Source organism: Prionailurus bengalensis, chromosome C1, assembly GCF_016509475.1.
Source record: "Prionailurus bengalensis isolate Pbe53 chromosome C1, Fcat_Pben_1.1_paternal_pri, whole genome shotgun sequence".
Classification (NCBI taxonomy): Eukaryota; Metazoa; Chordata; class Mammalia; order Carnivora; family Felidae; genus Prionailurus; species Prionailurus bengalensis.
Window position 1 is genome coordinate 207561318 of NC_057345.1, and position 144179 is coordinate 207705496.

At 44.3% G+C, this 144179-nt stretch overlaps 1 protein-coding gene across 5 annotated transcripts; it reads left to right on the top strand.

Annotated features, from left to right (window-relative positions):
* Positions 1-6302: 6302 nt before the first annotated feature.
* On the top strand, positions 6303-81584 carry ACSL3 (acyl-CoA synthetase long chain family member 3). 5 transcript variants are annotated; one of them, XM_043577973.1, is made up of 17 exons: positions 6303-6414; positions 26109-26166; positions 39645-39749; positions 46110-46527; positions 55309-55486; positions 56954-57063; positions 58283-58421; positions 60627-60777; positions 62022-62145; positions 62374-62445; positions 64471-64610; positions 67356-67528; positions 69152-69226; positions 71004-71195; positions 72511-72625; positions 74224-74381; positions 79483-81584. In XM_043577973.1, exons 4-17 carry the CDS (start codon positions 46150-46152, stop codon positions 79638-79640), a joined length of 2163 nt encoding a protein of 720 aa, XP_043433908.1. In that variant the 5' UTR covers positions 6303-6414; positions 26109-26166; positions 39645-39749; positions 46110-46149; the 3' UTR covers positions 79641-81584. The 5 variants fall into 5 exon arrangements, with proteins under 5 accessions (XP_043433908.1, XP_043433905.1, XP_043433907.1 ...); XM_043577970.1 differs by having other exon boundaries at positions 39645-39714; XM_043577972.1 differs by lacking the exon at positions 39645-39749.
* Positions 81585-144179: the final 62595 nt, after the last annotated feature.

The window sequence follows — 144179 nt, forward strand, 5'->3', positions numbered from 1 at the left end:
CTCGTGGCACAGGAATATCTTGAACTAATGCGCAATTAATTAGAGCATTGAACCCCAGCTTGGCTTCCAAACATTTTATAATGATATAAAGAAACTATAGCAGGTCCAGAAAAAAGAAGCAAAAAGGATGAAAGCATGAAGTTCAGCAAGGAACTGCGAAGAAAATGAAGACCGATGGTTCCCAAGAAGAGAAAGGACATATAACCTCACAATTATACGAAAGCTCTTTGTCAGAAAAATGTAGAACAGTTGCCCTCTATTGTCACAAACTTCTAAATCAAAGGGAGAAATGAACAGGAGCACTTTCGTTGGCCCTAGGAAAACTTGAACAACATCGGGTTACAGGCATGCATTTCAGGGGGACCTGAGTGGCTCAGTCAGTTAAGTGTCCAACTCTTGATCTCAGATCAGGTCATGATCTCACAGTGAGTTCAAGCCCCACATTGGGCTCTGTGCTGATGGAATGGAGCCTTTTTGAGATTCTGTCTTTCCTTCTCTCTGCCCTTCACCTGCTTTCTCTCTCTCTCTCTTTCTCTCTCTCTCTCAAAATAAATAAATAAACCAATGAAATGAAATGAAATGAAATGAAATAAAATAAAATAAAATAAAGGCATGCATTTCAGTGCTCAACATATTATGGTTTCCATCAACTGCCCCATCTTTATCAAGGGGGGGGGGGCAGACTGTAGGTTGCTTACCCAATAACTTCCCTTACCCAATACCTTACCCAATAACTTCCCTTCATGGTTAGTAACAGAATCATGATTTCATTTAGGATGGTAATGTGTGCTTCTGGGAGATTTCACATCCCAGTCTATTCTGGTCAATGGCATGTTGACCAGAAAATGGAAAAACCAAAAAATGGAAAATGGAAAAGCAATTTCATAATTCTTTTAATTGCCTAAAGAGACTTACTGGGAGTTGCATGCCTTTTACAATCTTCTTTTCTTTGTTCCTGATGCCTGGAAGGTAGATGTGATGGCGGGAGCTCTGGCAGCTATTTTATGACCTTGAGTAGGGAAGTCACACATGAAAAAGCCACACATGAGGAATAATAGCAGAAAGAGAGAATCATCTTGGGTCCCTGATGATTACATGGAGTTTCCATACTCCTTTTAGGTGGAATTAAAGTCCTTGTTTGCTTCAGCCACTATTATTTTGCATTCTCAGTTACATACAGTCAAACTTAATTCTAACTGCTATGTCTCAGTTATCTCTTTTTAATCAAACATATCAAGTCTCTATTCCAGAATACCTTTAAAAAATACTAGAAAACCAACTATTTTGGAGAGTTTACTATAACTTCCTGAATTCAGAGTTCTTTATGTCTATATTCAAATGAATTGAAAAATTATAAAGTTTAATGAAGATATTATAAGACTCTATATATGTAGAGACTCCCACATAGAGCAGCAAACAAGCCCAACAGTGGATTTAAAGAGACTTTAAGACACAGACAAATGTGTAGCTAATAAATTTCACTGCCTTAGGGGCACCTGGGTGGCTCAGTCGGGTTAAGTGTCACTTCAACTCAGGTTATGATCTTGCAGTTAGTGAGTTCGAGCCCCACATTGGGCTTGCTGCTGTCAGCCTGTCAGCACAGAGTCCACTTCGGATCTTCTGTCCCCCTCTCCCTGCCCCTCCCCCACTTGTGCACTCTCAAAAATGAATACATGTTTAAAAAAAATGTTCACTTCCTTAATTGGAAATTATCCTTAATCAAAATGAACTTGATATGAGATAGTATGTGTTGTTACTTTCAAAAGCTAATTAGGGGTGTCTGGGTGGCTCAGTTAGTTAAGCGTCTGACTCTTGATTTTGGCTCAGGTCATGATCTCATGGTTCATGAGACTGAGCCCTTCATCGGGCTCTGTGCTGACAGAGCAGTGCCTGCTTGGGATTCTCTCTCTCCCTTTTTCCCTGCCCCTCCCCTGCTCATGCTCTCTTTCTCTCTCTCTCAAAATATATATATATATATATATATATATATATATATATATATATATAAAGATAATTAACATTAGCTTATTTTTATGGAATTCTGATGGGTAGGGCTGGGAATAGATTCATACTGATAAGAGTGTTTATGCAATCTAGTGTCATTGAGGACACTGACATTAAGAATCTCAATCCCTAGGGGTCTTTATATAGAGTGGGTAGGAGGGTATCCCACTGTGATATCTTACGTCATGATCACCATGCACTTTCCTCCTGAATCTGATGCCTGTTACAAAGGGCTTTCTAGAAAGACAGGACCACAGGATTTGGACACACAGGACCTCTTAGAATTCTCCTGATTCTTTTCTTGAAATTCAGTAACTGGAAAATTCCTTGAAATACATTCCATTCCCCCCCCCCCAACAAAAAGATAAATGGTAGACACAATTGATTGTCCACTCGTGGCAGCTGTATTGGTGCCCTGCACATATCTTATCACTCATATGTCCAGGATATGCTGATGGCACCTGTGAATCTCCACCTCAGGGCGTTCTCCCTACCAGTGTGTAGGGCAATTATTTGTCTTTACTGGGGCTGCTACAAAATCTTTGCACGGATTTGCCAATCCTGCCCATTGAGTCTTGGCTCACAGAGTGCCTGATATGCCATCATGGAATCTTGCGTAACATTTGTCTGCTACTAAGGGACCCATTTTATGGCAGAGTAGCAACGATGGGCATGTGACTACGGGATCCACGGGTCCTATCATACTACTTCCTCCCCGGTAAGTACTGCCCGATAAAACTCTTTTTTTTTTTTTTCTTTTTCAACGTTTATTTACTTTTGGGACAGAGAGAGACAGAGCATGAACGGGGGAGGGGCAGAGAGAGAGGGAGACACAGAATCGGAAACAGGCTCCAGGCTCCGAGCCATCAGCCCAGAGCCCGACGCGGGGCTCGAACTCCCGGACCGCGAGATCGTGACCTGGCTGAAGTCGGACGCTTATCCGACTGCACCACCCAGGCGCCCCTAAAACTCTTTTTTAAAAAAGTAAGCAGAGGGATGCCTGGGTGGCTCAGTCGGTTAAGCATCTGACTTCGGCTCAGGTCACCATCTCGCAGTCACTGAGTTCGAGCTCTGTGTCTGGCTCTGTGCTGACTGCCAGAGTCTGGGGCCTGCTTCGGAATCTGTGTCTCCCTTTCTCCCTGCCCCTCTCCCGCTCGTGCTCTGTCTCTCAAAAAATAAATAAATGTTAACAAAAATTTTTAAAAATAAATAAAATTTAAAAAATTAAAAAAAACCTCCTTAGAAGAAAGAAAGAAGAAAAAAAGGTAAGCAGAATGGCAGGCTTAACCTCACGGCCCTGAGATCAAGTGCTGCTTGATTTACTAACGGAGCCAACTGGGCATGCCCTGCCTGATAAAACTCTTAAAGGTCCCTTAAAGGACAGTGCTAAAGAGCCAGCTTGAGGCTGATCCTCTTTTGGGGTGGGCCCTGTCCTTCACAGTGCCCTTCCTATAGTTTGAACTGGAGGTCAAATGATGCTGTGTCCAGCTGCTAGACTGTCCTTTCCCAGCCCTGGTAGGTGATCTGTCAGGGGGCTCAGTTTATCAGAGCATTTCACTTGCTAGCAAAATCACGAAGGGAAAGAACATAAACACTGAGCTTGGCAGAACGCAGAGAGAGAAGAAGCTAGGCTCTCGGTAACACCAATTGAGCCTTTGAAGCAACCCCGGAAGTGCCTTCCTCTGGCCATTTTAAGCGAGCTAATAGATGGTTTTATTGTTTAAGCACTTTATGTCAGAGAGAAGTACTTTCAGGTGATATCTGTGGCAGATACTGGAGGCCTTCCCACATGTATTCGTTCCCTGTCTGCTTCCACGTTGACAGTGCCGGCCTCCCATTAGGGAGGCCGGGAAGGCCAACCCTTCCAGGCCTCCCTTGCGGCTAGGCTATGAACATGTGACCTAATTCCAGCCAATGGGACTTGAGGAGCCGTCTGTCGCGAGCCTTCTGACGAAGGGTTTCCACCTTAATAAGAAATGGCCTTAGGGAACGTGCCTCTAGGTTTGGGCCAGTTGCTGTTGTGTTTTCATGTGACACTTGACACTGTGGCTGCCATCTGTGATGAAGCCGATCTGCTGAGACTGACAGTGAAAGGTGGTAAAAGCTCTGATCCTCAGCGACAGGGCAGAGTCTCTGGACTCATCTCGGACTTGCCCTGCCTCTGGATCAATCTTTATGTGACGCAAATAAAGGTCATCGTTTTTTTGTTGATTGTTCTGATCCTTGGAGCCAGAACCATCGTAACTCAAACCTATAGTATCCCGTGCTACCTCAGCTCCTCCCACCCCTTCTCAATCCCCAGAAATGAAAGAACAAAAAAGGCTTCCGTTACACTTTTGAACATCAGCTGGGCCTGGTTTTACATTATAATGATTATGGAAAATGTTAGCAGTAGTTAGCCAGGCGGTCACAGACTATTTCTGCGACCCTTCAAATAAAACAGATCATTAAGTGTTCTTGAGAATTACAAAGACATCTCCCTGGATTCCCCTGTAATTTGGAAAAATAACAAAGCTATAAAAGGTACTGTTGGATGCTTTCATTTAGTTGGCCGTTATAGTTTCTGAATTGAGTTTTTCTGAAAGGAAGGAGAGCGAAGGCAAATCCTATAACTCTCAAAAGCTCTAGATAAAAATAAAAATATACTGAAAACTTTTTTTTAAAATAACTATTTTTAAGTTTATTTTGAGAGAGACAGAGAGAGTAAGAGCAGGGGAGGGAGAGAGAGAGACAGAGAGAGAGCCTGAGGTGGGGCTCGAACCCATGAAACTGTGAGATCATGACCTGAGCCGAAGTCGGACGCTTAACCGACTGAGCCACCCAGGCGTCCCCAGAGTCCATCCTTTGACAGTATTTCTATAGACTAGCAGCAACTGAACATATTTCCTAGTGGAAGAACAGGTTGCCTGAGTCAGGTAGCCATTCCTTTAGGTAGCTAAATTGGCCTGGGGCCCAAGGTGAGAGAGCTTTCTTTGCCGTGTGCATCAACGCTCCACCGAGTTCAAGTTCAGACTGCTTCGCTGATTTTAGAGATTCTCTAGGGAAGTGCGCCCTTGCTTTTAGCCTCCGGCTGGCTCAGAAACGTCACCTTTCACCTACTTAAAGAAAAGTTTTGCATAGCGGGGAGATTTACTATTCAAGTAGCTATTTCTAGCTCCTTCACTAAAAATAAAAAAATAAAAAAAAATAAAACCCTCCAAATCAGTTTTATTTCCTGTGGTATCACATCTGACTTATTGTTATAACTTTGTTCCCAGACCAATTAAATATTTTGGTGGGTTAAAAAAAAAAAAAGCCCAACCCTCCTACTAGTGGGTAACGAAAGGCATCTTTTTTTTTCAGAGCACTGTAGTTTTTGTGTTAGTCATTTGTGTTTTGGTTTGCATTTGTTTGCTTGTGGGGAGGCAGTGTACCTGCACTCCTGTCCTTTTTGCTTTGCAGTGTTTAAAATGAGATATAACGACAAACTCTTTAAAATACAGAAACACTTCTGGATGCAGAAGAAGAATGTCTAAAAACAATAATGTGGAATAAACTTTATCCCTTGAAAACAATCAAATCTTGATGGGCTATTTACCGGGTTAAGTGGGGCCAAAACAAGAGAAATAATAAAGGAGCCCCTCTCGCTTCCGATTATTTCCGAAAATCATTTTATTTTACAAAATTTGCCAAAAACGTGTGCAAGAAGAAAAGGATAGTGATGCGCTTAAGCGTGAAAAGAATACGCGTATTATCGCACGGTCGATGTTAAGATTTAAACACCACAGCAGCAACAGTGCATTTCCAGTTCTTTTTTTGGGGAGGGGCGGTCTTTTCCCCCTGAGGGGGCGGCCCTACTGCAGACCCCGCTGGACCCGCCTGTCCTCCGCCCACGTCTCGACCGCAGAGCCCGCCTCCCCTCCCCCCCTGCCGCTGCGGTCCGATCCCTCCCGCCGACCGGGTCCCCGCCCCGCGCCGGTGGCGGCTGGGTCCCGTCCGCGGCGGCTCCGCCGAATGACCCGTAGTAACCCCGTCCCGCCCCGGGCCGACCGCGCCGCGCTCCCCGGCCGGAATTCGATAGGCCCAGCCCCGCACGCGCCACCGCCCGCGGGCCAATGGGCGGCGGCCTCTCTGCATATGCAACGAGCGCCGGCCGGGGGTGCGCGTCCCGGGCGGTTCGGCTCAACAGACGCTGGTCTGCCGGCGCCTGCGAGCGAGGCAGCGTGTGTCGCCGCGGCCGGGGCTGGGACGAGGCGGTGGCGGTGGCGGCGGCGGCGGCTGCGGCCGGGGTAGCAGAAGGTCGTCCTCTCGCAGTGCGGGCGCGGCGGCTGCGCCGGGGTCCCCAGGAGGCGGCACGGGGCGTGAATTCTCTGGGGCGCAGCCAGGCCTGCGCGGGCCCGAGGCTGGAAGAACGGGGGCTCCTGCGTCGCGGTGAGTGCGGCGCCCGTTGTGGGAGCGGCGGGGGCCGGTCGGCGGCGCGGCCTCGGCGTGCGGCCGGGCTGGGCCCGAGAGCCTCCCGGGAGTGGAGGTGGGACGCGAGCGGCCCGGGGGGCCCCGGGTGCCCGACGAGGCCGCGGAGCCGGGCCCCGGGGGTGGGCGCGCAGGCGGCCGCGGGGTCGCGTGGCGGCCCGCGGCGTAGTGGGGGAGGCAGCCCGGCAGGGTGGGAGGCGCCGCCGTGGGGTCCGGGAAGCGGGTGACGTGGGGCCTGGGCCGAAGGGCTCACGTGAGCTGGGGGAACCGCAGCGCGGGCGTCCGCGCAGTCCGGGGGAGGAAGGATGCCCTGGGTCCTTCCCGGCTCTGTAGGGGCGGGCGGCTTGGCGGGCAGTGGGGGGTGGGGGGGGGGGGTGCTGGCATCTTCCTTTGGGTGGGCCTTGACGCGGTCCCTGCGAGGATATAGCCCTGCGATTGCGGGAAACCCTGCTGGAGGGACGCGCGGGGGTGTCTGTTGCTGCCGGCTGGGGGCAGAAATTGGGTGGGTGAGCGGGGTCGACCTTGGCATTTGTTCTGGCCCCCTGGCTGGTGGGGCCACGGTTGGCCGATGGTTGGGGTTGAGAGTTGCAGGTTTACTTTTCCGTAAGTGCGTTTTAATTACACATCCAGTAATAGAATGTGTAACGCCGAGGTGGTGCTCGTTATCAGCAGCCCTGCGGGGGAGTAGTTATCGGGCCCGCTCCATAGGTGAGCCACCTGAGACGCAGCGACATTTAACTGGTTCCCCCGGTCTGGATTTAGAAAATGTGCTCTAAGCTGTTGTATGTATGGCCCCTCCAACATGGAAAGGGTAGAACAACGTCTTTAAAATTATATGGCAGCTAGAGAGGGAATAGGCCTTGCGAAAGCGATTACGGCTGAATACAGTGACACATAGTTGACATTTATTGAGAGCTTATTACATGCCGGGCTCTGTACAAAGTGCATTAGACGTGATATCTTCACACAGTTAACAGCTCTCTGTTGCGGTGCTCATTCCCATTTTACAGCTAGAGAAACCGCAGTTTGGACACATAGCTTGCCCCAGATCACAGCAAGTAAGAGAAGCTGGGATTCAGACTAGGCTGTCTAAAACTCCAGAGCTCTTGAATCTAACCACTATATTATGCTGCCTCTCTTTGGTGGCTGGCTGAATTGTTGCCACGGTGGATTTTTGAGGGGGGGGGGGCGGGCCCTGGAGAGCTGTAGTTTGAAGACCTTTCATGACCACTGCAACCTTGTTTGTGTCCCCAGATTAGTCCTGGGAGGTGAAGGTTGTCGCTGAGTTGGCTCCTGAAGCGAATTAGAAGGTTATTACAGGGAAGAGGTGTGGTGACGTGGTAGTCAGTTGCACAGACTTCATCCTTTTGTTTTCTGGCATCTTCTTGCACGGTTCTGACCCTTAGGGATGACTAAGACTTCTGTAGTCACTGTGGCTTGTTCTTTAGGCTTTTCGTGCTCTCTCTTCTTTTATGAGCAGGGTCCAGGTGACAGGTCACCTGGTGTCTTTGGGTCTCAGTTACTGGATTTATTAAGATGTCTGGTCGGGATTCAAAGCTGAAATATTTTTTCAGTCTAAAATGTCCTTGAAGGGAGGAAGGAGGGAAGGAAGGAAGGAAGGAAGGAAGGAAGGAAGGAAGGAAGGAAAAGGGGATGGAGAAACGAAGGATGGATAAATTATGAGCGGAAAATCATGCCCACTGGTTTGGGGGGGGGGTCAGATTTTAGGGCCTCAGGATCGTTCTCATTGCTTATGTGCTTCCCTGCTTAAATGACTACTTCTATTCCTCATTCAATTAATTGCTCAGCTACAGCCTTTTTAACGCCTGTTATATTTTAGGCACCATGTAAGTGCTGGAAATACAGCAATGAACAGAATTGAGGTGATCCTTGCCCTCATGGAGGAAACGTATGAAGCAAATCATCCTCCAGATAAATATATAATTACAGGTTATGAGAAGTGCAATGAAAGAAAAGTGCTGTGTGAATGAAGAGTATAGTGAGGATTGCGATTGAGGTGGAAATGAGGGAGTTTTTGGAACTGACGTGAGATTTTACAGTCTTGCGTTCTGAGTCTGTAATCGAATGTACATAATGCGAGAGTTTGAGAACTTTTGAACGATAACATTCCTTTCATTTCACGGTGTTGGTTCCTACCCAGCGTGCTCTAGCTCACATCGCAAGATAGAAAAATGAGATGGGGAGCTTTTTGAAGCATTCTGCCTCCCGGCCTCAATGTTCCTGTAACACTTAAAATTTCCCCTCCAAACAAGAACGTTTGGGAACCAAGGATCTTTAGGTGAGCTTTGGACTTGATGGGATTTGGAGGTTGTCAGGAACGCCAGGCCAAAAAAGGTGACAGGGTTTTCTCACTTAGGTAAGCCAGCATCATAATGATCGAAGGTAACCAGAGTAGTTTACACTTAAAATTCTCACCTCTTAGGAGACGAAATAATAATGTGGTTTGGGAAATACCAGCTGTTAAGTATATGGATATTTCAGTTGAATGTGTATTAAGCCAATGCAAATAATGCATTGCAGTACGCTTACTCAATGCTATCTGCCTGCACAGCACCGTTGGTGTGCCGTGTGGAATAAATAAAAAGATGAATTTGATAAAGGCCCTGTTTTCAAGGAGATTTAAATTTAATGAATACTAATACTCAGATTTAAGTCCCCCCTGTCTCCCTTCAAAGTACTATCACGTTAGCCCGTTTGATCCTCTTAAGAGCCTCATATCATGAGCAGAAATACTGAGAAAAAGGAAAATTGGAGGTAGAATTGCCAGACATGGTGATTAATAGTTTGCAGGTTGAGAGAAGGAGATGTCCAGCGATTACTAGTTTTACTGTTTTGGAGCCATCAGTGTGGAGGTGGTGGGTGAACCCTCTGGCCTGGGTGAGATTGCCTGTGAAGAGACTAGAATACGACCTGGGGGAGGCCTGGGATAGAGCCGGGTAGAGGAGGCACCGCAGATGGGAGGAGTGGCCAGGGAAGTGCGGGCACAGTCCGAAGCAGTGGGCCTGCAGGGGTGGGGGCTCCAATGAGAGGGGAATTGAGTATTGTTTACATTTAAAAGCCGATGGGAAGGTGTTCCTTGGAAGGGAGAGGTTGAATACAGATGAGAAAAGTGCTAGCTTCTTTGTGCAAAGTTCCTGAGAACTTGGGAGGGGGTGGGATCCAAGTGAGGCCAGCCCCTTAGCTGGGAGGAGGGACACCCCTGCTGTAGTAGCCCAAGGAAGGCCTGGAATTGATTTTTTGCGAATCAGTACCTTCTAGTGGAGCCCTGGCAATTTCCAAAAAATTGCCAAGAATTGTTAAGTTAAAAATCAGCCCATCTTTAGCTGACTGATAGGGTCTTTACAAAACCTCACTATAGAAGCATCATGTGAAATTGATTTAATACATGGTTTAGGTTTGATTTTATCCACTTTAATAGGGAAAATCCTTTCATCTGACTTGTGATTCGTTCCTTTCTGAAAAAGGAGAAAAAGAGAAGATATAAACATTAAATCTTGTGATAGCTTCTCGTACATGCTATTTTTAGTTTCATAAGAAAGTTTTTAGACTACTTTTGTTTCCTTGACATTTTAAATGCCTTAGTTCTTTTAATTTCAAAGTTTAGCTTCTGTTTTTACTGGAGTATACTTCCATACTTCTAATGTTTCCCACCTTGAGGCCTAAAGAATTGGTAGATAATGGGGCACGTAGGTGGCTCAGTCAGTTAACTTTGGCTCAGGTCATGATCGCATGGTTTCATGAGTTCGAGCTCCGCATCTGGCTCTCTGCTGACAGCTTAGAGCTTGGAGCCTGCTTGGGATTTTGTGTCTCCCTCTCTCTCTGCTCCTCCCCTGCTCACACTCTGTCTGTCTCTCAAAAATAATAAATAAACATTAAAAAAAATTAAAAAAAAAAAAGAACTGGTAGATGATTCAGTGGTTTCAACTGATCTGCTAATTTTTTTTTTTTTTTATAAAATTTTTTTTTTTTCAACGTTTATTTATTTTTTGGGCCAGAGAGAGACAGAGCATGAACGGGCGAGGGGCAGAGAGAGAGGGAGACACAGAATCGGAAACAGGCTCCAGGCTCTGAGCCATCAGCCCAGAGCCTGACGCGGGGCTCGAACTCACGGACCGCGAGATCGTGACCTGGCTGAAGTCGGACGCTTAACCGACTGCGCCACCCAGGCGCCCCTGATCTGCTAATTCTTAATTAGAACTGAAGATACCTAAATAATCTTTTGGATAAACCACCTCCAAATACAGGTTTCTACTGGTTTCTGAAGGTATTTGTTATAAGAGAATATAGTGGAATCGATTCATTCATTCACGTGCGTATTTAGTGCCTATCTTGCGACACACTGGGAATTTGCAAATGATTGCTGGTCTCTGTTCTCAAAGAGGTCCTCATGGTTCACGAAAAGAACGAGGCGTATGGACATTCTATGGTGTAGGCGAAGAAGGTGTAAGCGCAGATGGATTGCAGTATGGTACTGTACAGATGGAGCAGAGGAGGGGAAGGGGGAATCTTCACAGTGGAGGTGATAGCCTGGTTTTCTAAGATGAATTGGGCTGACAGGTGAACAAGGGAGCCAGGGAATAGCGTTTTACCTTGAATTTAGTCCAGGTGTGTATGTTTGCAAATATGTACACACTGGAGATGTTATAATGATACCAAAGACTATTAGAAAAATAAAACGCTTACCCTGCTACCCTAACATTGACTGCGCGGGAGGTGAAAAAGCTGTCCATTTTCCTGTCCTGTCATGGTCAGCTTTGTTAGCCCCTACTTGATTTAGAAAGCAACCACAATTATATTTTTCTGGTACAAATCCTGGTTTTTCTTCTAAACTAACGGTCTTTGGAAGAAGGCTAATAGCCGACACCTTTACGATAATTAATACTCCCTCTGGTCAGATGCTCGTTCTGTTTTCTTCTCAATTTTAATAGTTTTTTTTTTTTTTTCTTTTAAAATCCTTTTTATTTCACAGATGAGGAAATTGAGGCCCAGGGGATCTAAAGTGACTTGCTTAAGGTGTGCTGGATCTCCTGTCAGGCAGTTTGGTTCCAGAGTCTGTGTTATTAGCCCAGGCACTGGGCCTCCTCTCCGGGGCTCTTCCCTCTGAAGACACCATTATATCAGGAAAGGAGCCGCGATGACATTCAGGACAATATTTATTTTGATTACACATAGTTTTACTGCCCTCCCCCAGCCCCCACAGCCCTGTTTTTACAGGGAGAGCATAAAGAAAGAGAAATGAACTGAATTGAGAGAATTTAACTAGAATTTTCTTCTTGTACTCGAATGTGAATACTTAAGGATATATCCTCCTGTTCAGGAATCATTATCATTGCCCTTTTGGAATTTTTTGGATCAGGAATATAATGCAGTTTGGAATGCCATAATCTAATTATCACGTTCCTTTTTAATTTTCTTTCTGTTAAAAAAAAAGTGCTCTCTGTATGTCTGAAAAGTATTTTATAATGTTTAATCCAAAGAAAGAGACCTGTTTCCCTCCCTCAAATCCTCCACTGTCAAATCCTCCATGTCAAACCACTGACATGAACTTGGTGATCTGAATTTTATTATTTGTCTGCATTTCTGTACAGTTTTACTATCCCCCAACAGTGTATAGTATTATGTGTTTTTAAACTGCAGATAGTGTTGTATGTATTTTGCAACGTACCTTTTTTCACTCCTTATCACTTAATCATTGTGGTTTCCTCCATTGCATTTCATCAGAGTAGGTATGTACATATCTGTGTAGTTCATTTCTTTTCACGGTGACGTGCTCTGACATTTCAGGGCTAGACCACATTTTATTTCCCCTTTGCTCTGTTGCTAGACCTTTAGGTTGTTTCCTTTTTTCCTTCGTTTGTCCTTCCAAATATGAGCATAAGTGTTCCTGACCATCATCCCTTGTGTCCTTCCACTGTTGACACTGTAGTCATCCTTGCTCTTTTTCTTTGTTCTGTATATTTTTCCTAGCTCCGCTTTCCTCCAGTCTTGTCATTGTTTGACTTAAGGTTCTTCTGTCTTAGTTGTAGTGCAAAACCACAGTGGATGCTTTTCCTTTAAAGTTCTTTTTAGTAACTTTTAATCAACCTTGTTTGACTTTCTTCGCTTTTCTCTTTTTGTTCCTAGGCAGTTTTGCACATATTATACCTAATATTTCATTGTAAGTTTCATAAATGACTGTAGGGATAATTCATATGTGCCCTTCCCCTTGGGAAATTTTTGTGCATCTACTTTTGATTTGACCAGTTCTGCATTTTAGTGCTTGTTTAAATAATTTTTCTCTAAAATGTGCTCGTTTCCGTTGTAATTTGGTGCGTCGGAATATGGACTCGGAGTTAAGATTGCTTGGATTTGAGTCCCGGCTCTACTTATTAGCTGTATGACCTTGGGCAGCTTGTTTAACCTCTCTGTGACTCCATTGCTTCTTCTGTAAAATAGGGATCATAATAGAATCTACCTGTAGGTCGTTATAAGGATTTATGTGAGGTAAGTGTCTGCACACAGTCAGCACTTCATAAATATTAACTGTTTTAACTGTATTTAGAGTGTGCAATATATTCTAAGTTATCCACTTTTTAAAAAATGTTTTTAATTACTTTTGAGACCGAGAGAGACAGAGCATGAGCAGGGGAGGGGCAGAGAGAGAGAGAGAGAGAGAGGGAGACACAGAATCCGAAGCAGGCTCCAGGTTCTGACTGTCAGCACAGAGCCCGATGCGGGGCTCCAACTCATGGACTGTGCCTGTGAGATCATGACCTGAGCTGAAGTCGGCCGCCCAACCGACTGAGCCACCCAGGCGCCCCTATCCACTTTTTATTATTGCCTTCTCTTCTAAAGCAGCATTATTATCTTTGCATATACAAATAATACTTCAAAGAAACGTCTAATGTACTGTAACCTTTAGTTAGGGGAGACTGAGAAGAGATATTGTAAGTAGGAGAAAATTGAGAGGGACATTACGTAGTTTATTGTATTTTAACACTAGTAATTTAGGATTTATCTTGTGCTTTCATTTTCCAGAAATGTATATAAAGCACATTGAAATAGGTTGACATAGTGTACTTCTCATTCAAGTAACTTGTTAACAAGAGTCCCCTCTTGTTTTAAATACCTTTTGTCATATGACCTTGACAATGATTCAGGTGGCATTCCTAAATGCATTAATTATCCTATATCATCAACTCTGCTGTGGAGTGGAGAAGGAATCATTGCCAACCATGTGTATAAAACTTGCTATGTAAATTTGAGCTGGTTCCTTAACCTTTCTAAGCGTTTCATTTCCGTTTCTTTAACATAAATATTTTAATTAACATAAATATTTTAATTCTGCCTCACGGAGTTATTGTGAGCATTAAGGGAGACAACAGATGGTAGTTCAGGGCACACAGTTGACCTCCTGTGTTAGTTGCTTGCCGCCTTCTCTGTCTTCTCTTTTTCTTCAGTTTTTTCTTCTTTGTTCTTCCACCTTCCTTTCTCTGCTTTTTAATTGATATACAGAAATCTGCATATATTTAATGTATACAGTTGGAGTTTGTACATATATACACCTATGTAACCGTCACCACAGTCAAGGTAATTAATATATTTATCACTTCCAAAAGTTTCCTTGTACCTCTTTGTCTTTTGTTTGTTTTGTTTTTCTGTGTCCTTCAGGAGTAGTTTTTTGGTAAGCAATAACGAGGTATTATGAATCCAGTATGTGAGAGAATCCGTCATATAATAACAGTGTACGTCATTTAAAGAGGAGTAGGAACTTTTTCTTAAAGACAAGAATGTTCAAGCTGTAGGAAGATACGCACGAGATGTGGTTAATGTTGAGTGAGCCATGCAGAGGTCAGAATGGTTGTGTTTGGCCAGGGCATCCAGGGAAAGGTCAGCTGAGCAAAAGGAGACATAAGTTGGATTTGAAGAAAGAGTTGAGTTTGAGTTTGGTGCACAGATGGGATGTCCAAGGCAGTTGGGGAAGAGCAGGGCTGGCAGATAGAAAGGGAACTAGGAGAGCTGTGTGGATAAATCACAGCCCAGGGGGAAGCACAAAACAGAGGGTGGAAAAACAACAAAACAATTAAGAGCTTGTGAAACTTTATTCATTGATTCTTTCAATTGAGACAATAATTGCTGAATGAATGGAAGGTTCTAGGAGTAGGAGGGAGACTGCTCAACCAGCAAATGAGGAGGCTCATGTGGGCTCTGAGTTGTTGCAGGAAGAGCATTGGGGGTCTGGCCCAAGGTGTTTCTAACCCTGTCACCATGGCTGCTGATGTGCACTGGCCATATCGTGCCTGGCGGCGTGGTGTTTTCCACACCAGTTAGCCTTTCTGGAGTTCAGTTTCCTTGTTTGTAATCCTTTCATGCTCAGTAGTGTTATGATCTTCTCCATCAGCGTTCTTTTTCTTCACCTTCCTTTCCTCTTCCTCTTGTCTCAGGATTTTTGTTATCTGTGCCCTGTTTCTTTCTTTGGTTTCTTTGAAATTTTATTAGTTTGCTTTGTGCATTTCTCTGTGTGTTCATTTTATGTGTTTACTACTCGGAATTCGCTGGGGTATTTGCATGGGTTTTATTAGATAGTAACTATGCTGATTGCTGCAATAGATAGCTCTTAACCTTTGAATATTATTTCAGTTCTAAATTGATTTTGTGGAAATGTAATAGAGTTCATTTTTCTTCATTGGTGTTTCTTCTGATGTTTCTGTAAAATATTCAGTATCATTTTGGCCAGGATCTTCAACCATATAGGTTTCTTATTCTGGACCTTGTAGTAATCCTCATTCTGGACCTTGACTTTTTTTTTTTTTTTTTTACTGTAACAGTGAAACAACCAGAAATTCCTCTCTTCCCATTCGGGACCGTTGATCTCTGGACTTGATACCTCCTGTTGATCTCTGGACTTGATACCTCCTGTTGAGTTTTAAAAAAAAATTTTTTTTTTTAATGTTTATTTATTTTTTTTTTTTTAATTTTTTTTTTCAACGTTTATTTATTTTGGGAACAGAGAGAGACAGAGCATGAACGGGGGAGGGGCAGAGAGAGAGGGAGACACAGAATCGGAAACAGGCTCCAGGCTCTGAGCCATCAGCCCAGAGCCCGACGCGGGGCTCGAACTCCCGGACCGCGAGATCGTGACCTGGCTGAAGTCGGACGCTTAACCGACTGCGCCACCCAGGCGCCCCTTAATGTTTATTTTTGAGAGAGAGAGAGAGAGAGCAGGGGAAGGGCAGAGAGAGGGAGACACAAAATCCAAAGCAGGCTCCGGGGTCTGAGCTATCAGCAGAGCCCTATGTGGGGCTTGAACCCATGAACCACAAGATCATGACCCGAGCCGAAGTCAGACACTTAATCTAACTGACTAAGCCACCCAGGCACCCCTGAGTTATTTCTAAGATGAAGCATGGAGTTTATTTTAGTTCATAGACGACCAGAATAAACCACAATTAATCTTAGAACTGTATTTGACATAATTTTAATGTAAACAGAATTAACATTAATTGAAATTATACCACATGGACCATAATACGTTTGTCATTATTTTTTTACATATCCATAGTGAATATTTTCTTAAGTCATTTTCCTTTTGAATTGTAACTCCTGGTGTTGCTGACATGCTAGAGTTTAAGAATTTGTATTCATCATTTACCCTGAAACTAAGCCTCTCTTTGTAGACTGTATGCTTTTTTAGACAGCATAGCACTCTCTTTAGAAATTCATAGTGTTTGGTTTGTGTGTCATTTACTGAGGCATAAAAGGAATTCCTGTTTTTATCTAGTAGCATCTTGAGGTGGGAGCATTGTGAGAAGTGGCAGCTGGCTAGGAGCTTGGTGTGAGGTCAGGGAGGGAGCTCATGGGACCCCAGGTGTAAGGAAGGAGATTGGCCTGGGAGAAAAGGGTGATGAAAAGCTTGAGCTTTGGGACCACACTGTTACTTGAATCCCCAAATCTAGTTTTGTCTCATTTTTATGAGCACAGCAAACTCCTTAACCTCTGAGCTTCAGTTTCTTTCGGATAAGGATGAGCCTTTCTTGTCGGGTCCTTGTGTTCCTGGTGTGTATGCAACCCATCGCTAGGGTGCAGGAAGAAAAGGTTAGAAACTTTACTTCTTTTTAAGAATTTCTATGTTTTATGCATGATTTGTAGTATTTACAGTATGCTAGGACAGTAGTACATATACACAGTATTAAAGGTACACGTGTTTGGAATACCAGTAGTTTTTACCAAAAGGGGCTTGTTGTGATCCTTCAAGTTTAGAGACTGAACTCTTAGACTGAAGCTAGGTCGGTGCTTGGAGGCTTATTAGTTTGAGGCGGCTTCAGAGATGAATCGAGTTTGGGAAGAGTTTCAAGAGCTTCGGTTAATGGGCTCTGGGAAATGAATTGAAGGGTATTGGATTTAGGGAGCGTGTCTCTGCAAGTTCATTTGAAAAGTGGTGCACATAGTAAAACTGGCATGTGTAATGATTTGAGTTAGTTTATGAAGTCTTAAAACTGTATATTTTCACACTATATCGTGTTAGAAGACTACATGGTAGAAGTTTGGATGGGATATAACCCAGAAACATGAGTCAGTATTAGGGAATTGCTCTTGATGCGTTGATAGTTTACCCAGGTAACTGAGAGCTGACTGCATGTGTGTTTAAGTTAATAGTGTTTGTTTGTATTGTATGATTTCAGTGGACAGGCAGGTTCACTGTAGGTGATTAATTATAGCTTTGTATTTCTTGTTACTGATTGATTTCACATTGGCTTCATGAAATAATAAATGTGTTTGTTATCTTGCTAGGTAAGTCTGGAACATGATGTGTTTCTTTGGGGCTCCTTAGGGGACAGTAGCTGTGTTTAATGTATCCCTGCGCTAGAAAGAAAGCTCTGTGAGGACAGGTATATTTTTGTGTTTTATCTACTGATGCACACCCAGTGCCCAGCATATAGAAGTAACTCATATTTTGTTGCATGAATTAGTGTTTGCATCCCGGCACAGTAAAGGATGTGAGATAGGGTCTATTAAATTGAGTTGAGAGACTTGAACATAACACCAGAAAAATTTTGGAAGGCCAACAACCTGACCCAAAATGACCAGTATATGCTTGTTAGTGGGAGCTCAGGAATTCTGAAAGAGCGGACTTACTATTGATAAAATATGCATTTGAATAGCTAGCTGGTTGAGTAATATGTACAGATTATAATTTAGAAATTTCCTGATAAGGAAGATGAGAAAGTGTGATAGATTGTCTCAGGCCAGGCCAAGTACTTGAGCATTAATATTATATCTACTTGTTGCCTTCTCTGTAGCCTTTGACACTCCTGACAGTGTCCTTATTGACCTTCATCGTCTGCCCTTGGTTTGTAGAACAGTGTTCTTATTTTTTTTTAAATTAATTTATTGTTTAATTTACATCCAGTTAGTTAGCATACAGTGCAACAAATGATTTCAGGAGTAGATTTCTTAATGCCCCTTACCCATTTAGCCCATCCCCCCTCCCACAGCCCCTCCAGCAATCCTGTTTGTTCTTTATGTTTAAGAGTCTCTTCTGTTTTGTCCCCCTTCCTGTTTTTTATATTCTTTTTGCTTCCCTTCACTTGTGTTCATCTGTTTAGTATCTTAAATTCCTCATATGAGTGAAGTCATATGATATTTGTCTTTCTCTGACTTGACTAATTTCCCTTAGCATAATGCCCTCTAGTTCTATCCATGTAGTTGCAAATGGCAAGATTTCATTATTTTTGATTGCCGAGTAATACTCCATTGTGTGTGTGTATGTGTGTGTCTGTGTGTGTGTGCGTCTGTGTGTGTGTGTGTGTCTGTGTGTGTGTACATCACATCTTCTTTATCCATTCGTCTGGACATGTGGGCTCTTTCCATACTTTAGCTATTGTCAATAGCGTTGCTATAAGCATTGGGGTGCATGTGCCCCTTTGAAACAGCACACCTGTATCCCCCTAGTAGTGCAGTTTCTGGGTTGTGGGGTAGTTCTATTTTTAGTTTTTTGAGGAACCTCCATACTGTTTTCCAGAGTGGCTGCACCAGTTTGCATTCCCACCAGTAGTGCAAAACTGTTCCCCTTCCTCCACATCCTCCTCAACATCTGTTGTTGCCTGAGTTGTTAATTTTTAGCCATTCTGATAGGTGTGAGGTGGTATCTCATTGTGGTTTTGATTTGTATTTCCCTGATGATGCATGATATAGAGCATTTTTTTCATGTGTCTGTTCGCCATCTGAATGTCTTTGGAGAAGTGTCTGTTTTTATCTTTTGCCCATTTCTTCACTGGGTTATTAAGTGTCTGGGTGTTGCAATTGATAAGTTCTTTATAGATTTTAGATACTAACCCTTTATGTGATATGTCATTTGCAGTTATCTTCTCCCATTCCATCGGTTGCCTTTTAGTTTTGCTGATTGTTTCCTTCGCTGTGCAGAAGCTTTTTATTTTGATGAGGTCCCGGTAGTTCATTTTTGCTTTTGTTTCCCTTGCTTCCGGAGACGTGTTGAGTAAGAAGTTGCTGTGGCCGAGGTCACAGAGGTTGTTGCCTGCTTTCTCCTCGAGGATTTTGATGGCTTCTTGTCTTATGTTTAGGTCTTTCATCCATTTTGAGTTTATTTTTGTGTATGGTGTAAGAAAGTGGTCCGGGTTCATTTTTCTGCATGTCGCTGTCCAGTTTTCCCAGCACCACTTGCTGAAGAGTCTGTCTTATTCTATTGGATATTCTTTCCTGCTTTGTCAAAGATTGGTTGGCCATAATGTTTGTGGGTCCATTTCTGGGTTCTCTATTCTGTTCCATTGATCTGAGTGTCTGTTCTTGTGCCAGTACCATACTGTCTTGATGATTACAACTTTGTAATACATCTTACAGTCTGGGATTGTGATGCCTCCAGCTTCGATTTTCTTTTTCAAGATCGCTTTGGCTATTCGGGGTCTTTTCTGGTTCCATACAAATTTTAGGATTGTTTGTTCTAGCTCTGTGAAGAATGTTGGTGTTATTTTGGTAGGGATTGCTTTTTTTTTTTTTTTTTTTTTTTTTTTAACCTTTCTAACTGGCTTTTGTGGCATCTGTCCTTATAGGTGAATATACTATTTTTGAGGGATTTCATGGTTTGGACTCTAATGCAGGTAGGGTCAGTGATGACTCTGAAATCCACATCTACACCTACAGCTCTGTTGGGAGCCCCAGTCCTATATTTCTGACAAAAATCTTGAATATCTCTCCTGGTCATTCCCACACACTTAGTATCCAGCCCTGTCCTCGTGCAGTCTCCCGTGTGGCTGCTTTTCCTCTCATTTCCTCATGTCAAGTACAAGTCACCCAACGTTCTAGAAGTGTTGATGCTAATCTTCCACGATTAATCTTCACATTCCCCATATCCTATTGGCTTTACTTGAGAAAAATCTCTACAGTTAATCCTTCTTCTGTAACTATTGCCCTAAACTTTGGACCTCTTTGTCCTTCACTTGGGCTATTCCAGTAACTACATACCTGGAATCCTTTATGGTTTCTTTTCTGTGATAGCCCAAGGAATCATGATAAAACAAATTGGATCAACCAACTGCTTTGCTTAAAAAATCCACCTCATTCTATCTGCTACCTGTTTCTATATTTCATTTTCACTTCTAACTTCCCTCGTTTTCTGTGTTGCATCTGTCAAGCCACTTGGGATTACTCATTCTGTATTTGTTCATGCCTCTGTGTGTTAGACAGGAAGGGAGGGGGGATGAGTCAGCACAGAGGGGTCAGTGTAGCTCTGTCTGTGGGACCGAGGAGGACCTCACAGAGAGGCTTCAACTCAATCTTGAAGGACAAGTTTACTTTGGCAGGCTTTTTAGCGTCTCTTAATTCTCGCAAATTCTCTTAATTCGACTCCAGTTTTAAGTTCTGGAGAGAATATTCTCACATCAACACGTCCATGTGTTTGATACGGGCCTCCTAGCTCATAGGCTGCTGGGTCCCTGTGAATGTCACGTTTGCTGTGGTTGTCTGGGGTAGAGACGGGAGCGGAGCGGTGTCACACACTTCGGACAGAAGCAGTGTTTCTCTTCGCAAAAGTTGCAGGCCAGGCACTGGGCTGTGCAGGCAGCCTTGCTATCACGGGAGAGGATTCCGTAATCAGAAAAAAGACTTAGAAACAAATCCTTTTTGGGACGTGGGAACTGTGGAGGAGAGGGATTGCCTGGCTGATTGTTTGCTTCTCAGATCTGCCCCTCAGCTTTCTAGGACTTAAATCCAGCCATTGGCTCAGTTCTGAGTTTTCTTTAATGCTGCTTAATTTATTGAATAATCTTTTAACCACTGCTCTGAAATACTGCCATTGTCAAATATCAAAATCCAGTGACTGTTTCTGGTCTTAAAATTCTGTGCCAGAATAGTTAGCGTTCCTTTTGACGTCTAACAGGGCAAGTATGTACCAAGTATTCTTGTTCTCACGTTTTATTAGCAAATCTTAAAAGGTTTTCTTCTAGATACACTTTGGAACTAGTATCAAGTAATCATACAAAAGAAACAAGTAACAGAGTCCTACCAGGATTTTGATTGGGATTGCATTTGGTTTATAGGTTAGTTTTGGCAGAATTATAATGATCTTTGCTACCCAGGAACTAACTGGTCTGTTTTTGAATTTAGTGTTCATCAGTAGCATTTTATACATGTGTGCATGCATACACTCATATGTTTAAGTAAGGTGTTGTGTGCATGAGGTATTTTAAAGTTGCTTTATTGTTGTGGCTAAGATCTTTTCTCTTTTCATGATCTTCTTTTTTTAAGTAAACTCTACCCCCAACCTGGGGCTCGAACTCATGACTCCAAGATCAAGTGTTGCATGCCGTACCGACTGAGCCAGCAGGTGCTTCCCTCTTCCCATTTTCTAACTGGTTACTACAGGTATATAGAAAAACCACAGACTTATTATTTACCTAGTGTCCAGATATCTGAGTGAATTCTGTCTGGATAGTTTTCAGATGATTCTTCTGGATTTTCTTGTCAGACCGGCAATGATCTACAAACAGTGAAGTTTCTGTTCTCCTTTTCCAGTACTCCTCCTCATTTCTTTTTTTCACCGTTGCACTGGCTGAGCTGCAGTGCTGGGCTCAGAGAAAGGCAGTGAGAGCCACAAATATGAGCCACATACATGACTTTAAATTTCCGGTAGACATAGTAAATAGAGTAAAAAGAAGCAAGTAATTTTAATATGTTTTATCTAATCAGTGTATAGTCGTGCCCCCTGAGCTGAGTTTCGCTGTCCATGGTTGTAGTTACTCGTAGTCAACCACGGGATGCTCCTGCCCCTGACCTGTGCTCGGAGGGCAGTGGGAGCTGGAGGCTGCCTCTCTTCCACACCTCTCTTCATCTGATCCCTTAGGCATTTGATCGTCTTGCATCATCACAAGAAGGGGGAGTGCAGTGTAGTGAGATGTTTTGAGAAAGATTACATTCACATAGCTTTTGAAAATTAAGTTTTTAAATCTTAATTCCAATATGGTCAACGTAACTTTCATTACAGCATGTTGTTGTAATTGTTCTATTTTATTCGTTGTTGTTAAAGAAGACGGTTCAACCATTCGAGTTGAAGACCTAATTCGTTTTACTAAATGATTCACAAATCAGGCAGCATCCCCCCTAGCAAGGAGCGGGGAGCGCCAGGGAGTTGTACCTAATGGAAGATTTGTTTTTAACGTGACTGACATGATCGCACTTTTACCTCCTACTTAAACTGCTAATGTAGGGGCACTGGGTGGCTCTCAGGTCATGATCTCACTGTTTGTGAGATCGAGCCCTATGTTGGGGCTCCATGCTAACAGCGCAGAGCCTGCTTGGGATTCTCTCTCACTAGTCTCTCTGCCCCTCATCTCTCTCTCTCTGGAAAAATAAATACATAAACTTAAGTAAAAATAAAAATAAGCTGCTAGTCTAGAGAATGATAACAGAATTCTGCTGTGTAATACAAAAGTATGTTTGGTCTTTGTCCCCACTGCTGGTACCCGGCTCCTAAGACCCCTTAAAGTTTCCCTGAATGATAGGAATCTTTTGTTATTCATAAACACTCCCTTTGATCACACCTGAGTTTATGCTAATGAAATGACTTAGGGCGTGGTGGGGGTCTCTAGATAGCCTCAGGATGGGGCTGGTCACCCCAGAGACCCAGTGATTAGAGGGTTTAAACCTACAGACCCACACGTTGACCTCTGAGGAGGAGTGAGGGGCTGGAGATAAAAACTCTTGAACAATTAAATTGGTTACGCCTCCGGGTTCACCGGGTTGGTGAAGAGCCGGTGCTGGGAAGGTGGCGCACCTGGAGAGGGTTTGGAAGTTTCCTGTGTCTCTCCCTCCCCCTATACCTTACTATATGTACCTCTCCCATTTAGCTGCTCCTGAGCTGTTATTCTTTATAATAAACCACTAAACATAAGTAATGGGTGTTCCTGAGTTCTGTGAGCCATTCTAGCAAATTATTGAACCTGAAGAGGGCATTGTGGGAATCCCTGATTTATAACCAGCTGGTGACTCATGACTAGCAAGTGGGGAATACTCTTGTGAGACTAAGCCCTTAACCTGTGGGATGTAGCTCTTGTAAAATAGTACAAAACCGTCGGTCAATTCTAGCTTTAATAAAATTGTCTTTGAAACTACTATCAAGGGGCACCTGGGGGGCTCAGTTGATTAAGCATCCAACTTCAGCTCAGGTCATGATCTCATGGTTTGTGGGTTCGAGCCCCGCGTCAGGCTCTGTGCTGACAGCTAGAGCCTGGAGCCTGCTTTGATTTCTGTGTCTCCTTCTCTCTCTGCCTCTCTCCAGCTTGCACTTTTGTCTCTGTCTCTCTCTCAAAAATGAATAGCACATTAAAGAAAAAAAAACTATGTATATGCACATGGTGGAGGACTTTTTAAAGTAATTTCTTAGCAGAGTTTGTTTGCAGAATAAGTTTAAGTCTTTGCCTGTCTGAAAATTTCTTTATTCTAAATGCAGCTAATGAGGAATTTAGCTAGGAGTACAATTCTAGATTTAAAATTCATTTCCCTCAAAACTTTGAAGGCATCCTTGACAGCATTTAAGGCCCGTCTCATAATCCCAGGCTGCTCCCTCTTCTCCAAACCCTTAATTTAATCACATCTACAAAGATGCTTTTCCTAAATAAGGTAACATTTACAGGTTCCAGGGATTAGGGGCTGATACCTGTGGGGTCATTTATCAGCCTGCTTTTATAGGTACTTAGGAGTTCCTGAATACCTCTGCGCTTCTGTAGATGCTGTTACTACAGCCTGTCGTGTCCTCTCTCGTCTCCTTTGCCAAAGATAATGTGGATCAGCTATGTTCTTAGCCAGCCTTCCTTCACCTTTTCCCCCTCCTGGACAGAGGATTGCATTTGTCTGTTCTTTTAATACAGCCTGTGGACTTACCCAGCAGTTTTTGCCAGGTCAGGCCTGTTTGTCGTTTCTGTCTCTGCCACAGGAGTGGGAACTTTCTGAGTACCGTGGGCACATTTCCAGAATGGGAAGCATTAGGTATGGAGCCGAGTAGGCATTCACTAAATATTTGTCGAGGAGATTCAGCATTTATTAAGGGCCAATTAAATACTGTGACCTGTCACGTTGGACCATTTAATTAAAAAAACAAAATAGGGTAAAGTAAGTGTGCACATGTGCCAGGATTTCTCCAGGGCAAATTTTTTTAGAAGGGATTTGCTAGGTCATAGGAACTTACATCTTCAGCTTTGTCTGGGTGCTGCCAAGTTGCTCTCCAAAGTGGCTGCACTTCCCCCAACAAAGCCAAGAGGAGCTTGTTTCCTATATCCTTGCCAAGGCTTGTGATGTGTTTTTTTAATTAAAAAAATTCAATAGGGGGAAATGATAATGTTTTTATTTGTGTTTCTTTGATAACTAGTGGGGCTGACTATTTCATATTTGATGGGCATTGAGGTTTTTTATTCATGGATATTAATAGCCTGTTTTTTCTGCTGAGTTGTCCTGTATTTATAGAAATCCAAATATTGTGGATATGAATTGTTTATATGTTGTTGTCCTTATTTACATATGGATAAACTGGCACAAGAAATAGCAGGTAGATTTATAAGATTCCCCCCCCCCAACCCCCAAAGGATAGATGGGTGAATAAATGAATGATTTGTCTAAAGTCATAGCTAATGAGGAACAGAGTGGGGATTTTGGACCCAGGGATATCTGGTTTTAAGACCTTTTCCTTTTTTTAGTATATCTGGCTTCCTTACAGGGAATGAGGAAATTAATAAACCGTTAGTTAGCTCTTACAGGCTCTGTGAGTTTGGGCTGATGTTAAAATATTTCTTTAATGACTATGATGACTGCAAATCTATTTGCTTCACAAGCAATTGAGCAAATCATTGAAATAATGGATAAAAGTGTTGTATACACAGTGAAATCGTGTTTATAAGTTTATTTTTGCAGAGAGATGGAGAGACAGAGCGTGAGCAGGGGAGGGGCAGAGAGAGAGGGAGACGCAGAATCGGAAGCAGGCTCCAGGCTCCGAGCTGGCAGCACAGAGCCCAACTTGGGGCTCAAACCCACGAGCCTTGAGATCATGACCTGAGCTGAAGTTGGACGCTAAAACGACGGAGCCACCCAGGCGCCCCGAGACTTTATTTTTTTTGAGCAGTTTCAGATTTACTGCAAAATTGAGCAGAGGGTTCGGAGATTTTCCTGTAAACCCCCAGCCCTCACGTATGCACAGCCTTCCCCATTATGAGTAATCCCACACCAGCATAGTACGTTTATTGTAGTCAGTGAACCTAGACTGATAAATCGTTGTCAAAGACCTTATTTTACACTGGGGCTCTCCCTTGGTGGTGTACATTGCATGATGTTTTGACAAATATGTAATGATACGTGTCTATCTGCTGTTATAGCATACAGAGTGGTTCCACCACCGTAAAAATCCTCAGTGCTCTGCCTCTTCATGCTGCTTTCCTTTCGGCAACCTTTTAGTGTCCCAGTAGCTTTTCCTTTCCCAGAATGTCATAAATTTGGAATCCTACAGTATGTAGCTTTTTGAGATTGACGTCGTTCACTTGGTAATATGCATTTAAATTTCCTCTGTGGCTTTTCATGGCTTGATAGCTTATTTCTTTTTAGTGCTGAGTAATATTCCATTGTCTGGATGGACCACAGTTTATCCATTCACCTACTGAAGGACATCTTGCTTACTTCCAGGTTTGGCAATTATGAATAAGGCTGCTATAAATGTTTGTATTTGTCTTTTGTCTTTTGTTTTTCTTTGACACATAAGCTTTCAACTCGTGTGGGTAAATATCAAGGAGGCTCAGTTGCTGGATCATATTGTAAAGAATATGTTTAGTTTTGTAAGAAACTGCCAAACTTGTCTTCCAGAGTGGCCGTTCATTTTGCATTCCCACCAGCAGTGAACGAGTTCCCCTTGCACCGTATTGCCACCATTTGGTGATGTTAGTATTTTGGATTTTGGCCATTATGATAGGTGTATAGTAATAAACCATATGCTTTTTTCAGTGATAAAATGTCATTTGCTAGTGTGATAGATGGTGTTTTCAGAAAAAACCCACAAATTTTTCTGTGGGTTTTTGGAAGTAAAAATATTTCTAGGAAAAGGCTGGTATTTGGCTCCGATTAACTAGACCACAAGTAGTAATGTTTGTCTCTGTGTGTTTTGACAGATCTTGAAGGAAAGGCGCATACCTTGAAGGCACTAACACGTCCTACCGTTGTCAACTGGTAAAATGTTAATTTTTTAATTATAAAATATTTCTCTTAGGCATAAAATGTATTAAGTTAAAATCAAGTGTGTATAAATGGTCTAAGAGAAAAATGTTTATTAATTCTTCCCATTTTGTGATTGTAGAATAATGAAAGTTAGAAGGTAGCTTTCCTACTAATTTTAAGTCAGTACAAACCCATTGGAATATTAAGGCATGTTATTCACCGATATTACTGATTTTCCTTTTCTCAGTTTAATTTCATTTAAGTATCTGTGTGAATTTGAACTCAGTAGCCTCTTTATTTTGTGAAGTTTAGCACTGATTAGAGTGGTATTATTTCAACATGTGGTAGTCATTTTTTTATTATTTTTAAATTTTTTAATATTTGCTTTTGAGGGACATAGAGCGTGCAAGCGGGGTAGGGGCAGAGGGGGACAGAGAATCTGAAGCAAAATCACAAACCATGAGATCATGACCTGAGCCGAAGTTGGACGCTTAACCAACTGAGCCACCAGCCAGGTGCCCCATGACGGTCATTTTAAATTTGTGTTAGTGTTATTTTAAATTTCTAAATGGATATTTTAACAGAAGTTGTAGGTGCTAGGCCAGGAAAACGGCTGTGGGCTTTTTGTTAATCTGCAGTTAAGTTCTGCACGTCACTTATAGTTGTGATGGGATAGAATGTAGAATGTTTTATTTTTTTCCTTACTGTGGCTTCTGAAGTGAATTAGTGTTTTGAAATTTTGGGGCAAGAATTTGGGGATCCAGTGAACTGAAAATTTTCATCGTAAAAGTAAAATTGAATAGAACTGTTAAAAGGAATAGTCTGTGTTGATAAAATGCTTTGAGAATATAAAAGCAATAAGCATTTTTATCAATTAGAATCATGCTGGTTGATATTTATTTATCTTGTTTCAGAAGATCATTTCAGAGTCTTTGCTCCTTACCCCCAAAATCTTTGTCCATATCGGCCAAATTTACTGATTTTTATGTTATCTACTGATTTTAAAAAGAATCCAAACAGGGCACCTGGGCGGCTCAGTCGGTAAAGCGGCCGACTTCAGCTCAGGTCATGATACCACAGCTCGTGAGTTCGAGCCCCACGTCGGGCTCTGTGCTGACAGCTCAGAGCCTGAGCCTGCTTTGCATTCTACGTCTCTCTGTCTCTCTGATCTTCCCCTGCTCGCACTCTGTCTGAAAAATAAACACTAACAATAATTTTAAAAAAGAATTCAAACAAATATTATGTCTGTTATTAAAGACAGACATATAGGAGTGTGTAAGTAGCAGATAACTTTGCTGTTCCCGTGGTTCTTTTGCAAGGGTGTTATCCCTTACCAATTTGGAGTGTGTCCTTCTAGACCTTTCATGTGCATATCCAAGATTAGCATCTTTTAATGAAGCAGGTGTGATGGAAAAAGGAATATTCCATGCCCATTGATGTGCCTTCACTTTATTTTAGACCTTTCTTTGCCTACAGTTTGAGTGGTGTACTTGGCCGCATGAGGAGTGCTTTGAACTAAGTAAATGTCAGAACACGGTAGGAATCTCTGCAGATTCCTTTTAGTGATTAGTGGGTTTTGGAAACTCCAAACTTTGAATTTCTAGCTAAGAATGGGTCAACAGAATTCAGATTTACAATGAAATTGAAATCGCACATATAATTCACTGTGTATGAAGCAATGGGTATTAAATAGTAAGGCATTTATATAAATGACTACAGTTAGTATTGCCTTTATAGAGGCTCAGCTGGATGGGGTCAATGGGGAAGTGGTTTTAGAGTTTAAGTATCTATTTGGGGGATAGGAAAAAAGTGCTGTGGCAAAGGGACAAAAGTAATTTTGTCTCTCATAATGTTGCCTAGACTTGATCAGGTACCCAAAAAGGGAAAGGACATTTGCCATTGTATACAGGTTAAGTATATTGTGAAGTAAAAGGAACGTCCCAGACGGTTTTGGGGAACCCAGTGTCTTGAATTCTAAAACTTAGAACTCCTCCATGTCACATTGTCAACTGCACATATTCAGAAGGCCTGTGACTTCAGAAATGGTGTAAAAATTGAACTGATTCACATGCAGAGATGTCCATAGTGTAGTTGTTAGATTGCAGTGTTTTATTTATACTCCTTAAAAAATCTGGAAGAGCAGAGTTTGATTACAGAATTTTATCTTAATACTATTTATTGGTTAGGGACACCTGGGTGGCTCACTCGGTTGAGCATCAGACTTTGACTCCGGTCATGATGTCATGATCTCGAGGCTTGTTAGTTCGAGCCCCTCATCAGGCTCTGTGCTGACAGCGTGGAGCCTGGAGCCTGCTTCGGAGTCTGTGTCTCCCTCTCTCTCTGCCCCTCCCCCACTTGTGCTCAGTGTCTGTCTGTCTCTCTCAAAAATAAACATTAAAACATTTTTTTAAATTAAAAGATAAAAAGGACATGTAGAATTTGAAAGAGAACATTAACATAGAATTGGGCAAAAATAAATTTAGAGCCATTACTGAGGCTATTATCTAGTGTTTTAAATCTATTATAGATGCTCAGCAAGTTCATTATTGTTATTTATTTTTTTAATGTGAAATTTATTATCAAATTGGTTTCCATAAAACACCCAGGGCTCATCCCAACAGGTGCCCTCCTCAGTGCCCATCACCCACTTTCCCCTCCCTCCCACCCCCACCAACTGTCAGTTTATTCTCAGTTTTTAAGAGTCTCTTATGGTTTGGCTCCCTCCCTCTCTAACTTTTTTTTTTCCTTCCCCTCCCCCATGGTCTTCTGTTAAGTTTCTCAGGATCCACATAAGAGTGAAAACATATGGTATCTGTCTTTCTCTGTATGGCTTATTTCACTTAGCATAACACTCTCCAGCTCCATCCACGTTTCTACAAAAGGCCTATTTCATTTTTCTCCTTGCCAAGTAGTATATACATTGATTTTAAAAAGTGTATTCTGTCAGTGATTCTAGTAATTTACATTTAAATACTTTCTGGTAATTTATATTTAAAAATTTTCTTTTTTTTAGTGTTCATTTTTGAGAGTGAGAGCCTGAGCGGGGGAGGGGCAGAGTGAGCGGGGTCAGAGGATGTGAAGTGGGCTCCGTGCTGATGGCAGTGAGCCTGATGCGGGGCTCAAACTCATGAACCGTGGTATCATGACCTGAGCTGGAGTCGGACGCTCAACCAGCTGAGCCACCCAGGTGCCCCTCTTTAAATATTTCCTAGACTAGACAAGTTCTGATGGACTTCAGGACTTCATCTCTCATCCTAATGATCCAATGTTACCCGTTCAGATGGTAGCAGAGAGAGTTATCTGCGTGTAGCCATGCAGTAGGGAGGAATCATTCAGAATAGTGTCACTTGTACGTGAAGGTGATCTAGATTTGAAGGTTGGAAGGAGGTGCGGACAGCAGCAGGTGTGCGGCTTGTTGTGGCTTAGCAGGAAAAGGCTTCTTTGAGTTAGGCCAAATATTTCTCTTAACGGTTGAAGGTAGATTCCTTTTTCTTGTGCCTTCTATTTTTGTTGTTGTTTTATTTTTTATTTTTTTTAAATTTGCATCTAAATTAGTTAGCATCTAGTGCGCCAATGATTTCAGGAGTAGATTCCTTAGTGCCCCTTCCCCATTTAGCCCATCCCCCCTCCCACAACCCCTCCAGCAACCCTCAGTGTGTTCTCCGTATTTAAGAGTCTCTTCTGGTTTGTCCCCCTCCCTGTTTGTATATTATTTTTGTTTCCCTTCCCTTATGTTCATCTGTTTTGTCTCTTAAAGTCCTCATAGGAGTGAAGTCATATGATTTTTGTCTTTCTCTGACTGACTAATTTCAATTAGCATAATACTTCCAGTTCCATCCACGTAGTTGCCAATGGCAAGATTGCATTCTTTTGGATTGCCGATTAATACTCCATTGTATATATGTATATATATATACCACGTCTTCTTTATCCATTCAACCATCGGTGGACATTTGGGCTCTTTGCATACTCTGGCTACTGTTAATAGTGCTGCTATAAACATGAGGGGGGGCTGCATGTGTCCCTTCGAAACAGCACAGCTGTATCCCGTGGATAAATGCCCAGTAGTGCAATTGCTGGGTCGCAGGGTAGTTCTATTTTTAGTTTTTTGAGGAACCTCCATACTGTTTTCCAGAGTGGCTGCACCAGCTTGCATTCCCACGTGCCTTCTATTTTTAAAACAACAGTTTAGGTTTTGACCACGTGTGGAAAAGCTGCAGAGGCCAGAAAGCTGGGCACACTGGCGAATGGAGGAGAGGGAAGACTACTCTTTATCTTCATAGCTTTAATTTTGAAACTTCTTGTTTGAGAAAAACTTCCTTAGGGGTAAAATAGGTGGTTTATAGGAAGAAGAACATTTATGTAAAGAGCTAAAAAAGGAAACATAGAATGAGATCATATGAATAAAATGAAATATAGTGAAAACTAAGTATTGACTAGAGGAAGTATTGCATATTTAAACCTTATTCTTAGCTCTTTAATGTTTAGATAGTACAAATAATGAAGTTGATCTAATGTTGGTTGGTGTAATGCAGGTTATTTGTCCTGTAGTTCCATATTTCCACGACTTACTTATAGGTTCTTCTTAGTATTATTTGCTTTTTCTTAAGTTTGTTTTTAACTGATATGGCAAGATAAGGGCTTTTGGGTTGAGGGGAATGAAGGAAAAGATAAGCAAATAGGTAAAGAATCTTACTGAATCACTTATAAATCTTTGAAATTAAAATGTATAGATTGGGTAGACTTAGTGTAGATTAAAATTATCTTGAAAATCTTAATTTTGACACTTTAATGTCTTGACATTCTCAAAGGCTAAACTTTCCTGAGCTGCCTCTTCTCAAACACGCATACTTTATTTTGCTGATTTTATGCACATTTGCTTTTGCTGACATATTTCACATGCTTGCAACTATTTAGCCTCTGGCTTTTGAATTTTCTTTAATTTTGTGTTCTATTCTTACTGTAGGGAAGAAAATAGTTAAGTTCAAAAGGGAAGTTGTCAATTGAACCAACAACCAATCCACTCGCTCAGATTTAGGTTAATGTAATACTCAGTGAAGTGCTTAGCTGGATTGGGTTGAAATTGCTAAGACCCTCAAGGACCGACCAGCCGAGCTGATGTTATCTAATAGTTTAGGGTCTCCTGAAATATTTACATAGGTGGCTCTCATTAACCATTTTGGAGATAATTGGAATAAGTAAGGAATTAGCACTGAAAGGAGTACATGGTCCTATTTAATATTGTTCTCATATGGTCTGGGCATTTAATTCTTGGCTGTTTAGGACACACTGATGAATTTGTCAAAACAGTGCTGTGAAGTAGGGCTCCACGGTTTAAGTTCTCTGCCCTAACATGCGGATAATATAAGGATGACTGAACATGCCATTCTCCCCATTTGCCTTCACTGCATCAACCGTGAACAAAATTATCTGATACAACAAGGTGTACTTCTATGTAGAGAATCTCAGATTACCTCTTCTGGGTACAATCATTAGAGCGGAGTTACATGGCTTGGAAGACGAATAGAAAGCACAGTAAGAATAGGTTTTCCCTTAGATGAGGAAGTTGAGGCAAAATGATTCAGAACTCTGAGCTGTGTGTGTGTGTGTGTGTGTGTGTGTGTGTAAGCTGTCTGGCTGGAGGGTGGTTGGGGATTGTCACATGACAAGATTGATGAAGGAACAACGGAACCACTTCTGAGTACTCTCCTGTGTATCGCTGAGTTCTGGCATGAGGTTGTTAAGGGTAGACGGGAGACTCTAAAAATCCTGACAGGGAAGTTTGTTGAGGATCATCTTCTATAGATGTATGGAGGCCACATAAGTTGAGTTGGTTAAACAGAGTTGGCCCTGAATTATATTCTATGTGTATTCTTTACCTTTGGAACTGGAGTGGGATCCACAGAGTGGGATCCAATATTTCTGTGTCCAAGGATATTTACACTTCACATGGAGTACTAGACATGAGAAAAAAGTGTTCATTTTTGTTTGTTTTCTTTTTTTTATTAAAATTTTATTAATGTTTATTTTTGAGAGAGATAGAGTATGAGCTGGGAGGGGCAGAGAGAGTTGGGAGACCCAGAATCTGAAGCAGGCTCCAGGCTCTGAGCTGTCAGCACAGTAAAACCAAGTAATGGTCTGCTTTGAAACTCTGCATAAAGAGAACCCAAACCAACTATACTAATAAGTGGCATTTAGAATGCCTTTGCATTTTCCAAAGTCCTGTATTATTTGCTGCATTCCATTTTATCCAAATGATGACACATATAGGAAAATGAAGTATAGAAAAGTTGTTTCATAAACAAAAGATCAAACTTAACTAGTGGAATCGAGGCTATAATTTGTTTGCTTATTCCTTGAGATGGTTAATTGTAGAGTGACCAGCTTGTCCAGGTTTGCTTAAAACTTTCCTGGTTTTATTCATTTTTTATTAAAACAATTTTTTATGTTTATTTTTGAGAGGTAGGGAGGGAAAGAGAGAGAAAGAGAGAGACAGAGTATGAATGTGGGAGGGACAGAGAGAGGAAGACACAGAATCCGAAGCAGGGTCCAGGCTGTGAGATGGCAGCATTTAGCCCGATGTGGGGCTCGAACCCACAGACTTTGAGATCATGACCTGAGCCAAAGTTGGACACTTAATTGACTGAGCCACCCAGGCACCCCATATTTTTTATTTATATTCTAAAGTTTATTTATTTTTGAAAGAGAGAGTGAGTGTGCATGGGTATGTGCAAGTCAGGGAGGGACAGAGTGAGAGGGAGAGAGAGAGATTCCAGACTGCCAGCACAGAGCCTGACTTGGGGCTTGATCTCACGAACCTCAAGATCAGAGATCATGACCTGAGCCAAAATCAAGAGTTGGATGCTTAACTTACTGAGCCACCCAGGGACACCCAAACTTTCCCAGTTTTAGCACTGACAGTCCTGTGTCCTGGGAAACCCCAAAGTCTGGGCAACTCAGAGTGGTTGGTCATCCTAATTAATTGTCACACTTTGTGGTCACCTGGGGATGGGAGTACAGTTGTCAAATAAAACAGAAGAAGGCACTCAGTTAAATCTGAATTTCAGATAAAAAACAATTAAAAAATTTTTTTAAAGTTTATTGTTGAGAGAGAGAGAGAGAGAGTGTGCATAAATGAGGGAGGGAGAGCGAATTCCAAGCAGGCTCTTGCACTGTTAGTGCAGAGCCCGACATGGGGCTTGAACCCATGAACTGTGAAATTATGCCTTGAGCCAAAATCAAGAGTCGGATGTTCAACCAACTGAGCCACCCAGGCGCCCTCAACTGAATTTTTACTACGTGATCCAGATCCTGCATGAGACATATGTACACTAAAATTTGTTCATTGTTTTTCTGAAATTCAAATTTAACTGGCTGTCTTCTGTTTTTATTTGTTAAATCTGACAGCCTTAAGTAAGAGTAAAGGGATGTTCTGATGTGTAAAAAGATCACTTAGCTGCTTTTTTGTGTAGACCTTAGGTTTTATACATTTATTTGCTTAAATAAATGCAGCATCTGGTAGTATTTGACTCTTGTTCTTTTAACTTTGTGGCTCGAGATGCCAGAGTTCAGGATGAATATATGGAACCGTATTGTGCTCAGTGCGTCGAAACGTGTGTGTGTGTGTGTTGGTTGGTTTGAAGTGGTTCTTCACTTGGGAGGAAATTTAGCCAAGACGGATCGAGCCTTGTCCCATCTTTGCTGGATCAGCCTGTCAAACACGGGCACATTCTCACAGACTGCCCATATTGCCTCTAGACTACGTTAAAAATCGCTGTTGTTAAGATAGTGCATTCACGTGATTCAAAATGAGAAGGAAGTAAAGGCTTTCCTTATTCGGTTCTTGGACCTCTTCATTTGCCCACCATGGAGATAGTCTGATCTGATTGGAAAAAATTAGAATTTTGGAAATAGACCTTAGAAATCTTGTTGAGTGGTCTTGCTTTTTTTTTTTTTTTTTTAAAAGCAAGGGAACTCTTGCTCTACCCACCCCCCCCCCCCAAGGGGGAAGAGTACCTTATGTAGAAGACAGAAATGGAATTGGGCTCCTCCTCCATCTTCAATGTTTGATGGTTGTCACTGCTCTGAAATTGATTTGGGAGCCCTTAGCATCAGTACAGTTTAGTCTTACAGTAGATTTATTCGAATCGCATCAACATTTATGGTGAGAAAATTACAATTTGTTGACTTGGACAGGGTGTCATGGTAAGTGGTGACAGAGCCGGGACTAGTATACTTGTGTATGTGTGTGTTGTGGGGTGTGTGTGTGTGTGTGTGTGTGTGTGTGTGTGTGTGTGTTACCCCTGTTCTATATCAAGCTGAGAAAGGTATAATAAGTTCCTTTGCCTAATTTCTATTTCCTATTTGATTCATTCAAGGTTCAACACTTTCCTTTTTTTAAAAAACATCTGGCTCAGACGTTAGAAAAGGAAGACAGGATAAAAGTAGATTGAAAAAAAATGTGTCTTAGCCAGTTAGGGGAGTCAGGGGACTATATTTGTGGTTCAAAGAGAATATTTGAGGCCTACTATTATTTCAACTATTATGATAAAAGGATTGAAAAAGCTTAAAAATTACAGTGAATAACTGAAGATTATGTAAAGTTAGTTGACTCTGGTCAGCTGCTTTTTAATTTTTAATGTAAATATGTTTATGGCAAAGACTTGCTGAATTTTCCTCCCTCTCTCCCTCTTTCTTCCCTTTTCCCCTTCCCTCCCATTTCTTCCTCCTTACCCCCCTCCCTTCCAGTGTCTTCAGGGCCAGAATTTCATTTCCTGAGGTTAGAATAAACACAAGCTTAGGAGTTGTCTTAAAAAGAAAAGGACACAATTCTTATTTCCTCATAAAACTTTCTAGTTGTGAATTTGGAAGTTAATCTAATTCAGATGAAAATATGACTCAAACCTCTAATAATGCTTTTAGTAGACTTCCTGGTACAGAATTTCTTCACTTTTTTATTTGTTGTGTTAAGGGAGTACTTAAATGGATTAATGGCCTCGATTTTTCAGCCATACAATCTAATAATCCATAGACCAGTAACAACTGTGGAGTCAGAGTTGAAATTTTCCAAGTTATTAATCACTGTATTAATATTGGAAGTTTTAGGAGAAATCCTTTGTGTTTCTTTCATTAAAAGGAAGGGTGAGGGGCACCTGGGTGGCTCAGTAGGTTGGATGTCTGTCTGATTTCGGCTCAGGTCATGATCTCGCAGTCTGTGGGTTCGAGCCCCGTGTCAGACCCTGCACTGACAACTCAGACCCTGGAGCCTGCTTCTGATTCTGTGTCTTCCTCTCTCTCTGCCACTCCCCTGCTCGTGCTCTGTCTCTCTCAAAAATAAATAAAACATTAAATAAAAAAAAATAAAATTAAATGGCAGAAGCTTTGAGGAAAAAAATGTTAAAAACAACAACAACAACACATTCTCCTGAGCCAGAGATGCATTTTGTCATATTATTTCTGTTACGGTTTTAGCCTGGGGAAGCACAGAAGCAAGCGTCCTCATCAGAGTCAGGGTCCTGCCTCTAAAGAAACTTTTTCCTGAGAGCAAGTCATTGCTGGTTGCATTTCTCATTACAACTCCTTAGAGCCTCGCTCTGGGAAGGAAATCTTTCCTTCTGCCCTTCTTGACCCAGTTTCTTATTTCAAAACAAATAATTTAGATAAGTTTTTGGGGACTTTTTTGGTTTATGTAAAATGTGACTTTTGTGCAAAGGAGTGTCTCTAAAGTAGTGAAGGACTCCACTTTTTTTTCCTTTTATTATTATTAGTTTTTAAGTGTATTTATTTTGAGAGAGAGAGTGAGAGAACGCGCGCGAGCACGAGTGGAGGAGGGGCAGAGAGATGGGGGAGAGAGAATCCCAAGCAGACAGCATACAGAGCCCCACTTGGGGCTTGATCTCAGGAACCTCGAGATCAGGACCTGAGTGGAAATCTAGAGATGCTTAACTGACTGAGTGACCGAGGCGCCCCGTCCCTGTTTTGTTCTTAGCAATAAAGTATTAAGCCTAGAGTTCAGGGAGTGTGGAGGAATTAAAAAGCTTGGGTGGGAGTCAAACATACAGGTTAAAATTCTACTTCATCTGTTAGTTGTAAGTGCCTTTGGGCATGGTCTGTTTGAAATTGGGTTTTTGTAACAATTCAGTGAGATGATATAAAGCTCCCCACACGGTGCTTGCGTTATTGGTACTCAGAATTGCTCATTTATTTTAAGTTTGGTGAAAAATTCAAGGCCTATTTCACGCCAGCAAACACAGATACCTTGATATCCATTGGTGTACAGTCCCCTTATTTATATACTATCTTAGAGACAACATGCTAAGCTGTATTTTTTTTTCCAGATATAAATATTTCTGGAGTGTCGATGCATGTTTGGGTTTTGTTGGCTATAAGGAAAATCCAGGTGGAAATAAGATTGGGTAATGGGCAGGATTAACCAAGAGATTGTGGAGAATCAAGGTACCCCTCTGGAGCATTGTCTCGTCGCCTCCCCTCTTTCCTGGGGTGTTCTCTCTGCTCCCAGAGGATTTGTAGGAGAATTTCTAAGTGTTGGGCTTCTGCCCCTGCTCTGGGAGTTGGAGCTTGCAGGTGGTGTTTTGGAGGGAGGTGGTAGTGAGCAGACAGACGCGCTGTATTAGTGGAGTAACGTAATGGTGTTACTGGCCGCTTCCCTCCCGTGAACACTGTAGAAGTCGTGGATTCTGAGCCAGACTCCCATTTCCGTTGGTCAGTCCTGCGGCGCATGGGGATGAATGGCTTGAGATACTACTGTGCCCTCTCTCTCCTGTGCCTCAGAGGTTCTTGAAGTCTCTGTAGGCAGATGCAACCAGATCTAAGCAGGCAAAGCCATTTAATATGTGCGTATGAACATGATCCCTGTGGCAACCTACTTATTGGTTTTCCCTTCCCCCACAATACAGGCATTTACAGGTTTTTTCCTATTACTAAAGCACATGGTGTCTGTGGAAGCTTTTCATATGACTTGTAGCTTTTTTTTTTTTTTTTTTTTGGCTTTTAAAGAAAATTGGGGAGTTAATACAGGTTGTAGGTCTATGATAATATTCCTTAACAATTTAAACCATAAAATTTTACCTTTTTTTTAAAGTTTATTTTATTATTTATTTTGAGAAAGAGAGAGGAAGAGAGAGAATCCCAAGCTGGCTCTGTGCGGTGTGCCTGGAGCCCGGCGTGGGCCTTGATCCCACAAGTGGTGAGATTGTGACCCGAACCAAAATCAAGAGTCGGACACTTAACCGACTGAGCCACCCAGGCGCCCCAAAATTTTATCTTAACATCAGAATTTCATATGTCTCCTGAGTGTATTATTTGAGGATGATTTTGTAGGTGGGTGTTAATCTCCATTACCTGATGCACAGTTATTTTCAGAACCCCAGCTGCTCTGTCCTCAGCTTTCTGACAGTTACACAAAATCCTATATGCCCTTCCTCCTCCTCCTCCTCCTCCTCCTCCTCCTCCTCCTCCACCTCCACCTCCACCTCCACCTCCACCTCCACCTCCACACTCCCCAGGTCTCCTGTGTTCTTCCTCTCAAGTGGTAGAAGCCACACAGAGAAGGAATTTTCTTAAACTTGATTGTTAGGATGATTTAAAGCAACTAACTGCTAAAGTGATGCAAGATGTGAGTGAATAACTTCTTTTGATGTAACAATCTCATTTTACGATTGTATTTGCTAAAAAAAAAAAAAAGATTGTATTTGAAGGGTCATTTTCTTTTAATGTTGTTAAACTTGAGTCAGCTTGTTATTTTAATTAGCAGTTCTGGGAGTATAGTAAAGATGGAAGTTTTTATATTCTTTATGGTGGGAAATTAATGTACTTTGACCCAAAATAGCTTCCTTTAAAATTTATAAATAATTGCTTAAAAACCTTGACCTGTCCATACTGTTGTCAGACATAAACCATGCAGGCCCGTATATACCTTTTTTTAAGAACTAGCAAGGTGCATGGAAGTCCCTTCAGGTCAACTGCAAGTACATATAACTAGTTTTAATGGCTGCCTCATCGTTCATACTGCGGATGTATATGTTCTTCAGCTTTTCCTTTGATTGATTTAGATCATTTTGTTTTCAGTTGTTTAGAGAAAATTTCCCACAAACAATTTACCGATACAGTAATTCATTCATCAGGCAGCATCCAGTGAGTAGATAGAAAGGAGCTCCAAAGAGCTCTGAAAGGTGAGGTTTCTATAGATCAAAGGGAGCAGAAACATGGAAGGTATACTGGGCATTTGCTGATTGTTTAAGGCAGGGTTACTTTTCTCATGTGGCGCAAAGGAACGTCTTGGAGCCAGTTCAGGCAACTTGCTGAGAGGGCAAGCACCGACTGGTTGACCCAAGTCTTCTATTTCTCTGTGAGCTAACGGTGGAAGCTTAAGTTTTGGGTTGCTGACTTGGGTTTAGCCTGAGTGACTCCATCTTGGGCCTAATCTGGTTACTTTAACACAGTTTTTTGCCTCTGAAGTGATAGTGGCATGTCCTCCGAGCTTTGCCTTTAAATTGTACTGCTTACTGTTCCTTCTTGTTGCAGTCATCTATCCCCTTATTCCTGAACTACTTGAACATCAAGCTATGACTCTGCTTCTATCCTGTCATGATTCTTAGTGGTTTCAATATCTTCCCAGTTGAATTTCTTGACCTCCTGTCCTTAAATGATCTCATACTCTGCCTTTGCCGTCCCTTTGTTATAACAACCTAGTCCTCTTCATGAACAATGACTGTATGCCTTCTACACTGTCGGTCTCAAGCATTCGGTTCAGACCATCACCTCCTTTTAGTAAGACAGTTCCATCTTGCTCTCTTTTAGTACCTCAACGCCAACATTTCTGTAACCCAACGCAGGACCTGATTGCCTTGATCTTGTCTCTTTTTCACAAACCCTTTACCTCCTTAGGAGCTATCCTTTCCTCGGCTTAAAACTCCCTGATTAGTCATTGTAGCCACTGCCTTGGAAATAGCCTTCATTCCCTTGTCTTCCTCCCCTTCCCCACGTTTTGTTCTGGTACTTGCTGGTAAAACCCTCTCCTGGGTTAATGCAGCTCTCTGTCTGATTCACGTTTGTGCTCCGCCAGCCGAACTTGGCTGGGAAGCACACAACAGCTGGGTGGGTCTCTCTTTACATCAGGACTCAGACCTCAGGCGGGCTTTAGGCGCTGCGGAGGGAGCCTACTGGCTCCTGCTCCATCTATTTTCCTGTTCTCCTAGATGATTATTTGACACTTTACTTCTCCTTAATTTTAAGTTTCTTTATTTTGAGAGGAGGGAGAAGGACGGAGAGAGAGAGAGAGAGAGAGAGAGAGTCAGAGTCCCAAGCAGGCTCCGTGCTGTCAGTGCAGAGCCCAACACGGGGATTGAACCCATGAACTGCGAGATCATGACCCCAGCCAAAATCAAGAGTTGGATGCTTAACTGACTGAGCCACTTGGGTGCCCCTTTCTCCTTAATTTTCTAATACCTTTCTTTCTTCCTCCCTTTCAGCCAGTGATTTTGCTTCCTATTACTCTGAGAAGATAGAAGCACTCAGAGAAGAATCTTCTAGTAGCTCCTGGTACCGCCCACATGCATCTGTGCCCCTGTTCCTCTGTAAGGCCAACCTCTTCCACTTGTGTGCTGTGTCTCACTCTCTGTTCTGCTTAATCTTCTTCCTCTACTGGGTCATAGCCCTCAGTATGAAGACAAGCTATAACTATCTCTTATCTTTAAAACAAAAGAGCCTGCTTTGTCCTGTCCTAGTATCCACTTCTCTGTTCCTCTTTAAAGTGCTCCTCCTCTTCTTTCCTAAACTCTCTCCAGTTGGGCTTTGATCCTTAACACAGCTATTCTCAAGGTCAACAGTGACCTTCACACCTGTATGCATTTTTTCTTTTGTTTTCCTCTACGACGCTTGACTCTTTTTTTCTTTTAATTTATAACAGCTCTGTATGTTTTGTCATGTGGTTTTTCCTTTTGATTTTCAAATAGTTTCACTAGACAAATGTTAAATCTTTAAAATTTATGTAGAAGAGTAAATCTGTGAGAATTGATAAGAAAGTTTTGAAGCACATGCAGAGTGTGAGTCTTACTAGATATTTAAAATAGTAGTTCTCAAACAGTGCACATAAAACTTACATGGTGGTTGTTTAAAAGTGAGTCTGCCAGTAGAGTTTTCAGCTTATAGGGTAGGGAGGAAAGAATGGGAAGACCTGTCTGAGGAGCCTTCTGTTTAAATACACTCTAAGCAATTCTGGTATGATTGGTCCATGTATCACAGTTGAGAATCACTGTTGTAACTACTGTATTTGGAGGCAGGACAAAGCAGCAGACAGGTCCAAGGAGCAGAATAATGTCTAGACACAGATCCGGTTGTGAACAAGAACTCACTGTTGAAGATGACGTTTTGGTCATTGAGAAAAGTGGGGTTGATTTAATAAGGAGTTCAGGTAATTCATCTGAAAGAAGAAGTTGGCTTTCTCCCTTGTACAATGTGGAAAAACAAACTCCATAATGATTAAAGGTCTAAATGTAAAAATTATGTAAATCCTGGAAAAAATACAGGAGGACAGTAGTTCAACCCTGGGATGGACGAGGCCTTCTTAAAGTGGATTGGAAATCTAAAAGTTGTGAAGGAAATGAACAGATTTAATTGTTCAGGTTTGTTTTCTGAAAGGTGATACTCATTCTAAGACGAGGCAACATAAGAGGGTACCTGTGACTGCTTTCCTAGTTCTAGATTTTCCACAGCCCCTTCAGCAAATAGGATGCAGTTGGCCAAAGGTTTGTTACTTTACCTTGTTTGTCTAAAACATTTTAGAAAAATTAAATGTCTTAATTGCATGTGGCTGGTACATGTAGGCTGCGTGTGATGCTACTGAACGCTTCCTCCTCGGCTCTCCCAACGCTTGGCTTTCACGGTCCTGCCCTCTCCAGGTTCTGCTTTTATTGGTCTTGCCGGTGGGATTTTGCTCTTCAGTCTTGGCTTTGGTTTCCCTCCAGAGTTTTCTGTCCTTGAACTTGATCTCGGAGATTTCCTACCTTGTCCTCCTCCATCTGATTATGGCTCTAAAAGGTGTGCTTCCAGCTCTGATCCCTCTTAACTCCCATAGTTTCTATGTTTGGATGACTCACAGGCATCTTAAACTCCTTCGTGTCAAGACTTGCATTCGTCTCCTTCCCACCAGCCATCCAGCTGCTGACCAGCTACTTCTCGTGTCCCTGTCTCACTTGAACGCACCCAAGCCATTTCCCTTCTTTCACTGCAGCTCCTCTCATTCGGGACTTTCCTCGCTAGGATTCTGATCCACCTGCACTGTGTTAAGAAAGATTTCAGTTGTTGGGAAGGCCTGGAGGAACAGTGGCTGCTGCCACCCTCTGGGCAGTTGGGCAATTGGGAGCTGGGAATCCTAGCTGCTGGCTTCCCGTCACACGCGTTAGTCACCCTACTCCCAGGAGCAGAGGATTATTTTCAACTCTGGTTCATCTGATCGCCTCGCCTCATGTTTCTGCTGCCTTTAGCTGACAGCCGATTTTCTTTCTTTTTTTAATAATTTTTTTAATGTTTATTCATTTTTGAGAGAGAGAGAGAGAGATGGAGGGAGAGAGAGGGAGAGAGAGAGAAAGATAAAGCATGAATGGGGGAGGGGTAGAGAGAGAGGGAGACAGAATCTGAAGCAGGCTCCAGGCTCTGAGCTATAGCTGTCAGCACAGAGCCCGACGTGGGCCTCGAACCCACAAACTGTGAGATCATGACCTAAGCCGAAGTCAGACGCTGAACCGACTGAGCCACGTAGGCGCCCCATGGTTAACTAATTTTCTAAAACACTGGAATGCAGTGTACAATGGAACGCCCTTGAAGTTTCTTCTCAGCATTAAAGGACCTAAGGATTTGACTTTAATGCCCTGCCCCTGTCTCCCCACCCCCACCCTGCTCCACTGGAACTCCTGCTGCTGCTGGTGCTTATTCAAATTATGTGGTGTCCTTTGTTTAAAAATCTCTATCCCCCCACCCCTCAATCCCTTTGCTAGTAGTACTACGCTGTCTTGATCACTATTGCTTTGTGCTGAGTTTTGGAATGGAGATGTATGACCCCTCCAGCGGTGTTCTTTTTCAAGGTTGTTTTGGCTGTTCTGGCTACTTTGAATTTCCATGCAAATTTTAGCTTGAAAGATTCTGTATCAAAGCCAGTAGAGATTTTGATAAGGATTGTGTTGAATCTGTGCACCAATTTGGAGAATGTTGTCATTTTAACGGTAGTAAGTCTTACAGTCCATATATAGCAGATGTTTTTCCATTTATTTAGGCTTTTAATATCTTTAAACAGTGTTTTCTGGTTTTCATAGTAAATTTCTTGTTATATCTTATCCTAAGTATTATTTCTGATAAATATAATTGCTTTAGCCTAATTTTCTGATTGTTCATTGCTACTGTATAGAAATACCATTGATCTGTATATATTCATCGTCCACGCTGCGACTTTTGCTGAGCTGCTTATTAGTTCTATTAGTTTTTTAATGGATTAGTTAGGATTTTCTGTACAGTCATCGTACAGTCATTATCTGCAGATAAGATTTTTTTTATTACAGTGTTATTTTTTAATTCAAAACACAGACATGTGAAATAAAATTTCAGGGAGAATACTTAGGTAACATGCTTCCCCTGGATTATTGAGATACATTTCATTCTTTGCAGCTCTGATGTCCTGGAAGTAGTAGGACCATTTGTCTTTTTGTTTTGTTTTTAAATGTTTATTTATTTTGAGAGTGAGAGAGAGAGAGAGAGAGAGAGAGAGAGAGAGAGAGAGAATCCAAAGCAGGCTCCACATTGTCAGCACAGAGCCCAACATGACACAGGGCTCCATCTCATGAACTGTAAGGTCAAGACCTGAGCCAAAATCAGGAGTCAGAAGCTTAACTGACTGAGTCTCCCAGGTACCCAGGACCGTTTATTTTTTATTGTGCCATTTTCCTAAATAGAGACTTCAATGGGTCCCCATTAATGGCATAAATCTAGATTCTCTGGACTCTTCCTCCAGATGACTTGTCAAAGAAAACAGTGTGGAACGGTGAACAGAGCCTGGGGACTATTTGAAGGTCGTGGCTTCTCACCAGCTTTGCGTGGGCAAATTTGGAGGTATTCTTTATCTTGTAAAATTGCAGAGTTGGACATCTACTTTATTTTTGAAGGTTTTATTTATTTAAAAAAAATTTTTTAATGTTTTTATTTTTGAGAGAGAGAGACAGAGACAGAGACAGAGACAGAGTGTGAGCCGGGGAGGGGCAGAGAGAGGGAGACACAGAATCTGAAGCAGGCTCCAGGCTCTGAGCTGTCAGTACAGAGCCCGACACGGGGCTTGAACCCACGGACTGTGAGATCATGCCCTGAGCCAAAGTCGGACGCTTAACTGACTGAGCCACCCAGACACCCCTTTAGGGTTTTATTTTTTAAGTAATCTCTGTACCCAGCGTGGGACTTGAACCCACAACCCTGAGATCAAGAGTTGTTTGCTCTATTGACCAAGCCAGCCAGGCATCTCTGGACTTTTAATTTTTCCCTTAGTTCTTTGAACGTGTTTATGATAGCTGCTTTGATGTCTTGTCTGAGTCTGACATTTGGGCCCTCTTGTGGACAGTTTCTGTTGCCTGCTTTCTCCCACTGTGTTTGGGTCTTCCTTTGCTGTCTGTTTGTATGCCCCATAATTTTTTGCTGTAAGCTGCACATTTCAGCATTTCTGAATGCTGACTCCCCTCCCCCTTTCCCCTGGCTTCTTGCTGTTGTGCTGCTTGCTTGCCTATTTGTTTAGTGACTTGGCTGGCTTTCCAGCCAAGTTTCACTGCAGTTTCCACCCCCCACCCCCCCCTTGGGAGCACACAGAGTGCCCTTGAAGTGCCCTCTTTAGGGGATGACAGCATGGTTTTAGTAGGACGCTCTTTAACTATTTTCTTTCTCTGATCTCCTTGTTAAACTTCTGCCAAGTTCACGTCCAGCAGTTATTCTCTGCTGATAGCTAGCTGATTGCCTTATTGTATTGGACAGAGCCCTGGGCCGTAAATTGCCTCACCGTGTGATCCAGTCAAATTCTATGGCCTTTGTAAAGGGGCTGTGTTTGAGGCCACTCTTTGAGCTGTCCTGACTCCAGAAGGGCTCTTCTTAGGTTCTCTTTTCCCTGATTCCATGAAACTTCTATTTACTCTACTCCTTCCTTGCTCTCCTGGAACTCCCAGCCTCGGCCGAATCGCTCCTCACCAAGGTCTGTCTCCATTGTTTCCCTCAGCGCCACTAGGCCTGAGCTCCCTGTTCTCTGTTCTGACGAAAGTCAGCCCACTTGGGGGTTGCTAAGGGGCTCTCTGTCCTTACAGCCTGCTTTGGCCTGAGCGGAACCCGTGTGCCATTGCTCCAGAGCCAGGGGCAGGGACAGCAGCCTGGCCTGTGTTCTGGGAGTGAGGTGCTGGGCTGCGGCTGTCGCCACTGGTCTTCTCTGGAGCTTTGCTCTCTGTCTGGACGTTATCGACAGGCTGAGGCAAGGGTGACTGGTGCCCAGCGTTCTTGGCCTTCTGTGCCCGCAGTAGAGCTTCCTCACATTTCTTGGCCACATTTGCCTGGAATAGAATTTCTACAGCATGGAGTTGGGGAGAGGAGCTGAGCATGCTAGAAATCATAACCCCCGGGTTTGAAGCTGGATGGAGTCATTAGTAGTTTGCTTCAGTTTCGTTTCTTCAAAAATGATGTTGTTACCTACCTACCACACAAAGGAGTGTTTCCTCTTGAGTGCTCAGTTTCCCTCCGATAGGCATGCGGCCCACTCTCTCTCTTCCTTGTAAGCCTCTGCTCGGATATCACTGGCCCTAGAACAGGGTTCTCCCACAGAGAAACGGGATACCGAGGCTTTCTTTGTCCAGGAAGCAACTTTGTTCGTCGTGCCGGCACGGGCTCAGTGGGTTCGTACCTGAAAAACTGAGCCCCAAGTACAACGGGTTGTAGCCTTTTATGCAATTTCTACTTATTTGTGTCCCACATATGGTGACGCAAATAGTCCGATTGGACATAGTCCAAGTTACAGAGTCGTGTCAGAGCTATGGATATGTGTAGAGAAGTTGATTGGGCCACGTTGCACGTTGCCTTCCTCTGTTCTGAGAAGGCCTTACCGCGTTCCTTAGAGAGGGACTCTGCCACAGCCCGGGCGGCTCTTGTGGGCCCCTCATAGAGCGTCTCTCCAGCCTTGCCCATTCACCTCGTATTTCCCTTCCCTGGTTCATTTTTCCTCCAGGGATTTGCCGACACTTGGCACGCGTACGTATGTTTGTTCGTCCGCCGCTCCCAGCGACTGCGTGGACTCCGTGAGAGGAGGTTCACTGTTGTATTTCCTGTACTTAGGACAGTATCCGACACATAGTAGATTGTCAGCAAATCTGATGATATAAGTCTAAAGACCAAGGTTTACAGCCTCTTTGCTTCACCATCCAACCGGCCTAAATTGGAAAATATCACACAAGAAGTGGATTCTGTGTTGTTTGCCAACTCCAGTTGCTTGTTGCTGCCTAGAGAGAGGGAATGGGGCCCACTGGGAAAGAATGCAGTGATTATTTAATAGTGGCTGCCGAGCCACGAGGGAGGAAATGGTGTATACCGTTGCGTTCCCTAGGGAAATAAGTAGCTTGCCAGGAAGAGGAAATCGGTACGTTTTTGGTGTGGATTCTGATGTAGGTCTTCTGGCTTGCTCCTTCTTCACCACTTGGGGCTAGGTTGGAAAAGCCACCTGTTTATAGAATGATGTGGAAAGAGATACAAGACACTTGGAAGACACTCACATGTACCGTATCAGGGGTGGACAGGACATTGCTGGAGGCCAATACTTGTTGCTGCTTGATTGGAAAAAAATATCTTCATTTGCCCACCTAATATGAAGGATTTTTCTTTAAAGTTACTTAAAAATGATTTTGAACTAATACCTTTCTTTCTCTTCCTTCTAGATTCTTATGGAAATCTGTTAATTCTACTTTTTGAGCACTTATGAATAACCACGTATCTTCAAAACCATCTACCATGAAGCTAAAACAGACCATCAACCCCATTCTTTTGTATTTCATACATTTTATAATATCACTTTATACTGTTATAACATACATTCCATATTATTTTTTGTTTGAGACAAGACAAGAAAAATCAAACCGAATTAAAGCAAAGCCTGTGAATTCAAAACCTGAGTCTGCATACAGATCTGTTAACAGTTTGGATGGTTTGGCCTCCGTATTATACCCCGGATGTGATACACTAGATAAAGTCTTTATGTATGCAAAAAACAAATTTAAGGACAAAAGACTCTTGGGGACACGTGAAATTTTAAATGAGGAAGATGAAGTACAACCAAATGGAAAAATTTTTAAAAAGGTAAGGTGATCTTTCATTGCCTTTTGTTTTTCCTCTCAGTAAAGTGTGCTTGTAGAAATGGCGGCAAGGGACAGGTACAGCCTGCTTCTCTTGGACGTTGCTGGTGTGGCGGGAGGAGCAGGGTAGGAAGGGGACCTGACTGTGCCCTGATCTCCTTCTGTACTCTCTTGCACAGATTGGTCTGAGTTTTCACAAACCATTGAGACTGCCCACTGAGCCTGAATGTCTAACGTGGCTTGGAATAGAATGTCTACAGCAGTTTTGGGTCTGAAACCTTATTCCTGGGTAGTTACACAAGCGCTTGTGTGTGCTTGAGATGGTTCTGGGTTTTGGGATGTGGGGCCTGCTGTTTCTGATTTTAATGTAGGTTCTGTTGGGGGCTTTATGTCTTGGTACTTTGACAGTGGCAATGCATGTTTTGTAAAGAATTTTCTTTGGGACGCCTGGGTGTCTCAGTTGGTTGAGCGTCTGACTTCGGCTCAGGTCACGATTTCACGGCCTGTGAGTTCAAGCCCTGCATCAGGCTCTGTGCTGGCTCTTTCAAAAATAAACATTAAAAAAAAATTAGAAAAAGAAAAAATTTTCACAAATACAGACAAGCCTGCCATTGTCGATTTGAAACAGGATAAGATATCCTTAGAGAAAATATAAAGATAGTGGTTAAGAACCTGGATTCCAGATCCACACTATGGGTTTGGATCTCAGCTTTGCCACTTAACTAGCTGTGTGACTTTGTAAAAGTTATTTAACAAATCGGCCTCAGTTTCTTTATCTGTAACGTGAAGACAATGATTATTGCTGATATTTATTAGCATTTCGTAGGAGTCAGGCTATTTTAAGTGTTTTACATATATCAAGTTATTTAAGACTTAAAATAGCCATATGAGTTAGTGTTATCCTTGTTATTTTACAGATGACAGCACAGAGGCATAGATGGAGAATGTACACGGGGACATTTCAGTTAGCAGGTGGTAAAGTGAAGATTAGAACCTGCTCCATCCATACTTCGTAAATGCCAGCTCTCAGACTTGTCGAGAGGATAAGTTGAATGTGTGTGCACATGTAAACACGTGTGTAGATAGCTTGTGGCATCTGGGGTAAATGCCCTAGATTGCATTAGTACTATTGTCTTGAGAGTTTGGTGGACAAAATTATATGAATGAATACAGTACATATCACCAAGCAGTGCAACACTCTGAAGGGTAGGGAGTACAGAAAGGGCACGAAAATGCTGTTTTGAACTTGGATACAGGATTTTTTTTTTTTTTTTAACGTTTATTTTTGAGAGAGAGAGAGAGAGAATGTGAAGCCCAACGCTGGGCTTGAACTCACAAACGGAACCGTGAGATCATGATCTGAGCTGAAGTCAGACGCTTAACCCACTGAGCCACCCAGGTGCCCCGACACATGGCTTTCTTATAAGCAGTTCTTAAAGTTCCAGTAGGTAAAAACCGAAGATAATTTTTTTTATTGTTTTAAAGTTTATTTTGAGAGAGAGAGCACACGAAAGCAGGAGAGGGGCAGGGAGAGAGAGAAAGAGCGTGAGAGAGAATATCCCAAGCAGGCTTATCACCACCATCAGTGCAGAGCCCAACAACAGGGCTCCATCTCACAAACCCATGAGAGCTGAAACTAAGAGTCGGTTGTTTCAGCTGAGTAACCCAGGCGCCCCAAGATACACAATTTTTTTAGAAGCAGTAAGATGATCTGTAGCTGTTTGATAATTTGGTCAGGTTATATGTTTAGTACGTATGTAGGCGAAGTTGTTCTTTCCTCTTACTCTTTTTTCCATCCACATCCTGTCTCCAGCTGCTTTTTTTTTTTCTGTTAGTCACGAAGGAACCTCTCAGGTTTGGGGGAGAGTTCAAATAATCACACCATGGAATGAAATACTCAGAGCTTCTCCTGGGATGTTCCTTAACTTACCAGCCTGTTAATTTCGGCACTTACCCATACAAATTCTGTAGTCCTTTTCTTCTAAACATGAAGGAGGTGGCAAGCAAGTTAACATCAGTAACTCCTAGAAATTAAAACGTGATTTTAAGTCTAGACAACAGAACCTGTAAGTGTTCATCCCCTCTAAGCAGAGTGATCTTTTATCTTGCTTTGCCTGTCACGTTCAGGGTGTAGTGGCTTGGGGAAATGATAGGGTCACTCCACTTTTAAGGCATAGTCTCTCTTCTGCTGACTTAGATGAATTGTTTTCTATTAAGTTCACTTAAGGTGTATCTGGAGTTAATAGCACATTTCTTGAAACGGAAATCATAAAGTTACCTATGTTTGTGTATTCTTCTAGCCTATAGATTTTAACTTCTAAAACATATTTTATCATAATGGTATCTGATATTTAGTTGCCATATTTACTTTTTATGAAGGACCATCCTTGATTTTGTCTTTGAGAGATCTGGCAGTTATACAGGGTACCAAAAACACTTACACTTTTTTAGGTGCTAAAGTTTTCCACTCCTCTGCCTTCTCTTAAAAACATTCATTTTGTTTGTTTGTTGATCTAATGCTATTTGAATTCAAAGATTGGTTCTCTTGTTTTTAATCTCAGCATATGTAGCAGAAGTCCTCCGTTAGCAGGAGGGTTAATTTTTTTCTCCAGAATTGCACATGTGTTATAGGCATTTTATAAGACTGGCACTATTTTTCAGTCCTCACAGTAGCAAACTAGCTTCCAAGTATGTGAACAGGAAATCAGTATGGTAGACGTGAGATTCCTTCTTACTTCAGGTATCAGTGTAATTAGGACAAAATAAAATCCTAGAGCTATCAAAGTTTCTCCTTCAACGTGGCCAGATAACACAACGGATGCAAGGAAAGTTTTTCCCTGTCTCGTGTGTGTGTGTGTGTGTGTGTGTGTGTGTGTGTGTGTGTGTGTAGCCTTTTCCTCCCTGTCCTGCCTGCGGTGTCTTTGTTGTCCTCATTTACTCAACAAAGAAATATTTGAACTCAGATAGGAGAGTTGAAAAGGAAAACACTTGTAGTCAGCTGCCTTCTCTGTCTGTATCATGTTACTGTCAGGTCTGTCTGCCACGCGATGGGCATTTGTGATTCATTGGACTTTTTCGGGAGGGCTCTATGTAAATAAACTCTGATATAGAAAATGTCGTATTTGAAATGAGGCTAATTGGGAAAAAATTAATTTTTAGGTTTCGTGTGTAGTAAACGAATCACATGTTTTCTGTTAGCCTTACTCAAGAAGAAAGTGCCACACCACTGATTAGCTAAGACTCTGGTTTTCTCGGTCTGTGTTGTAACTCTAACATTGGACTGTGGGTATCTCAACTGGGTGTTATAAACATGCTGGGGTTTTTTTTTGACGTTTTGGTTTCTTGTTTACACCCACTGTATTGCAGCAGAAGCAGCCTCTGCTCTGGCAGTAAAAGGGGGACATTTCACAACAGGTGTTTAGGTAGATGTAAGAGTGCGGTTGCTTAGGGTAACGTGGCTTCTGCTCGGAATGCTTCCCAACTAGAGCGCAGACGTGTTTGTAGTGAAATGTACCGTCATTCAGTAGTTTCCCTATTTGACAGTAATCTTGAATTGGGAAAGCCAGCCAATGATGTAGCAGCATCTCTACATTTCCTTCCTTCTTGTTTTGGGGGCTGAGCTTTGGGGTTTAACCCTAGAATGTATCTGATATAGTTGAAACAAAGATACCCACACCTTTATTTCAAATAAATGAACTCTGAAGCTTTGTTTCCATCATATCCTAAGTCAGTTTTGAGCTCCCAAGGGAAGATAAGCAGAGAAGTCAGTGGTGATGATTCTACTCTGATTATGCCCATGGTAGTGTGGCCTTCTGCTTCACTAAGACCGGTCTCTCTGGGGGGGGGGGGGGGGGGGGGGGGGCACAAAGAGAAAAACAAAAGGCAGAGAAGCAGAGGCTGCTATGTTCTTGAGGCTTGGCAAGCTTTTCCAGAAGTCTCCTCTGGCTGTATGAAACTGCGGCGGGGCTCTGAGCACCTGGGACCTGTGTCAGCCTCTCCCAACACCAGCCTTCCTGGCCGCGAATGCATCGAATGCATCGTACTAAGGTCTTTGGAAATTGAGAACAGTGAAGGATTGATTTCCAGAGCGTGTTTAAAATACATGGACCTGAAATAGAACAAAGTTGCAAAGAAAAAAAATAATTTTACAGTGAAATAAAAAGGAGCATGAGGCCAGCTCAGACATTTAGTAATCTACCCACCAGAAACACTGTATTTTACACACATTAGAGAGAAGAAAGTAAAAGAGATCATATAATCATAGCGCTTAGAAAGAGAAGATTTCACTATGCTATGCTATTCTTTGTAAGTTGATCCAAAAAGATCATAGAAATACTCGTTTCTGCTCTTGGAAATTGACTTAGCTTGCCTCTTCCGCAGTGCCTACAGTGCCTACATTTGTGTTATTGCTTATTCCAGAGTCATTCATATATATATATATATATATATATATATATATATATGTATGAATATATATACATATATATATGTATGTATGAATATATATATATATAAATCTATTTGCATATGTGTATGGTATTTATTTTCTGACCCGTTAGGACATTTACATCCTAATTTATAGAAAAAACAACGGGCAGTCTCTTGGCCAGGGTTCGTGTTTCGGTTGTTAGAGTGCTCTCCCCAGCCAGAACCTTGGCTTTCCTTTCCATGCTTGTTTCTCTCCTTGTCAGCCCGTTTGTGAGAGGCACCGCCGGGTAACAAATGGCTCGAGCCAAAGAACCAGGAGTCTGATCCCCCCCGCCTTAATAGTTCCCCCATCCCCCTTCTTACGGGTCTTCTGCTTGCACGCTTGCCCCTACTCTAACCCACGCACACTCAGCAGTTGAAAGGATCTTTTACAAATGTCAATCAGGCCACTGTTCTCACCTGCACAGTGACAGCCGCCTCCTTCTGTAGCATCCTCGGAGCGCTGTAATTTAGTCCTTAGATTCCGGAATGAGCCTGTCCGGGTTTGCATTCTGGTCCTACGTAGGCTGTGTGATTTTTGAGCAAGTTATGCTTACTCTCTCTACGCCTCGGTGTTCTCATTGGTAAAAGAGGGCTAATAATACTGTGTCTCAAGAGTTAGTGTGAGAGTCTTACAAGCTGCTGCTGCAGTGTGCTTTGCACGGCGTGAACACTGGCAAAGGTTGGCCGCCCTCCTCCTCATCGTCGTTCTCCTCATGATCATCACCCATCATCCAGACCTGCTGAATATTTTCACCCTCTGGCTCCTTCACAATAAATTGTCATAATCTTCATTCGCACAGAGTAGGGCTAAATGAAACCAGGTGTACTTTGTGGAGGAAGGCAGGAAAGTGTTCATTTTGAAGTACTTCTCTTCTAAATGGCTAAAGTAAAAGAAAAGTTGGTACTTCAACTGGTCAGACCCTTAGCTACTGGAAAACTTGATCTTTATTTGATTGTGTCATTTGTCAGGGTCCTGAATAGTTAAGTATTGTGTGCTTTTATTTTACAGAATTTTCTGTATGTTATCTCCACTTTATTTTTATAGTTTATCTTTTGAGATAAGAGGCCCTCATCTTAGCATCATCAATATGTTCCTGAACAAAGTCAATTATTAAGTTTCTCTGTTCTGGGCAGTGGTAGTCTGAGTGATAACACTGGTATTTACACATGTGTATGTCACACCTGTCACAGAATAAAGATAAGCCAATTAAGTGTGAGAGAGGAAACCACCCGAGGAAAGCAGCCGTAGGGCCTATCTTAACTTTCCCCCTAACTTTACAAATTAGGAAACTGCTCAAAGACTCCATGGTAGACGTTTACCTATCCAGACTAGTCATTCCTTTTCCTGACTCAGAGTCGGGAAAATTGAACAGATTAGTGTCTCAGGGGTCATGGATAAGAATATATGGTGTGTGTAGACGAGTGGGGGAGGGGCAGAGAAGGAGAGAGAGAATCCCAAGCAGGCTCCAAGCTGTCAGCACAGAGCCCGACGTGGGGCTCGATCTCACGAACCCTGAGATCGTGACCTGGGCTGAAATCAGGAGTCGGATGCTTAACTGACTGAGCCAACCAGGTGCCCCATGGATAAGAATAGTTGAGAGGTGGCAGGCAAAGGATGTGCACAATGGAAGGGTGGCCAGAACAAAAGTAGCTCGAGGGGTTAAATGATCAGGTGGATGTGGATGTTTTTAAAAGCAGTTTTTTTTCAAAAATGAGGCTTCTAGAGGAGACAGGGGTCAGAAGACTCTCTGAAGGCCCAGAGTGAATTGAAATTGTGTTTAATTAACATTGCTCATTCTATGCATATAGGAAATAATGACTGAGTGCCAACTATATGCCATTAGGGAGACAATAATGAACAGGACACACAGGTTACCCTTCTCAGGGCTCTTACATTTGTATTGGAGGAAGAGCGACAATAAGGAGTAAGTTAAAGATTTAATATCTACCGTGAAGACATAATGCTAATTGGAGGTCAGGGTTAGCCTCTCTTAGTGGAGGTCTGAACAACAGAAGAGCCACCTCTGCGAAGATCTGGGTAATGAACCTTCCGTGTAGTGGGACGGGGTAGTGCACTCACTGACTCTGAAACTGGAATGCAGCCTGTTGGGTGAGGCAGTTGGGGTGCAAAATGGAAGGAAGGTATTCTGACCCTGAGAACGAGCACCTCTCTAAATTTTGTGCCCATGGCACCCATCTCGCCTCATCTTAGCTCCTTCCCTGGCCCCGCCTGTTTGAAGGACGGAAAGGACAAAGCATTTACAGGAAGTAATGAGTTAGAGGAAGAGGGTTTGATATGAGCACAGAGACGCTGGCAATGGCTAGGTCCTAGGGCTTTGTAGGCCAGGGTAAGGTTTTTGAACTTGGCTATGCAAGTAGAGGTGGTTAAGGTTGGAGATAGAAGTTTGGGAAGCGCCTTGAAGTAAAGTCTTTGTAAGTTTGGCTTTTGCTAGGGGTGCTTCAACCATTGTGATACCATGAGATTCTGCAGAGACCAAGGACACAGATGTATGCAGGCTGTTAAACTTGGTGGTAGGAAGATAAGGTCATTCCTGTTGCATTTCTAATTTCTCAGTGATCTATGAGATCGTACCATCAGCTGAAGTGGAGAAGCGAGGGAGAGAGGGTGGGGCAGAGGATATTGGAGTGGAGAGAAGGTTTCAAGTAGCCATTTCAGAGGGAGTGAAAATGAATACAGCAGGGAAGCATAATAGGATTGCTGGGTCTGTGATCCTGGATAGAATGAGGTTGGGTGTTCTTTTTAGCAGTGTGGGCGGGGAGTAAATAAATGAATTTAATCTCAGGTTTGAGCTAACCATAGGGACAGAGTTAGAATTGGAAATTTTTTCCAGTAAAAGACAAAATTGCAGGGTGGGTAGGGGCCTTTAAATGGAATCTTGATGGGAAAGATAGAAGATTCAGTGGTTTCAAGAATTTAGTGAAATTCAGTATGGTTACACTTCAGTTAAATTTGTGATTTGATTTCTTTGCCATATGGTGGCCCCATTATATGGATTTAAATACTTGGATTATACAGATAATACCTTTGAGAACACACACATTCTCTGAAACTTACAAAGCTCATCATTTAGATTGTGGAATCTAAGAGGTAGCTCATGCTTATCTTTGGAGTATAAAATTCTTAATAATTGTAATCCAGTTTGTGCACATTTTGGCCAAATTCTCATCTGTCTTCTCACCCCCACAGAGCTCCTTTTGAAGTCATTGGAGCTCCCCGTGCTGAGCATTTCATGGGGTGCAGAGCAAGGTGAGAGTTTGGAACCACTAAAGTTAAATAAATATTTTAAATCCAGTTGCCTTAACCATCAAAATTAAGAGTTTATTTCTTAAGTACATTATGGAATAGGACACTAGAGGGCAGTATTTACCCCCCCTTTTTTCCTTTTTGTATCTTCGCCCAGCCTCTTATTTCTAGAACTGTCTTAAATGTATGCATTTTTGAAAATGAATGTGGTTAGATGGTTTTAAGGTGTGTGAGAGATGTATTAGTGAAACAGCCATGTTTGGGAACTATATGTATATATTTGTAGTGTGAGGAGGTTTTTATCCAATCTGTAGGTAATTGGGGATTTATGGTATGATACAAGTTGGAGAAAATTTCTAAAGAAAAATGTTAGCCAGTTCTAAAAGAGGATTATTACTAACGTAGACTTAATGTTACCTGTACTTATGGTAAACACACATAAAACGTTGAAAGGCCAGTGGTGCCAGTTGGTACTTAAGGCTTAGATGAATAATGTAACTAGTCCTGGTTGGATACAGCAATTCAAATTGAACAGCCATAAATATGTCTATATCTTGGGTCTGTCCAGTTTCTGTTTGTGAATCATATTGTATCATTTGATATTAAAATCTGGGAATTCATAAATAGAAGGAAAGTAAAATATTGGTACCCTTAGTACTTGATATTAGGCTAAATTTTAAGCTAACATCTATATTGTTTAAGTTAATGATCTATAAGTGAATTAATAATGTAGGATCCTTTGGTCAAAAAATTGATCTTTAAAATCCTGTCAAACTCTGAAGATTTTTGAAAATAACCCCCCCCCCCCCCCCGCCATTACAGTGAAGGATTTAGCATGCGATTTGTCATAGAAAATGTCACAAAATAGCTAATTTTCAAAACAGGTTTTTTTCACTTGAAACTCACTGCCTAACTTTTGTTAGAAAGAAATAGTTAAATTACACGCAGACGTAACTCTGGTTTGTCCTAGAACTTGGAGCAACTCTTGGCTTTCTAGAAAACAATATTTTGGTTACATTAAAAGGTATTTCTATGTTTTTTGTTTATCAGGTTATTCTCGGACACTATAATTGGCTCTCCTATGAAGATGTCTTCGTTAGAGCTCTTAATTTTGGAAATGGCTTACAGATGTTGGGTCAGAAACCAAAGACCAACATCGCCATCTTCTGTGAAACCAGGGCCGAATGGATGATTGCTGCACAGGCGTGCTTTATGTATAATTTTCAGCGTACGTAGGCTTTCTGATCTTCTGGAAGAGCAGACTTGAGTTACGGGGGGACAGAGGATATTGTTTGTTTATAAATATTTCATTCTTAAGAAATTAAAATCCGGAAGTTAATTTCACCTTGCATCTAATCAGGGGAGAATTCTGTTACAACTTCGAGTTGTGGGTCTACTTTGGAAAAGGAATCAAGTGTGGAACAGTTGGGGGGCCGGTGTGGTAAGGGGACTGGAACGTATGACTGCGGGGCTCGGGGCCTAGCGAGTGAGGCCTACGCCTGTGGGTCAGGGAAGGCTCGGCCGGTCCTCTCAGGAGCTCTCTTGTGAAGTTAGTGTCACTTTGTTGTGCCATTTCTGTTAGCAGTGACATGTGACGTCAGTACTCGAACCCAACTGCAAGTTCAATGATAGGGAGTTTTCATATTGTAGTAATTCAAGTGGCAACCCTGAGGCCCCAGCCCGTGAGGTCGTCCCGGGAGCTTAGCTCAGAGGCCTTGGTGCCAAAACGTGATGTGACGTCTGGACGTTGACTTACCTTTCAGATGAAACAGAAAAGATGACGCTTTTATCAGGTTTCCTGCTGTAAATATTTTTTTAAAAAAACTGACATACCCTTTGGCTTTCATAGGTTCGGGTTTACGGTATGCTTCTCTTGAGAAGCTTTAAAATAATTAGCTCTCAAAGTCACTTTAAGTCTAGCTTCTGTCAGTTAGGCAGAAAGCAAATAAAAGCCCACAGGATCATCATTAAATGTCAGCGTTTCTAGAATGTTTTTCTTTAGTTTTCTACTTTAGAGTAAGCAGTACTGCCATTTGTTCATGTTAACATATCACACCATCAACCCCTGTACTCAGTGCGTCTTACTGGTATATCTTCTTTTTTCTTATTTTCGTACCAAGTAGTTAACTAAGGCTTTGACGTTTTAGGAGTCAAATATAATCCCTTCCATTGTGGCATCCCAGAGCAACATCTGTAGGTGAAACAAAACTTAAAAAAAATTTTTTTTTAATTATATTTGAGAGAGAGAGACAGACAGAGAGGGAGGGAGAGAGATACCAAGCAGGGGAGGGGCAGGAAGAGAGGGAGACACAGAATCCGAAGCAGGCTCCAGGCTCTGAGCTGTCAGCATAGAACCCGATGTAGGGTTTGAACTCGTGAACCATGAAATCATGATCTGAGCCAAAGTCAGATGCTCAACTGACTGAGCCACCCAGGCACCCCTCAAATTTTTTTGTTTTAAAATATTGGAAATCTTGGGGGAGCAATTAGGTAGGAAAGGGTGAGTGAGTGGGCATGTTTATTAGTATATTGAAATAATTTAGAAAATCGTAGCACAGTTATATAATAAGCCATGGATTGTTAAATTTAGGGCTCAGTATACCACTATGATTCATGACCACTTTCAGAGACTTTGTTTATGTTTGGTACTTCATGAAATGTTCAAACACTTGACTTGCCCTTCTTTTCCCTGTAGTTGTTACATTGTATGCTACTCTAGGAGGTCCGGCTATTGTTCATGGATTGAATGAAACAGAGGTGACCAACATCATTACCAGTAAAGAACTCTTGCAAACAAAGTTGAAGGTGAGGACTGCAGTTGTTTTGTAACTGTCCGAAACCTGAGAATTTTCAGTGTCTTGGGCTCTAATGCTGATGCTATTATGACCTTTCAAATCCTGAATATCTTTGTAAACTTTTAGGAACATCATACTTTATTCCTTTCCTTTAGAAAAGAAAAAGTAGATTTTGCCTGTATTTATGTATACGTAGTGCATAGAGTTTCAGAGTGATTGGTAAGTATAATATATATGCCCGTGTCTAAGGGGAAGGGGTCATAACTTTCATTGTGTCCACTTGTGTTCTAGTCTATTTTCAGTAAATTTCTAATTTTGAAGGGTTGTTTCTAAACTAGTAACTCGTTTTATATCGGAAGCATTGGGTCATTATGAGGTTTTAGAATTTTTTTAAGGAAAAAGACTTTATGAAACTATAGGAGAAAAGGGGTTTAAGTCTCTAGATGACTCCCTGTGAAAACCGTAATATCTGCCTTTTTTTTTAAGTTTATTTATTTATTTTGAGAGAGAGAGAGAGGGAGAGAGAGAAGATCCCAAGCAGGCTCCATGCTGTCAGCACAGAGCCCGATGTGGGGCTCAGTCTTCTGACCCTGAGATCATGACCTGAACCCATGTCAAGAGTCAGACAGTTAACCGACGCCCCTGGCGATTTTTTTTTTAAAGTTTGTTTACTTATTTTGAAAGAGAAAGAGAAAACCAGTGGGGGAGGGGCAGAGTGAGAAGGGGACAGAGGATCTGAAGCCGGCTCTGAGCCCGATGTGGGGCTCAACCTCACGAACCAAACCGTGAGATCATGACCTGTGCCCTGAAGTCAGATGCTTAACCACCTGAGCCACCCAGGCGCCCTTTTTATATGCAGGTTTGTAAGTGAATCCCCCCATCTTTGTTAGCCTCTTGAAAACATGCAGGGCGGTGGCTGCTCCATTGTTCCGGCGGCCTGTGTTTACACGCCTATTTTGTAAGGAAGTGACTTTGTTGATTAGGATTGTACCAAAGAACAGGGTACACAGTAAGTCTAATGCCATAAAATAGCAATGTAAATTTCCGACCGGTATTTCTCCATCTGAAGGAAGTGGTATTCATACCAGTGCACCCCCTCACCCTTTTTGGGAGGCAAGAAATGGATAATTCTGTGACTGCGGTAAACTACTTTTCTCGTGTCCTGGACTGGCTCTAAGCTGTTCGCTGATGAACAGTGAAGAACGTGAGGCACGCTTGTGTTTTTCCAGGATATAGTTTCTTTAGTCCCACGCCTGCGGCACATCATCACCGTGGACGGGAAGCCACCGACCTGGTCCGAATTCCCCAAGGGCGTCATCGTGCACACCATGGCCGCGGTGCAGGCCCTCGGAGCCAAGGCGAGCGCAGGTACGGCACACCCCGCCAGGTCCCTCCCGGGGTTCTGCAGCGGCTGTGCTCTCCGGAGTCGTTCCAGACCCTGAAGTCAGGTCAGGGACAAACCCACTTCCTAAACCGTCACTTTGGGAAGTATGGCCACTCTACATCTACTGTTTTCTGCCCTTTGAAGAAAGGTTTCAGGAAGAACCCACACATTAATTTATTCGTATTCTAAAAAGTAGTACGTATTTGAGATTAGTTGGAAAGACTTTTATGTTCTACAGGTTTCCCGTTTCTTTTTTCTGATAGTTTTGAGTGGTTTGAAGTTTCTTTCGTAAATAGTGGCGTCAAACCAGTGCTATGTGAATTATGTGTAAGTTTGAGCAGATGGCTGGAGTGGCTAATCCTGGATTCCCCGCTTTCATTCCCGGCTCAGACTCTCCCTCTTCCTTGCAGAGGGAATGTCTTCTCATCCTCTAGCTGGAACACGTGGGCATGGTGATGCTGGAGGTTCCCACTCTCAGTGTCAGAAAGTGCTAGTGTATTGGGATTTGGGAATATCACAGAAGCTGCTACGATGCCGGGACTGGATTTCCTTTGTAGCTGGAAACATAGTGCTTATTTAGATGTAAGCACTCAGCTGTGGAATGGGAATAGGGCTGTGCTGACATTAGTGTTGAGCATATGGAATTTTCAGTGCTAGTGGGACATTCAGTGTAGCACTTTTTTTAAATCTTTATTTTTGAGAGAGAGAGACAGAGTGGGAGCAGGGAGGGGGCAGAGAGAGGGAGAGACACAGAATCCGAAGCAGGCTCCAGGCTCTGAGCTGTCAGCACAGAGCCCATCGCGAGGCTTGAACTCACAGACCACGAGATCATGACCTGAGCCGAAGTCGGATGCTTAACCTACTGAGCCACCCGGGCGCCCCTCAGTGTCGATCTTTAGTGGGGGTATGGCATATACTCTGGAGCTAAGTTTGGAGTTAAGAGATTCAGAGGCCAGAAGCACTTAGGTTTTAATTGTAGCTGTGGAAGTAGGTGAGGTCACCCACAGAGAATGGTGCCTCTGAAAGCAGCGGAGCGTTGGTCAGAGAAGAGGGAAGAAACCATGCTGTGTGGTTCCTGGAATCCAAGCGAAAGGAGCCCATCAGTGAGGCAGGAGTCGTCAGCGGGAGTCAGGTGACACTGGGACTGCCGGAGGACCGCCTCAGAGCAGTTCGTAGGACGCGGTGGTGGTGGAGGACGGTGCCTGGGATGAAGGGCTGAGTGGCAGGCTAGGAAGGTGGGACTGGAACGAAGGCCGTTGTCATGAGATCTGTCTGCGCGTGTTGGAGAGGAAGAGTTCACTGGTGAACACGTTTAAAATCGCTTCCCCCCCACTTACTGAAGAGGTCCGCCTGTCGGGGGCTTCCAGGATTAACCCAGGCAGTGCCATCCGTGACCCGCTTCTCGTTGTCTTTCTGCTGTCTGCTGGACGTGGGCTGCTGTCCTTAGCTTGTGCCCAAGGAGGACACGGTCTCTTAATCCAGGACTCGGACTGTAGCCAAGTCAGCTTGGCTTCACCATGTGAGGCCAAGAGCATTGTTTAGCAACCACCCTTATTTCTTAGTTGAATTGCTGGAATAGCCTTTTGTGTCCCTACTGCCCTTCGTCCCTTTCTCAAGTTGGGTAGCCGCGTAGCAGCCACAGGTGATGACGAACTGCCGTTTGAAATAGCATTGTTTTCTACCCCGGAGTGAAATCCAAAGTCTTGAGTGAGGCCTTGAAGGCTTTGCATGATATGGTCCTGGCTGTGACTTCAGCTTCCTTTCCTGCTGTTTTTCCTCTTACTCACTGGTCTTTACATATGCCAATCACACTGCTACCTCAGGGCCTTCGCTCTTGCCTGTTTTCTGCTTGAAACATTCTTCTCCCAATTCCAGGGTTTCCATGGCTCCCTTCCTCACTGTATTCAAGTCTTTACTAAAATGCCAACTTGACAGGAAAGTTTTTCTTGACTTTTCCATCTAAATTGCTTCTCCTGTCATCTCACCTAGTCTTGCTGTGTTTTTCTTTATAGCTTTTATGACATTATAGATTTATGATTTGTTTATATTCTATATTTCCTTTATGTGAGGGGACTTGATCTGTTTTGCTGACCTAGTTGTTGAATCGAGTTGACAAACATGATTATGGAAAAAATTGGTAAATATGGCTAAATTTCTCAGAAGTGTGTGTTTTTTTTCCTCCAATGCAGAAAACAAACCTCATAGCAAACCAGGGCCCTTAGATATTGCAGTAATCATGTATACAAGTGGATCCACAGGACTTCCAAAGGGAGTCATGATCTCCCACAGCAACATTATTGCTGGTATAACTGGGATGGCGGAAAGGATTCCAAGGCTGGGGTAAGTCATAGTAAATGTGGTCGTACCTGTTGTGAAATTAACATTTGTGTCGTTTAGTAGTATATGGCCAACTTAGTCTCTCAGAGTCTGTTCACAGTTGGCATTTCCTTCAAAAAAAAAAAAAAAAAAAGGCAGGACGCTTAAATTAATTACAAAACAGTTACAATTGTGAGGTTTAAAATACAGTTTTGCATACAATATCATTGTTAATATTTACTTTTCACTTTAAAAGTGTAAATTTTAACTGACTCAAATCCCTTCATGTGAATTATCTTGATCCGTTGATAGTATTGCCACTAGAGTCATTTTTATACCTAAACAGGTGTGATTCAGGTGGACAAATAACTTCATAGATTCCAGGAAATGTTTACTGAGCTTCATTCAGCCTCCGATTTTTCTTCGTAAGAGCAATTCCAGCACTAACGGGCAGGGTGGACGTGCCGTGGGAAGAGACTGGCGGAGGAGCCCAGATGGGACCGTGAGGGCTTGTTTGGCAGTGGGCGAACGGCTGATCTGGCGTGTGGTCATGGCTGGATGTTTCTGATGCCCTTGCGCACAGAAATTACCCTCATGCCAGTTACTGTGGAATTGAATTTAGGGATGGAGAGAGAAGTTTCTCTCATGAATGGATCCCTTTTAGAAAGAATTCAGAGCAGCAGTTCTCTGGGTTAGTCTTAGTTTGCCCTTCATATTTTTGGAGGTGGGGGCACTTCTTGAAATAGATACGTATACGTGCATGTTTTCTTGTGCATGGTAGAATTTATTATTTGTAAATAACTCTCAAAACAGGAGTCTCTTCTGTAAAACTCCTGGCCAACAGTTGTGGATTCTGTTTGAACTCTTCCGTTTGGGAGCCCACCAGCTTTAAAGACGATTTCCTTTTCGGATGATTTCCCCTGCCCTTCGAGAGAACCCTTCTTTTGGCCCCCAGCCTTCATTTCTTCTCTCCTAGCATGTGGCTCCTGCAGCACTCCTAATTAGTGAGTGCCTTCAAGCAGGACCGGAGACGAGCCTCCTCCTTAGTGTGTGCCTCCTGGGGTTTAGGCTGAGCTGTGGTTCTCCCCCTGTGCGCCCCCGCCCTCCCTGCACACCCCCCAGTGTGGGTCTGCCACCCCCCTCCCCCACATGTACACACGCACACACTCTCTCTCACTCTCCCTTTCTCCCCACACGGGCTCCCTTTTGCAGTCGCTTCCTGCAGAGCTGGCCTCTGACGGTTGCTTTTATATCCCCTTGTCTTTCAGAGAGGAAGATGTTTACATTGGATATCTGCCCCTGGCCCACGTGTTAGAATTAAGTGCCGAGCTTGTGTGTCTTTCTCACGGATGCCGCATCGGCTACTCTTCACCACAGACGTTAGCAGATCAGGTAAATTAAATGTCGGTGACTTTAGATACTAACAAATGTCTTGAACACATTTCCCCCCATCCTTGTGACAGTATGTTGCAAAGGTGACAGTTAATCAGTTAATCACTTGCCTTTTAAGTTCTTTTTACAATGAATGAGTTAAAATGGTGAGTTTATAGTAATTGACTTTTTGGTCTGAGAATTCCACTGTAAGGATCACTTTATAGAGATCGCTTTTTCTTTCTGTAGTCTTCAAAAATAAAGAAAGGAAGCAAAGGGGATACAACCATGTTGAAACCAACACTGATGGCGGCTGTTCCGGTAAGAATTGACCATTAATCGACGTTGAGCACTGAACAAGCGTCCTCTGCTACAGAATGTAAATGCTACTGGGAAAGACACTGTTGACGAGGCAGTTTCTGTGGGACTTACTACTTCTTGATTATTTACGTCGCCTTATGCGCTACGGGATTTATTCAGTCTTTTTTTTTTTTTTTTTTTAGCTTTATTCATTGATTTAAATTTACTAAACACTCAACTTAGTTTCAGCTTCCCTATGATATTATCAGCTCCTTTTCCTAAATAAGCTTCTTACTCAGATCATTTTCATGATATGTTTGCTATGAGTAGAAACCTGAAGCCCAGTGGGAGATAGGGGGGAAGGTGTGATATCCTTCTCCTCAAAGCCAATTGTGTCATTGCCTTCCTGAGACAGGAGGTCTGGCCTAGTCACTGGAAAAAGGGACAAAGAAGTTGGTGCAACTTTGAATTAATTACCTGAGAAGCGCTTTGCATCCCAATATACCAGGCACGGGGAGGGGTCTGGGAATGAGAGGAGTAGAAATGGGTAGCAAGGAATTTTCTGTCTCCTTAATGTAAGATTTATGTGGCTTCTGATTTTGTCTCAAAGTGTTGGGATTGTTCCAAACACTTGAGTGCTCCCAGCCAGCAAAGTTAACGTAGTTACCACGGTATAAATGACCAGTAGTTTGATAGTCTCTAGAGGTGAGGAGTTTCCTTGGTGTAGTATCTTACTTTTTAGTTCATGTATCAGTTCATATAAAATTAAATATAATTTAAAACTGTAGAGGAAAAGCCATTTCAAGTCATTACAGTATACTGCATAGTGATAGGCCTAGCGAGCAAAATGCAGTGCAGAGAAGGAAAATTTCCTGCGTGTAGCATTAAAAGACAATCAACTGGGACGCCTGGGTGGCTCAGGTGGGTAAGCGTCTGACTCTTGGTTTCGGCTCAGGTCATGATCTCACGGTTCACAGGGAGAGCCCTGTGTCGGGCTCTGCACTCACAGCACAGAGCCTGCTTGGGATTCTCTCCCTATCTTTCTCTGCCCCTCCCCTCCCCTCTCTCTTTCTAATAAATTAACTTAAAAAAAAAAAAGGGACCATCAACCAACCAAAATAACCCTATGGTCCCCCTTTTTTAAAAAATTTTTTAACTTTTATTTATTTTTGAGAGAGCGTACAAGTGAGGGAGGGGCAGAGCGAGGGGGAGACACAGAATCTGAAGCAGGCTCCAGGCTCTGAGCCATCAGCACAGAGCCTGACGCAGGATTCGAACCCACAAACCGTAGGATCATGACCTGAGCTGAAGTTGGACACTTAACTGACTTGAGCCAGCCAGGCACCCCAACCCTATGGTCCTTTTATCAGCAAAGTGAGGCTGTATTTTTATAAGTTAAGGTATGAGAATTTAAGAAACCATTTCATATAGTTGTTCATTTATTTAGTTCGTTTATTTTCCAAAATAAATAAGACAGTTGCTTATTTTATTTTATTTTATTTTATTTTATTTTATTTATTTCTTTAAAAAAATTTTTTTAATGTTTATTTATTTTTGAGAGAGAGACAGAATGCGAGTGGGATAGGGGCACAGAGAGAGGGAGATGCAGAATCCAAAGCAAGCTCCAGGCTCTGAGCTGTCAACACAGAGCCTGATGCGGGGCTCGAACTCATAAGCTGTGAGATCGTGACCTGAGCCGAAGTCGGACGCTCAACCGACTGGGCTACCCAGGCGCCCTGACAGTTGCTTATTTTATAAGCAAGGCAATATAAAAATCAGTAATGATAACATTACTGCCCTAAGGCTTTTCTTTTTTCTTTTAACTACTCCTATGAGCATCTAGGTATATTTGTGCTATGAAAAATTATTTTTATAGAAACCTCAGTTTTAAACTACTTGTGGCTCTATTTTAAAAGTTTGTTCCTCTTAGAATATAGTTTTTAAAATGCCTCAGTACTGATAGAAATATTTATCTGTTGTGAAGATGTAATATATAAGACAGCTGATAGCGTTATTCATTATATTAACTCATTTTTATATATCTAGGAAATCATGGATCGGATCTACAAAAATGTCATGAATAAAGTGAATGAAATGAGTAGCTTCCAGCGCAATCTGTTTATTCTGGCCTATAATTACAAAATGGAGCAGATTTCAAAAGGGCATGGCACCCCTCTGTGTGACAGGTCAGTAGACTCCCCCTCTCTTTGGTAACTTACCATTTTTTCTTATTACTAGCCCGGTTAATTGAGATAGTTGTAAGAAATTTGTTTTAAAAAGTCAAAGGGACTATAAAACACCATCTTGCATAAGAATATGAGCAATTAAAAATATTGCAATATTATTCGAAAAAATGTTTCATTTACAGTTTTCCTGTGTTTAATAGCGTGCTTCTGCAGCGCCTGGGAGGCTCAGTCACTTTAGCATCTGACTCTTGAGTTTGGCTCAGGTCATGATCTCTTGGTTCAGGAGATGGAGCCCCGTGTCCAGCTCTGCTCTGGCTGTGGAGCCTGCTTGGGATTCTCTCTCTGCCTCTCTCCTCTCTCTGTCTCTGTCCCTCTCTCTCTGCCTCTGTCCTCTCTCTGTCTCTGTCCCTCCCTCCCTCCCTCCCTCCCTCTGTTCTTTTCTCTTTGCCTCTCTCCCATTGTCTGTCCCTCTCCCTCCCTCCCTCCCTCCCTTCCTCCCTCCACACGCCCCTCCCCCTGCCTCTCCCCCATTCTCTCTCTTTCTCAAAGTAAACAAACTTTAAAAAAATGTGTGCTTTTATTTTTTGTTGACACATTATGTGGTATGTGATTTTAGTTGAGAAATAGTTTCTCTTTGCTTTTAAATTTATTTCAATATGAATATAAAATGGCAACCAAATATGAGTAAATGTTTTGTGTTTAAAGTGTTAAATGACAGGTTTACCACCAGCCTTATTATTTGTTATTTTGTTTTTGTAGTGCTAATAGATTTAAGTAGATTTAATTGTAAATAATTTAGAAATTAGAACACAAAGGATGACATTTAACTTTTTAAAATCTATTTATTTTTTATTTTTATTTGAGAGAGAGAGAGAGAGAGAGAGAGAGCAAGCAGTGAAGGAGGAGAGAGAGAGAGAGACAATCTTATGCAGGCCCAACACTCAGAGTGGAGCCTGTTATGGGACTTGATCCCATGACCCTGGGATCATGAACTGAGCTGAAATCAAGAGTCAGACGTTTAACCGACTGAGCCACCCATGCGCCCCAACATTTAATTTGTTTTTATGAGAATATTAATATAGTTTTCAGATACTCCACCTTATTTAAAACTTTGGCTTTTTTTCCTGCCTTATTTTAGCTTTTTTCTTAGTGGGATATATAACCTACTTTGTAAAGCCTGTTAACATACATATGTGTATGTATATGTATGTATGTATGTGTATATACATATATATATATGTATATACACATGTATACATGTATAACATAACTGGAAATTTTATTTATTATTATTTTTTAATGTTTATTATTGAAGGAGAGAGAGCATGAGCTGGGGAGGGGCAGAGAGAGAGGGAGATACAGAATTCAAAGCAGGCTCTAGGCTCTGGGCTGTCAGCACAGAGCCCGATGTGGGGCTCGAACTCACGAACTGTGAGATCATGACCTGAGCCGAAGTTGGACACTCAAGTGACTGAGCCCCCCAGGTGCCCCAAAGCCTGTTAATACTTTTTAAATGATTGCTGCTTAGTCTTCACCTTTTCCAGAGTTATATTAAAAAAAAAAAAAAGCCCTTCTCTTTTTCTGATAAAGATTAGCAAGTAATCTTTTTATTAGTATCTTTCCAGAAATATTTTAATTAGATATTTGAATTTTATTTTTTTTAATTTAGCATTTTTTTTTCATTCATTCATTCATTGTAGACAGCACGCAGTTGGGGGAGAAGGTCAGAGACAGTGAGCAGAATCTTAAGCAGACTCCATGCTCAGCACGGAGCCTGGAGCCCGACACGTGGCTGGACCCCATGACCGTGGGATTGTGACCTGAGCCGAAATCAAGAGACACTCAACCAACTGAGCCTCCCAGGCGTGCCCCATTAATTTAGCAGACATCTTAAAAACAATAAACACTTCAGAATCCAGTGAAATTTTTAAAAAGAGTTAGGTCATTCAAATATGTACACATTTCTAATGAAAAGCAAAAAATAATTTGCTTTTTTAACAAATTTTTTTAAAGTTTATTTTTGAGAGAGAGAGAGAGCACGGGCAGGGGAGGGGCAGAGAGAGGGACACAGAATCGGAAGCAGGCTCCAGGCTCTGAGCTGTCAGCACAGAGCCCGATGTGGGGCTCGAACCCACAAACCGCGAGATCAAGACTTGAGCCGAAGTCGGATGCTTAACCAACTGCACCTGGGTGGCTCCGTTGGTTAAGCATCTGACTTCGGCTCAGGTCTTCATCTCCCTGTTCGTGGGTTCGAGCCCCACATCGGGCTCTGTGCTGACAGCTCAGAGCCTGGAGCCTGCTTCTGATTCTGTGTCCCCCTCTCTTTCTGGCCCTCCCCTGCTCACACTCTGTCTCTCAAAAATAAACTAAATGTTAATGCTAAATTAAAAGCATTGTGTTAAGATCCAACAGGATTATTTAGTATTAATATATATATTATAGAATATAAAACTAATTGCTCTGGCCATAAGCAAGGGTTTGCCATCACTATACAAAGTTAAACCTGACAATTTTGAATTCAAACATTACTTGAAAAGTTAAGAGAAAAGTCATTATGTTCTTTACTTGGTGGTTGAACTTACAAGAGTTAGGATTTAAGTAGTGGGTCAGAGAATCTCCCGAATGGGTGGTGTGGCCTTGGGTGAGCCTGACTCTCAGAGTCAGGAGATCACTTTGGAAAATCCCACTCAGCTTTAAAATCCTGCGATTCTCTGCTTATTTATTTTTATTTTTATTTGTTGCAAGGTTTATTTTTCGAAAAGTTCGAGGCTTGCTGGGTGGAAACATTCGGCTTCTGTTGTGTGGAGGCGCTCCACTTTCTGCAACCACACAGCGGTTCATGAACATCTGTTTCTGCTGTCCCGTGGGGCAGGGGTACGGACTCACCGAATCTTCTGGTGCAGGAACGATTACGGAAGGTTGGTGTTATCAATGCCTGGTGTGGCCGGCAGAGGCTGGGGTGCAGCTCCAGGCACCGTGTGGTGGTGGTTGTTTTGGGCAGTGTATCCGATGAGAGCGGTTCAGGTATCTGTGTACAGGATGATCGTGATTATTGATACGGTATTCAGACTGTATCAGCTACACCTAGTAGTCAGCAGTTGAAGGAATTTTTCCTGTTAGACTACAACGTGTCCTTTAAAAGCTACTTAGCGTTCTGGAAAGGAAGTTGTAGTAACAAGCATTGTCTTTATTATATACATTTATTTTCTTATATCAGGCAAGAAGTTTCTTTTTGTGTAGAAAAATTGCCATGTTTTGTAGAGTTGTTTAGGTGTGTATATTAAGGCTTAAACTCAGAAGTGGTTTATGGGCGTGGTCTGTGTGAGAGGGAAACTAGATTCAGTTCTAGAAAATATAATTTCCAGGGTAATTTCTGTGTCCTGGTGATGTGGTTGAAGAGGTGATCCACTATCCAAGTAGGTGATGAATCCCAAAGTGCTTTATGTGTCTGTCCCTTTTATGGAGGGAAGTTACTTTGCTTCTCACTACTAGCAAAAGCTGCTTTGCATTTTCTAGGTACTCACAGATACTCAAGCTTTTAACTGATCATTTTCCCCTACTTAGCTGAGTTGTTTCAGTGGTCCATTCTTATGGCAGGTTTATCTGGCATTACTTCTGTATTTTCCTGTTTTCAGTGATATTTTCTGTATTTTGGAAGCTACTTCTAAGTCTCATTTTGCAGGAAATAAACAAGCAACCTTAAAGATGTGCATATATGCTTCCTTTCTTCTGAGGATCCTTACGTCTTCTGTTTTTAAGATTCACGTTGAATGTGATTAATTGGTTACAGTTTATGGTGTAAAGAAAACAACCTGTAAAGTATTAAAGATAAGCCTTTTATTTCTGATATTTGCCCCTGAGAAGGGCACATAACACAGTAGCAATTCACAGTAATGGTGTGTGCTTTTCCCAGATCCTTGCAAGCCAACCTTGATCTCCAGACTGATCTCTGAACTCTCACTGCATGAGTTTAAACAGATGATAGCGTATGCTGATTCGGGGAAGCTCTCTCTGAAATAGTGATGGGTGGGAGGGAGAAGGTAGGAGAGGTTATTTGTACTACAAAGCCATCAGGTCTAATGAGAAAGCAGAATAGGTGTAAACCATCGTGAGCCATCATCCTTTACAGAGCGGGGCTCTAGACTCAGGAAGCAGACAGCCACTGCGGGGAGTGGAGTGAGCCCCGAGGTAAGAGAATACACGATGGGTGTAAGGAAGGAGTCTGGGGGACCTGGATCAGGCGTGGCCATCTCAAGGGGCCACACTTGCTGCTGGGGATGTGGACCCTGTTTCTCCTGGAGATCCCACACTTCTGTGTAAAATGTCCTGGATTTTCAAATGTCCATAACCAGTTCAGAATCAAAACACAGAACAAGGCCACACGGCTTGTGGTTTACCAGTTCGTGACTCCTGCTTTTAAAGAGTCCCTGGGGATGTGAAAGCTTTGGGATAAGTCATCACTTTTGGTAATTCAGAAAAATGAAACTGTTTATTTACCACTCTAGTCAAATACTTTTTTTTTTTTTCATTTGTGTCTTTAGTATGGGACTACAATACTGGCCGAGTGGGAGCACCATTAGTTTGCTGTGAAATCAAACTGAAGAACTGGGAGGAAGGTAAATAGTCTGTTGTCCCCACCACAGAGCGTTCGCTGGTGTCATTTTCGACTTTAAAATGGGAATTGTGCTTCATTTTCGTCCTTATTCTAGAATATAAAATTATCCACAAATGCTCGTGTCTTTTGTGATAGAACTGCTCTATCGGGATCCATGCAAATGCGTTTCTTTTTCTTGTTTCAAGGATGATTCTGAAGAAATAGAATTGTTTTCATTTTGCTTATTGTCTTACTGCATAAATGCAAATAAGAATTATAGCAAAAACTTGAGAAATCTGCTTAATGAATAATGTCCATAAATTAGGAATGATCATAAGTGTATTGTATGGAAGCAAAATCATGAAGTGTAGTCTATGAAACGGAAGATTTGTACATTTTTTTTCTTTCTTTTCCCCTGAAGACTTCAATCTAGAGTCATCAGAAGGAAAGTTTTACTGTAATTTCATAAAAATCTGTTGCTTATACCATTTAAATACTAATCACTTTTTATTTTTTATTTATTAAAAAAAATTTTTTTCAATGTTTATTTATTTATTTTTTTCAACGTTTATTTATTTTTGGGACAGAGAGAGACAGAGCATGAACGGGGGAGGGGCAGAGAGAGAGGGAGACACAGAATCAGAAATAGGCTCCAGGCTCTGAGCCATCAGCCCAGAGCCCGACGCGGGGCTCGAACTCACGGGCCGCAAGATCGTGACCTGGCTGAAGTCGGACGCTTAACCGACTGCGCCACCCAGGCGCCCCTCAATGTTTATTTTTGACAGAGAGAGAGAGACAGAGCATGAGCAGGGGAGGGACAGAGAGACAGGGAGACTCACAATCCGAAGCAGGCTCCAGGCTGTCAGCACAGAGCCCTATGTGGGTCTTGAACTCACGAACTGTGAGATCGTGACCTGAGCCAAAGTTGAATGCTTAACCGACAGAGCCACCCAGGCACCCCAATACTAGTCACTTTTTAAAAAAATTATTTGTTTAAGTTAATGTGTATACATTTTCACTGATCGGATTAGATGCACTTTTCTTTTATTCACAGTAAAGATTCTGAGGGTTAGATGCCATTATCCAATTATCTTTTAGCAGAATTAGTGAAAATGTTCAATAAATTTAAACTTGGAATCATTCTGAAATTATCTGTAAGGCATAAATTTTTTTTTTTTCAACGTTTATTTATTTTGGGGACAGAGAGAGACAGAGCATGAACGGGGGAGGGGCAGAGAGAGAGGGAGACACAGAATCGGAAACAGGCTCTAGGCTCTGAGCCGTCAGCCCAGAGCCCGACGTGGGGCTCGAACTCACGGACCGCGAGATCGTGACCTGGCTGAAGTCGGACGCTTAACCGACTGCGCCACCCAGGCGCCCCAGGCATAAATCTTTTAAATACAGTGTAATTTTGATTTTATACAGAGAGGTATTTATTAAATATGTGATTTAATACTTTCATCAGATGTATAAGAATCTCTACAGAATCCCTAAAGGATTTACCTGTGTAGTCTAGGTAATTATTTAATACCGCAAGTGTTGGATTTTTCGGTGTAATTTTTTTTCTTGGACTGGTGGTTTTAAGTGCAGAAGTGCTTATGGTTAAGCAACTGAAAATTTGTACCTAGTTCTGTATTAGTGGGTTTTGCTCATTCATGCTGTCTGCCTTACTTCTTTTGGGAAACTCTTTGGATTGAAATCAGATGTTCCCCATTTAGACACTCATAGTTTCAAGTTTTCACATGATGGGCATGGGGATAAAAATGTTGAATTAACTCTAAATTATTTGTGTTTTCTAGGTGGATACTTTAATACCGATAAACCACACCCCAGGGGTGAAATTCTTATTGGCGGTCAAAATGTGACAATGGGATACTACAAAAATGAAGCAAAAACAAAAGCTGATTTCTTTGAAGATGAAAATGGACAGAGGTGGCTCTGTACTGGAGATGTTGGGGAGTTTGACCCTGATGGTTGTTTAAAGATTATTGGTGAGCTATCTCATTTCCCCCCCCCCCCCCCCGATAGTGGACGTTTTGGAAATAGTTTTACAAAAGAGATAACTGTTTATTTAGGGAAGCTGTTCAATAATATAAGAATGTATCTTTCTGCAGTGTTGATACGGTCTATTGTATCATCCCTGGAATATAAAATTTTATACTAGGGACTGTGTGGGAGTTTTAAGGTTTGACATTTTAGAGGGTCTCAGTCTGTTCAATAGCAGTGGTATTTTGAATTATTAGATAACCCTCAAAGAATCAAATTCTTAGTAGGAAATATTTATTTTTTGTGCATTCTTTGCTGTTTAGAGGTTGTTGGACAGGGCTCTCTCCTGTTGGAATGGCGTCGTGGCCTTGCCTGTGAGGAAGGCCTGGCAGTTCGAGTATTGACCCCCCCCCCCCCCGCCGGGGCAAAAAATAGCTCCCCGTCTTCCCTCTTACATTCTTTTTCTCTTAATAGCATTTCTGTTCCAGTCATGCTACCTAGAAACCCGGGAGGAGATGAGACTCTTCAGTCAACTCCTCGTATCTTGCCCACACCCTACTGATGTGTCATGTGAAACACGCCTCAAGACCATTCTCTTCGTTCTCTGTGCCCTCTTCCCATGATCAGGCTTACACCTTCTGTCACCTCGTTGTAAGAAACTCCTCTCTGTTGACGTTGACATCCCTCTTGAAACACACCCTCTCACACACACACACACATACCGTGTGATTCCTCAGCACTGATCTCACTGGGCCACATTGCTGCTAGGGGCTCAGTACGGTGTACCTCTGTTAGCGGAGCCCCAGTTCGCCTCCACCTGCATCACTGGCTGCGTCCGCCCCGTCTGTGTTCTTTACCAGTGCTCTTCTACTTGGTGACCGTCCGGTCTTCCCTCAGGACTCCGCTCAGGCCTCACTTGTAGGCATTCTTTCCAAAGCAGCAGGTTCGGGAGGCTTGACACTTCACCACTGCCATACTGTCCTGACGTGATGTGTCCCTGCTCACGCTGCTCTCCAGACGGTGTGTGAGCCTTCAGATGGCGCTGAGAAGTCTTTACCTTCCTGGTGTTAACTGGTCCCAGACACACGCCTGTTCGGCAGAACGTACCTGAGGCCCTGATGACGGGGTCCCTTGTCAGAAGCTGATTTTCTTTTTTGGAAGAGTTTATTTAAAGCTACAAACATTAGGGTCTAATTTTACTATGTACCTTTAATTTTAGCGTAACTACTGTAATGACCTTAATTGATAGCACATGACTTCGGGAATGGCCAGTATTCATAGGTATGACTGTTACTATCTCTCTTGTGCTCCCCTCCCCAGATCGTAAAAAGGACCTTGTGAAACTCCAGGCAGGAGAATATGTTTCTCTTGGGAAGGTAGAGGCAGCTTTGAAGAATCTCTCACTCATAGATAACATTTGTGCATACGCAAACAGGTAAGAAAGTAGAACTCCTGCTACTTTTGCTCAAAACGTTTGTGTGCCTTTGGCATTTCCTTCCTCGATGAATCTTCTTTGCCAGATTATACTAAGAACTCTCCTTTCTTATCTGTTGTCTCTGGGAAAGGCCTCTTCTCAGCGCAGTGTAGACACTAACTGATTCCTCCCTTGCGGTGCGTCTCCTCCTCGTCTTTCTCTGTGTCCCTGTTTCCTGCTCTGTACCTCACTGCGGTGTCCTGGCTGGTAGGGAGGTGAGGAAAATCACGTCCTCCTTCCTGCCACCTTGGTACCCCCAGCTACCTGTCCCCGGCACAGGGAAGCTTTCCAGAACCAGTCAGAGCAAAGGGGGGTGAAGAAGGAAGTTGGAGGAACAGAGTCATCAAGCCACACTCCGCTCAGCACTTACAATCCTGCTCTAAACCTGGGCCTGCTTGGGACCCGGGCCGGGCCAAGGGCTTCTGCCTTAAGCTATGTTAAGCTGTGGCTGAACACATAGCATCTCTAGTCCGTGATGATAATAGAGGCAGCTGGGAAGGAGAGCTTAAAGTTAAAAATCCCAGAAGTGTATTCTTGGGAAATGTGCCGGAATCTCAGACTGGCACTGCGGTGTTCTGGGGGAAAATTATTCTCCGCTGTTCGCGATCAGCTATTTTGCGGGCAGCCTAGGAACCACACCACAGCAGTTGATAAAGTGGTGATTATGAAAAAATAAAATCTGCTGTCAGAAGAACCAACTTAGAAACTTTAGACATTTTAAAGATTTACTTCATTGAATTATAAATTATTCTGCCCTTTAATTAGCTATGAGGCAACTTCTTTAGCCATGCTACAGTTCTGGGTTTTATGTGTGTGATAGTAATCAGACCGCCCTTCTCTCCCTGGCACACTGCTTGCCATTCCGTAGTGCCATGGGCAGGCCACCTAAGGCTCTGTCACCAAAGGCTCATGATAACAAAAGAAAAAAATACAACCACGTTACTTTGATTTGCTCCCAAATTTCTTTCAACACAACTTTTTTTTTTAATGTTTATTTTTGAGAGCGAGCACAAGTGGGGGAGGGGCAGAGAGAGAGGGAGACACGGAATCTGAAACAGGCTCCAGGCTCCGAGCTGGCAGCACAGAGCCCGATGCGGGGCTCGAACTCACGAACTGCAAGGTCACGACCTGAGCCGAAGTCGGACGACGAACCCACTGAGCCACCCAGACGCCCCATCTTTAGATCTAACTTCAAATTTACATTAGCTTTTATTTTTGTTTAGCCAGTTGATGTGAATGACAAACTTTTTTAAAAGCAGATTTTTCTAATACTTGTAGTTTTCTTTTAAGAGAGGTATCCATGGAACTATTGGTAACAGTTACACATATTTGAAATTTGTCATCAAGTGTCAGATTAAGGTGTGCTTAGCAGTGAGCTCTGTCAGAGCCTGGAGCCCATGGCGAACCAGGCAGTCGCGGTGGCCGTTGCTTGAAACGAGTGGGCTGGTACCAAACACGCCTCGTGTGCGTCCTTTCGACTAGTCCCGGGCCGATGGCGGCCGCGTCTGTGTCGTTGGTGAGCACGGGGCCTCAGCCACGTTGTGCTTCGTGTATCGCAGTTACCACTCCTACGTCATTGGGTTCGTCGTGCCAAATCAAAAGGAACTAACGGAACTCGCCCGGAAGAAGGGACTTGAGGGGACGTGGGAGGAGCTGTGCAACAGCTGTGAAATGGAGAACGAGGTGCTCAAAGTGCTTTCCGAAGCTGCCGTTTCAGGTGAGTGAGTGGTAGCCGGGCCCTGAGGCCTGAGAGGAGAGAGCGCTTGAATTTATCACGTAGGCTCTCGTGTCACGGGCCCGGTGACGCCGATTCCTGGTGTTTCCCTGCCGTTGGGTGGAGGCACCTGCTGGTCAGGCCTGCATCCGGGCGCGTCCACAGGGCTCGCGTCACCTGCTCCCGTGGCTCATGTGCATGAGTCGGAATGTCCTGGCCTCTGCAGCTTCTGTCTTCTGGGTTGGCCCTCGCTCTCTTACCTCAGCTGTTTCCTGGCCACCCTGGCCCACCCTGAACTGTCCAAGGCTCTCTTCTTGCATTTTCTACACTGTTGGTGTGCTGGGAGCTGCTGATACGGATAGGTCCTGTACCGTGTGTGTGTGTCTGTGTGTGTGTGTGTGTGTTGGGGGGCTGCAACGAGACTGGGACATCTGGGTTGTTCTGCTTTGGGTTGGTAATGAATAATGCTGCTCTGAGCATTCAGGTGCAGGTTTTGTGTGGCCGTGCTCCCGTCTGGGAAGATACATCGGGGTGGAGTTGCTAGGCCTGTGTTAACTTTATGTTGAACCTTTTGAGGAAGTACCAGACTGTTTACCAGAATACTTTTTTCCAAGTATTTCCCAAACTGTTTTCTAAAATGGTGACATCCTCTCACCATTCCCATCAGTGTCGGTTTCCGGTTTCCCCACAGCCTCGCAACGCTTGTTAGTTACTGTTCATCCTTTGGCTTCTAGCCATCCTACTGGGTATGAAGTATGGGGTCTTGTGGTTTTGATTTATATTTTCCTGGTGGCTAATGATGTTGAGCATCTTTTCTTGTATTTCGTAGCCATTGTATATCTTCTAGAGAAATATCTATTCAGATCCTTTGCCCATTTAAAAAAATTTTTTTTTAAGTTTATTTATTCTTGAGAGAGAGAGACAGAGCATGAGTGGGGGAGGGACAGAGAGAGAGGAGGAGACACAGAATCCAAAGCAGGCTCCAGGCTCCGCCCTGTCAGCACAGAGCCCGACTCGGGGCTTGAACTCACAAACTGCGAGATCATGACCTGAGCCGAAGCTGGACTTTGCCCATTTTTTAAATAGGATTGCCTTTTTATTATTGAGTTGTACAGGTTCTTTATATATTCCAGACACGACGCTGTAACCTGATAAGAAATTTGTAAATATTTTTTCCCATTCTGTGGGCTGTATTTTTACTTTTTTTAATGTTAATTTATTTTGAGAGAGAGACAGAGACAGAGAAAACAAGTGGAGGAGGGGCAGAGAGAGGGAGACAGAGAATCCAAAGCAGGCTCCAGGCTCTGAGCTGTCAGCACAGAGCCCGACGTGGGGCTTCAACCCACAAATTGTGAGATCATGACCTGAGCCGAAATCAAGAGTAGGACGCTCAAGGGACTGAGCTACCCAGGCATCCGTCCCTGTGTTTTTACTTTCTTTCATGGTATCCTTTGAAGTAGAAGAGCTTTAATGTTGAAGGATACAGTTTCCCCCCTTCTGTTGCTTGTGCTTCTGGTGCCACATGTGAGAAACCACTGCCCAACTCAAATGACAGTCCCGTGTTTCATTCTAAGAGCTTTAGTTTCAGCTCTTACTTTTAGCTCTTACTGGATCCACCTGAGTTCATTTTTATGTGATGTGAAGAAGGGATCCAACCTCATTCTTAAGTAAAATGCTCTGTCTTCTGAATTAGTAGGTTATGGAGACGGAGACTTACTGTGCAGACTTGGTTTCTGAGATCTTTGGGGGCCGACTAGGCAAAGCTGGGAATCCATAAGGGCAGACTGCCTCAGCTCTGCTCCTACGGCCTTTCAGTGGACCGAACTGGACCCACTGTTTATCTGGGACAGTTTTCCTCCCATAAAGCAGACTGATTATGGACTTAATCATATGTACAAAATATCTTCAACCCGTAGACTAGTGTTCAGCTGAATAACTGGGAACTCGGATGTAGCCCGGTCGATACATAAAATGGACCTTCCCAGTCCGCGACTTGTCAGCCTGGCCCCCGTGTACATCTCCTTAGAGCTTAGTTGATTTCTAAGCAAGGACAGTAACAAAGAGCCCCCCTGATGTGCTACGTCCGCCCTGCACACAACTGAAAACACATCAGCCTTTTCTGCAGAAGAGGGTACATACTGTGTGAGAGATTTTTACTCTTCTTGTCTTCTGTGATATCCTGTCACTTAAATTTTTTTAATGTTTTTACTTATTTTTGAGAGAGAGAGAGAGACAGAGCACGAGCGGGGGAGGGGCGGAGAGAGAGGGAGACAGAATCCCAAGCAGGCTCCAGGCTCCGAGCCGTCAGCACAGAGCCCGACACGGGGTCTGAACCCACAAACCACAAGATTGTGACTTGAGCCGAAGTGGGACGCTCAACCGACTGAGTCACCCAGGGGCCCCTCCTGTAACTTAAATACAGTGATGCAAAGTTTTTTAATGTCTGTTATGACAGAGAATAAGAAGGGAGGAAATAGAAATAGTTGCTTTGACATATGTGCAGACACAAGATAAGAAGGGACTGTTCCCATCCCAGCGCCCGTTCCTCCGACGGGTCACGTAGCTGTAGCTGCATTCATTTTCCTGAGTGGAGGCTGTCACTACACGTGACATAATCTCGAGTCAAGGCACGGAGTCCAGTACCGAGCATTTCGAGATTGGAAACCTTAAACGTGGTCTCCATGTGTGCTTTTTAGTCTCTCCCACATCTCCGGAGTGCCAGACTCCTCTGCCCCTTGAGTCCTGAGGTCCGGGCCCGGCTGCTTTTGCTGACACTGGTTTTCCCTCTAGCAAAGCACTCTTGAAATGGTTGGGTGTTTTTTTTTTTTACTTCAAAGTTGTTTTTTTTTAAGTTTATTTATTCATTTTGACAGAGAGAGAGAGAGAGAGAGAGCAAACAGAGGAGGGACAGAGAGAGAGGGAGAGAGAACCCCAGGCAGGTTCTGCCCTGTTAGCGCAGAGCCTGATGTGGGGCTTGAACTCAGACTGCGAGATCATGACCTAAGCTGAAATTAAGAGTCGGACACTTCACTGACTGAGCCACCCAAGTGCCCCACTGTTGTAGGACGTTTACCTCCATGCCCGAGGTTCGTTGTCCCGCTGCTTTGAAGAATGAAGAAGTGGGCACTGAATGAGCAGCAGGAGGAAGCTGACTGCGGGTAAGGTCAGAAAGGAAGAATGGTAGGAAAGCCGCCTTTACAGAGAGGACATTGGAAAGTGAGTGGCCGTGACTGTAGGCGAGGGTCCTCGTTTTATAAGGTTCCGGTCACCGCCGCCCTCTCAGGTCCTACCCTTGCTGGCTGGATAAGTCAGGATGCTGCGTTGTCCAGTTCTGATTGGCCCGATTCCACCGTGTGAGGGGTGGTCTGTGGGCACATCTTTTCCTTACGGGTCACACCTAAAAGTAAGTCTGCGACTTACTTTTTAGTCAGGTCTTGAGTCAGATTCCTGAGGGGAACCTGAGGGGGAGCCGGTGGGGTCTGTTACATTCTTAAGCGGAACCTTAACGCCTGAGGGGGGTTGCTGTGGTCGGACACTCCCAACGTTGTTCCAGAAGATGTGTTTTCTTCCCTCCCGGGGGACCTCAGGTCCTAATCTTCCCTTCTCTGCCTACTGAATCCTACCCAGCTTCGCCTATTGTACCGCTCCTGAAATAGTTGTAATCTTCCAAAAAGAAAACCTTGGTATGTCAGTGTTTATGTTTACCAGTTAAAATGAATATCTCTTTTGCTCCCAAGGCACTTACCCGTCTTCAATTTAGTGAGCGAGTAAGCGTGTATTTACCTGTTCACCTCTTTATCCTTGTTAGATTGTAATACCACTTGAGAACAGAAACTATCTTTGTATTGAAAAAAATTTTTTTTTCAACGTTTAGTTATTATTGAGAGACAGAGACAGAGCATGAGCAGGGCAGGAGGAGAGAGAGGGGGAGACACAGAATCTGAAGCAGGCTCCAGGCTCCGAGCTGTCGGCACAGAACCCTACACGGGGCTCCAACCCATGAACTGTGAGATCATGACCTGAGCTGTTAGCACAGAGCCCGACCCACAAACTGCAAGATCATGAGCTGAACAGAAGTCGGATGCGTAACTGACTGAGCCACCCACGCACCCTGTTTTTTGTATTTTTTAAAGAGTGCTTAGTAAAGTGCTTTACGTGGTATTTTTTCAATGGATATTTGTTGAACGAATGCTGAAAAATAAACCCTTCTTATTAAAGAAACATATTCCTTCAAAACAACATCTCCCTGTTTTCCCTCCCTTTGCTTTCCCATCCCTCTCTCCCTCTCCAGCCCTCTGCTATTGAGAATCTCCTGGGTATCCAACAGTGTGTTAGGAACACGATAGCGAGCAAGCATTGTGTCCTCATAGCTTCTGCTGAATATGCTGACAAGGTTCAATGACAGGGTCCTCTTTAAACTTTATTAGTTAAAGTGATTATGCTCTTTACAGTAAACTCGAAACAAATAGGTGTGTGACGTTTGCTTTTTTCCTTAATCCTCCATGTTAGGCCCCAGAGGTGTCCGTTTTATGGTTTGGTGTGTCTCCTTCTCGTCCTGAATATCTACCTGTGTAACATTTGTCTAGTATTAAAAAAAACCACCTATTTTTAGCCTAACGATATATTGCTCATATCGTTACATACCCATGCCATATAGATCTAACTCATTTTTAATGACTGGATTATATTCCATTTTATGCCTATCATATTCCATTTTTTGTTTTTGTTTTTGACGTGGGGCTCGATCTCATGATTGTGAGTCGTGAGATCCTGACCTGAGCTGAAATCCGACGGTTAACTGACTGAGCCACCCGGGCGCCCTATGTGCCTGTATCTTAACTTAATCCAACTCATTCTGTTGGCGGTCAGGTAGATTTTTTAAATGGCTTTTTGCTATTACGGTTCTCATACGTATCTATTTTTTGTTTATTTATTTGTACTTCTACTAGCCTTTTTTGAGGCATGGATTATCACGAGCGAGGTTCGTGGGATGTTGGGTGTTCACCAAAGATTGGGGAAGTTACACTGTTCGCTAAGAATCATGATTGCACATTTTTCATGCCTTTGCATTTATGTTTTATTTTTTTCTTTTCCACCGTCCCAGCAAGTCTAGAAAAATTTGAAATTCCAGTAAAAATTCGTTTGAGCCCTGAACCGTGGACCCCCGAAACTGGCCTGGTGACAGACGCCTTCAAGCTGAAACGCAAAGAGCTTAAAACACATTACCAGGCGGACATTGAGCGGATGTACGGAAGAAAGTAGTTCTCCTCTCTCAGCACGGTTTGCTACAGGGAGCTCAGATCAAATAGGAAAATACTTGAAGTGCGTGTCTCCAGCTGTGAGGCAAACCCCATTCTTCGTATTAAAGCCTAAACTGTTACTTCTCATGACGTCGCCATTTTTACTGACAGGATTAGTAAAACATTAAGACAGCAAACTGGTGTCTGCCTCTTCTTTCTTGCCCCTTTCCAACTTACCACCTAGGACTGCACTTGTCAGCATGAGGACTTTCCGAATCATTTTGGGGAACGGTGATTTTAAAACCTCAAGTTTTTAAACATGATTTATATGTTCTGTATAATGTTGAGTTTGTAACTTTTTAAAGTTTGGATGTATAGAGGGATAAATAGGAAATATAAGAATTGGTTATTTGGGGGGCTTTTTTACTTACAGTATTTAAAAATGCAAGGGTATGGATGTGAAATTATGTAAATTCAGACGCTTATGAATCAAATCATTGTTGAACAAAAGATTTGTTGCTGTGTAATTATTGTCTTGTATGCATTTGAGAGAAATAAATATACCCACGCTTATGTTTTGAGAAATTGAGACCTTGTGAATATATGCCTGGCAGCGTCGTCTTTATGTATTTATTTTTTATTAGGGAAACAATGCAGTTTGGTTGGTGCTGCATGAAACGAAATAGCACTAGGGCTTTAGGTTCAGTAGCAAAGAAGAAAACACGGCAGGTGTAGCACCAGTGGATAATTAGCGTCCAGTAGCCGATGCTCAGAATGTTCGGGGTCTTCTAGGTAGCTTTGAAAATAGGAAGATACCTTAGCTGGGCTTTTTTGTTTTTGTTTTTTTTTTTAAGAGTTGGAAGCAATCCTAGAAATTGGGGTGGAATTTAAAACACAAAGCATAGAAACCTATCGACCATATGTACGCTGAGTTGTCTGTATTTACAGCACATCAATCCTGGGAGATTATTCTGTCCACTTCTGGACTTTGAGTCGAGATGTGTAATCCTGTCTCATTGCAAAATTAGGATGTTTCTCCTCTTGATAGTTTGCACTGGTTTGTGTGTGTGTGTGTGTGTGTCTGTTGGCAGCTTATTGAAAAAGCACCTTACCCTTCCTGTGAAACAGAAACTGAGAACATGTAGAATGCTTCTGATACTGGCATTCTGACTAAGATACAGGAGAATTTAATTCACTTTATACCGAGGTGACTTAAGATTTAATTTGTAGGTGTTTATGTTACTGTAGGAGTTATTTATGATTCCAAAAACAGTGCTTGTATGATAACATAGTCTTTTCGTGTGTGTTGCTTGCCTAGTGTTATTTGAGCATTTATCAAGAGTCATATTGCACCAACGAAGGAAGAGGTGTTCAAGACAAAAAAAACCATAGGTACCATGTTTTTGTTTTTTTTTTTTTAATGTTATATTGGTTATTTTCTTGTTTCTCAGTTACTTTAGGCATCAAAGACAAAGAAAAAAGAAGAAAAAGTTCTGAATGTAGATCTGTGTAGCATAGTGGGAGTGTTGAGACCCAGGGCCATGTAGCTTTTGGTCACGTCACATACACGTCATGTTTGGAGATACTGCAATATGGTGTTGTGTTTTGAACTTTTTTCTTGTATTTGTGTCTATTTGTGTTATGTTTGGAGTGCATTTCTCCTTGTCATAGTTTAAATTTTCATAAAGTTTGGGAAAATTGCCAAGAAGTTAAACCATGAAAGAAATGAAATGGAACATAGCAGGATGTTGGGAATCTAAAAATGAAAGCCAGGGTGGGTGGAGAATTTGTTTCTGATGCTTGATCTTTAGTATTATTATTTGCTTTCAAATGACTTGAAGTTGTATTTAGAAAAAAAGGTTCAGTGCTTCAAAGGAGAGAGAACAATATAATTGTGACTTGAAACAGCTTCAGGTGACTGTGCAGCTTACCCCTGATTCAGAATAAAAGTTGTTTCTTTTCGGAAGCATCGATGAAGGCTGGTTTAATCTGCATCTACTCCCGTTTTTCTTCCATTTTTTATGATTCCTTTGAATCCTAAAATCCCAGATGCCGGGTGTCATGCCACAGCAGAATGTGAAATTAAGTGAGGAGAATCCACTTTCAAACAAATGACTCTGTGAAATATTTTAAAAATGATATATTTTAATATCACCCTTTCAAAAAGAACCAGTTGGTGTAAAAACCAAACAGAAACCCAACAACGAAAATTTTGTTATAGAAAATACCGGCTTAGCCAAAAGATGCCTGGGGAGAAAAACTTTGAAGAATTTCAAAATAAGTTGCTAACTCCAATACATCTGAAAATAGACCATAGACCCTCAAAGAATGATTCCAAAGAGCTTGTTTTCTGGAAGGAAGTTACAACAGAATTCTTCAGCCTTTCCTGTTACAGTAAGTGGAGGGGTTTCTAGAGGGCAGATTTGTGGCTAACTCCACTCCTCCTCTCGCCCGGCTTCCCGGCTTCCGCGACCTCTCCTGCTGGGATTTTTCAGTTGCAATTAAACGGGTTTTTACAACAGAACAAAACTGAAAGTGGCCTCTACTTTATGAGTACTGCTTGTTTTTAAATAATGGATCTGATATCCATGGTGTTCTCTAAAGCTTGCAATTTTTTCAGCCATGTTTAAAAAAAAAGATTACCCTGGAATAACTTTTTGCTGGTCAAATCACAACATTTTACAGTTTTGAAGCAGTTACTCCCTGTGATACAACTTTAAAACGACAAAAAAAGATCTCTGTGTGTGAGTTCTCTCTTTTGTAAGAGTATTAGGTACGTCGGTGACGTTTTAAAGGGGATTCACTTTTAACAGTATACGTATTGGGCCACACTGAAATGTAATGTGTCCTTTCTCTATACTTGACAGTTGGTTCTTCACTGCGAGTTCGTTTTCTGTGTATTCTTGGTTATTGCTGTTTTCCGCCCAGGGAAGTGTACATCATGAGCAACGTAGCTTCATGGTACAGACTATTCATTTGTAACTTGATACGAAGTTTGAAGAATAAAGATAAGTAAAAACTTTCTGATATTAACACTCAACATTTTGTTTTATTCAAAAAAAAAACTATAATAAAGTCCAACGTTAATTGACAGTCCTGAAATACTTGTTGAAAAAGGAGTTTGGAGAATATTCTTTCTTGGCCTAGCCAATCCATTTGAAGGGAACTAAGAAACTTTTTTTTTTTTTTTAGGTGTTTATTTTTGAGAAAGAGAGCGTGTGAGCGGGGAGGGTCAGAGAGTGAGAGGGAGACACAGAATCCGAAGCAGCTCCACGCTCCGAGCTGTCAGCGCAGAGCCCAACGCAGGGCTCGAACCCACAGACCGGCAAGATCATGACCTGAGCCGAAGTCGGACGCTGAACCCACTGAGCCACCCAGGCGCCCTGGGAATTTTTTAATCTTAGAAATTCTGCTCTTAATTGACTTTGTTTCCTGTAGCATTCTTCTCTCACCCTTCCTGATGCCTCCTTTCCATTATGGTTTTGACTCCGCAGATGGTGGTACTGATAAAATGTTTTCTACACTTAGAATATTCACATGGCATGACGTGTTGAATTAGAGATGATAAAATTTGTGTGTGGGGGGTGGGGATTAAAAGCAGTGTGGCATAAATCAAGGTTTTATGCCAACATTTAATCCTGTAATGGAAGAATTCCATCCTGCCATGATGTCTCGGAGACCAACCCCTCCCTGTCTTCAGCGGCCACTTGATGTTTGTTTCTGATGAAACCCCAGGTATGTGGACCTTTAGGCTAACGTAGCACTTGTATAAAAGCAGGTGGTTGTGTGGAATCCTGCAACTGTAACAAAAAGGATCTAGCAGCTTCATTGTGTTTTGCATCAACTCAGATATAATGGTGCCTCATTTCTCTGTCGTCAACTTGGCTCATATTGTTATTTTAAACATTAGTCGCTTAATACCACACTAAGTAACACCTATAACTTTAGGCTAATACGGTAGGTCGATATTGTCATGGAAAGATTCTTCTGATTACCATCTAGGTACACATGTACAGTCTGACTTAAGTAATACGTTATCAGTCTGACCGCCTCCCGCCCCCCCAAACAAAACCAAAACTTGTCTCTGGTTCTAATCTGTCTACTTACAAGCATGTGTGCTCCAAGGGCACTTCTGTTTGGAGATCCCCTCTAAATGTAGGCTCTTAATAATGGTCCATGGTTCCCTGAGTGGGCATTCTGTAACTTTTCTTGAGGGAATCAAATGTTAACAAAACTATAACCACAATGCACGTCTGTGTCTGCGTCTAATGTTACATGCATTTTGCTAGTTCCGACTTTTCAAAACACTTTCCAGCAAACTCCCATTAACATCCTTGTTTACGGATACCTTTGAATAATACTGTTGACTTGGTGGGATTCATAAGGACGCAACTTTTCCATTTGGCGATGCCTTGTTAAGTTAATCCTCGTTTCTTTGTGGAGAAAAATGACTCTCCTGCGTGAGTTCTAGGTTATGCAATAAGATGGGTGCGATTGAAGCTTTTCCTGAACGGATTACTGTACAGAAATAAGGTATCGTTTCCAATAGTTTATCGATGCTGAAAGTTCTTCTGCAGTGAGTGCTTTGTAAGATTCTCTCTTTAGAACGTGTCCTCTGGGAAGAGAGGGTTGAGTTGCAAGTTTACCCCACTGCCTGCCCTCACCGGGTTTCTTCATAGAAATCTCCGTGTGAGCTTTTCTGTTTATTCAAAGGCAAGACACAAGTGAAGATTTTCCTACGATTTCCTACATTTGTGGAGTCTCTCCAGTGTAAATGCTTTGATGTTGACTAAAAGACGCATTATAGCTAAAGATTTCCCCAGTTTTTCACATTTTTTAAAACTTGCATGAATGCTCACATGTTGGGCGAGGAAGGGGCAGTCCCTAAAGACTATCGTATTTTACAACCGGAGGATTTCCTACCTTTTTGATTTTCCACATGGTAAGCCAGGAGTACTCTAACTTTTTGATCTCAGGACCTCTTTACAATCTGAAAGAAATTACACGATTATCGAGGACCCTGGAAAACTGACTTATGTGGCTTACATCTCAGTATTTTAAGATCACAGGCTTTTTCTTTCAAAAGTGTCTGTCCTTTACTATGAAGCCTGGAGAGTTTTAAAATCCTTCACTTTAGGGGCCCCTGGGTGGCTCAGTCGGTTAAGCATCTGACTTCGGCTCAGGTCATGACCTCGCGGTTCCCGGGTTCAGGCCCCGCGTCGGGCTCTGTGCCGACAGCCTGGAGCCTGCTTTGAATTCTCTCTCTCTCTCTGCCCCTCCCCCACTCACGCTGTGTCTCAAAAATAAACATTAACATTATTAACATTAAAAAATTAAAAAAACAATTATTCACTTTAGTTTTCCCGAATGACCATAGTCCTGTTAAGAATTTTTAAGTGCGAGGCAGGAGGCAGGGGGTCATGGGGAGGGGTGTAGATGTACCTCCTCCCATCCCTGACCCCGACTTCCCACCGGGGAGAAACATCGTAGCTGTGAAATATTTGCTCTGGGATACTGCACAGTTCCCTGGCCTTCATCAACACAGGAATGAAAAAACCTACCACTATGTGGCCCAAATCATTTGATGCCCCAGATTTCCAAATTTTATTTATAAAAGCCTATAGTTCCAATGCCCTTATGCTTTGTTTACTCTCATGGCCGTATTCTGGATGTTGTCAGCCCTCAGAAGGACCCAGTGTCTGAAATGAAGACGGAAGGTCAGAGGAGATGGGCGGATGGCTTTAACAGGAGGTCTGGTGGGGATCAGGGGATGGGCACTCAGGCTGGGTTGGACAAAGACTGTGAAGTTGTTTATAGTAACCGTCAATTGGAAACACCCTGACTGCCCTAATTCTAAACAGCTAAATACCATGGAACACGCATTTGATTGATCATACAGGCAACTTCTTATATCATGAGGATTATTTCCTATTATGAATTATTTGGGGGAAGAAAGTTGGAATCAAAATTAAGAGGCACTTCAGGTCAAAATTTTGTGTGTGTGTGTGTGTGTGTGTGTGTGCAAGAAATGCGCCAACTTGGTGGTTGTGAAATTGCAGCTAACTTGTTTTTCTCCTTATGCGTTTCTTCACTAATTTTTTTTACAATGGCATTACTACTATCATAAAAAAATCCAAATTTGTGCGAATAGTTTAAACCTTCTTTATTTTTTCTTATCCCAGCAAAATCAATAGTTTTTAAAGCTTTTTATTGTAATTACTTTTAAGTTTATTTTGAGAAAGAGAGAAAATCCCAAGTAGGCTCCACACTGTCAGTGCTGAGCCTGACGTGGGGCTCGATCCCATGATTGTGAGATCGTGACCTGAGCTGAAATCAAGAGTCAGATACTAAACCAACTGAGCCACCCCGGTGCCCCTATATATATATATTTTTTTAATTTAGAGAGTTTGGGAGAGGGGCAGAGGGAGAGAGAGAGAGAACCCAAGTAGACTTCATGTTCTGCATGGACTCAGGGTTCCATCCCATGACCCTGGGATCACACGACCTGAGCCAAAATCAAAGAGTCAGACGCTCAACCCATTGAGCCACCTAAGGAGCCCCCCAAATCAATGATTTTTCAGAAAAAAATGTCTTGAAATCATCTCATGTTTTGGCAAAAACCAGAAACTTCTTTATTTTGTAATCTCATTGTATCTATATCAGTGTACCGGTTTCCTGGGGCCGCCGTCACAGAATACCACAAAGTGGGTGACTTACAACAAGAGAATCTGTTCCCTCCCGGTTCTGGAGGCCAGAAGTCTGAAGCCAAGGTATGCTGGCCTAGCCACGTTCCTTCTGGAACCTGTCAGAGAATTCTTCCTTGCCTCTTTCCAGCCGCTGGTGGCTGGCCGTGACGTTTGGCCTTCTCTGGCGTGTAGATTCATCTCTCCAATCCTGCACATGTCATTTTGTCTGTCTTCACACCGTCCCTTCTGTGTGCATCTGTCCGTCCAAACGTCTCCTGTCTGTAAGGACACGGTCAGATTCGGGCCCACCCGAGTGACCTTATCTTAACCTGATCATCTGCAAAAACCCTCCCTCCAAATAAGGTCCCATTCTGAGCTGTGAGGAGTTAGGACTTCAAGATATGTTTTATTTATTTTTATTATTTTTTATTTTTATTTTTTGCGGGGGGAGGACCCAATTCAACTCCTAACCCATTTTTTTGAAAGTGTTCTTGAAATTATACTCTTGCTTATCAAATTTGTTCTCTTTGTTCTATCTTTATAATAGCCTATTTGAGTATCGCTTTATCTTCTTGCATCAAAAGTCTTTCCTTCCCTGTTTTTATCTTTATTTCCACATTATCCATCCTCTCGGTGACTGCTTTAATATTCAATTTGAGTTTGCCTATTTACGTGGAACTTTTGTTTCCATACAGCTCTTTTCAAACATTTTTACGTATATTTAACAGACGTGTCCCCTTTTTAATGTAGCACTTTATCAGTATCCGGTCAGATGGTATACATTTTTTCAGACCACTCATTTACAAAAACGTAAATAATTGACTAATCTTTTGAAACAGCTTTCTTGAGAAATGGAAAATTCAGAGAGGCGCTTGCCTCTGATCTTTTTTTTTTTTAAGTTATTTTTATTTATTTTGAGAGAGAGAGAGAGCAAGCAGGGGAGAGGCAGTGAGAGGGAGGGAGAGAGAATCTGAAGCAGGCTCCATGCTGTCAGCACGGAGCCTGAGGTGGGGCTCGAACTCACGAACCATGAGATCATGACCCGCTGAGCCACCCAGGCACCCCCTTTCCTCTGATCTCTTCCTGAAAGCTGCTCAGTTTATCTTTGCCTTTTTGTGTTGTTTTTGGACGATTTCCTGATTCTGGTTCCTGCCACGGGGTGCCATGCCTGTCACCCCTCCTCTCTGCTTCAAGGCAGTGTCATCCCTATGGGAGGATTGCACCAATGTCCTTTAGAGATGTGGCCTGTGGCTCTGTCCCTGTTGGCACACGCTTTAAAAACCAAAACAAAACTTGTATTTGGAAGCAACTTCAGTCATAAAGATTGATATCCTAGGTGTTAAAGAACTGCTTAGTTAACATAGGGAATGGGTGTGTTGGTTATAAAATTTCTAGCAATTCAGAAAACTACACTAAAAATGAAAATCCTTCTTATACAGAGTTTTTAGGGAGCTTGTTATGGGCTGAGTTACACCTGCCCACAATCCATGCACAGAAGCCCTGAACTGACCTCAGGACCTCAGAGACAGGTATTTGGAGACAGGGCTTTTATTTATTTTTTTTTTTAATTTTTTTTTTCAACGTTTATTTATTTTTGGGACAGAGAGAGACAGAGCATGAACGGGGGAGGGTCAGAGAGAGAGGGAGACACAGAATCGGAAACAGGCTCCAGGCTCTGAGCCATCAGCCCAGAGCCCAACGCGGGGCTCGAACTCACGGACCGCGAGATCGTGACCTGGCTGAAGTCGGACGCTTAACCGACTGCGCCACCCAGGCGCCCCGAGACAGGGCTTTTAAAGCTGTAATTCAGTGAGGGGCACCTGGTGGCTCAGTCGGTTGAGCGTCCGACTTCGGCTCAGGTCATGGATCTTGTGGCTCGTGAGTTCAAGCCCCGCGTCAGGCTCTGTGCCGACAGCTCGGAGCCTGGAGCCTGCTTCGGATTCTGTGTCCCCCTCTCTCTCTGCCCTTCCCCCGCTCACACTCTGTCTAAAATAAACATTTTTAAAAAATTTAAAAAAAATGTAATTCAATGAAAACAAGGCCCTTGGAGCACTAACCCAAAATGGATTAGTTGCCCTTGTAAGAAAGGGGTTGGGACCGAGACGCACAAAGCACACCGTGACAAGACAAGCAGAAGGAGAAACTAACGGGGCCAACACATTCATCTCAGCCTTCCAGGGGCGCCTGGGCGGCTCAGTCAGTTAAGCGTCCGACTTCCGCTCAGGTCATGATCTCACTGTCTGTGAGTTCCAGCCCCGCGTCGGGTTCCGTGCTGACAGCTCAGAGCCTGGAGCTGTCTTCGGATTCTGTGTCTTCGGATTCTGTGTCTCCCTCTCTCTCTGCCCCTCCCCTGCTCATGCTCTGTCTCTCTCTCTCTCTCTCTCTCTCTCTCTGTCAAAAATAAATAAACATTAAAAAAAAATTAAAAAAAAAAAATCTCAGCCTTCCAGCCTCCAGAATTGGAACAAAACGGTTTTTATTGTGTAAGTGTCCCAGTGTGTGGTATGTGTTACAACAGTCCTAGCAGACAATACACAACAAAGTTGGACCATGGTGTCTATTGTGTAACTCGCCTTTTTTTTCATTGATACATTGGGTATCTTCCTGTGTCAGAATGCAGAAATTGACCTAAAAAACTGATCTTTTTAATGGCTACACAGTTTTCCGTAGTATGGTTGTATTAATCGTATCAGTGTACTTCATCATGCTTTCATTACAAGGCATCTATGTTACTCCAGTGTTTGCCACTAGATTCAACGTGACCACAAAGAGCCCTTAGTAACAATTTTGGGCATACGTGGAACCCGCTAGAGCAAACCTTGGAAGTTTTGCAAGCTATCCAACTGTTACTTTGTTTTGAACGTATCTATCTGGACTCCTGGGGTAAATTTCAGTTCCCCAGGACACAGGGGGCTTTGGCAATTCTTATATTCCACAAGTCTAACATACTATTCTTTCTCCTAGGAAGTTCTGAGTAAGTGTTGGCTATAGTATCATTTTCACGAATTAGCTTTGAGTCCAGGTTAAAATGCAGGGAACAAGGAGAAAGACGGCGTGCAATGCGATCTGTTGGGATTTGGGTCACATGTTCCCTCCCTCCCTCCCTTTTCTCCTTGTTTATAAATAATAATTTCATATGCCTCTTGAGTCACTTGTGAAATTCTTTTGCTCTGTCCTTTCCCAGGGATACACTAATAATGAACGAAATAAAAATGAAAACAGTCCCATTTATCAAACAGACGTGCAGGCGTTTGCTGGGGCCTCACGGCAGCCTTGCCTTTGTGGATCTTGCCTCCCTCCTCCGCGGCGTTGACAGGAAGCAGCAGGGGCTGTGGGGGGGTAACTGATGCCGTGTCTGCGACAATGGTCTGCCACCCATTCCCCTCCTGTGAATCACCAGCCCTGTGATGCCGTCCACCGTGTATGCTGATGCGCCCCAGCCCCGCGGCTTCCTGTCTTCCCAAAGTGACGATGGAGCCTTTCTCCTAAAGAACCCTGGGAACCTGGTCGATCAGGACATGCTATGTTCACAGGTGGAGGAAGTGACGGACCCAGACTCACCGCAGCAAGATACCCACGGACAACGGTCACTGGTGAGCCCTTGATGTCAAAATTGACTATGGATGTGGGAAGAAGAAGAGGGCTTTTGGAGGTCAATAGTGGGAACGAGAATTGCTTTTTTGAATTTCCTGATGGGTCTCCTCTTACCCCCCACCCCCCGCCAAGTCCTTCCTCTTTATTTCTTCTGCTTTAAAGATACAGGAACACGATGTCCCTTTTTATTAGAAAAACCTCTTGAGAAACCATGCTCTGGAAGACGCTAACGATTCTCACGCTTGTGAGTCCTGGAAAAATAATTCTCCTATTAGTTAACACTGAGAACTTGCCACGTGTGGGGTGCACGTTACCTCCACGACTCCCCATGACAGTGCCACAAAGACGGGTGTCCCTAGCCACCCTGCTCGACAGATGACGAAGCTGAGGCTTCCACCGGTTAAATGAGCGACAGACGTGCGTCAGGAACCCAGGCGGTCTGAGGCACAGTGCAACTGGTGTGTCGATTCCGATCTCCTGGACGCCAGACTCGCTTGGTGTGTGCCTTCAGGGTCGTTCCGAGCTGTCCTGCTGGTCCTGCCTTGTTGACCGGCTATCCTTACCCCAACCTCTCATCCCTCCCTGCCCCACTACCTTAGTGGCTCCTGCGGCTCACCTGGGCTCCCACCGTTGCCTGTCTGAGTCTGGGCTGGAGTCCGAGCATAGCACTGACCGTCTGCTCTGGACAGTCAGTGAAGTGAGGACAACTCAGCGGATGGCTTACTGTGCGCCTGGCTCTGTACCGGGTGCTTTATACGTGCCCAGGTGGAAATGACCACGCTGGATGTGTGCCAGCAGGGACATTGCCATATGCCTCGGACAGAGTTTTGTTAACTCTGGCTGAGAGTAGGCAACCTAGGTATCCTGTTCCTGACATGGAAGTCATGCCATTAATTTCTCTTTCCCTTTGCGTGTGAAAATTACGACCCTATTTTCCATCTGATTTCCTTTTTCTCTTTCTTTTAAAAAAAATTTTTTTTTTAATGTTTGTTTATTTTTGAGACAGAGACAGAGTATGAGTGGGGGAGGGGCAGAGAGAGAGGGAGACACAGAATCCGAAATGGGCTCCAGGCTCCGAGCTGTCAGCACAGAGCCCGACGCGGGGCTCGAACTCACGGACCGCGAGATCGTGACCTGAGCCGGAGTTGGCCGCTCAACCGACTGAGCCATCCAGGCGCCCCTCCTTTTTCCTTTTAAAAATAGCTTTATTGAAGTATCATTTATACACCAGAGAATTCACTTATGTTAAGTGTGTCATTTAGTGATTTTTAGTGAATTCATAGAGTTGGGCAACCATCGCCAGCCACAGTCCAGTTCTTGAACATTTCCTTTACCCCCCCAAGGGTGCCTCAGGTCCATTGAAAAATCACTCTGGGGGTTCCTCTTGCCCCCTCCTGCCCTCTGCTCTGGACTTTTAAACGGTTTCCCAGGGAGGGAGGAGAATTTTCCCTGTGGACCCCCGGGGCCTTCTTTCTCTGTTAGCTCTAGCCGGGGTGTGTGACATATCTGCTCGGGGCCCGGATGTTGGTTCTGCTAAGCAGGTGGCTTCTGATTGATGTCGACTCCCCCAGGGGACCCTCAGACGCCTGCAGCCACTCCCCTGACAGCCTCGTCCACAGCCTCCAATACGGGGCTCCTATGGGAACAAGGACCCCCGCCATAGCCCCAGCGGGAATACCACCCTCTCTCCCTGGCCTCTCTGTGAGGCCTTTCCACCTCCATGGGGAGATCCTGGGGGAGGAGAAGAGAGCTGGCGTGTCCTCAGCTGCTCCTGGCAGCCTTCCCCGGACCCACAGTTAGCCCAGACCTCCCCACCCTGCCCATCTCCGCGGGGGGGGGGGGGGGGGGTAACGGTGGTAGGTGGGGTTGCTTCCATGGCTTCTCCTGACTCAAGAGGTGGTATTGTCATCTTCCCGTTGTCCCTCTTCAGGTCGCAGTGCCCCCGGAGTGCTTTGCCACTCCGGCTGCTGAGTGGGGGTGCTGGTGAGGTATCAGGGCACCGGCCACCTCGTCTCGGGGGACAGTCTAGCGACGGCTTGCCAGGTTCCTCCCTCTCTTCGTGAGGACCCTCAGCCCCAGTGGGATGAGGGAGTGATGGATTCGGGGACCAAGGGCGCTGTGAACGAACTGGGCCCCAGCACCAACCAGCCGTGTGATACGTGGCTTCTCTCTCCCAGGCTGACTTTCCTGGACATACTAAGAGCGGAGCACTGCTTGTGAGGACTCCATCAGGTACCACATAGAGGGATGTCTGGAAGACATCCGTGCTAGAGACACGGTAGTTGGACCTGAATCTATGCAGTTCGCACGGCCCTCTTCTGGGCTGTATTCTGTCCTAGAGCCTTGCTTCTCTCCCCATTGGTCAGAATCCTACACATCTTCCAAGGCGGAATTGAAAACTCTCCTCACTCCCCGAACCTTCGTTCCCACCTCTGCCTTCTCACCGGCTTGTCCTCCTTCTTTGACCCTTTTCTCTTTTGCCAAAAGTCCTATTACCTGCTCCTGGATCCGTGGATGAGACCTGTTCTCGTCTCTTTTCTGTCTTTCTTGTTTTGTTTTGCTTTTAATCTCTTGGGTTTGGGACCTGACTTTCGGGAAGTCCCGTGGATTTTCTTTTCCGAACCGTCGTAATGAACTTTCTGCTTGCAATCGTTTACAAGTTCTTGATAGCTCTTATTTTGGTCTATGATTTTCTTCTTTCTTCACATAGCGTCCTATTTTTGTTTTCTGGTACGGTTGCTAATTAGAGTTTTCGTTTTTTGAGTTCTTGTCTTCTAACCCAATTTTCCTTTACAGTGGTGGGAGTCATTTAAAAAATGGTCTCCGGGGGCACCTGGCCGGCTTTGTTGGTGGAGCGTGTGACTCTTGATCTCAGGGTATGGGTTCAAGCCCCACGTTAGGGGTAGAGATAACTGAAAAATAATAATAATAAAAAAAAAGGTCTTAAGATAAAGTTGTCTTTATCCTGAAATGTCATCCTTGTGCCCATTCAGACTGGATTGTGAGGCAATAAAAAGGTCCTGTATGTGGGCAGGACCCGTCAACTGGAGGGGCTTGCCTCTGCAAGGTTGAAGGCATCTTAAATGCTGGAATGCAGATATGTTTCTAGTGGTGCCATTTGGTTTGTTTTGAGGAGTCCCCTCTAATGATTAAGCTGGGGCATGGGGAGGGTGGGGGCAATGTTTGGAGTGAGCACAGCGGGCAGACCAGCCGTTCCTTGTACACACCTTCGTTTCACTACCTCATCATCCTTGCTGTGTCTGAGTCCTGAACCACATCAGAGGGTTTGGCTGTTTTTCTGGAATGTATTCCACATAGACTCTAGGTTGTGATTTCCTTTGATACTCATTTTCACAGCACCCCCATCCAGCCTCTGTTTTCCAGACATTTGTTGAATTCATCTCAACAATAGCCCTTCTTGTATTTTCTTTACTGTCGTGGGCTTACGTTCTTTAAAATTTTCGGGGCGCCTGGGTGGCGCAGTCGGTTAAGCGTCCGACTTCAGCTCAGGTCACGATCTCGCGGTCCGTGAGTTCAAGCCCCGCGTCGGGCTCTGGGCTGATGGCTCAGAGCCTGGAGCCTGTTTCCGATTCTGTGTCTCCCTCTCTCTCTGCCCCTCCCCCGTTCATGCTCTGTCTCTCTCTGTCCCCAAAATAAATAAACGTTGAAAAAAAAATTTAAAATTCTCTTGCTACCATTGAACGGGAACTCAGGAGAGGGAGGCATTAAACACACATATTCAGTCCTCCATCGAGATGGGAATTCCTGCTTTCTCTCCTCGCTATTTAATTAACTATTCAAATCAGGAGAGTTTTCTGTTTGTGGGACTCAGTTTCTAAGAATGTAAAACTGGATTATAATCTAGAATGGAGAGGGGCGCCTGGGTGGCTCAGTGGCTTAAGCATCTGGCTCTTGGTTTCAGCTCAGGTCACGATCTCATGGTCCATGAGTTCAAGCCCCACATGGGACTCTGGGCTGACAGTGCAGAGCCTGCTTGGAATTGCCTCTCTCTCTTTCTCTCTCTCTCTCTCTCTCCCTCCCTCTCTCAAATAAACTTAAAAAAAAAAAAAAAACAGAATGGGGAGGGATCATGTTTGATTCTTTATTTCGTGGAGCTTAGCCCAGTATCTTTTATGTGATATGTGCTCAACATGTATTTATCGATCGCGTCAGCTTTAACATGGAAACCTGCCTGTTTCACATTTTTATCTGTCCTTACTAAGTGTAATTTCGCATAGAATGGACTCACAGATCTGGGGAGCCATTTGGGTCTCCCTTTTATGGCCTTTTATGTTTTTAGTCTTGACTCTGCTCTTCTGCCAGCTTTGAAAGTGATAAGAAAATATAGTAGGTGCCCTATGTGGGGAGATTCATATTCTGTAACATGTCTTCAAAGTTATCGTCCTCTTAGCTTACTTTCCTTCCAGGGAAAAGCATCTAGTTATCCCTTAATCTCTCGCTCTTGTTTTGTTACTGGGGACGGTAGGTTATTTCCTCCATAAGTTCCAGAGTTTTCCGAGTTGGGGGGGGGCACCCTTCCCTCCTTCCGCATGGCTGTGAACGAGTGTGTCCCCTCCACACGCCCTGGCTGACTCTGGACATTTTTCCGCTCAAAAGAAAACTAAATTGGTGGTTTAATCTCATCCAAATAAAGACCATCAAGCGGAGCAGTGTGATATGGTCCTTAAATCCCACAGGTCATGTTTCTGGCAAAGAGCCGTGTCCTGCAACCATCATTCCCATGATGTCCAGCTTGCGCATCATCTAACGCATGCCATTCTCTTGGTCTTGGAATGTTCCAGCTTAATTAACATTGGAGGCAAAACAGTCTTTCTTCTACATCGCAAAGAGTTTTAAAGTACGTCATGGAGACTTTTTCTCATCAAGGCTGTAGAGGAAGAGAAATGGCCTGCCCTGCCCTCCCACCTCCCGCCCCCAGGGGGAGACAGCTGGTCCAGGACGGAATCAGCTCAGGAGGAAAGCTGGAAGTGATTCATACTTGGGAAAATTCACTGCAATATTTTGCCCCTTTGTGCTTCCGTGACCAGTAAAACGACCCCGTTAATTTACAACAGCAATGCCCACCTTTTGCTGAGACCATCACTTAGCCCACCATTCAAAACATTTGGAATGAGACAGCACAGTGGAAAAGACGTCGATTTGGTGGGGGGGGGCTGAGAAGGTCTCGGCTTTGAATAGTAGCTCAGCACCATTTTCTGTCCATCTCTCATTGTGGTAAAATACACATCAAATTTAGCATGTTAACCACTTTTACGTGTGCGGTTCGGTGGCACGAAGCGTGTTCCCTCCCAATGGGCCACCTTCACCGCCACCCGTTTCCAGAAGGCTTACATCTTCCCAAACTAAACTCTGTCCCTGTTGAACCCTAACTCCCCATCTTCCCTCCCGCAGCTCCTAGCAACCTCTCTTCTATCTTTTGTCTCAATGCCTCGAATTTGCCTGCTCTCAGTACCTCATTTAAACGGGATCATATATATTTGCCCTTCTGCGTCTGCCTTATTTCACTCAGCATCACGCTTTCAAGGTTCGCCATTCTGTAGCTTTGGATCAGAATTCCATTCCCCTTTAAGGCTGAATAAGAATCCATTTTACGTTTATACCACGTTTTGTTTCTTCAGTCAGCTCTTGATGAGCATTTGGGTTGTTTCCCCTGTTTTGTTATGGTGAATAATGCTGCTCTGCACAGCGGTGGACAAATGTCTCTTTGAGTTCCTGCTTTCACTTCTTTCGCGTGCATTCCCAGAGGTGGAATTGCCGGATCCTGTGATAATTGTGTATTTAACTTTTCGAGGAACCGTCAAAGTGTTTTTCACGGCATCAGCGTCATTTTACAGATGAGAAGACTTAGGCTCAGAGAGGTTAAGTGACTAGCCCAAGCTCACAGAGCTGGCTGCCGAATTTAGCTGAACGTGTTGGTAATGTGCCCGGATAGTGCTTTCCATAAATAGGCTCTTAATGATGTTTGATCTCTTCCTTTCTCCTTCTGATGGTAATTCAGGTCTAACTGTATTTGAAACCCCCCACACTCTTTCTTTCATTTCTTTATTGATAACAGGAAAACAAACAATCCCCCTAATCTTGGCCAAAGGGATTCAAGAGCCTTTTCAGACCTCCGAAGTGCAAAGCCCCTTTCAAACAATGCACGTGCTGATTTCATTCAAATCATTGTTCTTTGTTGAGAGTCTTTTCCCCGGGCCGACTCTGATGGCTGTCGTTAGTGGATCCTGAGAAACTTAACAGAAACCCATGGGGGAGGGAAAGGAAAAAAAAAAAAAAAAAAAGAGGTTAGAGTGGGAGAGAGCCAAAGCATAAGAGACTCTTAAAAACTGAGAACAAACTGAGGGTTGATGGGGGGGTGGGAGGGAGGGGGGGTGGGTGATGGGTATTGAGGAGGGCACCTTTTGGGATGAGCACTGGGTGTTGTATGGAAACCAATTTGACAATAAATTTCATATATTGAAAAAAAAATTAAAAAAAAATAGTGTTTGGGGTTCTGGGGCACCTGGGTGGCTCAGTCCGTTAAGCATCCTGCCTTTGATCTCAGCCCAGGTCAGGATCTCACGGTTTGCGTCCTGCCTTTGATCTCAGCCCAGGTCAGGATCTCACGGTTTGCGTCCTGCCTTTGATCTCAGCTCAGGTCATGATCTCACCCTTTTGGTTTGTGAGATCGGGCCCCACATCATACTCTGCGCTGACTGCGTGGAACCTGCTTGGGATTCCCTTTGTCCCTCCCCTGCTCACGCTCTCGTGCTCTCTCTCTCTCTCAAAATAAATAAACTTAAAAAGATACTGTTTGGGGTTCTTGAGCGTAATTGAATTGCTCTATAGATTATTTAACGTAGAGTTTTCCCCAGTGATGATAGATCTGCCCCCTTTCCCCTCTCTAATCCCAAATACCCAGAATGGAAGCAGTGACATCATGGAAGGTGTAGGCACGTATGGGAGGCAAACAAAGTGTGTGGAGTGGAATTTAGAGGCTTCGTTGGCTTTCTTTGTCACAGCTCTTGCTGCTTGGTGTCCATATTTAGCCCTTACTTGGTGGGGGGGGGGGTGGCAAATGGCCTTTTTCTTCCGCCCCAACCTTTCAACACCTGTCTGTAGGTTGGCTACCACTAATTTAGGTTGGAAACCAAGCTGTTACTTCTCCCAGGGCTATTTATACCTAAAACCAGAAGAGAACTCCCAACAGCCGAATTTTGGGAGCCAAAGGTGGGACGACCTCCCATCATGCCACTGAGATCCCGCCTCGTCGTTCAGTCACTTTGGAGAGTAGCGACTGATGTCACCCACAGTGTTTCCGGACAGAGGGACTTGAATCGGATAAAGCTGCTGATTAAGAACAATTTGGGAGGCGTCAAAACCCCGAGCAGCCTCCAGTTCTCTGCTTTTTGGGCCACAAGGAAATTCACTTTTCTTTTTTTTTTCCTGAAAAAGAGTGGGAATCACCAACCCAAGGCACTCCCAAACCAAAGAGAGTTTGGAAAGTCCAGGACAGGGGAGGAGTGGAGACAACACGGTCTTGCTTTGGGGCCGGGAGGAGACGGGTAAACAGAGGCGGTTCACGCACAGGGACACAGGGCGCTTTCGGTAGGTGCAGTTCCCAGACTGTCCACAAGATGGTGCAGAAAGTCTGCTCACTGCCCGTCCTGGGCGATTTGCAGCCTCTGCCAGGCTCCGGGTGGATTGGTAAACTGGCGAGGAAGGCACGAGGAAGCCTTCACCGTGGCGAAGATGCCTTTTGACATTTGCAGCATTCAGACTGAAAATCTGATTCAAGATAGAGTGAGTTCCTGATACATTGCAGGCAATTAGCAATTTCATTCCATTTGTACAAAAGCTCCTCGTCCAGGGCCTGGCCTATGCACGGGGGTGTCAGAGAAGAAAAAGGAGGCGTGACCACGACATTGTGCAGGGAGATGCAAGGCGCCCCCGTTGCCAGAGAATCTTTATGAGGAGCCAGGGACTCGCTCGTTCACCCCTTTGGGCATTTGCTACAGACGGCACTACCCTGCGTGCTGTGGAGACAGGAGTGAAAATAATCCCAGCCCTCGGCCAGCCAGCTTGCATCGTGTTGGGAGAATCGGATAACGAGTTAGCTAAGAAAAAGAAATCGCGTGCCAGACGGTGTCACACACTGTGGAAAAAATATTAAAACCAATACGTGGAGTCGGGGGGTGGGCTGCGAGGTTCAATGGCGTGGCCACGCGAGGCCCCTCTGAGAAGGTGACATGTCAGTAAGACCTGAAGGGTTGACGGGGCAAGTTACGGGGATCTTGGGGGGAAGATCATTTTAGGCAGAGGGCACAGCGAAGGAGCAGGTCCAGAGGTGGGACTGTGTCTGGAAAACTCAAGGGAGAGCAAGAAGCCAGTGTAGATGCCGAGGGAAGGGGGAGAGTGGTAGGATGTGAACTGCAGAGACACCGTTGGGGATTTGGAAGCAGACAGATTTTATAAACCCTTGAAAGGCGTTGTAAGAACTTTGGCCTTCACCCTGGGATTGGTAGGAGCCGTTGGGGATTTCTAAGTACAGAAGTGACATGATCTGAGTCGCATTTTGAAAGGATCACGCTGGCTCCTGTACTGAGAAGGTGGAAGGTACTAGATAGAGGTGGAAGCAGGGAGACCAGGGAGGGGACTGGTGTGAGGTTCCAGGCGAGAGACGATGGCAGCTTGGGCCACCAGTGGTGACAGCGGTGGGAGTGCCGAGAAGTGGTCACATTTGGGCGTGTTTTGAGTCAACAGGATCTGATGGTAGATTGGATGAGTGTTTGAGAGAGAGAGAGAGAGAGAGAGAGAGAGAGAGAGGTGTCAAGGATGACGACAAGGTTATTTCCCTGAGCAACTAGGCATTAACAGCGATGAGTTGGGAGAGCAGGTGTCTTGGGGGAAGATGAGGAACTCGGTTCTGGATTTGCTGACTTTGGGATGCCCTGGTGATGTCCAAGTGGGACACCGGTGTCCAAGTGGAATTCAGGGAAGGGGTCCGGGCAGAGATATAAATTCAGGGGAGGGGGCCTGTGGATCTACAGGTATTTAAGGGCGGGGATTAGAGCGAGAATGGAGTCCAAGGACCAAGCCCAGGCACACGCTACCATTCAGAAGTTGGGGGAATGAGAAGTAACAAGAGAACGGACCTGAGGTTGGAGGAAACTTGGAGAGTATGGTGTCCTGGAAGCCAAGGAGGAAAACGGCCAAGGAGGAGGGACATCGACGGTGTCTGCTGCTGGGGCATAGACTGCTGCTGCTGGGCCAGCATGCACATCACTGCCAAACGTGGTTTCTCAACCTCAGTGCTGCAGATGTGTGGGACTGGGTAATCTCGTTTTTGTGGGGGTCACCCGGTACACTGCAGGATGTGTAGCAGCACCCGTGGCCCCTACCTACCGAATGCCAGAAGTACCTCCCTCTCACTTGTGCCGAAAGTGCCACCGCTCTGCGGAGAACTGTGGTTCAAGGTCTGAAGAGCTAACGTTCGGGAGAAGAAAGAGGTCTTCTAGCAGAGGGGAGAGAAAGCTTCTGGAGAATTTGACTTGAAAGCTCCGGTAGAATAACACAGAGGGACCGGGGCAGAATGGGCACGGGCATGGGAGCCAGGGGAAAGTTCCTGATGCTTGATAAAACGCCTCTGTGTAGAGACCAACATCTCCTTTTGGAGTCATGGAAACAGTTATATATCATTTTCACCACGTCTTGTTTTAGGCACATGGTCACAGTTTCCATGACATCTTTCTTCCCCACAAAGGAAGACTGGAGATTACGGGATTTTTTTTTCCCCCTGAAAAATGATTTCTAGAGGTTTAGGTATGACAATACATAGTATACTATTTTAAAAACCGTGATTAAAAAAGAAAAACTACCCCCCTGCCCTCCTCACCTCTCCTGCCTCCCCACCTCCGGCATCTTTCCAAAATGATAAAAGAGAAGCTCGTCTTTCCCCCCAGCTTCCAGATACAAGGTCAGAATGTTTTTTCCCCTGTTGGAATAAAAGATTAATTTATTGCTTTGCGTAAATCGGACGCAAAATCTCTCCTCCCCTACAACACACACACACACACACACACACACACACACTCACAGAGTTGAAATATAGCACTCGCTATTTGTTTTTGTTTTTTTTTTTTTTTTTTAAAGCAATACTTCACGGGCTCATTAGGAATTTTGCTGAGCACCAATGGGAGTGATTCTTTTTCTGGACATTTAGCCACTATGTTCAGAAGACAAATGCAATGTTGCACTTACAGGAATCTCAACGGGAAAAATGTTCATCAAGAGAAGGGATAATTGGATTCCACTTTGAGAGGGGGGAGTCCAGATACAGTTCAAGGTAAAAGACAGTTTGAGTGGGAGGTGTTAGGACTTTGGGAAGGGCTTTTTTAAAAAAAAGTTTTTATTTAAATTCTACTTAGTTCACATACAGTGTAATATTATGTTCTTGTGTGCAATATAGTGACTCAACACTTCCACACTTTACCCGGTGCTCATCACAAGAAATGCACTCCTTAGTCCCCGTCACCTGTTTATTTATTTTTTTTAAAAAAATGTTTATTTACTTTTGGGGGGGAGGGGCAGAGTGAGAGGGAGAGAGAGAATCCCAAGCAGGCTCTGTGCTGTCAGCGCAGAGCCTAGCGTGCGGCTCAATCTCCTGAACAGTGTGATCATTACCTGACCCAAAATCAAGAGTCGACAGCCTAACCAACTGAGCCACCCAGGTGCCCTGCCCCACCACCTATTTAAACCTATCCCACCGCCCCATCTCCCTGCTGGGAACCATCACTTTGTTCTCTATACTTAAGAGTCTATTTCTTGGCTTCTCTCTCTCTCTCTTTTCTCTCTTTGCTCCTTTGTTTTGTTTCTCAAGTTCCACATGTGAGGCAAATCATTTGGTATTTGTCTTTCTCCGATTGACTTCTTTCACTTGGCGTAAGTTCTATCCACATCATTGCAAATGGCAAGATTTCATTCTTTTCTATGGCTCAGTAATATTCCAGTGTGTGTGTGTGTGTGTGTGTGTGTGTGTATGTGTGTGTATACACCACATCTTCTTTATCCATTCACGGACACTTGGACTGTTTCCATACTTTGGCTGTGGCAGATAATGCTGCTATAAACATCAGGGCGCATGTGTCCCTTTGATTTAGTATTTTTGTATTTTGGGGGTAAGTACCCAGTACTGCAATTGCTGGGTGGTAGGGTGGTTCTATTTTTAACTTTCTGAGGAACTTCCATACTGTTTTCCAGAATGACTGCACCAGTTTGCATTCCCACCAACAGGGCAAGAGGGTTCCTTTATCTCTACATCCTCATCAACACCTGTTGTTTCTTGTAGTGTTGATTTTAGCCATTGTGACAGGTAGAAGGTGGTATCTCACTGCAGGTTTGATTTGCATTTCCCTGGTGATGAGTGATGTTCAGCGTCTTTCCATGTGTCTGTTGGCCAGCTGGATGTCTTCTTCGGAAAAATGTCTATTCATGCCTTCTACCTATTTTTTAGTTGGATTATTTGTTTTGGGGTGTTGCGTTTTTAAGTTCTTTATATATTTTGGATACTAACTCTTTAGCAGATATGTCATTTGGAAATACCTTTTCCCATTCTGTAGGTTGCCTTTTAGTTTTGTGGATTGTTGCAAGGGACTTTTTGCAGCAGGGGAGCGGGAGAACCTCTGGATAAGTAGAAGCAACTGGCTATTGGTGTTACATTATCTTCCCGGAATACGCTGGGCGAGCTTCCCGTGGTGGATTATAAGGAGGACCATTCACGAGGAGATGGTGTTCAGGTGTAGACTCTGTAAAGCTAGGCATGGAAATGGCCTTTTCCAGGGATTCGCAAGGTTGGTCACCCATCACAATCACCACGTGCTGAAATCAATGGGCCAACCCCTAGGCTTCTAGATCAGTCTACATGGGATAATCTCCTAGCATCTGAAATTTGTAAATGTTCCCCAGGTGATTCTGACCAGCCCTGGATTCCACTTGGCATCTGGGAATTATGTGTCCAATTTTAATAGAACTGAAGGAATTCTAGGCCTCAGACAAGAGGTTCTATGACTTGGTGATCAGGACTTCTCCTTTTTTAATTATTATTATTATTATTTTTATTTACATCAATGAATTGGTTTCTAAATGAAGATAACATGGGAGCAGATACACCGCTGAGAAAAATGATTTGGGGGATTTTTGTTTTTAATTTTTTTAATGTTTATTTATTTTTGAGAGAGACAGAGACAGAGTGCGAGCAGGGGAGAGGCAGAGAGAGACAGAGACACAGAATCCAAAGCAGGCTCCAGGCTCTGAGCTGTCAGCAGTGAGCCCAATGCGGGGCTTGAACTTGTGAGCCTCGAGATCATGTCCTGAGGTGAAGTTGGACACTCAACCGACTGAGCCACCCCGGCGCCCCCAGACTTTTTGTTTTAAGCTGACGTGACTTCTGTCGAGCGTGTGGCGAACTTTTGCCTTCCTCTTTTTTTTAATTTTTACACTTTATCTTGGCCGTGAACACTAGGCGTCTAGCAGTATTTGTGCTTTGGTCCGTGATTCTCTGTCAGATGACGCTGGCGTCTAGGTCAGAACCAGTCACTGGGACTCGGCTTACTGAAGTGTTTATATACATTGTGCATCTGTCATTCACCTGAAGTGATGTGACTTCATGCCTTCTGTCTTTTGAGGTCTATTTGCTTCAAAGAAATGTCCATCTCTCATATCGTACCTTTCAGAGTGTCCCTGGTAAGCAGGGCTAGATAACTCCATTCATCAGGGATGGGAAGAACCAAGAGTTTCCCCATGGATGGCCACTGCTGCTCCATAGCATTTTCATTAACGATTATGTGAGCTTTGTAAATCCCACTTAGCTTGGAGGGTGTTCCTTGATCGCCTTATGTCTGCTGTTATCTATTTTTATGGCAACATGCCAGCACCAGTCTGAGAGATTCTTCTCCATTAGCAGTAGAAGGAACAAGATTTATGGAAGACCACTCTTCAAAGATCTTGGTTTACTTTGGAGCTATAAACATATGATGGTGTGCAATATTTATTTTTAATTTTTTAAAATTTACTTCCAAATTAGTTAGCATCTAGGGCAACAGTGATTTCAGGAGTAGATTCCTTAGTGCCCCTGACCCATTTAGCCATCCCCCCTCCCACAGCCCCTCCCGTAACCCTCAGTTTGTTCTCCATATTTATGAGTCTCTTCTGTTTTGTCCCCCTCCCTGTTTTTATATTATTTTTGTTTCCCTTCCCTTATGTTCCTCTGTTTTGTCTCTTAAAGTCCTCATAGGAGTGAAGTCATATGATTTTTGTCTTTCTCTGACTCATTTCCCTTAGCATAATACCCTCCAGTTCCATCCACGTAGTTGCAAATGGCAAGATTTCATTCTTTTTGATTGCTGAGTAATACTCCATTGTATATATATACCACATCTTCTTTATCCATTCATCCGTTGATGGACATTTGGGCTCTTTCCATACTTTGGCTATTGTTGCTAGTGCTGCTAGAAACATGGGGGTGCATATGTCTCTTCGAAACAGCACACCTGTCTCCCACGGATAAATGCCTAGTAGTGCAATTGCTGGGTCGTAGGGGAGTTCTATTTTTAGTTTTTTGAGGAACCTTCACCTTTTCCAGAGTGGCTGCACCAGCTCGCACTCCCAGATGGTGTGCAATATCCAGAGAATGTGTTCTGTGTAGCGCCTCAAAGACTCCCTGTGAAATCCCAAGTAACCTTCATCAAAGAGTTGTCTTCTAAGCTTGAAGGTAGAAATCTGTACATACGACCATCTCATTTGTAGTTTCCTCCATAAGCAGAGATCCCTTTTTTTCTCCACGGATGGTGTCATGACTCCAAAGTGGTTTATGCTGTGTAAGGAAAGAGGGTGAACTTACAGGACATTTTCCAGAGAACAATAAAAAGCATATTACTTCCATTCGCACTTATCCTCCCAGACTCTAAAATCTGCATTCTCAAAACATCTTTGCTACACTGCACTGTATGAACTTTCGACATGATCGTGACAGTAAAGGCGCTGGGTCCACAGGCAGCCTGGCTCTGTGATTCCTGCACATCTTACCGAGAACACCCATCCGTATGTGGAGACTGCTGACCTCAAATGGCGACTGTTGGGCCGGCGTGGAGGGAGAATTATTCCTCTCGCTCAACTGTGTCCTCTGTGTACCCATATAAAGGCTCTACCAAGAATAACATGCCCGTTTTCTCTGCTCGTGTCTAGTTTAATCCCCTCAGGAAACCAAGTTGAAGATTAAGCCCAGAGAATACACCAGTGTTATTAGTCAGCACCATCAACGGCTTCCGCCCATTAGGCAACAGGCGCCCCTGACACGTAGCAGATTTGTTAATTAGCAGCTAAAGAAGGGAAGAAAGCTCCATGACCCCGCATCGTCCCACCATTCCAGTCGCTCTGTGTGGGACGGCTCTGAAAACCTCACACTGCCATCAGCCCTTTCAGGATCACCCAGGAAACTTCCAAACGTCTTTAAAAGACGTTACTTTTCCGGGACGTTTTATTTCCACTAACGAGACCCAAGGGCAAGGCGACCTTGCCGCTCTCTCCTTTCGCGCTCCGTCTCCATCCTTCGCTGTCTGCAATTTACATCGCCACGAGGGCTGTCTGCACCGAGTCTCCGCTTTGCTGAAGTGTCCCCTTGAATTTCAAACACTTTAGTTTTGCTTCCCCTGGAGAGGCAGCGATGCCTCCGGCTCCAGACCGCGAGTCGGCCCCGGATGTCCGCGAGGCGGTGTCTCCGCCAGGGGGCGTCCTGCCGCAGAGGCGCCGCTGGGGGTCCCGTGACACCTGATGCATCCGCCCCCCCCCCCCCCCCCCCCCCCCCCCCCCCCCCCCGCTCGGGACGTCTGGGTGGGCGCGGCCACCCGGCGGGTGCGGGGGCACGGACAAGACTACCAGGCCTGGTTTCTGTCCGCAGGGAGCTTACGGTGCAACATAGAGGAAGAGGAAGCTGTAGGCCACTGGCCCTGAAAACCCGCCTGCAATTCTTGGCTAGGAGGGATGGACGGTTGAGAACTCAGCCATTTCCCTTAACTGAATTTCATTTCGGTATTCCTTTCCCTCCGTTCAGCAACTTTCTTCTCTGCGTGTTGCCCCGGTGCCCCTGAAGGCCCCCCGCCCACGTTGTCGGGGTCAGGGGACCACACGGCCGGGCGGAAACGGGGCCTTGGGTGGCTGTTTCCGAAGGGCCTGGAAGAAGGAGTCCCCAGCTCGCCCTGGCTGCTGAGCGCGCTCCGTGGAGACTCGGTGCTTCTCCAGCCGGTTTTAGGTCTCCTGCGTACCTTCTAACCCCCAGGAGGAGACCTGACTTTGAAGGTTACATCCCCTGGTGGGGCTGGAGGGTTCTTTCCCCCTCGTCCTGTGGTCATCCCTCTAAAGCGAAAGTCGTTAGGAGCTACAGCTGGTCTCTCCCCGCCCCCTCTCCCCATATGGCTTGCTCCCCCCACCCCCACCCTGTTGTTTCTCGCACCCACTCTCCTTCGTGGGTCACCCCATCCACCCCCCACCCCCAGCGCTGAGTGCCGGCGTCACAGGACTCGGTCCTAGACTCCCTCCCTGCTTCTGGCTTTGAACCCACCTGTCCCTTTGAGCCACCGGATCCATTCTCCTCATTTGTAGGGACTGAGGGGTACTTTACTGGCCTGGGATTGCGCACATCTTTGCTCTGCAGTGCGATGAACTGTTAACTCCGGCGTGCACGCGCTCCCAGGCCCCAGCAAAGCTCCCGCCTGGGCCCTTCCTTCCGTCCGTGCCCCACAGGGGAGCCTCTGTCCTGACCTCTATCACCACCGATTAGCTTTGCTTGTGTTTGAACTTCATGTGGATGAGATCACACAGTACATTCTCTTTTCTGTTTGACTCGACATTTGTTTGACCCAACATTGCGCCTGTGAGATTTAACCACGTTGTATCATCAGCTTGTTCTGTCCATTAAGGTGTACAATTCTATTCTAACAATATTTCAAAATTTATTTATCCACTTTAGGGTGGATGGGCATTTAGGTGGTTCTGTGTTTGGGCCCATTCTGCCCGGAACATTCCTTTGGGGGACCCGAGCATCCTTGGGTGTGTGTTCAGCAGTAGGTCACAGGGTGTACGCATTTAGCCCTGTGAAGGATTGCCACGTGTTTTTCCAAAGCGATTGTGCAAATTTACACACCTACCTGGCGCGTAACAGAATTCCAGTTGCCTCTTATTTTCTTTTGGAGTTGTATTTTTTTAATATGTATTTTGGATATGAGTGTCTTGTTGCTTTTAAAAAAATTTTTTTTAATGTTTATTTTTGAGAGAGAGAGAGAGAGCCTGAGCGGGGGTAGGAGGCAGAGAGAGAGGGAGACACAGAATCCGAAGCAGCTCCAGGCTCCGAGCTGTCAGCATGGAGCCCGATGCGGGGCTCGAACCCATGAACTGTGAGATCATGACCTGAGTCAAAGTCTGATGCTTAACCCACTGAGCCACCCACGTTCCTCTTCACTTTTTTTTTTAATCTTTATTTATTTTGAGAGAGAGAGAGACAGAGTGAGAGCAGGGAGGAACAGAGAGAGAGGGGGAGACACAATCTGAAGCAGGCTCCAGGCTCCGAGCTGTCAGCACAGAGCCCAATGCAGGGCTCGAACTCATGAACTGTGAGATCATGACCTGAGCTGAAGTCCGACGCTTAATCAACTGAGCCACCCCGGCACCCCTGAGTGTCCCGTTGCTTTTTAAGTAAAATCCCAAATCACCAAAATGATGGCACGCAGGCACTGCCCATGACCTGACTTCAGCCTGGCCTTGTACCACTCACCCTCTCTGTCTCCTCTGTCCCTCTTCCATAGTCTTCCCTGCCTCAGGGCCTTTGCCTCTTCTGTTCTCTCTGGTTCATTCTACTATTTAGGTTCTTTCCCTAAACAACCAGTTTTTTTCTGCTCTTGTTACCCAGCCAGCTTGTACTCACCCCTCACCCTCGGGGTCTCAACTTACACTTTACCCCGTCCCCTCCCCTCTCCCCCGACTATGTTAAATCTTTCTGTTAAATGTTCTTATCCCACCTGTATATAATCTTCATGCTATTTATCGCAAGTTTCAACAATTATTTGTAAGATTCTTTGGTAGATCTGCCTCCTCAATCCCACCAGAAAACTTCCGGAGGGTTTGGAGGGAGTCCGTGTTGCCCCCCGGTTGTGCCCTCACCGCTTAAAACAAGGCGTGATGTGTAAAAATTGCTCAACAAATACTTTTGAAAACATAGAAGGGTGATGACATGAACAAAGCAATATATTGTGCTCAGCTCTGTCTGGTTCTACAGTTGGGGTTGTTTATTTCTATTACCAAGAAGCTTGCATTGCTGTTGGAAACTATACAGGGAGAAAAATCTCTAGCCCTCTGTAGGGGTCAGAAGCCTTTGATCCTGAATGTGAGACCCTGTGCGCCATGGTTGTGGTGCTATCAGCAGATTCAGGGCCTGGAAGAATGGCAAAGGGGGGGGGGCGTGAGAATAGGGAGACGGCGGTGTGGCTGGAGAGACTTGGAGGGCAGGTGGCAAGGAGACAAGGTGTCAGGGAGAGGGGAAAGGGAGAGGTGGGGGGGGGGAACATTAAAAGTAGATAGAAAATTCCAGAAACAATGGCCCACACATGGCCGTGTCTCATGAGCGTGAGGTCTGCAACAGAGGGGAGGAGAGAAGTTGCGGGCCAATTGCACTCAGCTAGAAATAAAAATAACACCAAATTTGCTGACTCTTACGGCTTGGGAATTCCAAGATATTTTAAAGATTTTAAGACTATCTCAGGTAGTGATGAGTCTTTGGGGGTTAAAATAGAGTCCAGCACTGTTTCCAGCCAGATGGCCCTTTGAGTCAATGGTGTTTTGACATTGGGGAGAGTGCCTCCTGGGGGAGGGACATTGTCCCTGTCACAGTGTCTAGCTCTCCAGTGCTTTGGTGTGATGTGGCTGAGCTGTTGGGTGTCTGGACCGACAGAGCATGTTTTGAGCAGAGCTTGGACCTTATGGTCCCGGGAACTTCAAATCCCTGCGAGGAAACAGGTCAGTCTGTGTATCAGGCACTAGACTCATGAATACTGCATCTTGCAGATGTGTTTACTTTCCTGGTCTATGTAGATGATCTTCTAGTTGGTAAATATACATCTTTTTAAAAAATATTTTTTAAATCTTTATCTTTGAGAGAGAGAGAGAGAGAGAGAGAGAGACAGAGTGTGAGCAAGGGAGGAACAGAAAGAGAGGGAGACACAGAATCCGAAGCAGGTTCCAGACACAGAATCCGAAGCAGAATCCAAAGCAAGTTCTGAGCTGTCAGCACAGAGCCGGATGTGGGGCTCGAACTCACGAACCGTGAGATCATGACCTGAGCCAAAGTCGGACACTCAACCAACTAAGCCACTGGGGTGCCCCAATATACATCTTTTTTAAAAGATGTTTTTATTTATTTTTGAGAGAGAGAGAGACAGAGACAGAGAGAGAACGAGTGGGGGAGGAACAGAGAACGAGGGAGACATAGGATCTGAAGCAGGCTCCAGGCTTCAAGCTGTCAGCACAGAGCCGGACATGGGGCTCGAACTGGTGAACTGCGAGATCATGACCTGAGCTGAAGTCGGATGCTTACCCAGGCACTCCAGTAAATATACATCCTAAGAGTACTTTTGAGCCCATTGCTTTCTACCACTTAGTTTTAAAAATGAAGCAAGAGGAAATGTACGGTGACATTCATGTCGAAGCGTTTTGAAAATTTTCTGGTGTTAAGCGAGATGATCTTTTATGCCTGAAAAGGTCAGAAGCCATCTTGTCCTGTTGAACCTGGAAAATGGTTAAGGCTCCAGATGTGCCTTTGGATGTTGGACAGATGAGGAGGTGCTGCCCCCAGGACAGGCAGTGGCTGAACTGAGGTCTGGTGGCACCTGGTGGAGAAACTGCCCAAGACGCCAGGTCTCGGGACTCCCAGAAAGGTCTAGATTTTACCCCTAAGGTTCTGCGTGGAGAGTAGTTCCTGGGGAACACCCCCTACCCCATTATATGTCTGGGTCTTTGTCATGAAGCTTTCTCCCTTGGACACCAAAGTCTCCAATAAGCCACTGAAGATTGTAGACTTTACACTGAAAACAAGATGGCACTATTTTGTCATAGTGCAGAAGTTAGAACTCAGGAGCAAATGCTATGCTTTCACTAGAATGGTGTGATTGCTTTTTAGTGATGTGATTTGAGACACTTGGAGGTTTATTTGTGCAGAGGCAGCTCAACCCTGCCTAACTGAGCCCCGAAGAGCATGCTGGGTCCCACCTGGAGTAGTAAGGGTGCCCCCTCTCTCTCTTGTCTCTCTCCTTTCTGTCCCCTTCCTCCTTGGGTGCCTAAGGGTGTGGTGAGGTGGCCTGAGCCCCCTACCCCCCCTTCTCTTTTTCACAGTAACGATTATTTTCTCATAGCTTTATTGGTAAACAAGAAATTACACGGATTCAAGGCATGCAATTCGATGTGATTGGAGATATGTGTTCGGAGGTGTCAAACCCACTTTATAAAGGTAAATATAAAGACATGCAAAATATGATACTAGTGTGATAGTTGTATGTCAATTCTAGTGTAAAAGTTAGAAGACAACGCGTTAAGAACATCTCTGATTTCAAAATTGGTTCACGGAAAGACAATTATGGAAAGGTGTAAATTATGACATCAGTTACCCCCTCCCTTTGGTATTCAGGTCGGCTCAGCGTGTGCTCGGAGAGCGAGGACACACTCTTCCTGGAGGAAAAGAATCTTCTCTCAGCCTCATCTGTATAGATGGGGGCTGCTTTCATCTTTTACTAAACAGATTGCAAATCAAAGTTGCCTGGAAAGAGATTCGGAAGGGGGGGGGGGAGGGGAACACAAAGCCAAAACAAGCAAAAGAAAACAAGACAAGACAACACGAGGCAAATCCACGATCATTTCTCGAACGGGGCATGTTTCTATTTCGGGTCCTATGGCTCAAATATTAATTTAAGGGATTTTCAAAAGATTAAAAAGAAATCTCTTTGTTGTCAGATTAAAGAGCATTTCCCACGTAAAGTAAAATAAAAAACTCAGATTAAAGAAAGCGACATTGCCAACCAGCTTTCTCCCATCGGCTGTGACGTCGACCCCGGGGTCTGAGATGGAACGGCTTCAGAAAACTCTCGTCTTTTGAAGTCCTGTTCCTGCCGCGAGGCCGAGGGCACCGGGGAATCCAGAGGCCGCCTGTTGGGCCGGTGGAGGGCACGTGAGCCTCTTGCACGGGGAGCGATCACTTTGACTTTCACACGCGATCCAGGAGAACCGAGCGCGGCCCCGTGCCTCACACGAACAACCTCGGCTGCAACACAACGCCTGTGTTTCCCGTCTCTTGCTTTTTCTTCTCCTCTTCGAGAGTAGACTGGCCTGTTTGGAGACCTGACATCTGTGCTTTGAAGTCCAGGAGAGCGAAGGAGCCTCGAAGCCCTGACTCGACGGCCTTCGAAGGAATCGGGCTGTATTTGGACTAGAGGGAAGATTTTAAGATTTTGTAGCCTTGTTTATCTACTAGGGCTCCAGTGTAACAACTGTGACAGTCAGTAGACATCTTCTGATCTCAAGAAGCACATATGATGAGTGCTGGGTCGCTCACCTTCCCACGGCGTCCTCAGTTTTCCCAGAACCTTTTGTTGCTCTTAGCGAGCCTCACCATCTTCCCGGCTGACCTTTTATTCTGCTTTCTGGTTAGTCATTGTCCCCACCGCTTGCTTCTTTCTCTACCTGCTCCCTTAGTGACTTGACCTTGCCCCGTGTCCTTTGAAGGGGAAAGAACAGAGGTGAAGAGATACTCATGTCAGTCACGACTCTTTTGGGATGTCCATTAGCTCTGAGTGCCTCGCTTGAGGAGCTTTGATTTTCCCTCCCTCTGCAAAGCGCTATAGAATTTTTTTTTAATGTTTATTTTTGAGAGAGAGAGAGAGAGAGAGAGAGAGACAGAGAGAGCAGGGAAGGGAGACACAGAATCCAAAGCAGGCTCCAGGCTCTGAGCTGTCAGCCCGGAGCCCCATGTGGGGCTCGAACTCATGAACCGTGAGACCGTGACCTGAGCCGAAGTCGGATGCTTAACCGACTGAGCCACCCAGGCACCCCATCAGCAAAGTGCTTTAAATAGCAGACTTTCTCACACGGCTCCAGCCCCCGTGCGTCCCAGCCTGGGAGCCATTTCTGTGTGGCCAAGAGAACCTCCACCCCGTAACACTGACCTTCTCTTGTGAAGCTAATGTGTGCCTCTGACTTTCTGCAACCTTGAACTTTCCTCGTTACGCATCGTTACTTGGCTGGCCATCCTACAGCTTCATCGTCTGACTACGGATGTGTGTGAAGGTTCAGTTCCTACTTCTGTCCCCCCGGGGGAGAAGTGGTATTCATATTGAGGAAATGAGGGAGAGCTCCGGGGTCGACAGGCTTGCAGGGAAACACGGATTACTAGCTGTGTGGCCTTGAGCGAGTTAATGAATGACGCTGTGTCTCAGCATCCACCTCTGCAAAATGGGGGTTGTCATAGAATCTACTACTCCTAGATCATCAAAAAGATCCTATGAGATAGGGCATATGAAGAGCCTAACGTAGTTTGTGACATATCGGGAATGGTCAAAGGTGTTAGCTGGTAGTCAAAACAGACGTGGAGGGAGATTTAATTGTATTGATAGAAACCAGTTAAGTCTGCAAACTCCCAGGCCATCTGAGAGAGGCGTAGTGTTATCACTGCCAAATCTCCTTCTTGCCGTGTCAGGTCCACGTCGGGGCTTGTGGCTCTGTCCTTCTTGTGTCCATCCGCAGGACATCTTAATTGAAAGCGAGAATAGCCTCAACCAGTAACGGTGACTTTATCTCTGAAGATATGACCTCAAACTGAAAGAGCAGACCTAGGCCGGCTGACTAGTGACTATATCCCTGACATGGCCGCAGAAAGAGGTTCCCGCTCCCACCTCAGACCACGCCTCCTCCCCTTGAGTAACTTCTGTTTTCTCAGAAAGCAGGCTACCGATTGATGCCTTCTTCCGAAGTCTGAGGTTGGAGGAAGGGGAGTGTGAGAGGCATGGAAAGTGTGAGCAGAAGAGGGAGGCCTTCTCTCAGGTGGGGGCCAGAGGCGGGAGCCCTCAACCCTGTCTGGGCTTAGAATGACCGGGGAGCATTTTACCCCTCCCCAAACCAATTCATCAGAGTCTCTGGGGATGGTGTTCGGTGCTAGGTATTTATATAGCACAGCAAGGCTGACAGCCAATGGTTAATAGGGGACCAGTGAGAAACGTTCTGTATACACTGAGGCCAAACATGTTAGAGATCCTCAGACACAGTGGTTCTTAAACGTCAGGTGCATCAGAATCTCCTGGAAGACTTGTTCAAACTCAGATTGCTGAGCCCCACCCCCGGAGTTTCGGATTCAGTAGGTCTGTGACCACCAGGCCCAACATTTGCATCTTTAACAAGTTCCAGGTGACGCTGATAATTGCTGATCTGGGACCACACCTTGGCAGCCATTGTTCTATCCTTCCCCAGCCAATCGGCTGAGGCCACGACCCTTCCCCAGCCAATCGGCTGAGGCCATGATCCCTCTAAAACCTTTGTGCTTTTGAAACTCGCTCTCTCTCTCCGGTATCTCATCGCGTGTGGGTGCAGGTAGGGGATTGAGCTCGAGCTAGCTCGAGTAAAGGCTCTTTTGCTTTTGCATCGGACTCGGCTCCCCGGTGGTCTTTGGGGATCACGAATTCTGGGCATAACAAAACCTTTCGAGAGGCTAACTGGTGTGCGAGCTTGATTCAGGATGCTTTGAAGTTCGATCTCCTGTCCTGCATGGATGGTCGCTATCATCGTCACCATCACCCTCGTCATCACCGTCATCACCATCCGCAGCAGCGATGACAAACCACCACCACCACCACCACTCGCTTGGCGTGGAAGAGCTTCGTTCAGGCTGCGGACAAGACAATTTTTAATAAAGGTAAGCAAAGGAAACACACAGTCCTTGACTTAGGATGTAGGTACTCTCCATTCTACATTACAATATTAGGGAAAAAAGTTACCTTGGGAACTGAGCGGCAAAAAAACTATGAAGCCCTTTTCTCCAGACTCACGCCACTGCCTTGCAGACCCTCACTATCTCTGGCCTGGACCTCACTAGTTTCCCCGCCTCTGGTCTTGTCTTGACCGCATTCTACCCAGCACCATAGCCAGAGACAGATCTTTTTGTAAATTTATTATTATTTTTTAATGTTTATTCATTTTTGAGAGACAGAGAGGGACAGACTGTGAGCAGGGGAGGGGCAGACAGGGAGACACAGAATTCGAAGCAGGCTCCAGGCTCTGAGCTGTCAGCACAGAGCCCGACGCGGGGCTTGAACTCAAGAACTGTGAGATCGTGACTGAGCCGAAGCCAGATGCTTAACCGACCGGGCCACCCAGGCGCCCCAAGAGAGGGATCTTCTATAAAAAAAATTATTTTTAATGTTTATTTTTGAGATGGGGGAGGGGCAGAAAGAGATGGGAACTGAGGGTCTGAAGCAGACTCCTAGCTGACAGCAGAGAGCCTGATGGGGGCTCGAACTCACAAACCCACTAGACCATGACCTGAGCCGAAGTCAGATTGACTGAGCCCCGAGAGGGATCTTTTTAAAATGCAAGTTTGATTAAGCTGCTTTGTAACCTAAAAACTTCTGTTTCCCTTATTTCCACGAGACCGTGTCCAAACCTCTGAATAGAGGTCTCCTCTCTTATACTGCTATTGAAAGCAGTGTCTGGAATACACAAGTTATTTTTCATCTTCTCTTGTTTTGGGATGATTTTACATTAGCCTCATAAGCTCTTTCTGTTTGCGACTACATAGAGTATTACTATTCATCCCTAAAGAACCAGCTCAAATGTCACCTCTTCTAGGAAAATGTCCTCGATATTCTGGGGACAATTAGGCATTTATTTCACTTATTCCCACAGTGCCTTGCTCCTATCTGTATGAAAACGTTAAGGCGCAGAAACAAATTATTATAACACTGGGATTCCAAAGATAGCAGGAGCTGTGCTCTGTCTACCTTGATGTCTGCCTCACAGGGCTGGGTACAACGTTGGTATTTAATACTTATCGAGGGAGTAAAAACACATATGTTACTTAAGATAAGACCTAAGGATAGACACCAAAAGTTTATTTTTGTGATGAGAAAGTTATACTTTTTTCCCTCCTGAGAATTCTTTTCCCACCGTTGGTGCTAATGGGATGGAGGGCTAGGCAGAGCTATGAACACTAGAGAGAGGGAGGGAATTAGATGAAATGCAAGTGTAGAGAGTGACAATAGAGACGGAAGGGAAGGGAAAACAAGGCCATCCGTCTTGATTAGTGTATCAGGTTCAGGACCAGAGAGAAGAATCTCCATGGATTTCCAAGAAGAAAGCTGGGGTCCGCAGTCTGGCCGCAGTCAGGGCCATGTGTCCATCTGTCCCTGCTTCCGAGGGAAGAGAACTTGTGAGGTCTCCCTGTACAAAGTTCAGAAGGAACTCGGGCGTCCACACTCCAGCTGTCTCTCCATTCTGTTTATTTTCCTTTTCAAACTCCCTCCCAGCACTTAGGAACCTTCCCTTTCGGCCTGTTCCGCTGAAGATTGCTGGAAAACATAACCTTAGCAACGCGAAGGGCCTTTGGGGCCCATTCAGCCTCCCATTACTCCCAATCCAAGAGCTAGGATTTAATTGTCTTCCACTGACGACTCGTTTTGCCTGAGAACAAAGTGTCCTATGCCTTGGCTGAGCTCAGTAGCCATACGGAAATCGACTGGCTTCTCGAGTGGAAGGACTGGGTGGCCATCCACGTGGGTGAAAGGGGGTCAGCACAGCCAGTCTGCCGAAACTGGGGAAGCAGGTTTAGGTGGAGAATCTTCCGCTCTGTGCTCCTTTGCCTTTTATGTGTGAACACAGTCTGGAAAAGGAATTCTCGGAACACTGTCCGTCATGAAAAAGAGAAGGTCGCAGTGGAGGCGGGGGTGCGTGAGGCCGGTAGATTGCCCATAGATTGACAAAGGTCTTTCCGGGAAGCTGTGCCACTGGGTTTAGCTCTGAAAGTAGAAGGTGCCCCACTCCCAGTAGATTCTGCTTGGGAAGGGGCTAAAGACGGACAGCGGTTCCCCTTCTCCTGGAATAACCCCCCTCATTGACCTCCTTTCAGGGCCATGGACCCAAAGCGCTTGAAGTTCCTGCAATTGGGATATGGACAAAAACTGGGTCTATTTCACCAAGTAGCTGCTCATTGCCTGCTTCCCTCATTCCACTGTGCCGTAAGATTCCACCCCCCAGAGTGTGGATCTGGGGGCCATTTGTCATATTTTCCCTTTCCTAGGGGTGGCTCCGGGTCCTACCCACAAAGGGAAGGTAAGAATTAAATAGGAAAGTCTTCAAATGTATGACCTATTGATGGAGTTGATAGACTCAAAAATTCCCAATTAGTAGAACGTTTTCATCAGATCGTAGTCTAAGCTCATGGTCCAATGAGTGATGTGTAGACAAAGAGCATATTTTTTCCTCCAGGCTTTAACACACACACACACACACACACACACACACATCCCACATGCATGCACATTCAGCTTTTTTATGATTTGGGTTCGTTTCATTATGGTGGAAAAGTAGGCAATGCCTCATTCATTCATTTGTTTATTCATTCATTCACATAATATATTTTGGGCACATTTATGAGCCAGTTTCTCTACTTGGAGCTAGAATGTAGTAGGGGATAAGTCAGAGGGTCTTTACCAGCATAAGGCTAATAACTAATGTAATATCAGGCAATAGAATGAGATCTCTATGATCTCTGGAGTACACTATTTCTTTTTTTAAGCTTATTTATTTTTGAGAGAGACAGAGAAAGAGAGAGAGGACGAGCTAGGGAGGGGTAGAGAGAGAGGGAGACACAGAATCCGAAGCAGGCTCCGCGCTCTGAGCTGGCAGCACAGAAGCGGCTGTGGGACTCGAACTTATAAACTGTGAGATCATGACCTGAGCCGAAGTCGGACGCTCTACCGACTGAGCCACCCAGGCGTCCCTGGAGGACGCTATTTCAATGGACTTTCATTTTTCCTCTTTTCTCGGTCATGGTGAGTCCCGTGGGTGCCAGCAGCTGTGTGATTCCAGAGGAGACGTGTCAGGGATCATAACACCTCGACACTGTCTCATGTCAACTGGCTAAGCCACCAGGTTTCCTGGGGACGCTGATTTCCACAACTCTGTTATGAACAAGTCAGCGCCCACCCACGCCACGAGGGCCTCTCTGTTGACTTCCAGTGTGACAGCTGTTCTAGGAAACATCTGCAGGGCTTTTGCCCGGGAGTATCTCACGCCGTCTGTCCAGTGTCCGTGGGGAGACCACCTGCCCAGAGGTGTTGTGCTTGGCCTCCGGGTGGAATCCGGGCTTCTCTCCGCTCTCTTGTTTATCAAGCCCGGGTCAGCTCGGTCTCACGTGGAGAGGAGAACACCAGGAGGTACACTCAGCCCTCTGCAGACAGCTCTGGTAATTTCCCTCTGCGAGAAAAGGGGCCGGCGGCCAGCCTTGGCCTGTGATCCGCGGCTGTCCCCTCCAGTGTCAGCTGATGCAATTAGGGCTTTTGGTTTCCTTTTCCGATATTTTTCTCCCCCAAAGGTGGCATCAGATCGGAAAGAATAATAGTCCCTTTGCATTATCTTCGTTTTTGTTTTGTTTTACATAAAAAGCAGAAACACAGCTCTTGGCCGAAAAAGGGCTTTTCTGCCAAACATTTTTGGGGCAGGGTTTAGTGGGGAATGTGGGCCTTCCATCTTTGATATATTCCTATATTCCAATTTTTGGAGGGACCCTTTCTCTCGGACGTTGTGGTGGGATTAGGGTAGCACTGCACATGTTGGTTGGAGCACTATACTCCAACTTTCTAGTGCGGTTCATTGCCTTCTAGTATATTCCACCACAGAAAGTGTGTGTGTTTCTTTTTAACAACACAGTCTAGTGTTCTCTCGGGAGAACATTATTTCTATCATTAAGACTTTGGGGTGCCTGGCTGGCTCAGTTGGGAGAGCATATGACTCTTGATCTTGGGGTTGTGGGTTTGAGCCCCATGTTGGGTATGGAGATTACTTAAGTAAATAACTCTTTTTATTTTTAATTTTTATGTTTTTAGGTTTATTTATTTGAGAGAGAGAGCGAGCGTGGGAAGGCCAGAGAGAGAATCCCAAGCAGGCTCCACACTGTCAGCGCAGAGCCTGATGTGGGGCTTGAACTCATGAACTTCGAGATCATGACCTGAGCCCAAATCAGGAGTTGGACGCTTAAAAGACTGAGCTACCCAGGCACCCCGTAAATACATTTTTTGTTTAGAGAGACTTTAACTCCTTCTCTGCTTGCTATATAATAGAGTTAACGTTATTTCTCTGAAGAGATTTGATTCTTGTGCCCCTGTACCTTACAAAAGCCCCCAAGGCGCTGAGAACGGCTCTGTGAGCCATCTCAAACAAGCTGGACCAACCTTCTGGAGGTTATTTGTGACTCCCATTTTCTCCATCGACGGAAGGCGGCTTTGGGGCTCCGTAAACACTACCAAGAATCTTTAAATTGTGGACACATTTACATGGATAAATGGCTTAAACAGATTCATCAATTTGTTTGATTTACGTCGGTAAAATAGACACTTAGGTAAGAAAATATACACTTTGATTCCCTCCACAATCGTTTTGGAATTCAACCATTGAAGGGGGGAGATTAACTCGGTTGCTTGTCATCGTGCAGATAGGATAAGTCGTTGATGAACTCTGCTCTTCCCTCTCTGGCCGTGTCTGCAGCTGGTATTACACAGTCTAAGGTGATTCACGTGGTCAATGATCGTGACGTTCCTTCTCTAAACTGTTCAGAAAGCGAAGGTTGAAAAATTGCTCTCAAGAATTATCAAGGGATCATTTTACTGGTCTGTTGGGATCTAGAAGAGAAAGCCCTGAGAAAACTCAGTCTCACAGAGGTCATTTCACTCGGACGTTAGCTCCACCTGAAGGAATATAGATCCTTCTCTGATAATCAGCTAAGGCGCCATGTGGGATCGTTTAGCTAAGTGATATGCAGTCACTCCCCTTTCTGTGACACACTAATTTCTGGAGCTCCAGATGTTGTCTTACCTTACACGTAACTATGGCAACGGACACCCTGCTGACAAGCTCTGTGCCTACCGTTATTAGAGATGCTACCCTCTCTCTGTCAACTTCAATTAACTGGCATTCTTTTCCCCCGGCTTTCTAAGGCAGTTGACGTCAGCATTTCCAAGGTGCAAATGAAGACATTTTAGACATGGGGGGAAAAAAAAACCCCAGACTTCATTTGAAAATCATGGCATTTACTCATGGCAGCTCAGAGAGGGAAAATGCAAATGAGGAGGCATCGGTCGGGTCCGCCTTCTTTTTCCGAGAGGGACCTTGTCAGTGCTTCCGTGTGTGAAATTTGAGCCTGTGGCCTTGCACACATCCAGGTGTAGGACCGCTATTTTTTTTCTTGCAATATTTAGAGAGAAAGCATCCTAGAGAAAAGGTTAAATAGTGATATAGTATTTTGGACAGCCCTCAAGATGGCTTTTCCTCAACCTTTCTAATGAGTTATTTGCAGTTTTATTTCTCCAGGGTTTGTGGTGGAAAGTAGTCTGATTGTTTTGACTTGGAAACTCGACTCAATGGTATTTTGATGTGTCAGAAATCCATAGGCAAGGGACTAGGGCTTTGAAAGAGCTCTGCATCGTGGGTATATTTAGTACCAAGGTAGGGTTAGGAGACATGGTGCCATGTTGTGAGACCCTCAAAGGCCCCTGGAAAGACATTTCAGCAGATTCCAGGTTAGTTAAGCATTTATTGAGTGGCCATATGTGCCTTGAAGAGTGCTAGGTTTCACGTTGATTTCCTCACTTAAGAACTTAGTATCTTTATTAAGGTGAAAAGAACTCCTAAAAATTTTTAAAAATATTTATTTATTTTTGACAGAGAGATAGCGTCGAGAGGCGGAGGGGCGGAGACGGAGACACAGAATCCAAAGCAGGCTCCAGGCTCTGAGCTGTCAGTACAGAGCCCGATGCAGGGCTCGAACCCACAAACTGTGAGGTCATGCCCTGAGCCAAAGTGTCAGATGCTTAACCAACTGAGCCACCCAGGTGCCCCAAAGAAAAAGAACCCTTACCATTACACTTGAATACGTATACATGTAAAACACGCTCTTATACTTTTTGACCCAAGGAGATAATTAACAAAGGATTAGAAAAGAAAATGACATTACCACATTAAAGCCAAATATAATTTGATGCAGAAAAAAAAGCAATGGAAGCAGAGCCCAGCAGATGGTCGGATCATCTGCGCTAGTCCACCCTGGGTCTGTCGCATCTGCATCTGGGGCTTTTATTTTCTCTACTAATGCGATGGGCTATTTCACCACTTCTTCAAGGTGGGAGTTTCTCCAATGATGTTTATTTCCTGGTGAATGGACTTCATTCAAGTCCAAGGAGCCAAATGGTTGGTATTGGAGTAAATTTCTTTGCGACACATTCTTGGGCAAGCCACAAGCAATGAAGACAAAGCGTATCAGCCTTATTCCACACTCCGCCAGTTGGCGTTTGGGGGAGGTGTTTGAGAAGAAGGATAGAAGGATGCGTATCGTTGGGAAGGTTTTAATACATTTCGATATTTTTGGCACAAAGGCATCTTAGGTGGAGTCATGTAGCTCTCCAGGTTGGGCAAAAGGAATGATAATGACGCTGCCATTTTCTGAGCACCTACTGTGTGATAGGCACAGTGAAAATTGCTTTACAAACATTCCCTTGTTTGTGACAGGAAATCTGCATAGATGAACTCTTACTACTGTAGCCTATGTGTGAGGACACTGACGTACAAAGAACTTAACTTGCTCAAGTTCATCTGGAGAAAGCAGTAGAACTAGAACTGAAGCCCACAAAGGAACCCTGACCCACCAGCTCTTCCCACGCACATACTCTGAATTGACTTGAATGGAGTAAAATTATAACTTGACTCAGAGAAGATAAAAGATGTATTTATTATTGATGCATCTACTAATGATAATTTCTGCAAGTTTCTGTGCTAGGGCCTGGGGATATAGAAGCGAGCCTCTTGGCTACCTGCAGCTTCTGGTCTACCAGAAAAGACTGATAAATATGAAATAAATCCTAATATTAGTTGATTAATTTTTTTTGATGAAGTGTAGTAAGTGCTGTACAAGAGAGCATGCAGAGAGGGCAGTAACATGGCCAAAGGGATGATCCTCAAGCCAGAAAGTGACACTACAAAGGATGCTTGGATTGGAAGGGCAGGATGAGCGCGCGCACACACACACACGCGCGCACACACACACAGTCCTCCCTTCTCCCCATGGCCACACTTTATTGACAATTCTTCACATCTCAGCCACAGTGCTCCTTCCTCAGTGCTCTCCCAGCTGCACACCATTTCCTCCTCTGGAGTCCAAGAATTACCTTATTAATCATGAACATTTATTGTGTACCGGCCATGTGCCGAATATCCTAAATGCTTTCAGTGGGTAACTCATCTGACTCTCACGACAGCTGCTAGATAGTTACTATTATTGTCCCCATTTTGCAGATGAGAAAACCGAGGGACCTAAGTAACCTGCCAGCAGGTCACACCGAACAAGATTTAAATCCAGACAGCATTGTGCAACCCAAGAGAAAATGGTTGTAATGCTCATCTATGTAGGTTTTAGCTTTGCCTCTTGTGGGACTTAGGCTTTCTAGCAAATATTACACGAATTTTTGGAGGTGTTATCTTCCTTAGTGGACCTGAAGCTGTTTTTAAAAAAAATATTTTTAGGGGCGCCTGGGTGGCGCAGTCGGTTAAGCGTCCGACTTCGGCCAGGTCACGATCTCGCGGTCTGGGAGTTCGAGCCCCGTGTCGGGCTCTGGGCGGATGGCTCGGAGCCTGGAGCCTGTTTCCGATTCTGTGTCTCCCTCTCTCTCTGCCCCTCCCCCGTTCATGCTCTGTCTCTCTCTGTCCCAAAAATAAATTAAAAAAAAAAAAAACGTTGAAAAAAAAATTAAAAAAAAATATTTTTAATGTTTTTATTTACTTTTGAGACAGAGAGAGACAGAGCATGAGCAGGGGAAGGGCAGAGAGAGAGGGAGACACAGAATCCGAAGCAGGCTCCAGGCTCTGGGCTGTCAGCACAGAGCCCGAGGCGGGGCTCGAACTCACAGACTGTGAGATCATGACCTGAGCCGAAACCAAGAGCCGGACGACCAACCGACGGAACCATCCCGGTGCCCCTCAACATAATGTTTTTAAGATTCATTCACTTTGTTCCTTTTTACTGCTAGTAGTACTCTCCCTGCAAGTTCTTTAAAGACAAGGCCTGCCCATCTTTATATTGTCCTTAGAACCAGGGTGATATTAGAAATATTTATCAACAGGGCTGGCGTGGGCACCTATCAAAACAGAGCATCCCTTCCTCTGACTTCCACAGGACTCAACTACACTTTCTGTCTTGCTTTCAGGCTTGGATGACTGCCAATCAAGGAACCTCGTCTTCCGTCGACAAGAAGTGGATGGGTGATTCAAGCTACACTGATACAAAGCTTTCCCCCTAGAATGTGGATATCACATAAAGGAATGTGGAGGATTATGGGTTGAACTGATGGATCCTGATGTTAGCACCCTGAACAGATGGTCCTTTGGTTCCTGCTGCCTAGTTATCCAGAGCTTCCCAGATTTCCAGCTATTCTGAAACTAGATCTCTCTGCTTTTCCTTCATTTCTGTGAGTTATTCAGTAGACTTTCAGTATTTTTCTTCTTCTTTTTTTTTTTTTTTTTTTTTACTTAATGTAGCCAGAGTTAGTTTCTGTTGCTTGCAACCAACAAACTCTGATTTAGACAGCTTCCATCTTGCCAGCCCCCACCAGTATTTCAGGATATCTTAAATATCCTAAATATTTAGGATATTTAGTCGCTGAGTAGGATGATCAGTCACTGAGTACAGAATACTTTTGAGGGGCGCCTGGGTGGCTCAGTCGGTTAAGCGGCCGACTCTTGATTTCCGTTCAGGTCATGATCTCACGGTTTGTGAGTTGAAGCCCCACATCGGGCTCTCCACTGACCGTGCAGAGCCTGCTTGGAATTTGCTCTCTCCCCTCTCTGCCCCGTACCATGCTTGCTGTCTCTCTCTCAAAAAATAAATAAATAAATAAATAAATAAATAAAAACTTAAAAAAAAAAAGAATACTTTTGAGTGTTTACTTTAGAGAATGGAATGCCCTACACTTTCTTATGAACGGATCATGTGGTTTTGCCACTTGAGTCATAGACTGGGATGTCTGGAAATCCAATGTTTCACTTTATGAGTCAGTTTCACGTTTTGTTACACGTGACTCTCTAAGGGGTTCCATTCAGAAAGCCGCTGTGAAGATTTGAAAATAATACCAATCATTCCCTACTCTTGAGAACAGAGACACATATTGATTAAAAAAACGAAGATTCTTATTTTTATGGCTATATCCAGTGGCTGTCGTGTGTGTGTGTGTGTGTGGGGGGGGGGCTGTCGTGTGTGTGTGTGGGGGGGGTATGCACATGTGTGTGTATTTTAATCACATTTCTTTCCCAATCAAATTAAATATTTCGCTTTCTCTTTCCAGCTCTCTTTACTAGGCTCAACTATTGCTGTAATGTGCCCTTCACCTTCCTTTCTCAGCTTCTACTAACTTTTCTGCTAGCTTTATCTCTTGCTGCTTACTTGGAACGCTCCAACGTTTGCTGCTGATGAGTGCTAATTGAACTGTACTCCTCGTTTTTTCTCATGAATCCCGGGGAGAGTCACATTTTTCTCCCCAAGGGAAAATGGAAACACGACAGAAGACTGCAGTAGCTGTTATGTAAACAGGAGAGGAATGAAAGAACAGATTTCAGCGGCCTTTGTGCAAAAGGAAAGTGGAAGGACAGCAATTCAAGTCCAGGGCTGGCCCCGCAGACTAGCCTTTTGCAACAATAGCACGGCATGAGAAAAAAGGAGGGCCTGTCTCAAGAGGAAGTGCCCCATGTGGAATGGCTGAGCAGGAAGTTGCTGTTACAGTCCTCCGTAGACTCAGGATGAATGAGAAGAAAGCCCTAAAGAACCTCGAGATGGTACAAATTCAAGAGAATCTGTCTGAAAATCAATATGATTCTCAACAAATTTTGTCCTCTCTCATTCGTTGACAATGAGAATAGGTGCCTTAGCAGACGGAAAATAAACAGAAGCTTGGAGGGTGAAATCTGTCCTTCTGACTTCACGGTAAGTGCCTGTATCCTTTGGTGCTTTGAGAATTATCTATCATGTCTCACTCACGTTTGCTCTTACTATCGTTACTCTTACTCAAGATCTCATCATTCCTGGTAGGATTTCCTAATGGTCTCTCTTCTCCTGGTTTCTCCCCTCTTCACCCTCTTCTGTCTGCTTCTAGAATAAGCAAGACCTCTTTATGTCGATCACCTGCTAAAGACCTTTGCCGATGCTCCTTAGTTCAATGGATCAAGCTGGACTCTGTGTTAAGACAAGGAAGACCCTACCTGTGTGGGTCTCCATATGCTTTCTGGCCTTGTCCTTGGTTACCAGCTTCCCTTCGTCTCCCACACGGGTCTAGTTGCTGTTTCATAGACCCCCCAAGTATATTAAGGCCTCTGTGACTCTGCCCCAAATCCTTCCATTTTGGTTTTCTCTTCAAACTTCTTTTAAAGTAATCCTTTAAAGACCAACATTAAATTACAAAATCTCTGCCCAGCAGAATCTATTGCCTTTTTCTCTGTGCGCAAGTGTTTTTCTATACGTACCACACCTGTAGCCCATACACTGTATCAGCATAGTCCAATGGAAATATAACCTGAGCCAGATATATATTGCAAGGGCTCATAGTGATGTTTGCTGGGCTATCATAATGAACAGTCAGCCTTGGGCTATAGGTCATTGTACACTGTCTCTCTTTTGGTTCCACAGTGTGTTTCTTGAGGAGTATGCCTTATTCATCTTTTGATGTCTGATTTATTGCCCCATGCAGGGAACATAGCAACTGAGTAAATGTGTGCTGCGTGGAAGAATAATTTTTAAAAGTCTTAGGAATCTGGGGCACCCGAGTGGCTCAGTCGGTTGAATGTCTGACTCTTAATTTTAGTTCAAGTCATGATCCCATGATCTCATAGCCCCCACATCAGGCTATCAGGCTCCATGCTAAGATTCTCGCTCTTTTTTCCCTCCCTCTGCCCCGCTCCCTTGCTTGCGCTCTGTCTTCTCTCTTTCTCAAAAAAAAAAAAAAAAAAAAAAAAAGTCTCAGAAATCTATGGATGTTAGGCCCACAAATGAGTCATTATATTTCCATTTTTGTCAAATTCCCATGCTGGTCTCAGGGCAGGCTATAAAATAATGTTTAATAATTCCCTGAAATCAATTGCCAGATGGTCAGTGGGGTAGTGCATAATAGGAATGACATGAAAGGAAGATTAGTTGCGCTGTTCAAATTCCATTTAGCTGTTGTAAAACGATCATAACAGTTTGAATACGTTATGACTACAATGATTACATTGTAATTGTGTACCTCTTGGGTGTTTTTCTCATGCCGTTGACCTAGATGAATCCACCTTGCACACGTGGTCTCGTCAGTCATGGAAGGCATCCCTGAATGTGTTCAGAGGAGATAAAAGTGGAAGGAGAAAAGGGCTGAGTTAAACCCAACGTTATTTGATAATCATCTTTTCTCAATTCCTGTGGATTGACAACCCACATGGAGTAACGTGCACGCGGTGATCCTGTGGGTGTAAGTCACAAGGAAAATCTGCGGGGTCTCTGATAGCAGCAGTTACACACCATTGGAAGAGTCTGTTCTTTAATCCCACACTGTTACAACCTTCTCAAGACTACAGGGAAAGGGGTCTCTGGTGAGGAATCTTGGGATTTCAGGATAAAAGTACAGAACACAAAGCACTGAGACACGCATCTAATATATTATAAGCAACGTCTCTTCTTGCCAGAATGAAGTCCTTGAGAATCATTCAAGGACTTAACATACAAATAGCGATTGCGTCTAAGGAGATTATCCAAAACAGATGGTTTTAGATGCCTTCGCTAAAGCAAAATCTTGTTTCCGTCCCTTAGAAGATGGCATTCCGATGGGACTCTTGTCATGTCTGTTACCATATTTGCCCTTCCAGGTCATTTCGACTTTTCCAGTGTTTTTACATGCTTTAATCCATCATACTGTCCATTCGTTAATTTAAAAAATATGTATCAAACTATTGTCATCACGTGCACTATGGTTCACATTGGCTATGGAAATTATTAAAACTATCCTAGCTCATATTTTAGAAGGTGTCCGTTATTTTTCAACCTATAGACATGACCACAAACAATTACTCTTGTGCCATAAAAGAATCAGTGGTCGTAATCCAAGGCAACTTCATTAAAAAGAGACAACAACATTAAGACTTTGGCTTCCTTCTCTCTTCTCTCTGTGGAAGAAGCTCCTGAATGTTGATAACAGAAACACACTGGGTCTCAGTGAACAATACCTACTCATGTCTAGTCTCCAGCCGTGCAAAAGTATAATCACTTTGGCATGTCTCAAAGGACCCAACAGAGCAACCTCTTACGTGTGCTGGAGAAGGGAATCGCCACACATGGAATAATAATGTCAATTGTTCAGGCCATTGAAAGTCCAACCATGAAAGCAATAGTGTATTTCAACACTGAGGCATTTTTTAATTCAGGGTCAGCCCAATTACTTGAAGCACGTATGTTTTAGAATGTCTTTTTTACCTTCGACTTAGACATTGAATGTCTGAGTGACATTTGGGTCTTGTCCAAAGATAAACAAAAATCTTTTTTTCTTTTAATGTTTATTTATTTCTGAGACAGAGAGAGACAGAGCATGAGTCAGGGAGGGGCAGAGAGAGGGAGACACAGAATCTGAAGCAGGCTTCGGGCTCTGAGCTGTCAGCGCAGAGCCTGACGCAGGGCTCGAGCTCACAGACCACGAGATCATGACCCAAGCCGAAATTGGTCGCTCAACTGACTGAGCCACCCAGACACCCCAATATAAACAAAAATCTAAAAGTGATGGATCTCATAATCTAGATAGATCTAAAAATCTAAAGACGAAGTGCTTTAAGGGATCCCACATGCTCCACCTGCTAGCAAAGCTCTCTTGATTTGTTGGAGAAATGCTGCACATGCCACGGTTGTTTTTGTCCTTCTCCCGAAGGTCCCATCCAAGTCATATCCAGTGGGGGTGGAGAATAGGGCTGTGGTGTCAGACAGACCTGGGCTGGATCTCTGGCTTCACCACCTGCAGACTCTGGGATTCTGGGCACACTATTACTACTCGTTAAACAATGATGCTTTTTCTTTATATTGTTCTTTATTCTTTTTTAATGGTGTCTGCCCACACCACCTCAAATTCAAAGTAAACATTCAAAACCTTGAAACCTTTTTAGAAAATTTGCTCAATGGCAAATGTAGTTTTTTTTGCCGAGAATGTAACAAGGGGAAAAACTCCCACTTTGTTATTGCATGCTATCAACTTTGGACTATTTATTAGACCAACTGATGGCATCATTGCTGTGGCTAGTTTGGAATAGCCTAAAACCAAAACAACTTCTGTTTGGGATTTCCTTTGACTTGGGTAATTTCCACTGGGTAATGTCACATAGCCCTGCGGTTAAGCTCAAGTATTGAACACAGTAATAGTTTGTCTCCAATTTTAGAAATGCTAATGACAAAACTTGCCAAGCAAATCAAATTGGAGATGGTAGTCTTCACTGACAAGAGAAATATTTAGACTATGATTTATCCATGGATTCCTTTAAATCAAACGTTCTCAATGGAACCAGTTCTGGCCTCTAGGGGACATTCTGAGCATCACAATAATTGAAGCAGTGTTACTGGCATTTAGTAGAGGGACGCTGGTGGTGCCTGACTGTGTCAAAACCCAAGAGTCCTGCACAGATGAATGGTCTCTTAGCCTCTGTAATTGCCAAATGCCCAATGGGACATCCACGCAGCTATAAAACTTGTTTTTAATGAACGGAGCCTAGAATCGAACTCTCTTTTACATATAAGCTTTTTAAAAAAATGTTTGTTTGTGTATTTATTTATTTTGAGAGTGGGGGAGGGGCGGGGGTGGGTAGAGAGCTAGAGAATCCCAAGCAGGCTCCACGCTATTGGCACGGAGGCTGACACAGGGCTCGGTCTCACAAATCATGAGATCATGACCTGGGCCGAAATCAAGAGCCCAAGGCTTAACCCACTGACCCACCAGGGCGCCCCAAAGTTTACACATAAACTTCATGTTGGTTTTGTGGTTGGTGGCACGGTTTTAGTAATATACAATACGTCTTGTGGGAACACAATTACTTTGAAAATTGAGGGAAGATTATACTACTTTGTTTTGTTTAGAACCTTACCAAGAACTGGCCACGACTATGGACTGAATTGTGTCTCCCCCCAGTTCATATGCTGAAGCCCCAGCCCCAAGTAACCTCAGAATATGACTATGTACACATAGGGCCTGTAATGAGGTAATTAAGTTCAAGATGGGGTCATTAAGGTGGGCCCAATATGGTGTCCTTATAAGAAGAGGACATTAGGACACAGATACACAGAGCAAAGACAGGGTGAAGAAGGCCATGCGTCAGCCAAGGAGAGGGGTCTCAGAAGAGACCAAACGTGTCTACGCTTTGATCTCAGACTTCTCTTTTCTCCAGAACTGTGAGAAAGTACATTTCTGTTGTTTTTAAGTCATCTGGTCTGTGGTGTTTTATTATGGAAGCCCAAGCGAACTAACAGAGTTGTTTTATTTTTGGAGAAATCCTACCAACGGCATTAAAGCTGCTCACTGCATCTGAGTCCCCAGCACAACACATCCATGCCAGTCTTGAGCAGAGCAGGACTGCCCAGTGGGGCCCATGCAACCATGAGAGAGAGCCATATGTGCTGGTTATTGTACAGGCCACAGTTTGGGATGGTTTGTTACACAGCAACAGATAACTGGAACTTGGCTGGTGTTTGCAAAACTCTTTCTCTGATGGAATTAAAGAACTTCTCTGTGCCCCGCCTTGCTCTCCAGATCACGTTAGGATGGGACATACCCTCTCTTCGCTCTGGTAAGACTACACGAGTCTACTGGACTCCCTCGGGGTTCTGTTTCTCAGGCCTCAATTGTTTCTAACTGGTTACTGGGGGCGGGGATAGGCAATTGTTAGGCTAATACAGAAAAATGCTCACCAACCCCAGTGGAAAGGCCATGCCGTACGTTGGTTGAAATGACATAGGAAGAGAGACACTTGTTTTTGCTTTGCTGCCTGATTAGTTCATAAGGTAGACTCTGCATTTCCAAGAAGTGTCTTAAAACAATTATCCTTCTCCCACATATTTTTGGCACATTTGGATGAATGCCGACTGGTCCAATTCTAGGCCGGTAAGGACTGGAACTCATCTCTCCTCCAGTGATCTTGCTGCAAAGTTCCCAGCTCTGGCACAAGCAAAAGGAAACAGTATAGTCCCATGTAGGTCCTAGTTCACAGGGAGGCCCTCAGGGCCTTGGATGAATCCTGTCAGAAGAAACCGGGCAATACAACAAACATCGTAAATACTTTATGTGGCTTTCTCCTGAACACTCAAACCAGAAGGCAGAATGAATAACTGACGTCAATAATAATGCATCTTGTCTTTTGTGAAAGCACTTTCCTGTCCCAGCTTCTATGGATTTCCTCCCCAAATGGTGGCCTTGTGCAGCGATCTCTTCCTCACCAAGAGTTTAGTCAGAACCCAGGTGAGTAGGGGGTTGGGGGGCCATGGACTTTGAGAGTTGTGGTTTTTCTAAAAAATGTTGAGTCCTTTTGATTTAATCTTTGAAACTCTAGGATTCAGGTTCACTTATGTCATTTCTGGGGTGTTTGAGGTCTCCTACAAGCCATCCCCGAATAGTGTTTTCCCACAGAAGTTAATCTTCTGGGGAACCTAGGTATTGAAAACAAGTAGGGTCACCCAGACTAAGAGACTGCCTGGCTGTCCAAGGTTGCCAGTCTTCTGGGGAGGGGGGGTACATTTCAAATGTTTGTTTATTTTTGAGAGACAGAGGGAGACAGAGCATGAGTGGGGGAGGGGCAGAGAGGGAGGGAGACACAGAATGGGAAGCAGCCTCCAGGCTTCGAGCTGTCCGCACAGAGCCTGATGCGGGGCTCGAACCCATGAACTGTGAGATCATGACCTGAGCTGAAGTCGGCATTCAGCCAACAGAGCCACCCAGGCGTCCCTGGGGGGGGGCATTTTTTAGAAGGTAATGGAGGGACGTGACCATCTTTGTAAGGGACTGAAATGTCTTTCTCTGGTCCGAGTGTGAATCAGGGTCGTTGGGGAATTAATACGTAATTACAGGTGAGGGAAACTAATGATTGATGAAGGATGGGAGCTGCAGGGGAAAAAACGAACATTTGCATGGAGCTTTGGGAGAGGCGGGAAAAAAAAAAAAGAACTGGGCTCCAGTGACATTTGCCTGAGATGCAGTTACTGAAATCCATCAGGGTAGCCAGCCGTGGCTCTGAGCTGTGCCCAATGACAGGGTCGGGCCCTCGGACAAAATCGTGTTAGAGATAGAAAGAGACACGACCAATCAGATGATAGAAGGGTTGATGGGAGAGGGCAAAGCAGGCTCTGGGGTGCGTCGGGTGAATCCCGGGACTCACCCTGGGAGGTGAGAGGTAGGGCTGAGCAACGCATTGCCTGCTAATGCCTATGGGGGGGAGCTAGGCCCTTATTTGCATCCCCAGCAGAGAACCAGGACAGGGACACGTTCACATTTGTATAGTACTTGGAATTTACACAGCGAGTTTGCTTCTATTTAAAAAAAAAAAAAATGTTTATTTATTTTTGAGAGAGAGAGAGAGCGCGGAGGAGGGACGGAGGATCTGAAGCCGGCTCTGTGCTGATAGACACAGCCTGATACAGGGCTTGAACTCACAAACCATGAGATCATGACCTGGGCCGAAGTCGGATGCTTAACTGACTGAGCCACCCAGGCGCCCCTACCCAGCCATGTTGAATCCATGTTCCCCCCTAAGTCTCACAAAAATTTCCTGATGCTGGAAGAGCAGGTACGACACATTGTTCCCGTTTTACAGATCAGAAAAGCGATCAAGGTCACCCAGGGAGAAAGCGGTCTGCCACCCGCTGATAATGGCTCTCACTGAACACTTATTATGTGCCAGGCACTGCTGCAAACATCTTACTTGTGTTCGTGTTATTATTCCCCCTGCTTTACGGAGCGGGGCTGGCAGTCCCGAGGGGAGTGTCGGAGAGCCCCGATTTGAGGGCCTGGTAGGGGACTAAGGGATCCCGCTCCTTATTCTGAGAGTTGGGCTCTGCCGACTGCCCTTGGGAATCCTGCATCGCAGCTGTTATTTATGCATAAGTGTGACCCAGGACAGGATGCCCTAGGTTACTGAGGGAAATGGGGGGGCGGTGGGGGGGGGGCGAAGGCCACGTTCACTGACAGCTGACTGTGCCATTTCTCAAATATTTAGAACGTGAATTTGAATAAAGAAGGGATGCGTCAGGCTGAAAGCCTGGGAATCATTTCTGCTGTTTCCAGCTTCACGACGAGCTGCATGAATAGCCTGGTAATTTCACAGGAGAGGGGCTTGATTGCGTTTAGTCCCAGTCCCTTTTTTTCCAGACAGAACACGCTGGGCTCAGCATGACAAAGGAGGTTATAATGAGCGTTTTCAGGGTGTCTAGACCAAAGAGGGAGCTGTCAGGCCTCCTGGGATAAAATGACGGGATGAAAAGACGGAACGTTAGTTCTGGGCTTCAGCCTACTGACCTGCGTGTTTGGCTCAGAGCCAAAAATCTAGGGTCCAAATGAGGGCAAGTTAATGAAACTCTACGCCAGCCTCAGTTTCCTCACCGGCAAGGTGGGGATCGTGGCATCATATCCTGTAGGACCTGGGGAGGATGAAGTGCGTTGAGGCAGAGTCTGAGTGCCTGACACACGGGAAACTATTTTGTGGTATTTAACTACGTCAGGGTTTCTCAGCCTTGGCTCTGTTGACGTTGGGCCTGGATAATTCTGACGTGGGGGGCAATCCCGCCCATTGTTGGATGTTTAGCGGCACCCTGGAATCTTCCCACTAGATGAGAGTAGGGGCCCTGCCCCCGGGTTGTGACACCCCAAAATGTCTCCTCTTCCAGGGGCAGAATTGTCCCCAACCGAGGATCATAGATTTATACACTCTCACATGAATATATTAGTTTTCTAAGGCCGTCAAACAAAGTATCACAAACTGAGTGACGTGATCATTTATTGTCTCCCAGCTCTGGAGGCCAGAAGTGTGAGACCCAGGTGTTGGTGGGGCTGGTTCTTTCTGAGGCTCTGAGGGAGAAGCCGTTCCCTGTCTCTTCCCGGCTTCTGGTGCTTTGCTGGCAATCCTGGTGTTCCTGGGCCTGTAGACACGTCGCCCTCATCTCTGCCTTCGTATCCACATGGCATTCACCTATGTGTGGCTCTGTGTCCATATTTTTATCTAAATTTCCCCTTTATTTATTTATTTTTTTTTTATTTTTATAAAATTTTTTTTTCAATGTTTATTTATTTTTGGGACAGAGAGAGACAGAGCATGAACGGGGGAGGGGCAGAGAGAGAGGGAGACACAGAATCAGAAACAGGCTCCAGGCTCTGAGCCATCAGCCCAGAGCCCGACGCGGGGCTCGAACTCACGGACCGCGAGATCGTGACCTGGCTGAAGTCGGACGCTTAACCGACTGCGCCACCCAGGCGCCCCTATTTTTTTAAATACTAAAAAATTTTTTTAACGTGTATTCATTTTTGAGACACAGAGAGAGACAGATGTGAGCGGGGATGGGGGTGCAGAGAGAGAGGGAGGCACAGAATCTGAAGCAGGTTCCAGGCTCCGAGCTGTCCGCACAGAGCCCGATGCGGGGCTCGAACCCATGAACTGTGAGATCATGACCTGGGCTGAAGACAGACGCTTAACTGACTGAGCCCCCCGGGCGCCCCCAAATCCCCCTTTGTATGAGGACACCAGTCTTGTTGGATTAGAGGCCCACCCTAATGACCTTCTCTTAACTAATCATATTCACAGTGGTCCTATTTCCAAATAAGCTTATATTCTAAAGTACTGGGGTCAGGCCTTCAACACGTGAATTTTGGGGGCACACAATTCAACCCATGGTAAATCTACATAAATTTATATAAATGTAGAGACCACAGACTCAAAAGCCTATGTGGCAGGGCTGTGTCAAACCCAAAAGCCTGGGACAGGCAATTGCTGTTGGGGGGGAGAAAGTGGTCTTTGTGATGCAGAACTTTTAAGGGAAGCCTGGCAATTCAGGCTTTTAGGTGGAATTTCTCAAATTGAAAATGCCAAATAACCACTAAGATCATTTTAAAAAAGTGTCAGGTTCCCTGAATGCATTCTGAGCAGTGTCGGGCCTGCAGATAGCCAGTTTTCGAGCCCTGTGCAAGGAAGTCATTAAATTTCATGAAAGGAATTGTGAAGAATCAGAAACAGATTAATTTTTTCCCACTGACGGAGAATGGGGAGACTTGTAAGCAGATCTGCAAGCTTTGGGTGACCAAGTAATGTAATGTTAAAATTGGGACACTTTTGGGGCACCTGGGTGGCTTAGTTGGTTGAGGGTCTGACTCTTGATTTGGACTCGGGTCATGATTCCAGGGATGTGGGATTGAGCCTCCTGTCGGCCTCTGTGCTGAACGTGGAACCTGCTTCAGATTCTCTCTCTCTCTCTCTCTCTCTCTCTCTCCCTCTCTTCCCCCCCCACCCCATCTCTGCCCCTCTCCCCTGCTGGTGCTCTCTCTCTTCTCTCAAATAAAAAAATGAAAACATAAAAAAATAAATTGGGATGCTTTGGATAATGAAAGGCTATGTTGTTAACAATCACTCAGCCATAAAGAAGAATGAAATCTTGCCATTTGCAACAACGTGGACAGAACTGGAGTATATTATGCTAAGCTAAATAAGTCAGTCAGAGAGGGGCGCCTGGGTGGCTCAGTCGGTTAAGTGTCCAACCTCAGCTCAGGTCATGATCTCATGGTTAGTGGGTTTGAACCCAGCGTCGGGCTCTGTGCTGACAGCTCAGGGCCTGGAGCCTACTTTGGATTCTGTCTCCCTCTCTCTCTGTTCCTCCCCCCCCCATTCTCTCTCTCAGAAATAAACGTGAAAAAAAAAAAAGAAAAAAAGAAGTCAGTCAGAGAAAGATAAATATCAAATGATTTCTCTCATATGTGGAATTGGGGAAGAGAAGGAAAATAAGATAAAAACTGAGAGGGAGGAAAACCATAAGAGACTCTCAAACACAGAGAACAAACAGGGTTGCTGGAGGGGAGGTGGGGGGGATGGGCTAAATGGGGGATGGGCATTAAGGAGGGCGCTTGTTGGGATGAGCACTGGGTGTCAGATGTAAGTGATCAATCAATAAATCCGACTCCTGAAACCATTATGACACTGTATGTTCACTAATTTGGATTTATTTATTTTTATTTTTATTTTTTATTTTTATTTTTTTTTAACGTTTATTGATTTTTGAGACAGAGAGAGACAGAGCATGAACGGGGGAGGGTCAGAGAGAGGGAGACACAGAATCTGAAACAGGCTCCAGGCTCTGAGCGGGCAGCACAGAGCCCGACGCGGGGCTCGAACTCACGGACCGCGAGATCATGACCTGAGCCGAAGTCGGATGCTTAACCTACTGAGCCACCCAGGCGCCCCACTAATTTGGATTGGAATAAAATTTGAAAAAAAAATCCCTGCAAAAGAGGAGATTCAGATATGACTTACAGATAATAACTTAGGACAAGAGATACCGGTGTGTATTTTTAAGTGCTTAAAGGCAATATGCTGAGGAAGAGCATCATTTAAATTGAAGAACTAGGCTATGCATGAACCGATGCTTGAGACCATTTAATGCCTACATTTGTGTCTTTTTCTTTTTCCCCCCCTACATTTGTTTCTTTACCAATCATGTTCACTTACCTCAAATATTTAATGTATCTGTGTAGGTATGTTTTATATCATTTTGTGTGTGTGTGTGTGTGTGTGTGTGTGCGCGCATATTTCTTTTTTTCCCCTACCCACGCTTGTTTTAGGCATATGTTGTTGGGTGCATTGGCTCAATGCCACAGTGGCTATTGACCCTTGAAATGTGGGTCGTCCAAGTTGAGGATGTGTTTCGAGTGTAAAATACACACAGGAATTCAAACCTTTTAGTACAAATGTATAAAATACTTCAATACTTTGTATACTGATTGCCTGTTAAGATGATAATATTTTGATAATCTGTCTAAATAAAATACATTAAAATAAAATTAAAAACTAATTACTTCTAAATGAAAACATCTCATTCAGCTGGGTCGTATGTTCATACTACCTAAATTGTGCCTTAACAGAGATCAACTTGTTTTGACCTGGATGATCTCAGCGGTTAGGGAGGGGCACGGGGCGGGAGGGGGGGCGGTGGCGGTGGGGACCCCGTGCCCCTCCCTAACAGTGCGACAAGGGCACCGTGCTGTGGTGACACCCCGCAGGTGCCCCTCCAGGCTCTACCAGTTATTAGGTGGGGAGACCTTGGGCAAGTAACCTTCTAGGTTTCCATTTCTCATGTGTTAAAAGAGATACCAGACTCCGATGGGTCTCTCAGCTCCCTTCAGCTTTGGTCCTGCAAACAGCAAATAAAAAGCAACTAAGATCCCATGAATGATTTAACTCCTTGAATATCTTGTTTCATTGGACAAGCGCACAAGGGAAAGGTTGCCTGGGAGGTTTTGCAGGTGGAGATATATATATGGCTTACAATTTAGATGCTTCAGCCTCTAAGGTGGTGGGTGGGTCCTTACTCTCTACGGGTCATAGATCTGAGGAAAATGAGAAATCTTCCTGGAAAGATCTGTACATCCACACAAAAAAATTACATTCAGTTTCAGGGAAGTCATGGGTCCTCTGAAGTCCATTTATAAAGTCCCCAGTGCTCCATAGATACATCCCAGGATGAGAACCACTGCTTTAAGGGATTTTTTTTTTTAGAAGACCCTCCAGAATATTGTTTCATGTTCTCAGCCAATTCGTTCATGTGACGGCACCGAGAGACTTCTAGCTGTGTTGTGCATGCACATGTTGCACATGTTGGTGACTGTGCTAGGGGCCCGGCGTATGGCAGTGTTTCTTAAAGTTTGAGCTTCCTTGTATTTTAACACATGGGTGCTTTTAATAATTGCAGATTTTTGATGGAAGTAAAGCGGAGCATCTGGGGATATGGGCTAAGAGCCTGCCTTTTAAAATATTGTTCCCCTCCCCCTGACTGTGCTTAGCTACACCAAATTTGTGAACCATCGGTGAATGGGATCTACTGGCTTGCCTCCTGCAGATAGGGGGTAGCCTGTCCACGGAACTTCTGCGTGAACATCCTTCATCAAGTGCCACTTCATTCACAGCCCTCCGTGAGCTGACAGTGAGCCCTTGAGTTACTATATTCCATCGGAATCCTGGGCCAATATATTGCCAGGGGAAGAGGAGGAAGAGTCCCCACTGCCATCCCCAAACAGCACAAATATTTGGAGAACCCCGGAGACGAAATGAAAAGATGACCGAAAAACGACACAACTCTCCAACCAGCACACTCAAACTTTTGTTCCCGTAGTTTTGATTTCAAGGAGACGCCGTGTTTGAGTTCAACTTCCTATGGATCCTCCATTGCCTGTGGGTTGAAATATCTACTGATGGGGATGTTCGCCAGGCGCCCTGCCCCCATCACTCCCCCTGGCAGCACCGTCACTTTTCTGTTTTATACATAAGGAAGCAGAGGCTTGCTGGGGCTGGGTGCCTGCTCACCCCTCAGAGTGCCACTCTACCTCCGTGATCTTGACCCACCCTCTCCACCAAACATGCTTCACATCACCACTCTCCAGATGTGCACCATTTCTTTCTTCCTTCCTTCTTTCCTTCCTTCCTTCCTTCCTTCCTTCCTTCCTTCCTTCCTTTTATTTTATTTATTCTATTTATTTCCTTCATTTATTGATTTTAAGAGAGAGCACAAGCGGGGGAGGAACAGAGAGAGAGAGGGAGAGAGAGAATCCCAAGCAGACTCTGTGCTGACAGTGCAGAGCCTGACGCAGGGCTTGAACTCACAGACCATGAGATCATGACCCGCGTCAAAATCAATAGTTGGTCGCTTAACCGAACTCTTGCCGGAAACCCCCCTAGCAGGTACAGAAGCTTCTTCTAGCTCAGTATTTTCGTAGACGTCTGCCCACCACTACCCCCACTACTCCCACGGGAGACAAGAGGGATTGAGTGGTTCTGTCCAACATACCCCTTGGGAGGCTGAGGAGCTGGATTGTGAACACAAGTCCACTTGCCTCTTTCCACTACCAGTGGTATATGCAGAAGCTTCCTCTGGGATGGTTGGTAAAAATGCAGATTCACGCTCTGTCCAGGAATCTATGTTTTCACTAAGCACCCTAAGAGGTTCCAGTAGAAGCGATGCACACATCATCCTCACATTCAGAAGCTCCTTTCTAGTCCAAGTTGCCTCACAGACATGGCTATTTAGATTTCTAAAATACTCTCCAGTTCCTAAAGTGCCAGGATGTACATTGTCCCATTTGTAAAATGAGGCAGCTGGTGCCAACCCTGGGTGATCCCCAAGAGCCCTTCCATCTCCAAACAGGTCCTTCTTTGCTTGAAGGACCAGCATGAGAGCTCCCAGGGGCACACACGGACCACTGTCACAGGAAGACGGTAAGGGAGGAGTGGGAGGTAGAGTGTGCAGACTGGGGTCACCTCACGGGGAGAGGTCTCCCTCCAAGGACCCGATGGACACCCCCGCATGAGACTTCTGTGCCCTAGGACCCTGGTGTTTATGGCAGGTGTGGCTGCATGAATTGAACTCAGAGCCAGAAGACGAGGGTCTATGGAAATGCTCCCAATTTAGGCAGGAGACTCATAGACACAGAGATTGTGTGAAGATATTTTGAGAAGAAGCACTGTCACCAGTCACCCATGGTGCCGGAAGAGCATTGGGCTGGGAGTCAAGATGGTTTCCAGTCCTCACCCAGCCGCTAACTCGTCAAGTGGATATGGCCATGTTACGGTGCCTCAGTTTCTTTCTCGGTAACAGAAAGGGATTGAATTGGATCTTTGGAATCTAAGTGTTCGGCAGAGGAGCCCCAGGGATGTCAGAGAGAAAGGGGGGAACGTGAGTGAAGGGGCTTTAATTACGGCAGCTCACAATTTGCCTGCTTGGTTTATTTGGGTTCTGTGTAAGCTCTCTTGGGAAATATGGTCTCCAGTACTAACAACAACAAAAAATGTTTGAAAAGCACTGGGGTTTGCTTCAAGGCACGTTGAGGCTTCAAGTCACCGAGGCTAGTGTCTCTGGAACGATGTTTGGCCATTTGCCTGAATTCAGGTGAAAGTAAGCACATCATAAGCATTTCATTTCTTGGTCTTACTTCCCTGTCACCAAGAACCCCGAATTCAGGTGAGCAGAATGGAGGCTAAATGGTAAATATTGGACCTAGTTAGGGCTAATATTTCATTTAAATAAACACAGCTGAGCAAACAGAAGGCTTTAAGCTAGGGTTGTATTTACGTAGCCATTTCCTTAGTGGGCAATGGCTTTTTGACTTTTTTCCTTCTGATCTTAATTGTGACCTGTTTGACTAAGTTGATGGAACAGATTGAAGAGCCCAGACATAAAAAAGCTGGGGAACCTTTCCGTAAAGGGCATTTTTATCTAAGCCTTTCGTTATTTAAGCCTCTGTGAAACAGAGGGCCTAAGGGACTTCTGGAAATTTAAAACACAATGATCTGTGTGTCTTAATATTCTTTACATTCCTTATTCTACTTAAGAAAAGGAAGAAATCGTTTTGGGGTTGTTCTTCTGACACACTCTGGGTGCTCGATCTTGGGTGACTCAGCAGAGCCGTCCAAAGTGGCTACTGCGGGGTTCTCCAGGGGCTGATCTGAGTTGGATCGTTGCTATTTCTTAGGTGAGGGAACACTGACGTCACAGCCTTGGGATCTGTGATCTCATCATTTAATTAACAAGCAGAGCATGTAGCCTGGGTATCTAGGAAATTTACTGGCTTGGGATATATTTTTATGTTTTGAGATGCTTCTCACTTGATCCATGTGATAATACGAGTTGTCTAAAAGAAAGTTTTTTTTTTTTTTAATCATCCATTTTTGAGAGAGAGAGAGAGAGAGAGACGATGTGAACAAGGGAGGAGCAGAGAGCCACAGAATGTAAAGCAGGCTCCAGGCTCCAAGCTGTCAGCACAGAGCCCAATGCAGGGCTTGAGCTCATGATCTGCCAGATGATGACCTGAAGTCGAACACCCAGCTGACTGAGCCACCCAGGCGCCCCCATGATAATATGAGTTGTTTTAAAGCTAAACTCCCAAACTTCGGTGGCTTAACCCAAAAGAAGTCACTGCTCACTCATATAAAGTCCAAAGTGGCTTTAGGCACCCTGCCTTCCATGCAGTGATTCAGGAATCCAGCTCCCCTCCACCTTGTGGATGACACACACCGGCTTCTTACCCATTGTTACTGGAGATCTGTACTCATCGCTTTGTTCATGCTCCATTGATGAGAACTGACCCCACCAAGTCTAAAGGGACTGGGAATATCATTCTGGGTTGATAACCATTTTCTCCACAGAATCTTTGTCTAATACAAGGAGAGCACAAGCCTTGGGTGGACAACAAGTTATCTTTGCCACAACTAGCAATCGCAAACCTTTACTTGTTGGATAATCATCAACTAAGCATGCAGATTGGACTGCTTAAATCCCAAATAGTCAAGCTGATGGCATTTTTACTTTAGTCAAAGCAAGAGGAGAAAAATGCCCAAGGAAATGACACATGTTGATGCTTGTAGAAATGTCCCATCCAGGGGCACTTGGGTGGCTCAGTCGGTTGGGCGTCTGACTTTGGCTCAGGTCACGATCTCACGATTTGTTGAGTTCGAGCCCCAAGTCAGGCTCTGTGCTGACAGCTCAGAGCCTGGAGCCTCCTTCAAATTCTGTGTCTCCCTCTCTCTCTCTGTCCCTCCCCTGCTCACACTCTGTCTCTCTCAGTGTCTTAAAAATTAATGAACATAAAAAAAAAAAAAAAAAAGAAATGTCCCATCCATCCAACCAGGCATTACAGGGAAAACTTGTTCTGAGAGTCCTACAGGAGAATAAACATGCACAAGCAAACTCAGCTTCTTCCATGTGGGTCCAGAGAATGACTTCCTTTTTCTGTGCCCCAGAGATCATCTGTAACACCTATACTCCGGCGTTATGAGTTTCATTTCTTACGTTATTGAAATCATTGAAATGAACATGTCTGTCTTTGGTGAGGAAGGGTTGTTCTCCAGGAAAGGCGTGGACAACAGTGTTCTGAAAAATTAGTCAGAGGAAATGGGGAGCTAAATGTTTGCTTTTCTTAATGAATCTTGGCCATGTTTCCAAATATTTAAATGTAAAATATGTATCATTTAACCACAACTTCAGTGCTAAAAACAAACACAACGCAGATGGTTAAAGGGCATGTGGTTTAAAGTATTAATCCCAAAACAACCTCCACATGCAGTTTTCAGATGAGAATAAGCCTGTTGAATCTCCACAGATATGAATTTGTAAGCAGTACAGTAAAACCTTACGTTGAGAGTAACTTGTTCTGCGAGACTTCCACCAGACAAGCAAACATTTCTAATAAATTTTAACTTGATGAAGAGCGATGTCTTGCAATACGTGATGCCGAATGTCACATGATCACAGCTAAGCCAATGGTTCATGGTCCTTCTCTCTCTCTCTCTCTGTGGGATTGTGGGTGATCCTCTCCCATGCTCGGATGATTGGTCTCAGGCTGTGGTGTTTGGCAGAAGTCAGTGATTTTTCAGAACGTTGAAAGGTGCCCACAACAGGCACTAGTGTAGTTTTTGTCGCTTCAAGGCGCCTCTGGACACGCCTTTGCTTTTCCATACACAAGTACGCTTAAGAATGCTTTGCTTCATTCTGGGTCAGTCTGCCTGCAGATATAGACCCTTCCCTCTGCTACCTTATTGCCAGTTACATTAAATACGGGATATGATGAGAGTTGATTAATACTGTACTGTAGTCAATATCCACGTGGGCGTATACCATGACCCCCATGCAGAAAAAGATTCCACTGAGTCAATAGATCACAGTGATTCCGTTAGTGATAGTGAAAGTCGTCCTACGCAATAACCCTCCTCTCTCTTGTCTCCCTCACATCAGCCATGAAGGTTTTCAAAGGTAAGTGAATGTTAATTTGTTTGTTTTTCTTTGTATTTTTGTATTTTCATGATTATTTTGTGTTATATTACAGTATTGTAATCATTGTTCTAGGAATGTGTTTGTGTTGTGGAACGAATCATCTGAGTGTCCATTATTTCTTATGGGGAAATTCGCTTTGATATACAGATGCTTTGGATTACAAGCATGTTTCTGGAACGAATTATGCTCGCCAACCAACGTTTTACTGTATTATTTGGATGTCGGTTTCAGATCAAGTTTTTCCAAGCATTAAGATGTGTCACTGTTGGTTTTTAAAAAGATAAATAGTGGCAAAGGTACCAGGATGGTGAGGTTTCCTACTGAATCGCTGCTCATGCTGGGGTTTGATCCTGAGCCTTTGGGGCAATGCAGTTAAGTATTCGTTCCGGCACCGAGAAAGCAGCTTGTCCTCAAAGAAGGCCTCTCCAGCTTGCCTCATCACTGTTCACAAGACTTTGGGTTTGCAAATGCAGAAAAGCATCGCTATTTTGGTGCTGAAGTGTAAACTGATGTGAGTTAAACAAGAGAGAAGATTTGTAGTGCACAACGGTTGACAAATAAGATGCTTCTGTGGTTATTTGTGTGTCGGGATAGATATGGTCTCTTCCTTAGCATGTCTCTTCCTTGGCACACCGAAGAGGAAGGCTGGACCTCATTCAGCTGAGGCCAGAAATCAGGAGGGCAGAGCATGGATCCTGGGGGACAGTTTCCCCGTCTGCCCTAAGAACAGCTTGTTTTGTCCTTTTACTGTTTGCTTTTGAATTTTATTATTATTTATTTTTATTTACTTGTGGTCGTGGTTGTTTTTTAATTTCTCAAGTTCTTCTCTCTCATTTCTAGAGGAAGCACTGGAACCTTTGAATGTCCCTGGCCCCTTTAAGTTCAAGTGGCATCATGGTGCAGGAAATCAGCAGGGGCTGGGATCAGACTCCTGTGGGCTTGATGTGGGGTCAGCTACCTGAAAGCTTTGTGAGCCTGCATTCTCTGTGCCTCAGTTATCTCATCTGGGAGATGGGCCGTTGTCAGGTTTCAATAAGATATGGTTCATGAAGAACACTTGGCATAAAATAATGGGCCTACCCATCCATATCTTTCTATCTATTGAGCTATCATTTATCTATTTAACTGTCTATCATCGATCACCTGTCTTATCTGCCCACTTATTCTCTCCTCTCTCTATTATATACGTATGTAAACTATGTATTATATAATCAATAGATAGTGAGAAAGAGAGAGGAGAGATGGAGAGGAAAGAAAGAGGCAGTGGAAGAGGGAATCCAATTTTTTGGGGGGTAACTTTGACTTAGTTCTTTCAGTTATGAAATACTTTAGGCATCCAAAAAGTTATAATAATAATAATAATAATATAGCAAATGCATGTATATTCACCATATAGCGTAAGAAGCTGAACCACGTACGTGGGTTTGGGCTCTGACCTGATAGCTCAGAGTCTGCTTGGGATCGTCTCTTTGCTCCTCCCCCACTCCTGCTCTCTCTGTCTTTCTCAAAATAAATAAATAAATTAATTAAAAAAAAGAGAAAGAAAGAAGCAGAACGATGAAGTGTCAACTGAAACCACCCTCCTACTCTTTTCTAGTCTCCTTTTCTGTCTTTCTCCTCTTTTCTCCTGCCCAGAAGTAACCACTCGTGTGCAGTTTCTTCCACTTGCACTATTATGTTTGAACTCATCCCAAACAACTTGTTTTGCATACTCTTAAACTTTGGTGCAATAATATATTCTATGTACCTTTCTGCAATTTCCTTGTAATGCATAACATGTCTTTTTACTTTAAATATTTACTTATTTATTCATTTTCTAATATTGTATTTTTGACATATGTATGTTGATACACATACACCCAGTGCGTTCATTTTTTTTAAAATTTGTTTTAATGTTTATTTATTTTTTGAGAGAGACAGAGAGACAGAGAGACAGAGTGTGAGCAGGGGAGGGGCAGAGAGAGAGGGAGACACAGAATCCGAAGCGGGCTCCAGGCTCCGTACTGTCAGCACAGGGCCCAATGCGGGGCTTGAACTCATGAACCGCAAAATCATGACCTGAGCTGAAATCAAGCGTTGGACGCTTAACCGACTGAGCCACCCAGGCGCCCTGACACATATTTTAATACGTTATAAATTAACATAATCGGCATACATGAAACCACGTGTCAACCTGAGACCTTGACCGTAATGACAACCTGCATCACCTAGAGGCTCCACATGACATCCTGGAGTTGAAGACATCGCTTAACGCCATTTGTTAGCTCTGGTTTGGAGCATCTGTGCTTTGGCGAGGCTGTGAAGTATCAGGGAACAGGTGGAGAAGCCATTCTATTTTCACCTGAAATTGTAACTGCGGAGGATGGAAGTGACCCGGTTAATGACATTGGAAACCTAGCTCTGAGAAGGTACGTTTAGGTAAGTGTTTAATTCATTTGCTCTCTTTGGGCCTCAGTTTCCTTGTCGGCAAATAGAAAGAGATGGATTCGATGATCCCTAGGTTCCCTTAGTCCCTTGGGTAAAACATAAGCTTCTATTAGGTTTCCATGGTTCCATGAAGGTGGCATTGGTCTGCAGAAAAACTACACTCAGGGGCCGGCGAGCTGACGGCATCACCTGACCACTGTGTCCAGTTAGAACCTGTCCTCCCTGGAGTGCCCTTTGAGGTGGTGACAGAATTCCACCATTTTCCCTGAGCATTCCAGGGCCATGTGTCTTTCTTCCCTGAGAATGAATCATGGAACTGGGAAGCTGGAGCTCATCCAAACCTCAAACCAAAACAAGTCACCCTCTGTCTTTGAACTTAGTTTTTCCTGTTCTCTCTCTAATGTCTAGTTACGTTATGGCCCCTTTCAGACTATGAGTATGTGTACGAAGAGAAAGAAGAGCTTTGGTGGGGGTGGGCAAGAGACGAATAGTGACTTCAAATATCTGTTGGCCACCATGTAGAAGATGGAGGAAAATATTCTCAGAGTCACAACGGGGGAAGCAATGGCTGATGGGAAAAGCAATGACAAGCTACAGGGAAGCAGTTTTGGGTGGCTACAAGTACTTTCTGACCATTCGAGCCATCTTGGGGGGGAGATCTTTGTACAGAAAGGTGTCAAACGCTAAGTGATTGATTAGGTCAATGCATAATATAAATATATGCAGGCCCTGGGCTGGGTTCTGGGGGAGGGGGAGAACAAACACGAAGAAGATATCATCCCCGGAGCCAGGAATGTACAGTCTGCTGGACACAACCATGTTCTGCCTTGCAAGATAATTAGATACCCATCTGCAGAGCCATAAATTGACCATAAGCAAAGCACTTGGGAGTGTGGAGTGGGCAGATATCTCCTCAGGCTGAGGGAAGAGGGAAGTGGCTGTGTGTGGGGGGGGGGCTGGTACACGGTCCTGGCTCTTGAATTAGGTCTTGAAGGTAGACCGAAGGTGAAGATGTGGGGTGGGGGCGGGGGGGCAGAGACAGCCTGCGCCTGAGCCATTATGGTGTCAGGTCAACCTGCGGTGCCCCAGCTCCTTGAGTTTGCCCTCATGTGGCAGGCTGACTCTTCAACCGCTCTTCACGGAGGTTTGGTCTTCCCCTCAGACACTTTCTAAGACGTTGACCATGGCCCCAGGGTGGGAGAGGGTTACCTGGAGCCCAGACTTCCAGACCCTGTCTCCTTCATTTCCCACAGCCTGCCCTCCTCCCTGAGCCTGAATGCTACAGGCCACATTAGTCCTCGCCCATCTCAGGGAAGCTTGCCTTCCATGCCCTGAAGGCGATGCTCTCATGCCCCACGCGTGCCCACTTGAGGAGGTGGAGTGCAGTGGGTGGTAGGTAGGCAGTGACTGCCGGGGGTTGGTTTGAGGGAAAGAAAGAACCAAAGTGCCGTTGGATCCGCGTCTGGCA

Coding starts and splice junctions, on each gene's coding strand:
- ACSL3 (XM_043577973.1), top strand. CDS start 46,150: ATGAATAACCACGTATCTTCAAAACCATCTACCATGAAGCTAAAACAG. Junction 62,146..62,373: donor CACAGACGTTAGCAGATCAG/GTAAATTAAATG, acceptor TTCTTTCTGTAG/TCTTCAAAAATAAAGAAAGG. Junction 74,382..79,482: donor TTCCGAAGCTGCCGTTTCAG/GTGAGTGAGTGG, acceptor CCACCGTCCCAG/CAAGTCTAGAAAAATTTGAA.